The sequence below is a fragment of the Heterocephalus glaber genome, unplaced genomic scaffold, assembly GCF_053883595.1.
Source record: "Heterocephalus glaber isolate CG9 unplaced genomic scaffold, H.glaber_assembly_v1.0 deba00001504, whole genome shotgun sequence".
Classification (NCBI taxonomy): Eukaryota; Metazoa; Chordata; class Mammalia; order Rodentia; family Bathyergidae; genus Heterocephalus; species Heterocephalus glaber.
This window is the reverse complement of record NW_028258324.1, coordinates 34,059,362-34,203,540: the sequence shown is the minus strand read 5'-3', so window position 1 is coordinate 34,203,540 and position 144,179 is coordinate 34,059,362. Positions and strand designations below refer to the sequence as shown.

The 144,179-nt window shown below is 39.6% G+C and overlaps 1 protein-coding gene, 1 long non-coding RNA gene and 1 pseudogene across 12 annotated transcripts; 2 read left to right on the top strand and 1 right to left on the bottom strand.

The window, feature by feature from the left end:
* Positions 1-68,204: 68,204 nt before the first annotated feature.
* Positions 68,205-70,640, top strand: LOC147825300 (uncharacterized). Its single transcript, XR_015440905.1, has 2 exons — positions 68,205-68,367; positions 69,368-70,640. It is a non-coding gene; the product is annotated as an uncharacterized LOC147825300 (long non-coding RNA).
* A 14,298-nt stretch (positions 70,641-84,938) lies between these two features.
* Ccnl1 (cyclin L1) lies at positions 84,939-142,540 on the top strand. 11 transcript variants are annotated; one of them, XR_015440896.1, is made up of 17 exons: positions 84,939-86,083; positions 86,351-86,425; positions 86,843-86,952; positions 92,581-92,701; positions 94,074-94,138; positions 95,864-95,963; positions 96,066-96,170; positions 96,263-96,404; positions 96,615-96,726; positions 96,812-96,910; positions 99,160-103,703; positions 108,584-113,191; positions 113,712-114,394; positions 118,629-134,188; positions 135,002-135,135; positions 135,571-135,855; positions 142,235-142,540. XR_015440896.1 is itself a non-coding variant. In XM_004834507.4 (11 exons), the coding sequence occupies exons 1-11, from the start codon at positions 85,775-85,777 to the stop codon at positions 98,049-98,051; spliced, it is 1,587 nt and encodes a 528-aa protein (XP_004834564.2). In that variant the 5' UTR covers positions 85,646-85,774; the 3' UTR covers positions 98,052-98,494. The 11 variants fall into 11 exon arrangements, 2 of the variants coding, with proteins under 2 accessions (XP_004834564.2, XP_087042546.1); XR_015440897.1 differs by lacking the exon at positions 142,235-142,540 and adding an exon at positions 137,800-138,726; XR_015440903.1 differs by lacking the exons at positions 108,584-113,191; positions 142,235-142,540 and having other exon boundaries at positions 99,160-99,339; positions 113,715-113,833; positions 135,571-138,726.
* Positions 133,887-136,104, bottom strand: LOC101723263 (heat shock protein HSP 90-alpha-like; annotated as a pseudogene).
* Positions 142,541-144,179: the final 1,639 nt, after the last annotated feature.

Below are 144,179 nucleotides of genomic sequence, written 5' to 3'. Positions count from 1 at the left end.
ATGATTCTTTTAATTCTTTGGGGAAGATCCCCAGTAGTGGAATAGTGGGGTCAAATGGGATTTCCAGTCCTAGTTCTTTGAGGTATCTCCATACTGATTTCCACAGTGCTTGCATCAGTCTACACTCCCACCAGTAGTGGAGCAGGGTTCCTCTTTCCCCACAGCCCCACCAGCATTTGTTATTGGTTGATTTCATGATAGCAGCTATTCTTTCTGGAGTGAAGTGGAATCTCAGCGTTGTTTTCATTTGCATCTCTCGAATGACCAGTGATGTTGAACATTTTTTCATGTATTTATTTGCTATTTCTACTTCTTTGTCTGAGAAATGTCTGTTCATTTCAGATGCCCATTTTTGGATTGGGTCTTTAAATTTGGGAGATCTGATCTTTTTAAATTCTTTATAGATTCGAGATAGTAGACCTTTGTCTGAGGAAGAGCAGGTGAAGATTTTTTCCCACATTGTGGGTTCTCTTCACACTGCTGGTGGTTTCTCTTGCTGTGCAGAAGCTTTTTAATAAGAAGAGATCCCATTTGTTGATTGTTTGTGCTAGTTCCCGGGCAACTGAGGTTTTGTTCATAAAATCTTTTCCTACACCGATGTCTTCAAGGGTTCTACCTAACCTCTGTTCCAGCTGGTTCAGAGTTTCTATTTGAATATTTAGATCTTTAATCCATTTTGATTTTAGTGTAGTGCATGGTGAGAGATACAGGTCTAGTTTTAATCTTTGGCAAGTTGAAGCCCAATTCTTCCAGCACCATTTATTAAAAAGGCTATCTTTCCTCCAGTGAGGGTGTTTGGCTCCTTTGTCGAAGATGAGATGGCTGAGTGTGTCTGGCATTGTTTCTGCATCTTCTAATCTGTTCCACTGGTCCTCAAGTCTGTTTCCTTGCCAGTACCATGCTGTTTTTATCACAGTAGCTTTATAGTAGAGTTGCAGGTTGGGGATTGTGATAACCCCAGCCATGTCTCTGTTACCTAGAATTGCTTTTGTTATTCTGGGTCTCTTATTCCAAATGAATTTTTGGATTGTTTTCTCGAGGTCTATGAAGTATGCTGCTGGGATCTCAATTGGAATTGCATTAAATCTATATAGCAGTTTTGGAAGTATAGCCATTTTCACTATATTAATCCTTCCTACCCAGGAGCAGGGGATGTCTGTCCATTTTCTGATATCATCTTCAATCTCTCTTTTCAGAGTGCCACAGTTTTCAGAGAAGAGGTCTTTGATTTCTTTTGTTAGGATGATTCCTAGGTATTTCAGTTTTTTGGATGCTATTGTGAAAAGAATTATTTGCCCTATTTCTCTCTCAGTGAGTCTGTCATTGGTGTAGAGGAAAGCTATTGATTTTTGTGTGTTGACCTTGTAAGCAGCTACTTGACTGAATTTGGTTATTAAGTCTAGAAGACTTTTGGTGGAGTTCTTGGGGTCTTCTATATAGAGTATCATGTCATCTGCAAATAATGACAATTTGACTTCTTCATTTCCTATCTTTATTCCTTTTCTTTCTTTCTCTTGTCTAATTGCCGTGGCTAATGTTTCCAGAACTATATTGAATAAGAGTGGTGATAGTGGACATCCTTGTCTTGTTCCTGATTTGAGTGTGAAGGATTTCAGTTTGTGACCATTTAGTATGATATTGGCTGTTGGTTTTTCATAGAAGGCTTCTATCAGTTTGAGGTAGAGACCATCTATTCCAATTTTTTGTAGGGTTTTTATCATAAATGCATGTTGGATTTTGTCAAATGCTTTTTCTGCATCTATGGAGATAATCATATGGTTTTTGTCCGCCAAGGACATTTCTGAAGGCTGAATTTATTTAAAATACTAAGGCAATGATTTCTACAAATTTCATTTAATTAATTTTGGAGGAGTTACTAAATATTTAGGTGTCTAATAAACCCTAAACTCCTTCTGATTTTTGTTTGCTCAGAAAAAATAAAACTGATTCAGATCAGATCACAATGACAGACTCTGAGATATGCCTTGGAATTTATATAAGAAGCCAGTGAATTATTATAAAAATGATTTAAATAGGTATATTAGGACTTAGGGCTGCCAAAACAAACAAAATTAAGATACCAAAAAAAAACTATTTTCAGTAAAAAATTTTTTAAAACAAGCTGCATAATATGTATTCGATATAAAGGTATTTTATTAAACAGCATTTTTAGAGTCAGAATTCAAACCAGCACTAAAATTGAGCTCTAAAGGTGAACAGCAGTTGTTTACTAAAATAAAGTACTAAGAACTTAGGGACATAGTTTGAAATAATTATAATAATTTTTATTATAAATTCAGTTATTACCTACATGCTCAAAGAAAGATCCTTACATTTTCATAAACTCAGATATTTTAATAACCGAAAAATTTAATCCTGAACTAATCTAAATTAAAATAATTGTCTTTATTTGGTATCTGTGTGGTAAATGGAATTTCTGTAAAACCAGTAAATGCAAGAGATCACAGAGCATCTCTAGTTTAGGAGACATTTTCACTCTGTCACTCTCCCTCAGGTCTTGTACCAGTTATCCTTGTCCACCCAGAGTCCGCCCCTTCTCTTGGACCTCAGAGGCCTCCTCCTCAAAAAATTACCCATTTCATTGATACTTTTCTTGTGCCATCTTCATTCTCTGGCTGCCTTAGATTATTTAATTTTATCTGTGAATGGTCTCTCCATCTTGGAATAAATGCACCTTTTAAATGAGTCCCTCCAGGATGTATCCTTTTCTTTTGTTCCTTTAGTACATCTTGAAGGTTGTCTCCTCCAGTTACTTCCATATCAGCTCTACCTGCTTATTCTTTTAGCTGAAGTCCTGAGGCTCTTCCTCCACCATGGTGCTCATAACTTTCTATTCATCAAATCAACAGACTTATCTCAAACATCATTCCTCTTGAACCCATTCAAACCTGTTGGCCGATTCCTCCTCGATAACAAGTTGCCATGTACTGGTACATACAAAATTTAGATCAGTTCTTTCTACAGTGGTTAAAAGCATAGATTTTGTTGTCACAAAGACCCAGTATCACCATTCTGTAGTTACTTGAACTTGAGGAAAATCTTAAACTTCTTTCAGTTTCATTTTGCTCATCTGTAAAAATCAAATAACTCTTCATCTTAGGGGAAACTATGAGGAATAGATTTTTTTTAAAGATAAAATCACAATTACCTATAATACCTTTCTGACCTTTCTGATTACTTCCCCTTTCTCCTTTGCTAAATGTAGATATCTGTCAAAACCCTGTGCCTTCCTCCAAACCTTTCCCTTGGATACCTTACCTCCTTCTACTGTTTCCAGAGTGTCTTCATCATTTTCCTCCTCCTTGACGAACAATATCCAACACCTACAAATTGAAGAAAGAGGGGACTATTTTGGCTCACATTTTCAGTCTATAGTCAGCTGCCAGTCTCAACTGCCATGTAGAAACAGCATGGTGGAATGGCACAGTAGCTGAGGAAAGCTGTTCAAGTCATGGTGACCAGGAAGCAGAGGGAGAAGGGAGGAGCTGGAGAGGGAGATATACCCTTCCAGATCATGCCCTCAGTGACTGCCTCTAACCAGGCCCCACCTCGCAACAGGAAGTCGGCTAGAGGACCCCCATGATCCAATCATCTTCCAAAAGCCTCACTTCCGAGCACATGAGAGTTGTGGGGTTCATTCTAGCTCCAAACCACAACACAGAGTGATTGCTACACTGTAGTCTACTAATTCTGGCTATGACTATTCTGCCAAGCTCTACACAATCTCACTTCACAAACTAGCCTTAAGGCTATTTTTCCATGAATGAGTTATCATCTCTCAAATTCAACACATAGCAATAAGATATCATCTCTACCTCCTCGATCTCCCCAACCCGTGGCCTACAGTCATAGAACTTAAAAGAGATTCTTGAATTACTTGTTTTTTTCACTTCCTCACCCTTTATATATTCAGTATTGTTTCTATTTGCTAATATCTCATTTCTGATTATCACCTTTCACTTAAATCACCCACAGGTTAGCCCCAGCCTTTCCCTTCTCACTTCTAAGTTATAGAAACAACCTCTCAACGGGTCTCCCTGTTCATCCTTCACAATCAACAAATTAATTTTCCCAAAACGCCAATTTCATAAAGTGGTCTCCTCCTCAAAATTCACTGACACTTTTCTATAAGTGAGTTTTTTTGTTTTTGTTTTTTGGTACCAGGGATTGAACTTGGGTCCTTCTGCTTGCAAGGTAGGCAGCAGAACCACTGAGCTAAATCCCTGGCCCCAACACTTTTCTATAAGATGAAGTAAAATTCTTTAGTTTGTAATTCCATGTCTTCTATATCCTAATAATCAAACTATCCAATTTTATCCAATCAAAATCCTTCAAGTTAGAAATTGTGTTTTCTTTTAATTCTCAATGTCTATCATAGCACTAATAAGTAAATATGAACTAAGGGGCTCTACTGCCACAATTATAATCATTTATTGATTAAATGTCAAGTTCATTCTTCATTCAACTAATTAATATTTATTTCTGGGCTGGGGATTTAGCTCAGTGGTTCCACTGCCTGCCTCACAAGCCCAAGGTCCCAAGTTTGATCCCCTGTACAAAAAAAAAATTATTTCTGATGTTTCCTACACTGTACAAGCAATACAATTATGCAGTATTTACAAGTGAGTGGATTGGTCAGGATGGGCTAGTTTATACTGTGGTAACAAAAATCTCAAAATCTCAGCAACTTTACATGCAGCTTATTTATAGCATACACAACGTTGGGGCAGGTGATCTTCAATCAAGCTGCCCTTCATGTAGTATTTTGGATGCTTCAAGCATATAAGTGGCTATATCAAAATATCATTCCACACTCACCATGGCCAGAGAAGAGAGAATACAAACATCATATGGTAACTCTTAAACCCTTTCATTTGGAAGAAACACACAACATCTCCACTTACATTTTACTGATCAAAACAAGTCACATGCCTAACTTCAAGGAAATGAAGAGAGATGTTCCTATTTATCCAGGAAGGGAAGGAGAAGCAGAGGATTAATGCATTATAAACAAGCACAGTGAGCTAGTCAATGAATCAGAGTTTAATACAGTGGCTTTCAAACTTTAGTGTGCATGTAAATTACTACAGTTTGTTATGCCAGATATCACTATGTACCCACTCCAGTTGAAAACTGTAGTAGATCTAGGTTGGGGCTGGAAATTCTGCATTTCTAATAAGCTGCTAGGATATGTCAAGGCAGTTGGCCAGGTCTGTTTTGAGAGCCACAGGTTCAGAATATTGGATGTAAGCAATCTTCGCCTATTTAAAATAGTTCTCACTTTCAAAAGGCCCACAATTTAAATTGGGTCAGAATGAAAAGAAAATTTCCCAGCTAATTGATAGAAATATTCCCTTGAAATAATTACGATTGGCCTTGAGCAGCAAAAACAATAGCTGGAGTGTTTCCCCCTGTACCTTCTATTTGCTGGCTCTATACCCTCCACCCTCCTTTTCCTGTCCTTGCACTTTGAAAGATTAAGGCCAGGGGAGAAGGTGTTGGAGGCCTGAGGAGAAGAGTTTGTGCAGTGGCAGTGGTAGCTCTTGAAGAGGAGAAAAGATAACTTACTGTAAAAATGTGGTAGGGTTGTCTGTGTTATCATTAACTTTAAACGAGACAACCAGCAGGGTAGATTTCTTCTACCTACTCCCTTTCTCCACATTTAGCTGTTCAGGCAGTCTGAAGCAAACAGAGTTTCGGTGTGCTGGAGTTTTGGGTTTTCCTTTAAATAATTTTATGGTAGTCTGTTCTTTTTTTCTTGCAGGCCTTCACCTTACATCCCCAGCCCTTTTTTATTTTGAGATAGGATCTCACTAAGTTGCTAACTGTGTAGGCTGGGCTTCAACTTGCAATCCTCCTGCCTCGGCCTCTCAAAAGTGCTGGGATTAGAGTCGTGCACCACCGTCTCCAGCTCATCCACTTTTTGTGTGCAAAATGATTTGATATTTTGAACTTGAGAATTCAGTAATGGATCATTTATCCATCATAGTAAGAAAGTGAGGTGAGATTTTTTTTAAAGTGATACTACACATAATTTCATCCTGGACTTGATTATATCTTTTTATATTTGGCAGCTGTGAGTCAATTTGTTTTGAAAAGTATTTATAATATGTAGGGAAGATAGTGTTATTTGAAATGTCATTTTATCTTAGGATTAAGAAGGGAATTTTGAAAGCACGCCTGCAAAGCAGCAGGTTAGGGGGTTACACAGCAAATATTTACTTAGCTCAACTTGGCTCTACAAGGTGGCTGGCGCTTCAGTGAGGTAGGCTGAACTTGACCTTTTAGTTGGGTACAGGGTGCTCCTTAAGTCTCCTTTCAAGGCTTAGGCTGACATGACTGCAGCCACCAAAGTCCTGACGTTGCGTTGAGTTTTGTTTTGTTGATGATGAAGTAGCATGAGAGGTAGATCCAGAGCCAGAAATGCCTCTTAACACCTTGGTTCAGTACTAATTCTTTGTTGCCACTGTCACATTTCATTGGCCAGGGGAGGTCATATGGCCAAGCCCAACATAATAGGTTGGAAAAATATAATCCTCCCACAGAGCAAAGTACTTCAAATTCCCATAGCCAAGGACAAGACTGCATCATTTTGTTTTTGAATAAAGAAGTGGGGATAATAATCCTGATTACCAAAGGTAGAATAATTCTTCTCAACATGAGTAAGAACCACAAACATCACAGATATTTGGGTTTTATACGGAGAAAACTTGATATTATACATATTATAATTTATTTGAAACTTCAGAAACTCTGTGGACTTTGGAGTTAAAAATGATTAGTGAGTGGTCTGACCTCCCTATCTATCCTTTTCCTAATTTTCTTTCTTTCTTTTTTTTCTTTCCTAATCTCCTAAAATAATATTTGGCTATTGTCAGGAGGGCCCCAAAGTTTTACATTTCTCTCCTGAACATGGACTACCCCTCAAAAAGGCAGCTCTTGGCATGCCCTACCAAGGTCCTGAGTCACACAGAACACGCCAAATCAGCCCCCTGCACACAGGAAGGTCTGTGCACACCCGACTGAGGTCCTGAGTCACACAGAAGACACCGAATCACCCCGCTACAGACAGGCAGCCACCTGGTTCCACACTACAAAGACACAGAGGACACCAGACCACCAGACCAAGGTACTGAGTCCTGCTGTTCCTGGCCCAGAGGTAGGGGCTTCTGAGCCATCCTCCCAGTACTCCTGGTCCAGAGGATGGGGCTTCCCGGTCAGCGTCCCTCCCGCTGCTCCCAGCCCAGAGGAAAGGGCTTTTGGGCCACCTTCTGTCCCGCTGTTCCTGGCCAAGAGGAAGGGGCTTCCAGGCCACCATCCCTCCCACCGCGCCCGGCCCACGGGGGTGATTCTGAGCCGCCACCCCACGGCTCCTGGTCCAGAGGAAGGGGCTTCCCGGCCACCATCCCTCCCGCTGCTCCCAGCCCACAAGAAAGGGCTTTTGGGTCACCATCCCTAGCGCTGCTCCCGGCCCCTGGCCCACCTCTCCCAACTCAGAGGAGGTAATCCATGCAGGCGCTAACAGCCCCGTGGCCCAGTCGAAATGAGAAAACATGTAAATAAGTCTCAAAACTCGACTTCCAGATCACCTACAGCAACCCCAAAGGGAAATGAGATGGAACACTCTGATACTCAACCACCTAGACCCACTGAACTGGCAACAAAAGGGGATCTAGAAAAAATGAAATCAGAAATAATTTCTCAGATAACAGGAGAAATTGTGCCCCTAGTGCAAGACATGATTGATAAATCTAGAGAGGAGCTCAGGAACATGATGGAATCTCAACATAAGAAACAAATGGAATCCATAAAACAGATGCAAACAGATTTCCAGGACATGAAAAACTCCACTGAAAGTCTACACAGCAGAATGAGCCAATGTGTGGACAGAATTTCAGATATAGAAGATAAGATTGCAATTAGTGACCAGGAAAAGAAAAATTGCTTCAAAATTATAAGGGAACATGAGAAATCAATCAAGCAGCTGCTAGATGATGCAAAGAAGAATAACATAAGACTCATTGGGCTCAATGAAGAAACAGGAGAGAGTGGAGATGACGTAAAAAATCTCTTCACAGAAATAATGGCAGAAAACTTCCCAAGCAGGGAAAAGAGCTTGACATACAGATAAGTGAGGCATTTCGGACTCCAAATAGCCTTGATCAAAAAAAATGTACACATAGGCATATAATTGTTAAGATTCCAGAAACACAACAGAAGAACAAAGTTCTACAAGCAGTTAAGAGAAAAGAAACAAATCGCATATACCAAGGAAAGCCCATCAGAATCACAGCAGACTTCTCAACACAAACCATCAGGCAAGAAGAGCTTGGAGTGACATATTGCAAGCCCTAAAAGAAAACAGCCTCCAACCCAGATTGATGTACCCTGCAAAACTATCTTTCAAAATGGATGGAGAAATAAGATACTTTCATGACAAAGAGCACCTTAGGAACTCCGTGAATACCAAACCAGCACTCCAAAGAATTTTACACAATATCCTAGGAACAAACATTGAGGATCACAACCCCAGGAAGCAAAGCAGAATGAATCCATCTGGCATGACAAGAAATTAAATGTAAAGGGGGACAACCCAACAAAAAGAAAAAGTCATGGCAATGAGGAGTCAATATGTTTCAGTTATAACCATCAATGTTAATGGTCTCAATTCACCAATCAAAAGAAACAGACTGGCAGAATGGGTCAAGAAGCAAAATCCAACAATATGCTGCATACAAGAAACACACTTAATTCAAAAGGAAACTCACAGGCTGAAAGTTAAAGGGTGGAAAACAATACTCCATGGGACAGGAAGCTGAAAAAAAGCAGGAGTAGCTATCCTCTTGGCAGATCAAGTAGATTTCAAACCAACACTGATTAAGAGAGACGAAGAAAGACACTACATCCTTATAAAGGGAAGAATCCAAGAGGAAGAGATGACAATCATAAATATCTATGCACCAAACACTAGTGCACCCAACTATATAAAACAAATACTAACGGACATGAAAAGTCATATATGCACTAATACAATTGTAGTGGGGGACCTCAACATCCCACTGTCACAAATAGATAGATCAACTAGACTAAAAATAAGTAATGAAATACTAGAACTCAATCAAACTCTTGAACAAATGAACTTAACAGATGTTTACAGAGTCTTCCACCCCACAAAATTAGAATACACATTCTTCTCAGCTGCACATGGGTCATTCTCCAAAGTAGACCACATACTCACACATACAACATGTTTAAGTAAGTGCAAAGGAATTGAAGTTATCCCCTGTATACCATCAGACCATAGTGCAATGAAATTGGAGATCCATAGCAAAAGAAACTCAAAAAATTTCATAAACATGTGGAAATTGAACAATACACTTCTGAATAACCAATGGGTCACAGAGGAAATTAAAGAAAAAAAATCAGGCAGTTCCTTCAATTAAATGACAATGACAATACAACATATTGGAATTTATGGGACACAATGAAAGCAGTCTTACGAGGGAAATTCATAGCAGTGAATATGCATATTAGGAAAACAGAACGAGCCCAATTAAACAACCTGATGCTGCACCTCAAGCTTCTAGAAAATGAAGAGCAGAACAACCCCGAAGCACATACAAGGGAGGAAATTATAAAGATCAGAGGAGAAATCAATGCAATGGAGACTAAGACAATGATAAAAAAAAAACAATGAAGCAAAGAGTTGGTTCTTCAAAAGAATCAACAAAATTGACAAACCTTTAGCCAACCTTGTCAGAAAAAGGAAAGAAAAGGCCCAAATCCATGCAATTAGGAATAAAAAGGGTGAAATTACAACAGACCTAGCAGAAATCCAGAGGATCATCAATACCTACTTCCAGAACCTATACGCCAATAAGATGGACAACACAGAAGAAATGGACAGATTCCTAGATACATATGAATTACCAAAGTTGAACGAAGAAGACCTAAAAATTCTGAACAACCCAATATCAACCAATGAAATTGAAAATGTAATTAAAAACTTATCAGCTAAGAAAAGCCTGGGCCCCGATGGCTTCATTGCTGAATTTTACAAGACATTTAGAGAGGAACTGCTGCCACGACTGTTTAAACCCTTCAGTGAAATTGAAAGGGAAGCAATACTCCCAAATTCATTCCTGGAAGCAAGCATCACCTTGATCCCCAAAGCAGAGAAAGACCCAACTGAAAAAGAGAACTATAGGCCAATCTCACTAATGAACATAGATGCAAAAATGCTTAATAAGATAATGGCAAACAGAATACAGAAGATCATCAAGAAGATCATACACCCTGATCAAGTGGGATTCATCCCAGGGATGCAGGGATGATGGTTCAATATACGCAAATCAATCAATGGAATACACTATATCAATAGAGCCAAGGACAAAAACCATATGATTATCTCCATAGATGCAGAAAAAGCATTTGACAAAATCCAACATGCATTTATGATAAAACCCTACAAAAAATTGGAATAGATGGTCTCTACCTCAAACTGATAGAAGCCATCTATGAAAAACCAACAGCCAATATCATACTAAATGGTCACAAACTGAAATCCTTCACACTCAAATCAGGAACAAGACAAGGATGTCCACTATCACCACTCTTATTCAATATAGTTTTGGAAACATTAGCCACGGCAATTAGACAAGAGAAAGAAATAAAAAGAATAAAGATAGGTAATGAAGAAGTCAAGCTGTCATTATTTGCAGATGACATGATACTCTATATAGAAGACCCCAAGAACTCCACCAAAAGTCTTCTAGATTTAATAACCAAATTCAGTCAAGTAGCTGGTTACAAGTCAACACACAAAAATCAATAGCTTTCCTCTACACAAATGACAGACTCACTGAGAGAGAAATAGGGCAAATAATTCCTTTCACAATAGCATCCAAAAAACTGAAATACCTAGGAATCATCCTAACGAGAGAAATCAAAGACCTCTTCTCTGAAAACTATGGCACTCTGAAAAGAGAGATTGAAGATGATATCAGAAAATGGACAGACATCCCCTGCTCCTGGGTAGGAAGGATTAATATAGTAGAAATGGCCATACTTCCAAAACTGCTATATAGATTTAATGCAATTCCAATTGAGATCCCAGCAGCATACTTCATAGACCTCGAGAAAACAATCCAGAAATTCATTTGGAGCAAGAAGAGACCCAGAATAGCAAAAGCAATTCTAGGTAACAGAGACATGGCAGGGGGTATCACAATCCCCAACCTGCAACTATACTACAAAGCTACTGTGATAAAAACAGCATGGTACTGGCAAAGAAACAGACTTGAGGACCAGTGGAACAGATTAGAAGATGCAGAAACAATGCCAGACACGCTCAGCCATCTCATCTTTGATAAAGGAGCCAAACACCCTCATTGGAAGAAAGATAGCCTCTTGAATAAATGGTGCTGGAAAAATTGGGCTTCAACTTGCCAAAGATTAAAACTAGACCTGTATCTCTCACCATGCACTACACTAAAATCAAAATGGATTAAAGATCTAAATATTCAAATAGAAACTCTGAACCAGCTGAAACAGAGGTTAGGTAGAACCCTTGAAGACATCGGTGTAGGAAAAGATTTTATGAACAAAACCTCAGTTGCCCATGAACTAGCACAAACAATCAACAAGTGGGATCTCTTCTTATTAAAAGGCTTCTGCACAGCAAGAGAAACCACCAGCAGTGTGAAGAGACAACCCACAATGTGGGAAAAAATCTTCACCTGCTCTTCCTCAGAAAAAGGTCTACTATCTCGAATCTATAAAGAACTTAAAAAGATCAGACCTCCCAAATTTAAAGACCCAATCCAAAAATGGGCATCTGAAATGAACAGACATTTCTCAGACAAAGAAGTAGAAATAGCAAATAAATACATGAAAAAATGTTCAACATCACTGGTCATTCGAGAGATGCAAATGAAAACAACGCTGTGATTCCACTTCACTCCAGAAAGAATAGCTGCTATCATGAAATTAACCAATAACAAATGTTGGAGGGGCTGTGGGGAAAGAGGAACCCTGCTCCACTACTGGTGGGAGTGTAGACTGATGCAAGCACTGTGGAAATCAGTATGGAGATACCTCAAAGAACTAGGACTGGAAGTCCCATTTGACCCCACTATTCCACTGCTGGGGATCTTCCCCAAAGAATTAAAAGAATCATACCACAGTGATACATGTGCACCCATGTTCATAGCAGTGCAGTTTGTAATAGCTAAAACTTGGAAACAGCCCAAATGCCCATCAACTGGAGACTGGATAAAGAAAATGTGTTTTTTTTATAAAACGGAGTACTACTCAGCCATAATGAATGAGAAATTAGAGACATTTATAGCTAAGTGGATGCACATTGAGGCGATACTCTTAAGTGAAATAAATAGGACACAGATGTGTAAATACCAAATAGTTTCTCTGGTGTGAGAAACTGAAAGTGTAAATAAGGACTAAATGTATAATAGGTCATGTGAAATAGGAAGAAAAGGGGCAAAGGGGAAGGAAGTGTGAGGGCTAAGGGAAAGGCTAAAAGGGAATGGGATTAATACGAGAAAATGGAAAAATAGGAACAAAATCTTTGTAAATAGGGAGGACTGGAGGGGTTGAAGGGAGGGCTGGGCAAGGGTGAAAATTAAGAACCAAGAGAGACTATGTAAAGGTGCAAATTTCCAATGATGAATGCCATTATATTGTATACGTAAAATGTTCCATGGATTAGAATGAATAATCGATAATGTAAAATAGGAAGAAAAGGTCCAAAGGGGTAGGGGTAGTGAGAGGGGCAGGGGAAAGAAGGGAAAGGAAAAAATGATGAGAAATGGAAAAAATGGAAATAAAGTCTTTGTAAATAGGGAAGGGTGGAGGGCGTGAAGGGAGGGCTAGGAATGGGGAAAAAATAAGAACCAAGATGCATTATGTAAAGGTACAATTCCCAATGAGAAATGTAATTGTGTTGTATACCTACAATGTACCAATAAAAGAATTTAATACAAAAAAAAGAAAAAAAACCGCATCTCTTCCTTTCCTCTTAGTGTAGTGTTTGGAAAAGTTCCATTTTTAAGATCTTTAAACTCTATAGATTTAAAAGAATTCTATTTCCTCAGTCAAACTTTTTTTTTCAAATACAGGTTCAGAATGGGATCTGTTAAAAAATGGTCCAGTGGTGGGTGGAGAATGGGAGAACAGGGATTTACACGGGATGTAGAAATAACTGACTTAAAATACTAAGCATGAGGCAGTGGTTCCCAAAGTTCATTAAGCTATTATCAGACACATTTCTGTCACTGAGATATTAAAGACTTAAACAAAAAGAAATGAAAAGGACAGAAAAAAAGGCTTGCTTTGAAGTCTCAGGGTTGTTTGCTTCTGAAAGCAAAAGTGTTCTTCTTTCCCCTTAGCAAAGTATTTTTCCTACTGATTCATCACTGTGTTTCCTTTCCGTATCCTCAGAACTTGAGTGAGGAGGCTCATTCAGTGGTCAGTAATTTTTCTTCGCGACTATTTCCAGAGACTTTGCTCTTTTCATCCTTGTTCAGTTTATTTCTTTTGATTCTGTTACTTGATGCTCTTCAATATTGTTGAATCCTTGAAGCTATATTCAGGTTCTTTTTAATGTTCTTAAATACACATACACTTTCATTTAAGAGAAAAAGTGAAATGTATTTTCAAGATCATATTGAATCATTAAGAGTTGTGTTGGATATTTTGGTCATCTTTGCTTTCCAATGAGAAACTAGCTTCCTGGATTCTGGGTATTCTGCAGAACTACTTAACTTTATGATAACTCCTTTGAACCATATCATTATATTACCAAGTGCACAACCTCCCACTTCTCTTTTTTGTCTGTGAATTTAGGAGGCAGCTCCTGAATGATAGCCTGCATGAAGGCCCTGCAATTCTTCCACATTATGGTTAGGAAGAATCCTGAGGCAGAATTATGGAACAATGCACGGTCAAGCCAGTCAGAGATAGAAAATCTATATCATATCCTGTTATTATTTTTAAAAATTATTTGGCCTCTTGAGCTTGTGAACATTTTTAAGTCCTTTGACTTTTGATTAATTACCTTGATTTAGCCTGAACATGTTACTGCCTTTTACACAAGAAAGTAAATAATTCACCATATAAGCCAATTTTTAATGTAGCTTACTATTTAAATATTAAGATTCTCAGACAAAACACTGGATTTTCCAATTTTGTTGAAAATTTGAGATGTTTATCATATTAGGAATTCACATAAATAAAACTGATTTACCTCCCCTGATCTACCCTCTCAAATATTAGAAAAATATTTCATTTTATGAACATTTATTGTTTCTTTACCTAAGTGGAAAGTGAAAAAGTGTTCCTCCTTTATTATCTCCCACATGGCATAACTTCTTGAATATAGACAAATTATATTCAATTAATTTCCAGTATAATATCCTAGGATGGTTTTATTAACTTCATGGTTATTCAATTAATAATAATCAAATGCATTTTTCAGATTCAATCACTGATTACTTGGTAGTAATTAGCTCTATAGGACCACAAAATGGAGTCAGAAATAACTGTTTGACTTCATCTGGATTAAATTAATAAGATTTATAATGAAATTCAATGGATAAGACAAGGGTAAATGCCTTTGGGGCTAAAATGCATGAAGTGATTAAAGGAATAATGTTGACCTTTATTTTAAACTATAATAGCTTTACAACCTATTCTCTTCACCAATGATGTTAATTCCCAACATTTTCCAATCCTTCTGGGCATATTAAAAAAGGAAAGATTTTATACTGAAAAAGGCTTCCTTTCTGGCTTCTAACAAGAATATAAATAAGGAACCTGAGTCTAATTATCCACTATTACATTAGTTCCCTAAGAAGAAAATATAGCTTTAAAACATATTTAATATGTAGTCATTTTTTAGAGAACCTAAACAAAGTTTTATTTCTCATTAGTATGGGAAACAAGCATATAGTGTACATTGTTATTTCTTTTAACTTTTAGAATTTAAAAGACCTTCCTCTTTCTTTCCTCTTTTCTGCCTCTTCTACCTTCCTAACCCCGTCTTCCCTTCTCTTCCAAATACAGTAATGTAATTCTAGAACCATTAATTGGAGCAGAGCAAGTCAGGCATCTGTCCACAAAGGAGTTAGTAGCACAAAGTAGGGTACGGTAGCTCAAATAGGGCCAGAGAGTGACCTCCTGGGATAGCTGGCCCACAGCAAGTGATGATGCATATTAAGAGGATGGCAGCAAAGCTGGGTTACAAACAGATGGTTGATATAATAAGTAAACTAAAGATACTGAGTCAGGTTCCTCATCGTCAGAGAAGGAAGGCATAACTACAAAAATGAAGAAATCTAGAATGAACCCCCTTGGTGTCAGATTGGAACTGGAGTGAATGCATGGGTCTCAATTTATATGGGTATAGAAATACGGAAAAACATAGAGAAGCAAATGTGTCTCTATACATGAATATAAATAAAGCTATACACACACATGCCTCCATACATATTTTACTTCTGTCCACTAAGTATACCTGGGAACAGACAGCTTCCAATAGCAGTTGAACATATTTAACACCCAGATCTTTGATTATTATGATTCTCTACTAAAAGCAACCTAGTTTTCTTGGAGAATGGATGATTTCAGAGCTGGAGGAAAGAAGTGTAAGATGAATATGTAACATTTTTATGTCAGAAAACAAAGAAGTGCTCAAAAAATAATGAGAAAATTAAAAGCACACTGAAGCCATCTTGAAGAGGCTGACACTGGCCAAATCAGGAATAATTTAGGAATCAAAATTAAAATAACAATTATAAGCCAGGTGTGGTGGTATGTCCCTGTAGTCAGGAAGTTGAGGCAGGAAGATCTATTCAAGCCAGATTAGGCAACATTGGAAGATCATGTCCAAAGATTTCTTTTAAAAAAGTAATTATAACCTATTTAATAAAATAGGAACCAATGAGTCCAAACCAATTTAAACTGAAGCACTAAAAAGATCAATGGAAAGACTGGCAGACATTAACTCAGTTGGTGAGAGTGAGCTGTATTAGTAATGGAACAAATTTAAATTATGCACCACATGATAGGATGCAAAGAGAAGGTTGTGATATTATTACTGTAATAGTCAGCACTCTCTGGAGAGACAGAACCAGAACCAATAGGATGAAAGGAAGGAGGGATGGATAGATGGGTGGATGGATGGATGGACAGATGGACAGGACGGGTGGATGGATAGATGCACAGATGGACAGACAGAATGAATGAATGAGATGGGAATTATTAGAAAAATTGGCTTATTGGTTATGGAAGGCTAAGTCCCATGATAAGCCATCCACAAAATAAAGCCTCATATCCGAGGAAACCAATAATGTAATTCTCCATCTAAGGCCAAAGGCCTGAGACACTAGGGTCAGAATGAGGAGCAAAGTTGCTGGTCAAATCCCAGACTCTAAAGACCAGAGAATCTGGAGTTCTGATGCCCAAGGAAAAAAGGAAAAGGGTGTCCCAACCCAGAGAGAGCAGATTCACCTTCCCTCTCCCCCCTTTTTTTTTTGTCTGTGCCCCAGTCACTGGGAAAGTGCCTGAGGAGATCTGCTCTACTCAGTAACTCACACACTAGTCTCCTCTGGAAACTCTCATGGACACATCCAGAGATAGGCATCATCTTTTAACAACAAGGATACACTCTGAGCAATGTGTCATTAGGTGATTTCATCACTGGGCAAACATAAAGGACACTTACACAAACCTAGATGTTGTAGGTCAATCATGCCACATGGCCTCCTGATGCAATGAAAACCAAAATAAACATAAGGTAACATGAGGTGTACATTCTGCTGCTGCTGATGAAACATGGCGTAATGTTTCACAGTAAATTTTTTAATAATAGAATGAATATACTGTATTGAAAAGTATAGTAAATACATAAACCAGTAACATAGTCATTTATTATCACATGTGAACTGTACATAATTGTGTGTGTTATAATTTTATGTGGCTGGGAGTACAGCTGTGTTTACACCATCATCATCACAAACATGTAATGTTATGTACTATAATATGACAGCTATATCTCTAGATGACAGGAATTTTCAGCACTATTATAATCCTACAGGACCACTATTGATTGAAATGTCACTATGTGGTACATAGCTGTAATGCTTTGCCATCCATCTAAGTATCTCTTAATCTAGTCAAGTTCAGACCTAAAATTTACCATCACACCTACCAAAGATATACAATTTGAATGTAATCTTGACAAAACATCAGACAACCTGAAATAAAAGGACATTTTACAAAAAAAACTAGCCTGTGAAGTGTCAAAGTTATGAAAGTCAAAGAAAAACTGAAAAGTTCCTCCAAATTAAAGATAACTAAAATGGATAATGTGTGATTCTGAACCAGGTCATTTTGCTATAAGGCCCATAAACTGGATGACGGGCCAAACTTAAATGGAGTCTAAGGAGTTTGCAATATTTCTTGTTATTTCCTGATTTTGATGGTTCAGTCATGGTATGTAAGAGAATGGTGCTTCTATGGAAATACACACTGAAGTAGAGTATTTAAAAATATCATGTCAGCAATTCTCAAATTGTCAGGAAAACAAAGTTTTCTGTCCTGTGCGGTATTTGCAACTTTTCCAAAACTTTATGACTATTCTAAAATGTAAAATATATTAAAAATAAAATAAAACTCATTATTCAATTAGACTGTTCTCCCTTTTTGTTTTTATGCCCTTTGTTTTGGGCAAGATGCATCTGGAAATCCTCAGGCAAAGACCAAATCTCAACCATTTCTGCACCCCCAAAGTGCCCAGGTCACACAAATGTGTGATGGTGCTGTGTGCCTGAGCAGGATATAGTATACCTATCAGCCTTCTTATTCACAATCCTAATTGTTATTTCTCCTAGTCAACTTTATGATGCTTCTGGAAGGATGTATTAAAACAGTTATAACTCAGTAACACTGCTCATTCTTTATTGGCTCAACTCACATATCATGTAACCACATTCTTACCCCAAAATAAAAATAAATAGTAACACATATTCTAAAGAATAAAAATATTTACTATATTTTGACTTTACTTTTAGGCCATTTTTCTTTCTTTCTTAAAAAATTATTTTATTGGTACATTTTAGGTATACAACACATTTACATTTCTCATTGGGAACTTGTACCTTTACATGATGCATCTTGGTTCTTATTTTTTCCCCATGCCTAGCTCTCCTTTCACCCCCTCCACCCTTCCCTATTTACAAAGATTTTGTTTCCATTTTTTCCATTTCTCATAATTTTTCCTTTCCCTTCTTTCCTTTCCCCTAACCCTCCCACTACCCCTACCCCTTTGGACCTTTCCTTCCTATTTCACATTATCTATTATTCATTCTAATCATTGGTACATTTTAGGTATACAATATAATGACATTCATCAATAGATTCTGTGGTGGGGTTTTTTTGGTACCGGAGATCGAACTCGGGTCCTTGCACTTGCGCAGCAGGCAGCGAAACCACTGAGCTAAATCCCCAGCCTGCCATTCATCATTGGAAATTTGCACCTTTACATAATCTCTCTTGGTTCTTATTTTTTACCCTTAGCCTGCCCTCCCTTCAACCTCTCCGTCCTTCCCTCTTTACAAAGACTTTGTTTCCATTTTTCCATTTTCTCATGTTAATTCCATTCCCTTCTTTCCTTTCCCCTACCCCTCCAACTTCCCCTTCCCCTTTGCCCCTTTTCTTCCTATTTCACATTATCTATTATACCTTTTAGTTCTCAATTACTCTTTCAGTTTCTCACACTAGAGAAACTATTTGTTAATTATAGATGTGTGTCCTATTTATTTCACTTAAGAGCATCACCCCAATGTGTATCCATTTAGCTATAAATGTTTCTAATTTCTCATTTTTTATAGTTGAGTAGTACTCCATTTTAGAAAAAAACCTCCACATTTTCTTTATCCACTCTTCAGTTGATGGGCATTTGGGCTGTTTCTAAGATTTAGCTATTACAAATTGTGCTGCTATGAATATGTGCTATGCACATATATCACTGTGGTACGATTCTTTTAATTCTTTGGGGAAGATACCCAGCAGGGGAATAGCTGGGTCAAATGGGACTTCCAGTCCTAGTTCTTTGAGGTATCTCCATACTGATTTCCACAGTGCTTCCACCAGTCTACACTCCCACCAGCAGTGGAACAGGGTTCCTCTTTCCCCACAGCCCCACCAGCATTCGTTTTCAGTTGATTTCATGATAGCAGCTATTCTTTCTGGAGTGAAATAGAATCTCAGCGTTGTTTTCATTTGCATCTCTCGAATGACCAGTGATGTTGAACATTTTTTCATGTATTTATTTGCTATTTCCAATTCTTTGTGTGAGAAATGTCTGTTCATTTCAGATGCCCATTTTTGGATTGGGTCTTTAAATTTGGGAGGTTTGATCTTTTTAAGTTTCTTATTGATTTGAGACACTAGACCTTTGTCTAAGGGATAGCAGGTGAAGTTTTTTCCCACATTGTGGGTTGTCTCTTCACACTGCTGGTGCTTTCTCTTGCTGTACAGAAGCTTTTTAATAAGAAGAGATCCCACTTGTTGATTGTTTGTGCTAGTTCATGGGCAACTAAGGTTTTGATCATAAAATCTTTTCCTACACCAATGTTTTCAAGAGTTCTACCTAACCTCTGTTCCAGCTGATTCAGCATTTCTATTTTAATATTTAGATCTTTAATCCATTTTGATTTTAGTTTAGTGCGTGGTGAGAGATATAGGTCTAGTTTTAATCTTTGACAAGTTGAAACCCAATTTTTCCAGCACCATTTATTCAAGAGGCTATCTTTCCTACAGTGAGGATGCTTGGCTCCTTTATCAAAGATGAGATGGCTGAGTGTGCCTGGAGTTGTTTCTGCATCTTCTAATCTGTTCTGGTCCTCAGGTCTGTTTCTTTGCCAGCACCATACTGTTTCATCACAGTAGCTTTGTAGTATAGTTGCAAGTTGGGGATCGTGATACCCCCTACCATGTCTCTGTTACCTAGAATTGGTTTTGTCATTCTGGGTCTCTTCTTGTTCCAAATGAATTTTTGGATTGTTATCTCTAAGTCCATGAACTGTGCTGCTGGGATCTCAATTGGAATTGCATTGAATCTATATAGGAGTTTTGGAAGTATGACTATTTTCACTACATTGATCCTTCCTACCCAGGAGCAGGGGATTCTGTCCATTTTCTGATATCATCTTCAATCTCTCTTTTCAGAATACTATAGTTTTCAGAGAAGAGGTGTTTGGTTTTTTTTGTTAGGTTGATTCCTAGGTATTTCCGGTTTTTGGATGCTATTGTGAAAGGAATTATTTGCCCTATTTCTCTCTCAGTGAGTCTGTCATTGGTGTAGAGGAAAGCTATTGATTTTTGTGTGTTGACTTTGTATCCAGCTACTTGACTGAATTTGGTTATTAAGTCTAGAAGACTTTTGGTGGAGTTCTTGGGGTCTTCTATATAGAGTATCATGTCATCTGTAAATAATGACAATTTGACTTCATTTCCTATCTTTATTCCTTTTATTTCTTTCTCTTGTCTAATTGTCGTGGCTAATGTTTCCAAAACTATATTGAACAAGAGTGGTGATAGTGGACATCCTTGTCTTGTTCCTGATTTGAGTGTGAAGGATTTCAGTTTTTGACCATTTAGTATGATGCTGGCTGTTGCTTTTTCATAGATGGCATCTATCAGTTTGAGGTACAGACCATCTATTCTAATTTTTTGTAGGGTTTTTATCATAAATGCATGTTGGATTTCGTCAAATGCTTTTTCTGCATCTATGGAGATAATCATATGGTTTTGGTCCTTGGCTCTATTGATATAGTGTATTACATTGATTGATTTGCATATGTTGAACCATCCCTGCATTCCTGGGATGAATCCCACTTGGTCAGGGTGGATGATCATCTCGATGATCTTCTGCATTCTACTTGCCAGTATCTTATTAAGGATTTTTGCATCTATGTTCATTAGTGGGGTTGGCCTATACTTCTCTTTTTCGGTTGGGTCTTTCTCTGCTTTGGGGATCAAGGTGATGCTTACTTCCAGGAATGAATTTGGGAGTATTGTTTCCCTTTCAATTTCATTGAAGAGTTTAAACAGTAGTGGCAGCAATTCCTCTCTAAATGTCTTGTAGAATTCAGCAGTGAAGCCATCAGGACCCAGGCTTTTCTTAGATGATAAGTTTTTAATTACATTTTCAATTTCATTCCTTGATACTGGGTTGTTTAGAATTTTTAGGTCTTCTTCGTTCAACTTTGGTAATTCATAGGTATCTAGAAATCTGTCCATTTCTTCTCTGCTTTCCATATTATTGACGTATCGATTCTGGAAGTAGGTATTGATGATCCTCTGGATTTCTGCTGGGTCTGTTGTAATTTCACCCTTTTCCTTCCTAACTGCATGGATTTGGGCCTTTTCTTTCCTTTTGCTGATAAGGTTGGCTAAGGGTTTGTCAATTTTGTTGATTCTTTTGAAGAACCAACTAGTGGCTTCATTAATTTTTTGTATTGTTCTCTTAGTCTCCATTGCATTGATTTCTCCTCTGATCTTTATAATTTCCTCCCTTGTATGAGCTCTGGGGTTGTCCTGCTCTTCTTTTTCTAGAAGCTTGAGGTTCAGCATCAGGTTGTTTAATTGGACTCATTCTGTTTTCCTAATGTGCATGCTCACTGCTATGAATTTTCCTCGTAAGACTTTCATTGTGTCCCACAGATTCCAATATGTTGTATTGTCATTGTCATTTAATTGAAGGAACTGTCTGATTTCTTTAATTTCCTCTGTGACCCATTGGTTATTCAGATGTGTGTTGTGCAATTTCCAAGTGCTTATGAAATTTTTGCAGTTTCTTTTGCTGTGGATCTCCAATTTCATTCCACTATGGTCTGATAATATACAAGGGATAACTTCAATTCCTTTGCACTTACTTAAATATGTTCTATGCACGAGTATGTGGTCTATTTTGGAGAATGACCTGTGTGCAGCTGAAAAGAATGTATATTCTGATTTTGTGGGGTGGAACACTCTGTAAACATCTGTTAAGTTCATTTGTTCAGGAGTTTGATTGATTTCTAGTATTTTATTGCTTATTTGTCTAGTTGATCTATTTGTGACAGTGGGGTATTGAGGACCCCCCCCCACAATTGTATTAGTGCTTATTTGATTTTTCATGTCCGTTAGTATTTGTTTTATATAGTTGGGTGCACTAGTGTTTGGTGCATGTAAGTTTATGATTGTCATCTCTTCCTCTTGGATTGTTCCCTTTACAAGGATGTAGTGTCCTCCTTTGTCTCTCTTAATCAGTGTTGGTTTGAAATCTACTTGATCTGCCAAGAGGATAGCTACTCCTGCTTTTTGGGGGGGTTCCTGTTGCATGCAGTATTGTTTTCCATCCTTTAACTTTCAGTCTATGAGTTCCCTTTTGAATTAAATGTGTTTCTTGTATGCAGCATATTGTTGGATTTTGCTTCTTGACCCATTCTGCCAGTATATTTCTTTTGATTGGTGAATTAAGACCACTGACATTGATGGTTATAACTGATACGTATTGACTTATCATTGTCATGACTTTTTCTTTTTGTTAGTTTCTCCCCCTTTACATTTAATTTCTTGTCGCACCTGATGGGTTCATTCTGCTTTGCTTCCTGGGGTTATGATCCTCATTGCCTTTTCCAAGGATATTGTCTAAAATTTTTTGGAGTGCTGGTTTGGTATTCATGAAGTTCCTAAGGTGCTCTTTTTCATGAAAGTATCTTATTTCTCCATCAATTTTGAAAGATAGTTTTGCAGGGTACATCACCCTGGGTTGGAGGCTGTTTTCCTTTAGGGCTTGGAATATGTCACTCCAAGCTCTTCTTGCCTTGATGGTTTGTGTTGAGAAGTCTGCTGTGATTCTGATGGGCTTTCCTTTATATGTGATTTGTTTCTTTTCTCTAACAGAAGAACTTTGTTCTTCTGTTGAGTTTCTGGAATCAACAATTATATGCCTATGTGTTGGGGTCTTCTTGATGGAAGACTGGAACCTGAAGATGGTATCCAACAAAACTTCTAAAAAGAAGAGCACGGGGGACCAGAGCTCCATGAGGAGTTTTTTATACATTTTTCAGCTGGATACATCAATCATTAACAATTTACAATGTTAGTCAACTAGCCACCAGTTATACTCATGAGTACATAAAACATCTAAAGAACCATCTGTGCTCCTTTAATCTTAGTGCATCTTATCTAAATCATCTTGGTTATTTAAAGCTTCTAAAGAATTAGCTACTCTTATCTATTCTTATACCAAACAAATATTTGAGAGTCTCAAGGGACCACAGTGAACAAACACTGTGGGAACAACAAACAGCCTTCTGAAGTTATCTTTAACTTCTTTATCTGGGCCTGCCACAGACATCAGGACAATCTGTCTTCCCAAGGCTATCCGAGGGCCAGAGAACTTCTCATATCCTCCACACCTCTGTGTAGATTTTTTTTTTATCAAGGCTATTTGGAGTCCTATATGCCTCACTTATCTGTATGTCAAGTTCTTTTCCCCTGCTTGGGAAGTTTTCTGCCATTACTTCTGTAAACAGTTTATGTCATCTGCACTCTCTCATGTTTCTTCTTTGACTTTAATCAGTCTTATGTTATTCTTCTTTGCATTGTCTAGCAGCTGCTGGATTAATTTCTCGTGGTCCCTTACAATTTTGAAGCAATTTTTCTTTTCCTCATCACTAACTGGAATCTTATCTTCTATATCTGAAATTCTGACCTCACATTGGCTCATTCTGCTGTGTAGACTTTCAGTGGAGTTTTTGACATCCTGGAAATGTATTTTCATGTGTTTTATGGATTCCATTTGTTTCCTATTTTGGGATTCCATCATGTTCCTCAGCTCCTCTCTAGATTTATTAATCATGTCTTCTACCTTGAGCACAATCTCTGCTGTTATCTGAGAAATGATTTCTGATTTCATTTTTTCCAGATCCTCTTTTGTTGCCAGTTCAGGGTGTCCAGGTGTTTGAATATCAGTGTTCCATCTCATTTCCCTTTGGGGTTGCTGTAGGTGATCTGGAAGTCTGGTTTTGAGACTTATTTACATGTCTTCTCATTTTGACCCAAGGGGGAGGGTGTGCTGTTGGCACCCATGTGGCTCACTTCCTCTGAGCTGGGAGTGGTGGGACAGCAGCTCAGAAGTCCCTTCCTCTGGGCTGGGAGCAGTGGGACAGACAGCAGCCTGGAAGCCCCTTCCTCTAAGCTGGGAGCAGTGGGACTGCGGCTAGGCCATTTTTCTTACCTTATCCATCTTCTTATATACATGGTCCTCTATTTTTCTGAACTCAACTTCCATGTAATTTTTTATATACATTATACATAAGGACTCTGTTGTTGGTATTCTGAATTTTTTCCTCTGACACTCAAACAAACATCTTGAGACATGATATCATGAACTGCCTGGGATCATTTAGCCACTTACTTTACCAGCACAACCATTTCTGAGTGGAGAAAAAGTTGAATTGTTTTATTATATTCATCATTAATATTTTATAAAAGGTAATGGCAAATAAGACAACAGAATGACTGACAACCAGTGGAAAACACAGGTTTCATACAAGTGTTACTGTACCATTGAGAGTAAGATAGACATTCTAAAACCAAAGATCTTCACCCTGACTCAGATGTTCATGGGACTTAATTCAGGTAACAGCATATTCTATTATTGAGGGAAAGACCAAAATTAAAGAACATGTATGATACATGAGAAACACATTTTCCATGACTATGTTTAAGTTAGTATAATCAGAGTTACCTTATACAATGTTTGATATTCTGTTTTCATATGTGCTTTGAGGAAGGCAGGATATGGCCCTCAACTTAGACATAGACATATACATAGGCACAGATGCAGACACAAAAACATAGACATATACAGTAGCAGACTGCCTTTTCTAACACAAAGAGTGCACTCTTCTCCTACAGTTCCAGGATTGTAATTTCCAACAGCCATGCCATAGGGGTAGGAGGGACTACTGAGAAGAACCCTCACTTCAGCAGCTGGAATTATAGCCTCCTGACCACCTCCATAAACCTCATGTATGAATGCCCAGGAGCCTTCATCTTTTTTTTTTTTACTGTATCCCTGGTTAAGTCCAAGACTATTATAGATTTTTTATTTAAGTTTTTCACTTGGGTTCAAAATTCAAATTCATTTCTATGAAAAAAGTGGCAAAGGAGCATATATGAATATCAAACAAGTCTCTGTTCTTATACTGAAAGCTTTGGGGTTTTTTCCTTCCCATTCCACAGGAACTTTGGCTATTTCTGTGTATGCAAAATAAATAGAAAATCAATAGTTTTACTTAATGATAAGTAGAGAAACTATAATGTTAGTTATTGGAAGATTTTATTCTTCAGACCATTTGTCATACTTATATTCTTTAAATCTCCTACAATGAACATATATCACTTTTTCTTTGGTACTGGGGATCAAACTCAGGACCTTACACTTGCAAGGCAGGCAGCAGCTCCACTAAGCTAAATCCCTGGCCTGCATATATCACTTTTATAAATAAATGAGTTGTTATTAAGAACCTAAAGCAAACACATGAAACATGCAAGATTTTTTAAAAAACTGTTACTTTCTCCTTTTTCTTTTATACACATATTGGAAGTTATAGGAATCACATGCAAATAGTATTAAGTGACAATCAATAAAATTCACAATAATACTCATTACTCCATCAAATTGAGAAAAATTTTATTGACTTCTAGGATAAAAATATATATGGTGCGCCGGGGATTTAGCTCAGTGGTTCCGGCGCCTGCTTTGTAAGTGCAAGGTCCCGAGTTCGATCCCTGGTACCAAAAAAAAAATTGTGCATATATATATATACATATACATATATATGTATATGTATATATATATATGCAATTCTTTCAATTACCCATTCGTTATACCTCAGCTGCTAAAGCAGTGTTACCTTTTTTGATCTAGAAGATTACTATTTTGCTAGCTTCTTCCCTCAGACATTTCTAAGCCATGGTAAATAAGCAGCTCCACAAATGAGAGCTCCCAAGCTATTTCTAGAAAAGTGAATATCATCCAGCCACAAGGTACATAGCATCACATGGCTATTGAATAAAACTTGTTGTATTTATTAGGATATCACAGAACTTTATTTTACAACACTTTTTATGAGAAATTCCTTGCTGGTCTTAGTACCAGGAATGGATCTGAAGCTTCTAATTCAGTTTAAGGTTTATATCTCTCTATATATTAGTTTTGGGGTAGCAGAGAACATACTTTGTGGCCAACATAAGCAAATAGGCCCATCCTCATAACACACATTTTATGTAATTATGTAACTTCTAGCTTCATTTACAGCTTCCTACCCTTATTTTGGCTTCTGATGTCTCCCTCATTTTTAATTGTATTTATCTATTCATATCTGCATATTCTGATAAATAACCCTAAATCCTTTTCTGGGATGAGAAAGGCCATAAATAAATAAACACATACATACATTATCTTAATCATTTTCCTCATAACCAGTACCCAACATCAACTATACAATACTCACAAAAACTTAAAGGAGGAAAGGTTTTGGCTCACATGTCAGTCCACAGTTAGCTAGCTCCAAGGCAGTACAGCATGATAGAGGACAGCTGCTCCTGGCATAGCAGAGAGGAAGCAGAAAGCATCAAGGGAGGAGCTGGGAAAGGAGAGATAACCTTCTGGTTGCCCACAATAACCTGCCTTTTCCAACCAGATCCTTCCTCCTAACAGCAAGGCAGCTATAAGCCCTATAATTCAATCACCTTCTAAAACCCCCATCTCATGAGGCCTTAGGAAACATTTAGATATAAACAATAACATTCCACCCCTGGTCTCCAAAAGACTTATGCATATTTCTTTATGCAAAATGAATTTAGTTCATCTCTAAGAGTTGCCAAAGTCCTAACAGTTTCAGCATTATTAAAAAGGCCAAGTCCAAAGTCTCCTCTGAGACTTAAGGAAAATTCTTAGCTGTGAGCTCTGGTAAAAATCAAAAAGAAAGTTAAATCCTTCCAACATACAATGGCACATGGTAAACACTACCATTCCAAAAAGGGAGAAATAGGGGGATAGAAATGAATGGAGCCAAAGCAAGATCAAAGATACACTTTGAATCCCATAGTTTATGTCCAGCACATGGGGTAGACTGTGGTAAGAGATGAGCTCCAAAGGGCTTGGGCAGCCCTGCCTCTATAGTATTGCCTGTTGCAGCCCTTGTAGCCTCTGTTGGAGTGGCTCCACTCACTGTTTGTGGCTTTCCTCAGATGTTCTATGTTCTTGACTTCTTGAACTCTACAGGGTCTCTACTGTTCCTTCAGCTTTACTATCACAGCTTCACCCACTGCCCTCTTTGGAACACACTGCCTTGCCTCCCAGACCTTCTTCTGAAATCTGGGTAGAAACCTTCCGGACCCTACAATTCTTGCATTCTGCGTGACGTAAAACCAGCAACATGTGGGTAATCCTGGGGTCAGCTGCCAGCTCAAGCAGTAGCCAGGCCCCTTTGAATCACAGCTGCAGTGGCCTCTGAGTACTTGGTTAGCTAACCTGCCAGAGTCCTAACAGTTTCAGGATTGCTGAAAAGGCCAAGTCCAAAGTCCCCTTCGAGAGACTTTGGTTTCATCGTAAGTGAACCCCAGAGAATCAATGCCCTAGGCAATCCTTCTGGAACAGGGTGTTCTGGAACTCTTTTCTCAAAGCAAAGTCTTTCAATTTTCCAATTTGGAGCCTGTGACTGGTGGGGCCTTGCTGGTTCCTCACATGACCTCAAGGCATCCTTCTTATTGTCCTGTTATAAAGTACTTGACTTCTTTTTAATTCTTAGCAACCAAGCTTCCTCTGCTCCAATTTTACAAGACACAACTTTACCAGAACTTCCTTTCTGGCCAAACTCAAAACTTTTAAGTCATTCAGCTGTACCATTTGGTCTTGATTTTCAATGTGAAATTTCCTAAAAGTCCCAAACAGTATACATGCTAACACCTGATTGTTGAACCTCCATGAAATTTCCTCTGCCAGATTAATTAGTCTGCCCTTAATCTCTCACAAAGTCTCAGAACATGAGGAAAATGTAGAAAATTTTCTTCCAGAGCATAACAAATATATCTCAGGTCCAACCTTCAATAGAGTTCTTTTTTCCAACTGAAATCTCCTAAGGTTGGTCTTTACTGTCTGCATTTTTACCTGTATTCTAGTCTTCAGAGCTCCTACCACAATTTCCCTTCAGGCATGACATACAGCATTCTAGGGCTGCTTCTCCAACTGGCAACTCCAAACTTTTCCTAACTCCTCCTGCAAACCAGTCTAAACTACATGGTCAGGTAGCATCACAGCAACTATCCCACTTCTCTGGTACCAAAATCTGTCTTAGTTACTTCCCTCATTGCTGGGACAAAATACCAAACACCTACAATTTAAGAAAGGAGAGATTTATTTTGGCTCACATTTCAGTCCACAGTTGGCTGGTTTCAATTCAGGACAGCATAGCAGAGAGGCATAGCAAAGGAAAGCTGCTCATGACATAGCAGACAGGAAGCAGGAAGCATCAAGGAAGGAACCAGGAAGGGAGATATAACCCTCCAGGTCATGCCCACAGTGACCTACCTCTTCCAACCAGACTCCACCTTCTGTTTTATTTTTCAGTACTAGGGATTGAACCCAGGACATTCACAGTGAGCTACTGCCCTAGCCCATTTTTAAATTTTTGGGTACTGGGGATTGAACTCATGATCTTGCACTTGCGAGGCAGGCATGGTGCCATTGAGCTAAATCCCCAGATAGTTTTGAATTTTTGAGACAGGTTCTTGCTTAAATTGCTAACCCAGACTAGGCTCAAACTTACAATCCTCCTGCCTCAATCTCCCAGGGTGTTGGAATTACAGTCCTGTGCCACCACACCCAGCAGTATTTTCTTTTTTGAGACAAAGTGATGCTGTGTTCCAAACTGGCCTTGAACTTACCATGTAGTCTAGCCTACCCACAAACTCATGATCTTCCTGCCTCAGGTTCCCAGAGTGCTTGGATTACAAAACTGAACCACTATGCCCAGTTTATAAATATATACTCTAATCGTTAATATGTGAAGCAGTGATCTTTGAGGTTATCACTTACTATGTTTTTCACACCATGTCCACCTAACACAAGTAATACTAAATATGTAATTCAAATATACTGCCTTAAATTCTTGTTCTTTATAATCTTTCAAACCTATAGCCCATAATATGCCATAAACAATTAGTGGCAATGTCATTTATATCAAAAGTAACTGCTTCAGGACTTGAACTCAACTATATGATCTTTTTGGCCTCACTAAATTGATTCACACCTCTTAGTGTGTTAGGAGAATTTGTTAGATTGCCCTCAGGAGGAAACAAGTATTTCCTCCCTAAAGGTACACTCTGACTGTGAAAGCACTGACAGTTTGATTCCAGCACTGGAGTTGGAGGAAAACAAGGAGCACCCAGAGGGAAGAAGGGATAGAAAATAATTTTGACATAATTCTATTTGAGCAAACAAAGACATGTGTAACTGCTTCCAGTTTTGAAAAACAAAATCAGATGCAAGTTAGGTAATAGTAAAAGTTAGTTATTCAGCATGTTTGGCATATTAATAAATCAATGAATGCTGACATCAAGACTAACGGCAAGGAGACCACATTTTCTCAAAATATTCCAATAGAAACAAACAAAAGTCTGTCTCTGTGTGCATTTGTGTGTGTGTGTGTGAAATAAAGTAGGGTCAGGGGAAACAAGGACCACAAAAAAATGTCAAAATTTGTTCTAATGAAAAGCCCCCCTCATTTGATTATAAACAAAATGAGGAAATAAGGAGGATCCCTAGCTTGATATCCATGAAAAATATATTTTCTAAGAAAAATATGGTTTTGATTTTTTAATCTCTGGTGGTTATTCTTACATGGAGCTAATATTTGGTAGATTTATTTCTAAGCAGGTTTCACTTGCAACAAGTATATTTTTAAATGATTCAGCTCAAAGGGAATATAAAATTTTGATCCAAATCAATTCCTTGAAATGTGGCTTAGGAAAACCTCCAAGGGAAACTGCTGATGTTGCTGGTAATGGCTCTGCTTGCAAAGCCTTGTAAGCTTTTTGGGTGGAATCTGCCCTGAAACCAAAGCTTTAGGACAGGTAGTACAGAACAAAATCTCAGCTCAGCACAAAGTTTCCCAAATGTTTATAAACATTAAGTAGACACAATTGAGCCGTATTTCCTAGAATCATAGTAACAGAGTACAAAGGGAAATTGAAATCCTAGAATTCCCATTCAGACATTCAAAGAAACTGCTAAAATATTCTAGGAAACTGTCTAAAGATATTTTATACAAAATTTCACAATTTGTCCCACAAAGCACAGAATAAAATGAGTTTAACATTCCTCTAACAATTAGAAGCCATTGGCTATGTACATAAATAAGGTGATAGAGTCCTTAGATCTTGTGGCATGAGGCATACAACTCTAATAACCTCTACCCCTTTCTGTGTGCCTGGACCCATTCTCAGCTCAAAGTATACAAAGACAAAAAAAAAATCCCTGTCCTGAAGGCCCTTACAGACTCAAGAAAAGAGAAAAATTAATCACCAGTTGTAATTCAGGAGGAGAAAGCATAACATAATGGCTAAAAGCATAAATTTAAAAGTCAGATATGCAAATTCAAAAATTGGCTCTGGCCAGTTTTTAAGAAAGGTATTTAACTTCTAGGCCTCAATGTTTTCCATAGACAGATATACATACACATATGTATACATACACATACAAAAATATATATACATACTTATATACCTTCATGCATGTATATACATACAATACACATACAAATGAGTACCTCCCTCATATGGTTGTTGTAAGACTACCTTGCTCTTAGTAAGCATTATATGTTTGTTAAATACAGTTATGCTTTGGTACTTGATCATTTTGAAACTTGTCAAATTTTGTACTTTACACATTTTAATGCAAAAATTTTGTCCTAATTCTCATTTGACTTGATAATTGCCTTGTGATTCTCTACCCTTTCCAGCCAAAACAATTCATTGGGTATTCATTTTTGGTACACATTGGTCCTCCCAGAATCAATTAATGATGAATACTGAAGTACCACTGTAAATAGTAAACTATAAACCGAATACCTAGGAAGCCATGCAAAACCATGAGAATTAAAGAGAGGCACTGCCACCAAACATCTAAAATCCTACACGACTGATGTCAAAGATATTGTGAAAGCTCATAAATAGTTTTGGATATTTCTACATTTTCTTGCTTCTCTTGCAGTTCTTTTGACCACTAGAACATAGGTGAATGATGTGGGTCACTTCTGGGCAGAGCTAGTGTATGGTGTGTCCTCTAGATGTTCTTGTTCTCTTCCTCCCAAACATGCAGCTAGAAAGTAAAAGACTCTGCAGTGATGGGTCAATGGCCTGGAAGAAGAGGGAGGTGTTGGGGAAGGCCACCACAGAGATGAAAGCTGCTCACCTTTCTAAATACATATTCTCAAGGACCTGGTCTGGCCCAGACAAGTTCTCAGCTAAGGCCCCTGAGTGAGCAACGGGAAGCAGAGGCAGGCCAGCACCACTGGGTACACAGAGGAGTGTTGGGGAAGAATGAGGAGAGAAAACATTTTGAAAGGGTTGATAAAAAGAAGAGATTGAAGGAAAAAGTTGTAACCAAAGGGGAAAAATATTGGTGGTGGAGTATTTCCAGAAATGACAAGGCCTAAGATGTGTGCATACCAGGGGCTGGCAGAAGTAGAGAACGAGAGGTTTTAGAATAGTCAAGAATAATGAAAAAGAATCTGAATGGGTTATTAAAGTATCAAAATCTTAAAACCAACTCAGGGCCTTATATTTTTGAAACACAAACCCATGTTTTAATATATAACATATACAAACATGTTCATCTGATATACTTGGAATCTTGCCTCATTCTCATTAGTGATTTTTTTTCTGGATTGTACTCATATGTCACCCAGACTGGTTTGTTTTAAATCCTATAAGACATAGGTCTGATACAAAATTTTAATTGAATATTTATACCCTCATTAACAAGAATAAATCATATGGAAACTGACAAATCCTTGAAACAAACCTAATGAACATATTTTGATTGCAAGGTATGCAATCATGAAAACATAAATTCTGTTATTGTCTTCAACCAAGCATTTCCTTTTTGATTGTATCAAAAAGAATGTGGGCAGGCTAGGGATTTAGCTTAGTGGTTCTGCTGCCTGCTTTGCAAGCACAAGGTCCCAAGTTTGATACCAGGTACAAAAAAATAAATAAATAAATAAAAATTTAAAAAAAAAAAAGAATGTGTGTGATGTTTCACAGACATAACAGAGACTTTTTTACAATATTCTTTCGAATATTCCAGATGTTTAGTATATTCTACTGACCAAAATTGCTACTTTTTATTTAATCAAAAGTCTCTCAGCTGGGCATGGTGGCACATGCATACAGTCCCAGCACTCTGGGAGGCTGAGGCAGGAGGATTTCAAATTCAAGCCCAGCCTGAGAAACTTAGAAATTTAGCCAGAGCTAGTCTCAAAATTAAAAATTATTGTGCATTCACTGACAGAAAATAAATGGGCAAACATGATAACTGAAGCACATTCAGACTCTTCCCTTTTTATTATGAAAAAGAAAATTAGTAGAAATAAAAGAATTAATAGGACATAAGGCAAAAGTCAAAGAAATTAAAGTACTTAGAGAAAACATTCTCTACTGGCAAGGTACCCTCCAATTAAGTGTCAAATAAATTATCTGCTACCAAAATGATACTAACCAAAAAAAATGCTAGTTGTACACTTACTACTTTTCAGTTTTAATGTTGATTCTTCATAAAGAGAACAAAGACAATTCAATAAAGGATTCAGTACAAACTCAGTTTTCCCCCTAAATGAGTATTTCAAACTTTTATATTTTAATTACCTAGAAAATTAGCTCAAATTTCACTTACTTTGTACCTATAACATATTCTTAAGCAAGGCTTTTACTTTTCTATTCTTTTGATCAAAAATAATACAATAAAAAAATAGTGTACTTAGCCAGGACATGGTAGCACACATCTTTTATCCCAGCACTTGGTAGGCTGAAGCGATAGGATCAAAAATTCAGTGACAGCCTGGACTACACAAGGAGTTCAAGGCTAGCCTGACCTACATAATGAGAGCCTTTCTCAAAACTCCAAAATATTAAAAAAGGAAAAATAATCATAATAATAATGTACTTGGTTTTTCACAATACCTTTAACCTTGTCTAAAAAGTTTCAACATAGCTTCAGCAAAGGCTTTAAAACTCCATCTACTGCCAGCTGTGGTAGCACACGGTTGTAATCCCAGCACTCAGGAAGCTGAGGCAGGAGGATTGCTGTGAGTTTGACCCCAACCTGAGCTACATACTGAGTTTAAGACCAGTCTGAACTACATAGTAAGACCCTGTCTCAAAACACCAAAAACAAAACAAAAAACTCCATCTATTATTTTCTGCTAGAGATCATGAGCACTGAAATACCTGATAATATCCTCAAATATCAGAGGTATTATCCAAGAAGCCTCTGACTATGAAGGATGCCTTCAGTATAACTCATCCAGTCAGATTTTGCAAGACTATTTTTAAACCTAAAAGTGGACCACATAATTTGAGGCATAAAGGCAAAAATCTTTTCTTCCTGGAAAATTACATTGTTTCCTTCTTCTCATTTTCCCATAATTGTATGGAATTTTCTCATTGCCTTATACTGAAATTTAAACCTACAGAATTCCTTGTTTGTTCACATGGTTGAATGGAATGTTCACCATTTTTGTACAGTATGCCTGATTAGGCAAGAAATCAACCAAAGTAGACATTTATGATAGACTTAAAGTTCTCTCATTTTAAGTAAATACACACTTTAAACTTTTTATAAACCAAACTTTTAAAAACAGTCAACCCCTAACCATAGAAGATTGATTCCAGGATCCCTGCAGATCACAAAACCCATAGATGCTCAAGTTCCTTATATAAAATGGTGTAGTATTCAAACATAGCCTACACACATCTTCCCATATATTTTAGATCATCTTTAGATCACTTATAATACCAAATACAATGTGAATGTTATATAAGTTGCTATTATACAGTATTTTTTAGGGAACAATGACAAGAAAAAAAGTCCTATATGTTTAGTACAGATGCAACCACTGTAGACCTAACCACATAGTACACAATAACTAGCAAACAACTGAAATCATTGGGGCCATTATATCTAAAGTTTGACCTTTTATTTAATGCAGCAAATTGTCTGAAGAAATAAATGTAACATAATTGAGATAGAAATGTGACTCATAAATACACAGGTCAACCACTGTTTGTGGTATATAGTAGTATTTCTCTACGCTAATTAACTAAAGATTTAGTGGCAAGTCCAAAGAATGCTAAAGATGCTTAAAAGACTGAGAAAGAATGCCTACAGTGATTTATGAGAAAAGACAAAAGAAACTGGGATTATTCTACCTAGGAAAGAAAACCATGGAAACCAAATTCTTAGCTAACTTAAGTTTACAATGCTACTAAGCAGGTCAGAGACAGACTACTCTCCAGTGGGGCAAGACAGGAATAGATACCATATATTTCAACATGAGACCAGACACAAGATATACTTAATAGCTGGGGATTTAGCTCAGTGGTTCTGTCGCCTGCCTCGCAAGCTCAAGGACCTGAGTTCGATCCCTGGTACCAAAAAAAAGAAAAAAGATATACTTAATAATAATGAGAATCTCCTAAACCTTAGCCTGAGTCACTGAGTGATAAGTAAGAGCCTAAGGCCTGCAGGCTCTGAGTTCAGGCAAAGCACATCGAAGTATAAGACTGAAAGCAAGAAAGCAATCCAAAAAGGTAGAACAGAGATGTATTTCTTGATAGAATGTGTATTGAGGGATAGCAAGTGTGTCTTATCACATATTACAAGGCAAGAGACTTCCTGAAACTCTTCTCTAATTCCTGTTTTCCCAAAAATCTCAGTCCTAAAGCAAACCCTTTTGTTACAGAGGGCTCCAAGTCTCTCTACCTCAGTTCTTCCCTCTCTCTCTTCACCACCTCAAATTCATTTTCTCTGTCAGCTCCTCTCCCCAACAACACACACACACACACACACACACACACACACACACACACACACACACACGGAAGCATACCCTTTCAACCTCTTTTTCCATTCACACCAGTACTGTAGGGACCAGAAAACACAACTGGGATTTGTCACATTACAATTTAGACACACTAAAAAGATGGTGCACCATGTCTTTCTATAAATGATGTAAACTGCCATACAAGTTCTCATTTCCTCCTTGGAGGTGGTCGGGGAAGGGAAGAACAAACTTCCAGTTAAGAATCAGTCAGCTACCTGGTTTAAACAGTCTCTTCAAATATATATGCAGACAGTTCAAAATTCAAGCTTCTTCTAAAGTTGTCTCTCTTTTCTTCTTCCTTGCTCCCAAGATGAAGACTTGTGGGAAGAGATTATGCATCTCTCAGGGTAAATGAGATGGATAGTTGATCCCAGACCTGGCATCCACAAAGATATTCCCTGTACTACTGAGCCACACCCTGCTAGTGACATTGGCAAGGCTGAGGGTCTCGGGGTCTTTGACTCTGTTAACTGGCATTCCAAATCCTCAAATCTATCCCAAGCTCATCTTTCAACTGTCCCTGATAGGTTATGCAGGGGTTCATCTCATCTGTTGCTACCAGGACCCTAGCAGGCCTCTGGTTTCAATTTCTGCATGAGGGCAGGTAATAACTTCTGAATCCTTCCACATCACAGAAGCCGAGAGATTCTTGGCACTCTATTTGATTTTTTCCTCTGCTTAGATATACTGCCTTCAGCCATTTCAGCCATCACTGCCTGAGTGATTCCATATTAGATATTGTTGATTATGTTGGCTGAATCTAAGAAAACTATAAAACTCTCTGCTCTGAGAATATGGTCATCAAAAAAGATAAGGTTAGTTTTTAACTCCCTCAATGCTTTGGTTATGAAAGTATGAGGAGAAAACAAGTGTCTATTTAACCAGTTACCATCCTTCCTGTCCCTACTTCTCCTATCTTGGGTAGAGAGTAAGTATGTGGGTATAGGTATGGGTGTGTGGGGGTAAGTCTGTCTCTCCTTCCCAGCCATCCCTACCCTCCTCAACACTCACACATACCATCCATTGGGTGGGAAATACTGTCTCAATTTCCTTTATGTTATGACTTAGTTCTAGAAGGTCCCCTAAAAGCCTCATGTTTTAGAGGTGGGGTTTTTGGAAGCTGATTGGACCATTTCAGTGCTCAATGTGCTGTTAAAAGGTGGGGCCTGATCAGAACAGGTAGGTCCCTGGGGGCATGACTTGGAAAAGTATTATCTCCTTTCCTGCCACCTCCCTTTTTGCTATGCTTCCTGTCTGCCATGACATGAGTAGCTTTCCTCTGCTTTATTCCTCTGCCATGACTTTTCTGCCTTGGAACCCCAGCCAATCATGACCTAATTAGCCCCTTCTCCTTTAAATTGCAGGTGTGGGGTATTTTGTTCCACCTACAAAAAGTGACTAGGACAGATTTTGGTACCAGAGAAGTGGGGTGGTTGCTGTGACTGTACCTGACTGTGCAGTTTAGAAGCCTTTGGAAATGGTTTGTGGAAGAAATTAGAAAGGTTTGGAGCCGGGCATGGTGCATACCTGTAATCCCAGCACTTGGGAAGCTGAAGCAGGAGGATTTTTGTGAGTTTGAGGCCAGCCTGTGCTACATAGTGAGTTCAAGGCCACCCTGAACTAATGGTGAGAACTTGTCTCACAAGAGCAAAAAAAAACTAAAAAGAAAAAAGGTTTAGAGATGCTGGCTAGATAAGCTCTACAAGGGTATAAGCTGAGCTTCATGAGCAATACTGGTCAGAGTTCAGACCAGAATGCTGATAGAAATGCAGATAGTAAAGGCCAGGCTCAGGAGTTATCATTTGGGAACAAAGACTCCATGAGCAGTTGGGCTAATTATACTCTGGCAGAAAATCTGTCTTAATTTTGTTCATGTCCTAAGATGTTACAAGATAGCAAGGTTAAGGATAGTGAACTAATTAAGCTGATGGAGGAAATTTCAAAGCAGCCTAATGTTCAGGTTGCAGCATGGGTATCGCTGGCTACTTTTAGCCAGATCTACAAAGAAAATCAGGAATGAAAAGAAAATATGAAAAGTTTGGACTTCCAGGAAGATGGTGGAGTGGTGAGCAGAAGAGAAAGAGCCTCTCTTGAGATTTGTTGTCCTGAGACTAGAATATAGCAGCGTAAGGAGAAGAAGGAGGGTTGAGGCCCCACAACTCAAAAAAGATCTGATGCAAGAATTGAAGTCCACAGGGAGAGTGAATAGAGAGACTGCAACAAAAAGGAGGGAGGTGGTGCTTCCCCCAGAGCCTCAACTCATGGTGTGGGAAGGGCAGGTAGAACCTGCAGATCCATGGTGACTACTGGAAACCCCAGAGTCTTCCACAGAGAAATGCACCAGTGGACCAGAGCAGAGGATGCAGTGGACTACAGAGGCTGGTAAGTTATTCAGGTTCAGAAATAACCCAGGAGAGGGCAATTGGCTGGTAGAGATCTTGGACAGGGGACAACTGAGCTCAGATCATAGAAGAGCTATGGGCTGCTCCAGCTAGTGGCTCCTGGTGTCATGATGAGAATGTCAAGTTCAAGTTGGCAGGAGGTCAAGGAGTAGAGTTCAAGCCAGCAGGGATCTGAGTTCAGGATGGCAGGAGGCACATGGACTGTTGCAGGCTCAGAAAATCCAGTTCAAGTCTCATAGCCAGAAACCAGCCTGAACCTCAATGGAAGTACAGATTCAGGCTTGCTGAGATCATCCACTACCCCACCATAAAGCTACACCTGGCTTGGGATTAATCAACTCAGATCTGGACCTTGTCTGTTCACGTTGTCTACCAGCGACAACAAAGACCTGATTTGAATTGGACTCTTTTTATTCTTTTTTTTCTTTCTTATTTTCATCTTTTTTTCTCTTGATTTTTGTTCTTATTTTGTTTTGTTTTTTATTGTTTGTTCTTGTTTTTATATGAGTTTGAACAGTTTCTAGTTTTTTGTTGCTGATGTTCTGTTCTTGTTTTTATTTCTTCCTACTCTCTTTCCCTCATCTTCTTCACCAGTTTCTGAAAGTTTGCACAATCTTCCTTTGTCCTCCAGCCTTGCTTCTAATCTCTTCCTCTTCTATTTATCTATTTTTCCCCAACTCCTTTTTAAACTTCTCCCCTAAGTGTCAAGTTGCCATATTGAGTCCTTATTTATTGCACACAATTTTCTGGTTCATTTAGATTGTTATACAACTACAAATCTAGTATGTAAAGGTGGCAAATTAATACTTATCACAGTTTGTCATTTTCTAGGTTATATTTGATGTTACTGTGATTGCTATTCATACTACTTTAACCAAGGTGACATAATTGTGCTAATCAATTGTTCTTCCTGGTATACCAAGACTGAGATTGCCTAAGGGACTTAAAAAATACTATAGGTCAGTGTAAAAGAAACCAGGATTGAGCCAAGTAGACAGAAACTTCTCATCCCCAATAAACTGAAGAGATAGGATCTTGCAACAGACTCAAAACCCAAAAGTCAGCTAAACCTGGAAGACACCTCTGAAAAGTAGTCATTTCCTAAGGGTTCTGAATACTGGCAATAACTCACCACAAGCAATTTACAAGCATCAACCCAGGAATTAAACTTAGAAAATGAAAAGTCTCTTAAACAAGATGCCACCTTCCCAGACGTTCAGCTCACCAAAGGCAAACCCAAGGAGCAATGAGGTGAAAAAATCCAAAAGCCACCAAATTGGTCACTCTCTGAAATTATAACACAGAAGTAACAAAACAGATGAAGGAGGCTCTAGAAAAAAATCAAGGCAGAAATAATTTCTCATATAACTACAGAGATAGTGACCATGATGGAAGACATGTTTAGTGACTCTAGAGAAGATACAGATTAAAAAAACTAGAGGAGCTCAGGAAAATGATGGAAACCATGAATCCCCAGCACAGGAATGAAATAGGATCCATGAAACAGATTCAAACAGATATCCAAAAGATTAAAAATTCCACTGAAAGTATATCCAGCACATGGATGAAATTGCCTAATAATATATTTCTCAGATTATATTTCCATCACATGTCACGTGACTGTATTGAAATTTAAATCAAAAAAAATTTGGCCTATGTGGAGTCTACTACTTAATTAGAATTTTTTCTCCAGACCACTATTTGTCCAATATTAGTTTTGAAAATCTTTCTAAAACAAATCACATCTTCTGATGTCTTGTTAGTGGTTGAGATTTTTTTTAATTATATGGAAAAATGTTTAAGTACTTTTCAGTTTTGCTTTGGTTGAGTTTTATTATATTTGAATATTATTATAGGTTTTTTCCCTTGCATTGTTTTTCTTTGAATAGCTTTAATTTTTGTATGTGTGTGTTTAGTGAATGATAATAAAGTTATATATAAAAAAAAGAAAGTATATCCAGCAGAATGAGCCATTGTGAGGACATACCAGATATAGAAGACAGGATTTCAGTTAACAATCATGAAAAGAAAGATCTCTTAAAAATAGCAAGGAACCATGAGAAATCAACTAAGCAGCTGTTAGATAATGCAAAAAAGAATGACATAAGATAGACTGGAGTCAATGAAAAATCTGCAGATAATGCAAATGACATTAAAAACCTGTTTACAGAAGTTATGGCAGATAACTTTGCAAACAGAGAAAAAAGAATTTGACATACAGATAAGTGAGGTATATAGAACTCTAATTAGCCATGATAAAAAAAGCTTCACCAAGGCATATAATAGTCAAGACCCCAAAAACTCAACACAAGAACAGAATATTAAAAGGTGTTAGAGAAAAGAAACAAATCACCTACATAGGAAACCCATCAGAATCACAGCACACTTCTCAATACAAACTCTAAGTCAAAGAAAGGTTGGAGTAAAGTATTTCAAAGCCCTAAAGGAAAAAAATCTCCAACCCAAATTGATGTACTCCACAGAACTCTCTTTCAAAATTGTTGGAGAAATAAGATACTTCCATGACAAAGAACACCTGAAGAAATTTATGACCACCAAGCCAGCACTCCAAAATATTCTGAAGGACATTCTAGAAAGAGATAATGAAGATTACAAGTCCATGAACCCCAACAGAATGAATCTACCAGGCAAGCCCAAAAATTAAAGGCTGGAGGGAGTCAACAATAGAAAAATAATATGACAAGGATAAGGCAATACATATCAGTTATAACCATAAACATTAATAGTCTCAATTCACCAGTCAAAAGAAACAGACTGGCAGAATGGATCAAGAAGTAAGATCCAACAATATGCTGCATACAAGAAACACATTTAGTTCAAAATGAAATTCACAGACTGAAAGTCAAAGGATGGAAAACAATACTCCATACAACAGGAACCCAGAAAAATAGCTGAGGTAGCTACTCTATTTGCAGACAAAGTGGATTTCAAGTCAAGAGTGATTAAAAGAGACAAAGAAGGTCACTACATCCTTGTAAAGGGAAAAATCCAAGAGGAAGAGATAATCATAAATAGATACACACCAAATAGCAGTGTACCCAACTATATAAAACAATTATTAATGAACATGAAAAATCAAATAAGCACTAATACAATTATAATGGGGGAGCTCAATACCCCACTATCACAAATAGACAGATCAACTAGACAAAAAACCAACCATGAAATATTAGAACTGAACCAAACTTTTGAACAAATGGACTTAGTAGATGTCTACAGAGTGTTCCATCCAACATCAGAATACACATTCTTCTCAGCTGCACATGTGACGTTCTCCAAAATAGACCACATATGAGCTCATAAAACATGCTTATGTAAATGCAAAGAAATTGAAATTATCCCACGCATATTATCAAACCACAATGCACTGAAATTGTTAATCAATGGCAAAAGAGACCACAAGAACTTCATAAATACATGGAAATTAAATTAACACTCTCCTGGACCAGTAATGGGTCACACATGATATTAAAGAAGAAATTAAGCAGTTTCTACAATTAAGCAACAATGTCAATACAACATGCCAGAACTTATGGGATGCAATGAAAGCATTCCTATGAGGGAAATTTACAGTAGCAAATATCCATATCAGAAAAATAGAGCGTGCTCAAATAAATAACCTAATGTTGAACCTCAAGCTTCTAGAAATAGAAGAGCAAGTTAAATCCAAATCTCATATGAGGGAGGAAATTACAAAGATCAGAGCAGAAATTAATGCAATGGAGACTAAGCAAATAATATAAAGAATCAATGAATCAAAGAGTTGGTTCTTTGAAAAATTAAATAAAATTGACAAACCCTAAGCCAACCTTATCAAAAAAAAAAGGAAAGAAAAGACTCAAATCCACACAATTAGGAATGAAAACGTGAAATCACAACAGATCCTGCAGAAATCCAGAATATCATCAATACCTACTTTGAGATCCTGTATTCTAATAAGATGGAAAACACAGGAAAAAAAATGGACAGATTCCTAGATACATATGACTTACCAAAGCCAAGTCTAGAAGCTATAAAAATTCTAAATAAACCAATATCAGTCTATGTAATTGAAGATGTAATTAAAAACTACCAACAAAGAAAAGCCTAGACTCTGACAGATTCATTGCTGAATTCTACTACAAATTTAGAGAAAACCTAATGCCGCTACTTCTCAAACTCTTTTAGGAAATTAAAAGGGAAGCAATACTCCCAAATTCATTCCTGGAAGCAGGCATTTCCCTAATACCAAAACCAGAGAAGGATCCTAGCTAAAAGAAGAATTACAGGCCAATCTCCCTAATGAACATAGATGCAAAAATCCTCAATAAGATACTAGCAAACAGAATGCAGGAAGTCATCAAAAAGATTATACACCATGACCAAGTAGGATTCATCCAAGGGATGCAAGGATGGTTCAACATGTGCAAATCAATAAATGTAATACACTGTATTAACAAAGCCAAGTACAAAATCTATATGATCCTCTCAATGGATGCAGAAAAAAAGCAATTGACAAGGTCCAACTCCCATTCATGATTTTAAAAAAACCTACAGAAAATTGGAATAGATGGTCTTTATCCTAATCTGATAAAAGTCAGCTATGACAAACCAATAGCTAACAACATACTATGTGGAAAAAACTGAAAGCTTTCACTCTAAACTCAGGAACAAGACAAAGATGTCCACTGTTGCCACTCTTATTGAATATAGTTCTGAAAACATTAGCCAGAGCAATTAGACAAGAGAAAGAAATAAAAGGAAGAAGAATAGGAAAGGAAGAAGTTAAATTATCATTATCTGTGGATAACATGATATTCTACATGGAAGACCCCAAAAACTCCACCAAGACTTCTAGATTTAATAACCAAATTCAGTAGCAGAGCTGGATACAAAGTCAACACTAAAGAATCAATAGCATTCATGTACATGAATAACTAACAAACTGAGAGAGAAATTAGGGAAACAATGCTTTTCACAATAGTATCTAAAAGAATGAAATACCTAGGAATCAATCTAACAAAGGAAGTAAAAGACCTCTAACTACATTGAAAACTACAGTAACTCTGAAAAAGGAGATCAAAGAGGATATCAGAAAATGGAAAGGCATCCCTTGTTCTTGGGTAAGAAGAACTAATACAGTGAAAATGGCCATATTTCCAAAACTACTATACAGAACTACAAGAGATGTAGAATAGCAAAGGCAATTCCAGGCAATAAAGGCAAGACAGAGGGCATCAAAATCCCTGACTTGAAATTGTACTACAAAGCTACTGTGATAAAAAAAAAAAAAAAAAAAAAACCATGGTACTGGCAAAAAACCCCAGACCTGAGGATCAATGGTACAGATTAGAAAATGCAGAAACAACTCCAGGTGTACTCAGCTCTTATCTTTGACAAAAGAGACAAACACCTTCACTGGAAGAAAGACTCTTTAATGAATGGTGCTGGAAAAATTGGCTTTCTACTTGTTGGCAATTAAAACTAGACCCATATCTTTTCACCATGCACTAAACTAAAATTGAAATGGATCAAAGATCTAAATATTAAAACAGAAACACTTAATCTGCTGGAAGAGAGAAAAGATAGAACTCTTGAAGATACCGGTTATGCAAAAACATTATGAACAAAACCTCAGACTTGAAATGTTGTCTTATTAAAAAGCCTTTGCACAGCAAGAGAAACCACCAACAGCATGAAGAGACAGCCCACAGTGTGAGAAAAAAAAATTGCCTGTTCCTCAAAGGACTAATATCTAGAATATATAAAGAACTCCCCTAAAAAATTAGACCTCCCAAATTAAAAGACCCAATCTAAAAATGAGTATCTGAAATGAATAGACACTTTTCAGATGAAGAAGTAGAAACAGCAAATAAATATGTGAAAAAATGTTTGACATCACTGGTCATTTGAGAGATGCAAATGAAAACAACACTGAGATTCCAACATTGAGAAAGAATGGCTGTTATCAAGAAATCAACTAATAAGAAATGCTGGAGGTGAAGTGGGGGAAAAAGAACCATTCTCCACTATTGGTAGGAGTGTAGACTGGTGCAACCACTCTGGAAATCTGTGTGAACATTCCTCAAAAAACTAAACCTAGAGGTTCCATTTGACCCAGCTATTCCCCTTCTTGGTATATTCTTGAAAGAATTAAAAGCATCATACCACAGTGATAGCTGCACACCCATGTTTATAGTGACACAATTTGTAACAGCTGTATCCTGAAAGCACCCCAAATGTCCACAAACCATGAATGGATAAAGAAGATGTGTGTTTTTTATACATTGGACTACTACTATGCCATAAAGATAAACTTAAGACATTTAGAGCTAAATGGATGCACCTTAAGACCATACTCTTAAGTAAAATAAATCAGACACACATGTTTAAACACCACATTGTTTATTTGATGTGAGAAACCAAAAGTGGAAATAAGGACTAAAATGTATAATGGATATTGGAAAATGGAAAGAAAATGTTCAAATAAGAAGGAGAACAGGGGAGGTGAAAGAGGAATGGAAAGAAGGGGCAAGAAAAAAAGAGAAAATAGAAAGAAAAAATGGAAACAAAGCTTTTGTATATAAGGAGAGGAAGAGGGGTCAAAGGGAGGGGATGGGAAAAAAGAAGCAAGATAAATCAAGTAGAGGTACAAATTCCCTATGATGAGTGCAGAGGAAGGGGCTTCCAGGCCACCATACCACCACTCCCAGCTCAGAGGAAGGGGCTTCCAGGCTGCTGTACCACTGCTCCCAGAGAAGAGGAAGGGGCTTCCGGGCCACCATACCACCCCTCCCAGTGATGGGGAAGGGGCTTCCAGGCACCATACCACTGCTCCCAGTGCAGAGGAGGTGAGCTACGTGGGCACCAACAGCACACACACACACACACACACACACACACCCTTCCCCCCCACCCATCAAAATGAGAAGACAAACAAGTCTGAAACCAGACTTCCAGATCACCTACAGCAACTCCAAAGGGAAATGAGATGGAACACTCTGATACTCAACCACCTAGACTCCCTGAACTGTCAACAAAATAGGATCGGGAAAAAATGAAATCAGAAATAATTTCTCAGATAACAGCAGAGATTGTGCTCAAAGTGCAAGCATGATTAATAAATCTGAGAGGAGCTGAGGAATATGATGGATTCCCAACATAGGAAACAAACAGATTCCATAAAACAGATGCAAACAGATTTCCAGGAGATTAAAAACTCCACTGAAAGCCTATGCAGCAGAATGAACCAATGTGAGGACAGAATTTCAGATATAGAAGATAAGATTGCAATTAGTCCCTGCTCCTGGGTAGGAAGGATTAATAGAGTGAAAATGGCCATACTTCCAAAACTGCTATATAGATTTAATGCAATTCCAATTGAGATCCCAGCAGCATACTTCACAGAACTTGAAAAAACAATTCAAAAATTCATGTGGAACAAGAAGAGACCCAGAATAGCAAAAGCAATTCTAGGTAACAGAGACATGGCAGGGGGTATCACAATCCCCAACCTGTAACTATACTACAAAGCTATTGTGATAAAAACAGCATGGTACTGGCAAAGAAACAGACTTGAGGACCAGTGGAACAGATTAGAAGATGCAGAAACAACTCCAGACACACTCAGCCATCTCATCTTTGACAAAGGAGCCAAATACCCTCACTGGAGGAAAGATAGCCTCTTGAATAAATGGTGCTGGAAAAATTGGGCTTCAACTTGCCAAAGATTAAAACTAGACCTGTATCTCTCGCCATGCACTAAACTAAAATCAAAATGGACAAAAGACCTAAATATTCAAATAGAAACTCTGAACCAGTTGGAACAGAGGTTAGGTAGAACTCTTGAAGACATTGGTGTAGGAAAAGATTTTATGAACAAAACCTCAGTTGCCCATGAACTAGCACAAACAATCAACAAGTGGGATCTCTTCTTATTAAAAGGCTTCTGCACAGCAAGAGAAACCACCAGCAGTGTGAAGAGACAACCCACAATGTGGGAAAAAATCTTCACCTGCTCTTCCTCAGACAAAGGTCTACTATCTCGAATCTATAAAGAATTTAAAAAGTTCAGACCTCCCAAATTTAAAGACCCAATCCAAAAATGGGCATCTGAAATGAACAGACATTTCTCAGACAAAGAAGTAGAAACAGCAAATAAATACATGAAAAAATGTTCAACATCACTGGTCATTCGAGAGATGCAAATGAAAACAATGCTGAGATTCCACTTCACTCCAGAAAGAATGGCTGCTCTCATGAAATCAACCAATAACAAATGCTGGCGGGGCTGTGGGGAAAGAGGAACCCTGCTCCACTACTGGTGGGAGTGTAGACTGATGCAACCACTGTGGAAATCAGTATGGAGGTACCTCAAAAAACTAGGACTGGAAGTCCCATTAGACCCCACTGTTCCACTGCTGGGGATCTTCCTCAAGGAATTAAAAGAATCATACCACAGTGATATATGTGCATCCATGTTCATAGCAGCACAGTTTGCAATAGCTAAAACTTGGAAACAGCCCAAATGCCCATCAACTGGAGACTGGATCAAGAAAATATGGGTTTTTTATAAAATGGAGTACTACTCAGCCATAAAAAATGAGAAATTCGAAACATTTATAACTAAGTGGATGCACACTGAGGTGATACTCTTAAGCGAAATAAATAGGACACACATGAATAAATACCAAATAGTTTCTCTGGTGTGAGAAACTGAAAGTGTAAATAAGAACTAAACGTACAATAAGTAATAAGAAATAGGAAGAAAAAGGGCAAAGGGGAAGGAAGTGGGAGGGCTAAGGGAAAGGCTAGAAGGGAATGGGATTAATATGAGAAAATGGAAAAATAGGAACAAAATCTTTGTAAATATGGAGGGATGGAGGGTTGAAGGGAGGGTTGAAGGGAGGGCTGGGCAAGGGTGAAAAACAAGAACCAAGAGAGACTATGTAAAGGTGCAAATTTCCAATGACGAATGTCATTATATGATATACCTAAAATGTACCAATGATTAGAATGAATAATCGATAATGTAAAATAGGAAGAAAAGGTCCAAAGGGGTAGGGGTAGTGGGAGGGGCAGGGGAAAGGAAAGAAGGGAAAGGAAAAAGGATGAGAAATGGAAAAAATGGAAATAAAGTCTTTGTAAACAGGGAAGGGTGGAGGGCATGAAGAGAGGGCTAGGAATGGGGAAAAAATAAGAACCAAGATGCATTATGTAAAGGTACAATTCCCAATGAGGAATGTAATTGTGTTGTATACCTACAATGTACCAATAAAAGAATTTAATTTAAAAAAAAAAGATTGCAATTAGTGACCAGGAAAAGAAAAACTGCTTCAAAATTGTAAAGGACCATGAGAAATCAATCCAGCAGGTGCTAGATGTTGCAAAGAAGAATAACAAAAGACTGATCTGAGTCAATGAAGAAACAGGAGAGAGTGCAGATGACATAAAAAAACTGTTCACACAAGTAATGGCAGAAAACTTACCAAGCAGGAGAAAAGAACTTGACATAGGTAAGTGAGACATATAGGACTTGGAGTGATGTATTCCAAGCCCTAAGGAAAACAGCCTCCAACCCAGATTGATGTACCTTGCAAAATTATCTTTCAAAAGTGATGGAGAAATAAGATACTTTCATGAAAAAGAGCACCTTAGGAACTTCATGAATACCAAACCAGCACTCCAAAAAATTTTAGACAATATCCTAGGAAAAGACAATGAGGCTCACAACCCCAGGAAGCACAGCAGAATGAATCCATCAGGTGTGACAAGAAATTAAATGCAAAGGGGGAGAATCCAACAAAAAGAGAAAGTCATGACAATGATAAGTCAATACAAATCGTTATAACCATCACTGTTAATGGTCTCAACTCACCAATCAAAAGAAATACACTGGCAGAATGGGTCAAGAAGCAAGATCCAACAATATGTTGCATATAAGAAACACACTTAATTCAAAAAGAAACTCACAGACTAAAAGATAAAGGTGGAAAACAATACTCTATGCAACAGGAACCCGAAAAAAAGCAGGAATAGCTATTCTCTTTGCAGATCAAGTGGATTTCAAACCAACACTGATTAAGAGAGACAAAGAAGGACACTACAACCTTGTAAAGGGAACAATCCAAGAGGAAGAGATGACAATCTTAAATATATATGCACCAAACACTAGTGCACCCAACTATATAAAACAAATATTAACAGACATGAAAAGTCATATATGCACTAATACAATTGTAGTGGGGGACCTCAATACCCCACTCTCACAATTAGATAGATCAACTAGACTAAAAATAAGTAATGAAATACTAGAATTCAATCGAACTCTTGAACAAATGAACTTAACAGATGTTTACAGAGTCTTCCAGCCCGCAAAATCAGAATACACATTCTTTTCAGCTGCACATAGGTTGTTCTCCAAAATAGACCACACACTCACACATAGAACATGTTTAAGTAAGTGCAAAGGAATTGAAGTTATCCCCTGTATATAACCAGACCATAGTGCGATGAAATTGGAGATCCACAGCAAAAGAAACTGCAAAAATTTCATAAACACATGGAAATTGAACAACACACTTCTGAATAACCAATGGGTCACACAGGAAATTAAAGAAGAAATCAGACAGTTCCTTCAATTAAATGACAATGACAATACAACATATCAGAATCTATGGGACACCATGAAAGCAGTCTTACGAGGGAATTTCGTAGCAGTGAATACGCATATTAAGAAAATAGAACAAGTCCAATTAAACAACCTGATGCCGAACCTCAAGCTTCTAGAAAAAGAGCAGGACAAAACCAAAGCTCATACAAGGGAGAAAATTATAAAGATCAGAGCAGAAATCAATTCAATGGAGATGAAGAGAATGTTACAAAAAATTAATGAAGCCAAGAAGAGTTGGTTCTTCGAAAGAATCAACAAAATTGACAAACCCTTAGCCAAACTTATCAGAAAAAGGAAAGAAAAGGCCCAAATCCAAGCAATTAGGAATGAAAAGGATGAAATTGCAACAGAACCAGCAGAAATCCAGAGGATCAACAATACCTATTTCAAGAACCTATAACGCCAATAAGATGGAAAACAGAGAAATGTACAGATTCCTAGATATGTATGAATTATCAAAATTGAATGAAGAAGACCTAAAAATTCTAAATAACCCAATATCAATCAATGAAATTGAAAACATAATTAAAAACTTACCAATGAAGAAAAACCCGGGTCCTCATGGCTTCATTGCTGAATTCTACAAGACATTTAGAGAGGAACTACTGCCACTACTGTTTAAACTCTTCAGTGAAATTGAAAGGGAACCAATACTACCAAATTCATTCCTGGAAGCAAGCATCACCTTGAACCCCAAAGCAGAGAAAGACCCAACTGTAAAAGAGAAGTATAGGCCAATCTCACTAACGAACATAGATGCAAAAATGCTTAATAAGATACTGGCAAACAGAATGCAGAAGATCATCAAGAACATCATACACCCTGACCAAGTGGGATTCATCCCAGGGATGCAGGGATGGTTCAACATATGCAAATGAATCAATGTAATACACTATATCAATAGAACCAAGGACAAAAACCATATGATCATCTCCATAGATGCAGAAAAAGCATTTGACAAAATCCAACATGCCTTTATGATAAAACCCTACAAAAAATTGGAATAGATGGTCTCTACCTCAATCTGATAAAAGCTATCTATGAACAACCAACAGCCAATATCATGCTAAATAGTAAAAAACTGAAATCCTTCACACTAAAATCAGGAACAAGACAAGGATGTCCACTATCACCACTCCTGTTCAATCTAGTTTTAGAAACATTAGCCATGGCAATTAGACAAGAGAAAGAAATAAAAGGAATAAAGATAGGAAAAGAAGAAGTCAAACTGTCATTCTTTGCAGATGACACGATACTCTATATAGAAGACCCCAAGAATGCCATCAAAAGTCTTGTAGACATCATAACCAAATTCAGTAGAGTAGCTGGATACAAGGTCAACCACAAAAATCAATAGCTTTCCTCTACACGAATGACAGACTCACTGAGAGAGAAATAGGGCAAACAATTCCTTCCACAATAGCATCCAAAAAACTGAAATACCTAGGAATCAACGTAACAAAAAAAACCAAACATCTCTTCTCTAAAAACCATGGCACTCTGAAAAGGGAGATTGAAGATGATATCAGAAAATGGACAGAATCTCCTGCTCCTGGGTAGGAAGGATCAACATAGTGAAAATGGTCATACTTCCAAAACTGATATATAGATTCAATGTGATCCCACTCAAATGCCAACAGCATATTCCAAGGACCTTGAGAAAACGATTCAAAAATTCATTTGGACCAAGAAGAGACCCAGAACAGCAAAAGCAATTCTAGGTAACAAAGACACGGCAGGAGGTATCACAATCTTCAACTTGCAACTATACTACAAACCTACTGTGATAAAAACAGCATGGTACTGGCAAAGAAACAGACTTGAGGACCAGTGGAACAGATTAGAAGATGCAGAAACAACTCCAGACTCACTCAGCCATCTCATCTTCAATAAAGGAGCCAAACATCCTCATTGGAGGAAAGATGGCCTCTTTAATGAATGGTGCTGGAAAAATTGGGTTTCAACTTGTCAAAAATTAAAACTAGACCTATATCTCTAACCATGCACTAAACTAAAATCAAAATGGATTAAAGATCTAAATATTAAAATAGAAACACTGAATCGGCTGGAACAGAGGTTAGGGAGAACTCTTGAAGACACTGGTGTAGGAAAAGATTTTATGAACAAAACCTCAGTTGCCTGTGAACTAGCACAATCAACAAGTGGGATCTTTTCTTATTAAAAAGCTTCTGCACAGCAAGAGAAACCACCAGCAGTGTGAAGAGACAACCCACAACGTGGGAAAAAATCTTCACCTGCTGTTCCTCAGACAAAGGTCTACTATCTAGAATCTATAAAGAACTTAAAAAAATCAGACCTCCCAAATTTAAAAACCCAATCCGAAAATGTGCATCTGAAATGAGCAGACATTTCTCAGAAAAAGAAGTAGAAATAGCAAATAAACATGAAAAAATGTTCAATATCACTGGTCATTCATGAGATGCAAATGAAAACAAGGCTGAGATTCCACCTCACTCCAGAAAGAATGGCTGCTATCATGAAATCAACCAATAACAAATGCTGATGGGGTTATGGGGAAAGAGGAACACTGCTCCACTGCTGGTGGGAGTGTAGACTGGTGCCACCACTGTGGAAATCAGTATGGAGATACCTCAAAGAACTAGGACTGGAAGTCCCATTTGACCCAGCTATTCTTCTGCTGGGTATCTTCCCCAAAGAATTAAAAGAATCATACCACAGTGATATATGTGCACCCATGTTCACAGCAGCACAGTTTGTAATAGCTAAAACTTGGAAACAGCCCAATTGCCTATCAACTGGAAACTGGATAAAGAAAATGTGGGGTTTTTTTATAAAATGGAGTACTACTTAGTCATAAAAATGAGAAATTAGAGACATTCATAGCTAAATGGATGCACATTGAGGTGATAACTGAAATAAATATGACACACGTGTGAATATAGAATAGTTTCTCTAGTGTGAGAAACTGAAAGTGTAAATAAGGACTAAAAGGTATAATAGATAATGTGAAGTAGGAAGCAAAGGGGCAAAGGGGAAGGGGAAGTTGCAGGGGTAGAGGAAAGGAAAGAAGGGAATGGAATTAATATGAGAAAATGAAAAAATGGAAACAAAGTCTTTGTAAATAGGGAGGTATGGCGGGATTGAAGGGAGGGCAGGGGAAGGGGGAAAAATAAGAACCCAGAGAAAATATGTAAAGGTGCAAATTCCGAATGATGAATGTCATTATTTTGTATACCTAAAATGTTCCAATAAAATATTTTTTAAAAATCCCTATGATGAATGTTGTCATTATATATATCTAAAATGTACCAATAAATATTTCCTTCCCAAAAAAAGCAAAAATTAAAAAAAAGAAAATTTGCAATTTCATCAGAAAGGAAATGCCTACAAAACTGATAAAGAATGGTTGCTGAAAAAATTAGCATTAAAGAGAAGCTGAGTACTATGCATCGAGACAGTAGCAAAGATGGCTTAAGGGCATCTCGGGAATTAGTACAACTAATCCTTCTCAGCCTTAGGCACAGGGTCCTTTGATCAAAAGGCCAACTAGGGCCAGCGATTTAGCTCAGTGGTTTCACTGCCTGCTGCGCAAGCGCAAGGGCCCGAGTTGGATCCCCGGTACCAAAAAAAAAAAAAGGAAGGCCACCTAAAGATTTCTTTCACAGTGCTCAGTAATTCAGATACTCATAGGCATCTGCAATCATGGCTCAAGGGGGCCTGGCTACTGCTAATGCTGTCAGCAGACTTTGGCATCATCCATGAAATGTTAGTTTTATAGGCATGCAGAATATATGAGTTGTGACAGTCATGGAGGTTTCTGTTCAGATTTCAGAAGAATATCTGGGAATCCAAGCACTGCATCCTTGAGAGGATAGTGTATGAAGCCACGAGAGTGAAGCCAAAAGTACAGTGGATACTCCATGAATTTGAAGACTCTAGGAACATGGAACTTCTGCTAAAAAAAGCCATAGGCAGAGTGGAGCTACCCAACAGAGGGGCCATGAGGGCTGCAATAGGCATTTTCACAGAAGCAGGGCTGCCAAAGCCCCTTGGAGCTCATATTTCACCACAATCTGCCCCTGGTGCTGGATATGGAACTACAGAATTTAAACTTTGTCCTACTTGGTTTCAGTCTTACTTTGGTTCCATTCCTTTCTGTCTCCCTATTTCTCCCTTTCAGAATGGCAATATTTACAATGTGTCACTTGTATACTAGAATTATTTAACTTTCACCTGATCTTAGCCAAAGTCCTGAGAAGTAATGGAGAATTTTTAACTTTCTTTTTTATTTTTACAGAGACTCACAGCTAAGAATCTGCCTTAAGTCTCAGAGAAGACTTTGGACATGGACTTTTCAGCGATGCTAAAACTATTAAAATTTTGGTGACTCTTACAGATAGACTAAGTGCATTTTGGATGAACTGTGTGGTTTCAATCTAGAATGTTCCCTTCAAATCCTTGGGTGTTCAAAGAGGGATCTTTTGGAAATGATTGGATCACTGGGGATTAATCTGCCAATGAGTTAATAGCTATTAGGAAGTAGAACCAGGTCCAAAGAGGTGGGTCACTTGGGGCATGGTCTGATTCATCTCCCTCCCTGGCCCCTCACTTCTCATTCTACTTCTTGGATGTCAGGACACGAGCAGCTTTCCTCCACAATGTCCTTCTGCCACGCTGTTTTTGCCTTGGTATCAGCAGATCATGGACTGACACTGTGAGCCAAAATAAATTCTCCTCCTTTAAGTTTCAGGTAGTAGATATTTTGCCCCACTAACAGCAAAGTGACTAACACATTTTAGAAATACTAACACATTCTTTAATACTCTCTTTTCCTTCCATGGGACATAAGGCTCAGTTATAAAGAGTGAAAAAAGAACCAGAATTAGGAAAAACAAAAGCTGTGTCAGTATTTAAGTAGCATTTCCATCACAAACATATGCTTCTGATTTATCTTTACTTACTAGAGCATAAATATGAAATCGTTTTTACTTTTTCCTAATCCTTGCCTCACCTACACTTTGTATTTCCCTTTCTCATCACTTCTTGATATCCTGAACAGTTTGCATCTATTTACTTTTGGCTATTAACACACCATCCTAAAACTTCTATTTCAAGCTCCATTTAAATTCACCTCCTTCTCATCCCACCACTCCAGAGAAGGCCTGAGTCAGGACCCTGACCACTGGGAGTGAGATGGGGTCCAGGAAGAGGCTGGCTCTGAGATACCCCTCCACACCTCCCTGTCTTGGCTCATACAAGTACTGGAGTCAAGAGAAGGGGAAAGGGAAGAGACAGAGTCTCTACTGAACAGGCTTAGCTGTAGCCCTCTCCCTAGTGGCTGCACTGCTTCTCCAGCCAACGCTGAGTATGAGTGCCAGCATCTCAAGTCCACCTGTCAAGGAACACCTGTGAGAATTAGTCAGAAGTCCCTGGAGGAGCCTCCCCTTGCAGTCTACTATATGGAAAATTTAACTCTAGCTGAAGCCCCTCCTACCTACCCCCTCAATTCTTCTCAGTAATGCACCCCAAATTACAGTGCACAATCCTGGAATGAAGGGGTTATTACAGCAAGGTGGGTCAGAGACAGCTGCCTTCTCTATTTCCTCTTGTCCTGAGCAACTTATACCCTGGCCACACCACATATTAGGCAGGCAATCCGATGACTCCACAGCAGCCTTTTCTCTCCCAATTATCTCCCTCTACCTTGCATCTTCTCTGCTCTGAGAGGAATGGATCATCCCACAAAAGCTCCCCAAGCAGGAGTCAAAGCAGGGGTAGTCCTACTATCTAAAAGATATAAAGAACTGAAAAAAATCAGAGCCCCCAAATTTAAAGACCCAATTCAAAAATGGGCATTTGAAATGAACAGACATTTCTCAGACAAAGAAATAAAAGCAACAAATAAACATGAAAAAATGTTCAACATCACTGGTCATTCGAGAGATGCAGATGAAAACAACACTGAGATTCCACCTCACCCCAGAAAGAATGGCTGAAGAAATCAACCAATAACAAATGTTGGCGGGGGTGTGGGGAGAAAGGAACCCTTCTTCATTGTTGGTAGGAGTGCAGACTCGTGCAACCACTGTGTAAATCAGTGTAGAGATACCTCAAAGAACTAGGACTACAGGTCCCATTTGACCCAGCTATTCCCCTGCTGGGTATCTTCCCCAAAGAATTAAAAGAATCATACCACAGCGATATACGTGCACCCATGTTTATAGTGGCACAGTTTGTAATAGCTAAAACTTGTAAACAGCCCAAGTGCCCATCAACTGGAAACTGGATAAGATGTGGGGATTTTTATAAAATGGAGTATTACTCAGCCACAAAGAATGACAAACTAAAGACATTTATAGCTAAATGGATGAATATTGAGGCCATACTCTTAAGTGAAATAAATAGGATACACATGTGTAAATACCAAATAAATCCTCTTGTGTGAGAAACTGAAAGTTTAAATAAGGATTAAAACGAATAATTGATAATTTGAAATAGGAAGAAAAGGTCCAAAAGGGTAGGGGAAGTGGGAGGGAAAGGGGAATGGAAAGAAGGGAAAGGAAAAATTATGAGAAAAGGAAAAAATGGAAACAAAGTCTTTGTAAATAGGGAAGGGTGGAGGGGGAGAAGGGCGGGCAGGGAATAGGGAAAAAATAAGAACCAAGATACATCATGTGCAGGTACAAATTCCCAATGATAAATGTAAACGTATTGTATACCTAAAATGTACCAATAAAAGAATCGGGGCGGGGGGAGCAGGGGTAGTCCTAAAAGCCATCATCACTGTGCCTCTTTCTACATTTGCCAATGAGAGTTGGAAACAGCTCCTCTTCAACAAGAAGGAAAGCAATCATCCACTTCACTTCTTCCATGCTTCTTTTATGGATCAGAACAGGGTCTTAAGGGACAAAGGATCTGCATGGGGACTAATGTGCAGTTCTTCAGCCCTTTAGGAAAACTAGAGCAAGCATCAGACCCCAATAACTGTAATATTTTAGTCCTCAGCACTTATGTCAAACACAGATCAACAGAAAAAGTTCTTCCTGCTATCCTACCATTTTCATTTAATTTCCCCTATAGTGGTAGAGTCCCCTTCTAATTCTTTGAAAACCCATAGATGCTCACTTCACTTGATGGATGAAATGAGTTCTGACTAGAAATCACTGAAATGTGCCACATATCATTTCTAGGTCCCTTCTAAAGACCCTGTGACTCTGTAAGAACAAGGAAAGAAGCAAGAAATTATATTTATGAAATGAGGTGACTAAAATCAATGTAGATTCTTATTTCTGAGAAAACCAATTTTATTTTCCAAATGCTGCTCTTATTGACCAAATACTTATTGTCTACAAGTTTGCTATAATTGAACAATTTTCCTTTCCTTATACTCCATCTTCTGTTCAACTTTGTGTTAATTTGATCATAAATTGCAAAGACAGTCCCTGCCAATGAATTTGGCTACCACATGTGTTATTTGTAATTTTAAACAATCTGGATTTTTTAACTGTTTCAATATGCAAAATTCTAGTGATGTTCAAGAATCATTGCCTTGAAAAGATTGTGGATATGTGTGTTTAGTCATCTACATATTTTTTTAAAAGAGAAAAAAAAAATGTTAGAAACACTGAAGTGTCAGTTTAATAGTAAAATGCTGCCTCCTTCTGGATGAATTGTATTTGACATGATAAACTTTAAAATTACTATATATCATTTTATTTACAAATGTAAGATAAACTTTTAGAGAAAATTTAAAGAATTTTTAAATTTAAATAAAGAATTAGAGGACTAGAGTAAACCTTAAAGATTATCTAGATTCTGCCTTGGAAGCAAGAAAATATCTAAACTATCCGATAGACATGATTTGATTATTTGTCCTTTTAAAGATCTTTTAATAGTAAGTAAGGAAAAAAATAGTAAGGAAATAGAAAATACATAATAAAATTGGAATTATCATAATTTTAATTTTCACATTAGGCCACTGTACTTAAAAATTCCAAACACTCAATTTGCATTGTCGTTCATACATATAAACATACACACATACATATTAACATTAATGAGTTTGTGTTTTAATAAATGCAATGAAATGCCTAGGTTAATTCTATAGCCAGCAAGCACATAAATTTGAGCATACCAGTTAATCCCTCTGTGTCGTAGTTTCTGTTTCTATAAAAAAAAATATTATTATTTGTTTCTATAAATACATATGTATTATTTACCTCAAAACCCTTTGTCTCACTAAAATTGCAAAGTAGTACGTGAGGTAGTAAACTGACTTTTCATCTTTAAGACTTTTAAAAATTCACATGCCTGCTGGGCATGGTGGCACATGCCTGTAATCCCAGCACTCTAGAGGCTGAGGCAGGAGGATCATCATGAATTCAAGGCCATCCTGGGCTACATAGTTCAGGCCAACCTAAGTGACATAATGAGACTTTATCTCAAAAACAGCAATCTGTCAATCAATCAATAATCACATTCCTAAACAGAAAGAATGGAACCATATTTATGACCAAAAAGAAAAGTGTTTTGTCCGGGTATGGTGGTGCATGCCTGTAATCCCAGCACTCAGGAAGCTACAACAGGAGGATCGCCATGAGTTCTAGGCCAGCCTGGGTTACAAAGTTCCAGACCAGCCTGAACTATATAGCGAGACTCTGTCTCAAAAAAAAACAAGAAAGAAAGAAAGAAAGAAAGAAAGAAAGAAAGAAAGAAAGAAAGAAAGAAAGAAAAGAAAGAAAGAAAGAAAGGAGGCAGGGAGGGAGGGAGGGAGGGAGGGAAGGAAGGAAGGAAGGAAGGAAGGAAGGAAGAAAGAAAGAAAGAAAGAAAGAAAGAAAGAAAGAAAGAAAGAGAAAAAGAAAGAAGAGAGTAAGTTTGATGTCCTTTTTTTCTTCTCTTCTTTTTTTTGAGATGGGGTCTTTCATGTAGTTCAAGCTGGTCTTGAACTCACTATGTAGTCCAGGCTGGCCTCCAATTTGCAGTGATCCTCCTGCCTCTGCCTCTACCTCCCAAGTGCTGGGATTACTTAAATAAAGGGATTACAGGTGTGCACTACCACATCTGGCTGATGTCCTATTTATTGTATATTCACACCTACTTTGGTTTTTGTTACACTCAAATCAATCCACTGTCGAGCCAGGCATGGTGGTGCATACCTGTAATCCAAGGACTTGGGAGGCTGAGGCAGGAAGATCGCTGAAAGTTCAAGGCCAGCCTGGGCTAGTGAGTTTAAACCAGTCTAAACTACACAGTGAGACCTGTCTCAAAAAAAATCAATCCACTCTCTCTACTACTTAAAGAGATGGAGAAGAAGGTTACAAACAACCTTAGATCACAATCATATGAAAGTAAAATCCACTCTCAATTCTCTAGGGGTAGTTTCCAGCCACAGAGCCAAAAGAGTTGGTGAGTCTAACCAAAGATGATCTGGCCAGGAACTCAGAAAAGACCTTCTCAGCCTCATCCCTGAACCAACATTCTCAGACTCTTGCCTAGAGCTTTGGCCCATGATGATCAAGAGCTGACCTTTCCCTGGATATGTTAAAGGGTCTTTCATAATCCTCTGAGGATCCTTCCACCAAAGCAGAACTAGCCAAAATCCAAACCAACTGTAAGACCAAAGGACACTCCAATCCCTATTCAATCCCTCTCTTGTGGCCATGCAATTTTAGCACCCATGCCTCAATTTTGTCTATAAAATGTGCATAAACATATTATCTACCTCATCAGACTATTAAGAAGACAACATGAATCAGTACAAATAAGAGCACTCAGAACAGTGTCTGGTATAGGTGTTCTGTACATGCTGGCTACTGCTCTTGATGCCACTATTATTACTGTCATACTAATTTGTCCATGACATGCACTTGTGGGCAGATAACATGTCTGTTTCATAGCTCTTCAATTTTCAGAAACTGATGGTTGATGCTAACTCCCCTGCCATCAATACTTACAATTTTATTCTTACAATACTTACATGACATTACTGTGCATATATGCTTTTTATTTTTCAATTACAAGATAATAAATTATAATTACTGGTGCTACTCAATGATATATTAGCCAAACCAAGCAACAACTCTTTGTTTTGCAGCTATATAAGCAGATGTCCTTGGAATAAAGCTGAGACATATACATTTCAAGCTGTTAAACATTTTTTTATGACAAGGAAATATCCCAATTCCATTTCAAGTCAAGTATACAAGAAGCCATCACATCCCTGACTCAAAGTTAAAGGTAAATCACCCTAAGAAAAATACTAGAAGATATCAAAACTGTGTTTGATTGAAGACTAAAAATGACATTTGGACATTAGATGGTATTTAAATTATGCAGCAGGTTTTAGCTCACACCTGATCTATTTAAAACCTTAACTGGTTTGCACTTGGCCCAAGCACTGAGAATTAGTATAGAGTACAGTATTTTGACACTATGGGAATTCTCTGGAGTTGGCTGGATTAAAGCTTAAGAGTATCCACAGCAAGTTTTCAGCTATAGACATAAAATTCTTTTGGAGTTATAAAAAAAAGACAAGTAATTTTAAATTTCTGTCTGAAATCTTCCTCAGATCATTTTTAAAGTAAATTATTGAAGCTAAAATTGAGAGACTGGATAACTTGTCTTTTCAATTCACTTTGGTGTAATATGAAGTCTTAATAACCACAGAGCAGCATAATTCACTGGCAGCTTGTCTCAATTGGCCTTGAGTACTTCTGAGCCTCTACCTTTTTACCAGGTCCAGCTGCCTAATCATATCTGCCATTTCCTTTTCAATTAATTCCTAGGAAAGGCCAACAATTGACTAGTAAAACATCCCAGAGGAGAAAAGAATAGAACATACGCCTCACTGAATAAAAGAATAGTTATGAAAACAGGAGGACAGTCAGGTCCATTCTTTTCTTTTCTTTTCTTTTTTCTTTTGTCTCCCACAAGGCTATTAAAACATTTTAAATTTTAGCAGTAAAACTTTAAGATAGCCATGAAGATGAAATAGGTGATAAAATAACCCACAAAATAAATGTATGTGTCCTTTACATGGAGTGGACAAGACACTCTTCTATTTGGGAAGATTTTCCCCCAGAGACACTAAGGAAGCAACTACTGACGCTTTCTAGCTCCTGTGGGTCTCAGCCCGCTTGCTGACATAGTCAAAGCCAAAGGTGCTAAATTCAAGTTGTCCACTAGATGGCCCTAACGCACACTAAATATCCTTAGTGGGACACTAATTCTCAGGACAAAATAAAATATAGCATTTTAAATATATATGTGATTGAAGAAGTCCTTTCTAAGGGAAAAACCATGCAGTAATCATCTAAAAAGTTTAATAAAGATTACTGATTACCTAATAAGATGGAAAATTGAACACAAGCTTGTATCTCCACTCCATTCAAATTTCCTCCATTCAAGAGGAAAATAAAAGATAAATCACAGGGAAATAAAGAATGAGAACAAAAGGCAGCAGACCAAATCACATCTTTAGGAAGTCATCAACATGATGGCTGAGTGTCAACTGGCCTAAGAAAAAGTAAAGTTAAGCACCTACAGAAGGGGACCAGTAAGAAGTAAGTCTGCCTCCCAGAACTGAGGGGATGGGATCAGGGATCAAAAATGACCTCCCCTGAGCTAGGTGTGGTGATGGTGCACATCTGTAATCCCAGCACTGGGGAGTATGAGGCAGGAGGATCACTGTGAGTTCAAGGCCAGCTGGACTACATAGTGAGTTCAAGGCCACACTAAACTACATGGTGAGACTCTGCCTCAAAAAAAAAAAAAAGGAAAAGACGCCCCCCAACACCCGCCACAGCCCCAGTCCTGGAAAGACAGTGGTTTTGGGGAACTGGAAATAAAAGACTATTGGGAAAATCTACATAATGGCCTACAAGAGCTCCCCTTTCCCCTATTCATTTCCCTGAGAGCTGTCAGTCAAGGCCAATCTGTACCCTGGCAAACCAGGTTACTGATGGGTCCTAACATTTGGCAAGCCCACTAGCAAGTGATTTGCTCCTTGCTTGCTAATCCTCCAATAAAGCTTACTGTTCACTAGGCTCTCTCTCCTCTCCCACAAAATCAGCTTTCTGCCTTCACTCTTAAATATAAACAGACAAGCCAGGTGTGGTAGCCCATGAGGGGGAGATAAAAGAATGAATATGTGTCACATACGTATACCAACTACCCACAATGACTGTAATCATTTGTTTCACAAACATGTACTAATAAAAATACAAAAAACAAAACACCTTGGTTACAAATTTTGTGTTTCTTAAATTTTGCAGCTGAAGCAAGGGCTCACTTTGCCCTGGCCTTGCCCTAGGGATATTTTAACTTATCAATAGCCAAGGTTTTTTTTCAGAAGCTTGCAGAAACATATATATCCAAATAGCACACAGTAAAAACAAGCAAGCATGAATTCTAAACAAAAGGGCTTTCATCAGGTAGTGATGAAATGTTCTCCCTCATGGCAGAAATACAGCCCACCTCTCCCATGGGACATAGATATCAGCAAAGCTTGTTTAAAAACACCAGCCCATCTGTTAATTCCCTGCATATTCCCCAAGAGAAAAAAAGCATTACATGGCAGTTTTATTGGCTTCAGAACCCATGAAGAGGATTTGATGAATACGTCCTCACTTTGAAAAAACATCTAAAGGGAAATTTTTCAGAGTTGAATGAGTATACAATGGCTTGATACCCTGTAAGTAGCAGTTTGAAAACATGATCCCCAATTTTCTGACATGCCTTCCATCGAGAGATGTGGAGTCTAGGCCATACTTCTTGCACTGGAGCAGAACTGTGATGACTTCAGACAATAATATATGAAGTTATATTGGACATAAAGACCAGGCAGTCTGCCATATGCACTGACACTTAGACTTGGAGCCCCAAGCTGCTATGTAAAAATCTTGATGACCCTGAGAACACTAGTTTTAAGGAAAGTAAGCCATATAAAGCAGTCAAGAGCAGATATTCCTTTCAGCAGTTTTTGAGCCAGCCTAGCTTGAGGGTTGAGACCTAAGACCTCAAGAAGGAAAGATCAACCATCCCTACCATGACTACTCTGAATTGACCCACAAAATCCATGAATATAACAAAATGGTTGTTTCAAAATGCTAAATTGTGCTAATTTCCTATGCCAAAATAATAACTGCTACAGAGTATGGGAAGCAAAGACATTAATTACCACTATAAATGAGTAGACTCATTTTCCAAAAATATTCCAGTCATCTTAGAATGGAAGTTCACAACACTTCGGAAGAAAAGCTTTCCCAAATAATCTGAAGTGATCCTCACATATACATATTGCCCTAATTGATGCTTTCTATTGTAAGCTTCAGCTGGGGATTTAGCTCACTGGTTCTGCTGCCTGCCTTGCAAGCACAAGGTCCCGAGTTCGATCCCTGGTACCAAAAAATAATAATAATAATATTATAACCTTCAGAGCAATCATATAAAGCCCAATCCCTTGCTAGTGGTATCTGATGCTTGTTAACTGTGAAAGTATTAGGGTGAGGGGACTAAGTGCTGGGGATGGAACCCAGGGCCTTAAGGATGCTAGGCAAGCATCTACCACTCAGCTCCAAAAGTATCTTAGTTGTAAGATGGATGGATAAAGCTGGTAAATACCTTTCCCTTTGAGCTCTGAATTTTATCGCATGAATGCAGATGATAATAAAATGTACTCTCAAACTTCCTAATAACAAAAGCTATTGGCATTTTCCTGGTAAGGACATTATGTTACGTCTTGGTTCTAGTTGTGAAAATATCAACAGTATTGTTGACATTTTAAAGACTAACACTGTATAATCATCATTTTTGTTTGTATTTTAAAAGCCACAGAAACTAAATTAACCCCCAATAATGCTCTTGCCCTCTCCTTTAAACACCACCTCCAGTAAGGATAATAAAGTCCTATAAATATATAAAACTCTGAACTAAACAAGCTTTGTTTCTACCATTCTGGGATCTAGGTTCCTGACTTCATGGTTTACTTCTAAAATGAGTTGGGGCCAGGGATTTAGCTCAGTGGTTCCACCGCCTCCTTGGCAAGCACAAGGTCCCAAGGTCAATCCCCAGTACCTAAATAAATACATTAAAAATAAAATAAAATAAGAGAGTCAACCACCACCCTAAACCAGATGTGATGGCCACCTTGAGAGGTAGGAGGAGCAAAAACTCAAGCCCCACCTGGGGAACTAAGGGACTCAGTGAGACCTTGTTTCAAAACAAAAAATTTTAAAAAGAGGCTAGAACTGAAGCTCAGTTGAAGGTGCTGGCTTCAATCTCTAGCATGGTAAAAAGAAAAGAAGGTAGAATTTTTGAAAAAGAGAATATAGAATTACAGTATATCTGTGGTTTGCTAACTTCAGGGTAGACATAATAGCATTGCACAGATCTGTGAATAATTTATTCCGATATAAATGTATGGATTTAAGATCACAGAATGTACCATTTTTTCTGTTTTTACTGTCGAGCTAGCAAATGTTACTGAAATAAGCAATTAGTTTTAAATAATGTAATACAGAGCAGTGGTTTTTCTTTCAATATAGGGAACTAAAACACACAGCAAACTTCAGATTTATATTCAAATGCTTTAGAAATATATGAAATGTATTCCCAGCCAATTTCTATAAGTTAATATTGACCAAGCAGAATTACAAACAACAAAGAGATAAATTACTAATAAGACAGCACACTAATAAGACAGTCATTTGGTACATATTGAATATCTACTCTCTGAACTGTGGGACCAGAAGTGATTCAGATTTTGGAATTTTTGGATATTGATATATTTGCATAGGATTTTTACATGTTGAGTATCCCTAATCCAAAAATTTTGGAGTTAAGGAAACTCAACCTGCATTAATACATTTTAATGAATTTTTTCTTTTTTTTTTTTTGGTTTTGGTTTGGTTTTTTGAGACAGGGTCTCCCTGTGTAGTTCAGGTTGACCTTGAACTTGTGGCAATCCTCCTTCCTCAGCCTCACAAGTGCTGGTGTACACTACCACACCCAGCTATTTTAGTGAATTTTATTATTTACTTGACATTGTTATTGGTTCCTTATTACTAGACATTTTCATTCAAAAACTAGGGAACTGGAAATAGCAGCAACAGTGCTGCCTTCCCAGAGGGGTACAGTCTTAGGCAAAAAAATGTAGATCAGTATAACAACATCCACTAGCAGAACTGGGAACCAATGCTACCATACTAAGAAGACTAAAAGGGGTGCTACGTAATCTGGAAATAGATGTATTTCATTATTAACAGAATAAAGTTCACAATATTATCACTGAATAACCATAAACCCTTGTGATTACTTCTTCTGAGGCAGCCAAAGCTGTAAAATTTATTTAAATCATCTGAAGAGAGAAGACTCATCACAAATGCTTGTGTAGGGACTGACTGGCAATGTGTTTTTTTAATGTTGTACAACCCAGAGCTATGGTATTTGGAGTATTTCAAGTGCCTCTGTTTGTTGTGGTTGTTCTTACTGTAGGCCCCTCTATTTACATAGGTGATTTTTCTATTTCTAAGCAGCTCACCACACACTTTCTCCCACCTATCCTACCTTCCTCTTTTTCTTTACCATTAACACACAAACACACACACACACACATACACACACACACGCACACACACCCTCCTACTTTCACTGAACAGCTATGGAAGGTGGTTTTCACCAGAGGAAGAAAAATGGGATTTTTATGGTATTTTAACCAACCTAGGGCTTCACACATGTTAAGTGAGGCTCAACCACTGACTGAGCTACACTCATATCCCATGCCAGAGGGAATTTTATGTCTCTCTGTAAATGAATGTTTGTCTCCAACAAACACCCTCAAAACAAGAAAATAACTTGTTGAATAAAAATCACGGGCCATTGTTTTGAATTAGGCCCCTGCACTAGGTCCCAACAGACCAGACTAAAAGTAAAAGTGGGGTCACTCATACTAAAGTTCCTCATCACCATCTCCAAACTAAGTTATCATCTGACCTTCCTAGATCAGGACCAAGAGATTTCCGAAACAGTCTAGTTTCACTGGGCATAATATAAAGTTCCCTCTGCTTTACTCCTTACAGAAAAGTAACCTGCTGTTAGCAAGTTCTTTTTCTATTGTTTGGTCTCCCTGTTCCCATCTTACAATAAAAGTAACTTTGAAATAAACAATTTTTTTTCTGTTTCTGCTTTCTTCAACCCCCATCTACAATGTCAAGACAGATGTGGTGGCATGGCGCTATAATCCCAGCAGTCTGGGAACCTGTGGCTGAAGGATGGATCCTGCACCTGGGCAATTTAGCAACTTAGCAAGACTTTGTCTTCCAGTGAAAAATAAAAAAGGGCTAGGGATCTACATCAGTGCAAAGGTGATGAATTTCTCCAGTACCACCAAACAAACAAACAAAAACCTGAATACTGGAATAACTGAAAACAAGTATTAAGAGGATAAATTTAAGTCATTTGTAGGAAAATGGATGCATCTTGAGTTCATAATGCTAAGTGAAATAAATCCGACACTGGATAAATATGGCATGGTTTCTCTTATATGAGAAACTCAGTACAAATAAAGAAAAAAATCAAGATGATAGGGGGAAACAATAGCAAGAACAACAAGCTAAATTTGAAGCCAAGGACTATTTTGAGGGAGATTATTGGCAATACGCCTTCCCCCTCCCCCCCCCCGCCCCCAGCATGGGGGATCGAACTCAGGACCTTGCGCTTGCGAGGCAGGTGGTGGTGCCACTGAGCGAAATCCCTGGCTGCAATGTGCCTTTTACTATAATAAATTTTTAAAATTAAAATCAACCTCCTCTGCTCAGTCTATTTTATAGAATAAAATATTGTTCAATTCTAAAATCATAAATAAAACCAATTAAGATCTTTAAATTTTAATTTTGTCCTTTGACACTCTCATGAAAATATACACATTTTTTTCCGGGCTGAGGATGAGCTGTGGGCTTCACACATGCCATGCAAGGACTCTACCACTGACCTATACTCTCAGCCCAACCATAAACTTTTAAAATTTTCTCTTTTTATCATCACTTAAGGGAGAGGAAGGAAAAATTGGCAGGCACAGTTATCAAGAAAAGAGAACTTCGTCCAGGTGTTCTGACACACACCTGTAGTCCTAGCAGCTCAGGAGGGTGAAACAGGAGGATCACAAATTTGACACCAGCCTGGGCAATTTAGCAAGACCCTGCTCAAAATTGTACAATTGAAAAAAAAAAAAAGAAAAAGGAAGGTTCGGGTTATAGCTCCATGCAAAGGTCCTATGGTAGGGTCAATTCCCAGTACACTGTCCTTGACTTATGAAGGAAGTCCTCCTCCCAGAGAACCTTTCGTAACTCAGATTCATTTGTAAGTCTGCAAAACTGAGTCTTATACACCTTTGACACAAATGTATAATGTAAAGCATAAGAAAACCACACACAAAAATACTTTAAACAAACAATTTTACTTGTACAGTTACCTTAGGATGGTGGTGCAGTACAGCACAACTATAAATAAACTTTTTTATCTTATCAGTCACCTTTAAATGGTGGTACAGTACAGTACAGTACAACTGGCATGTAGGGGACTGCATGGAGTAACTGACAAGAAGAGAGTTACTAACTAAAAGAGGGAAGGTAGGCGGGAGATGGTGGGGCTGAAGGATCATCAGCAGTGGGGGATGGAGGGCAAGAAGGACCTCCATTCATAACTGATGCTGATGACACAGGTTGTCTTTTGAGGTGTTGTTGTTGTTGTTGTTGAAGCAGGGTCTCACTATGTAGTTCAGACTGTCCTTGAATTCACTATATAGCCCAGGCTGGCCTCAAACTCAAGGCAATTCTCCTGCCTCAGCCTCCTCAGTGCTGGGATTACAGGCATGTGTCACCATGCCTGGCTGACACAGGGTTTTTGATGAATTCAATTCTGTCTACCCTCCTGGAAAAAAAAGATGATCCAGTGATGTCTGAGTAGTGGCTCTTTTTTTAATCATTAGAGATTACTCTGTAGCATTGGATGTCATTGATTGGCTACTGCAACATTTGTGTATCAATCTACATTGAGGTCCTATGCCTCAAAAACTAACAGTGCCTCTTCAGGTAAAGAAAACTCCCCTTGCCATTTCATATGTTGTTAATCTCTTTGATTTTTCAGTTATTTTTTCCTCTAGGGTCTCTTCATCCACCATCTTTTTGCCTTGGTCCAATTTCTCAAATATTTTTACTTTTAATGAGAAAATATTTATAGCTAAATGGATGCACATTGAGGCCATACTCTTAAGTGAAATAAATAGGACACACATGTATAAATACTGAATAGTTTCTCTAGTGTGAGAAATTGAAAGTGTAAATAAGAATCAAAATGTATAATAGATAATATGAAATAGGAAGAAAAGGGGCAAAGGGGAAGGGGAAGTGGGAGGGGTAAGGGAAAGGAATAAATATGAGAAAAGGAAAAAATATAAACAAAGTCTGTAAATAGGGAGGGGTAGAGAGGTTGAGGGGAGGGCAGGGGAATGGGGAAAAAATAAGAACCAAGATATATCATGTAAAAGTACAAATTTCCAATGATGAATGTCATCATATTGTATATCTAAAATGCACCAATAAAATTAATGAATTTTTTAAAAAGTTCTATTTAGAAAAAAAAATACTCTCACTTTTGTTTCCATGGTTATTGCTTTGAGCTTTCTAGCAGTCCCCTCCACATCACTACTGCTTTTCCTCTTGCTTCTAGACATCCTTGGCTCTGATTCAGCACCGTACTACTGTACACTATCACACTGCACAATAAGCACAGAGCAGTGACAATGTCCAGCAGACACATGAGTCTACTGGCATGGCAGAGGGGCATCACAGAGGGTAAACAGTACATGGCAGGCAGAAGGCAGCAAGCAGCAAGCAAGTGACAAGTGACGACCCTCTTTTTGTCCCTTATATTCTATCCAGGCTACCCACCACTACAGGGTGGGTAGCACATACACCCAGGGTAGGGCACCCTTAATGCTATCCAGAACTATGCCAAACCAATCAGTGGACTACTTTAGTAATCACACACCCTTGACCCCAGCATCACACACTTAATTGCAGGATCATACATTCTAGATCCAGCTGCCTCTGAAAACCCCCACCTATGACCACATGAGGCTTTGGAGGGACATCTAGACACAAGCCATAACACTTTTGGTTCTTGTAAGTTTAAGTTTTTACTTCTAATACATCTTGATTTTCATTTGGGGTTTAAATTGCTCAGAAGACAATTAACTATTTTTTGAAATTCTTCTTTTTTTGTCCAGCCTTTCAAAGTACCATTCCTGGATAATCCAAGTGAACGTTTTAGTATTCGTGCTGCCGAAGCTACCACCCAAGTGAAAATTAAACTAAATTAAAAGTACATTAACTTCTTCAGGCTGAACGCTGCTTATCCCAGCTTCCATGTCAAAAAAAAAAAAAAAATGGTTACGCTTCCTCTCAACGTTCACACTAAGAACACAAACACCAGAGCTTCCAAATAAACTCGACCATATTTTGTTGTTTCCTTTTAACAGCATCCCTCAGTGTGGATGGTGACCAATTAAATGAAGGGTTCTCACGTTCCAACCTTATTAGAAAATGGGCACAGTTTAAGGACTTAATTTGAAGTTTTAGGAAATTACAAAAGGGGTTACATTACACCCTCTCAAACCAAACAACAGGCGGAAAACTTTCTCACCCGCCTTTCAAAGCGCCGCCTGCAGAAACTGACCTGCCCAGGGTAGGAGTCTGCCGCTATGTCACAAGCTACGTCACAAGCTACGTCACAAGAGGATGGCGCTGTAGAGGAGGAAGGGAGGGGAACGGTCACGACCGCGCACTGGCAGAAGGCCGGCACGCAGAGAAGACAAGTTAGATCCGGCTACGAGACTTAAAGGCGGAGGGAACTGCTTGGACCGCAGCACAGGGCGGATCAGACCGGTAGTGCTTCCTGTTGTGAGCCGCGCAACCCTGCCGGTTTCGCTTCCTAGAAATGACGAGATGGGCGTGCTCCTGACTCTTGACCATTGGGAAATCTTCCCAGCCTGGTAGCACGCCAAGCCTTGGGGGGTTCAGTGGCGGAGGCGGCTATCTTTCTGGGATAGGGGCTGTGAGTTTTGGTGGGAGGAGTCTGGGCCTGGAGGCTGGGGACCTACTTGTCTGAAGTGAAGCTGACTTTGCAGCTGACTAGCCTCCTTCAGTTGCTTTTTGCACAGTGAACCCTCCAGGGAACTCTCTTCTCATCTTTGATGAATGTAGGGTTTGTGGAAATTAAGATATTGCCAGAGTCCCCGTAAAAATTGGAGATGGCCGAAGAAGGGCACAGCTGTAGTCCTAACTACTGTGTAGGTTGAGACAGGAGGATCAGTAGTTCAGAGTCATGCTTGGCAACTTGGCCACACTTTCTCAAAAAGGGAGAGAAGGGACTAGGAAGTAGCTCATAGTTCCCTGGGTTCAATCCCCAGTACTGGAGAGAGGAGGAGGAAAATGTCATAATAATTCTTTTATTAATTAAGTTCACTTACCTAGAACAAGCAGTGGTACAAAGTTTTTTACCGAGAAGGTGAAGGGCAGAGCATGGGCCTACTGATAAGAGGACAGAATCCAAGCTTTCTTGCAGCTGCTTTTTATCTCCCTGAACTCACTCAGTCCAGCTCCACAGATCCCAAACTCAATACAAAAAATATTACATTCCATGACTCACCAAAAATATAATAGTGCCTAAAAGAGCTGATCTCTGTATCTGACTTTTATGTTTTAAATTGAGCTAGACTCACCCATAGCAGAATTGACAATATAAAAGAGCTAATGAATATACGTTTAAGATTACCCTAACTTTTTGTTCTGGAAATTAGGTATACACTAGATATTCTTGAGTCTGAAGACAAAAAATTAGTAATCCAGCCAACACCTCACACTAACCTCTGCTTCCATTATTCCTCAAGGAATAACCTTGGTTTTTGAGAGACCAGTGATACATATAAAAACCCTCTGAACTATGAAGCACATGTGTAGCCCTTGTTGCTTTTTTCTGTCTTCCACCCCCAGGAATTGTTCCTTTGCTGCTTTTGCTACCCTGTGGGTGCCATGTTTTATCTCCTCTGCGATACCTGTTTGCCATCCCTGCCTTGGAGCCAGGTGATTATGGACTGAAACTTCTACAAATTTGCACGTTGTTCAGAATACTAAGAAGCTCCTGGCCAGACATGGTGGTACAAGCCTATAAGCCCAGCACTCAGGAGGCAGAGGCAAGAGGATCACTGAGTTCAAAGCCAGGCTGAACTACATAGTAAGACCCTGTCTCAAAAAAAAAAAAAAGCTCCTGATAAAAGAGGAAGACGAGAGAGGTAACAAGAATGGCCTGCCACACAGGAAAGGAAAACTAAGCACTTGTACTGTCAGGTAAGCAAAATGTGTGCATGGAATATATAGCTGTCATGTGAAGATTGCCTTGGGTGTGACAATTGAAGAAAAGATTTTTTTGAAAGGATTGTTTTTGTTGTAGAGTTCTGTTGGTATTTTTGTTGTAGTTCATAGAGGATTGCAAGTTCCCCACACACCCCCTTGGTACCAGGGCTTGTATGTAGTTCATAGAGGAATGTATTTCTGATAATTATCTTTTAGGTTTTGTAAGTAAGTACACAGCTGATGTGAGAATGTTGATGTTTATTCTAAACATGTAATATGTATTAAGAATTTAATACTTTAGTGTATTGATATTTTATGTTCCTCTTAACTACACATTGTATAATAAAAACTTCCTAGCTGGGTGTAGTGGTGCTGTAATCCCAGCACTTGGGAGGCTGAGGCAGGAGAATTGCTTTGAGTTGGAAGCCAGCCTGGGCTACATAGTGAATTCAAGGCCAGCCTGAACTACATAGGGAGACCTTGTCTCAAAACAAACAAACAAACAAAAGACTCCTGACAAAATAGCAAGACCAACAAGATGTCAAGTAGGAAGGTACAAGTTCCCAATGAGAAATGTAAATGTATTGTATACCTAAAATGTACCAATAAAGGAAGTTAAGGAAAAAAAAAGATGTCAAGTATGTCTTACAAAAAGGCCAGGAAAGCAAAACACATATGCTGTCAGTGTAAGTAATACATGTGTATTGAATGTGCTGTTGTCATGTGTGAAGACTAAGTTGTAATAATTGAAGTAAAGATTATTTTCTGTAGAGTTTGTTGGCATTTTCTTTGTAGTTCATATAGGAATTTCTGTTGGTTTTTTTAAGACTTTGTACACCAAAAAACAGTTGATGTTAAAAATTTTGATGCTTTTTTTATGAACACTCAATAAATATTAAAAATTCAAAAAAAAGTGAATGTGTATATCAACTGTAAGTAGTTATCCTTAAGGCATAGGCTATACATACTTCTGAATTGTTTCCTGATTTATGAAAAGAAAAATCTTGACCTGTGATAGTTTAAAGGTGTAGCAACAGTTTAAAGATGAGCAATATCCCATTACTTAATGCATGTGACTGGCATTGTAAAACATTTCCCTGCAGCAAAATTAGATCTCTAGGGCCGGGGATTTAGCTCAGTATTTCCGGTGCCTGCCTCGCAAGCACAAGGTCACAAGTTCAATCCCTGGTACCCCCCAAAAAAAAAAAAAAAAAAAAATTAGATCTCCAGTGAGATGAATGTCACAATGAACATAATTCAATCAATCCAAATAAAGTTCCCTCTAAAGCACTTTATGGTGAATTTGGAGAAAGCTTGTTCTTTTAATTACATAGAAAGGTATCGCTAATTGCTTTCATTGTAATATGTTAAACCTGTCAAAAACACCTGTCATGGACCAGCATTACAATAGAGCCTTGGGATGCTGTCCTGGAAAGAACACTAGACTGGGCCCCAGAAAGTGTTCTAATTTAGCATTAGAAATACTCTAGTCAGTGATTACCACTTTGATTTTTACTTAGCACCTAGCATAACAAAGTGGATACTCATTAGAAGTTTGTTGAAATAATTCTAAATACAGCATTTCATTATGGGCCATTATTCTTTGAAACAATGTTTGTAATGTCTGTAATTAGTACCACATATTGTCAAAGAATTATGCCACAGGTTACTTGTTAATTTAGAGACCATAAAGGTAACTCTAAAGTACTCTAGTGGGCAGTACCTCTACCAATAATCAAAATTAGCCAATAATTGGACACTGAGTGTCACATACAGCTTGATGGGAAAGCATGGAGGGCACATCACCTATGGAGTATTCTTGGGAAAATACTTAACCTGAATCTAGTCAAAAGAAAACAATTCACAAAATCCAAATTTAGAGGCATCCTGCAAAACAGTTGGCCTAGAATCATGAAAAATGTCACAAAAGACAAAAAAAAATAGGTAATTGTAGATTAAAAAGACATGACAGCTATAGGCAGGAGGCTATATTTACTTTTGATTTTGTTTCTAAATGTTCAAAATGGCTAGTAAATGTGTTCCTCAGGTTCACAGTTATTTTGTTTCCTCTGAGGAAGTTAATTAAAATATGTTGGGAGCTTTACTGTTGATTTTTTTTTTTTTTGTACCAGGGATTGAACTCAGGTCCTTGTGCTTGCGAGGTTGGCAGTGGAACCACTGAGCTAAATCCCCCACCCTGTTGGGAACTTTAAAAAGGCTAATTCTTATAATTCCTGCAGGTTTTTTCAGTGAAATTCTGCTTTTGAATATTTATTAGAAATAGGAAACACTACAGAGAGAGGTCAGCCACTTCCTTACTGAAAATAAAAAAAACTATAACTCTTAATCCTTAAAAGGAAAATAGAGTCATTCTTAAAATGTCATTTTTTAGGGACTTGTTAAGTCCTTTCCATTTTTAATTGTTCAGGGCTGTTTCCAAGCCCTGTTTCTATTAAAACCTTCTCCTTGCTGGATGGCGCACAATAATCTGCCCAGCATTTACCAAATAAGGCCTACAGTTATAATTATTGCAACTCAGAAGCATGTTTTAAGGATTTAGAGAAGTTTACAAAAAGAATAAGACCTCAGGCTCCAAGAGTCCGTGGGAGAACAAAATTTTAATAACTACTAGCCAATAAACATAGCTGCCTTAATCGTATTTTAACTATCCAATGCTTTGTACTTTTTACCTCTTTGACCCTGAGTAACAATGGTCTCCTTTAGTTACTTGCTTTTAGTTGGCTTTAAACAGGGTTGGGGATTTAGCTCAGTGGTTCTGCCACCTTCCTCACAAGTGCAAGGACCCAAGTTTGATCCCTGATACCCCCCTCCCCCCAAAAAGTCACTGATTCTGAAGGTCATGCACCTGAGCTATGGCTTCCTGTACATTTTTTTTTTCTCCTCGTACCAGGGATTGAACTCAGGATCTCGAGCTTGCCAGGCAGGCATGAAACCACTGAGCTACATCTCCAGCCCCACACCCAAGCTATGTATTATTAGCTTCCAACTAGCTTTGCTGTACGCAGCACTTAAGGCATATGGGTTACTTTCCAGGACTTGAAGCCTAGTTTTGTTGAAACTACTGACTCTTCACTTGGGCCTGCAGAAATGTACAATGGTTGACTTTTGATGGCAGAAGGCTAAAACTCTACCCTCAGATCATACTAACACTATTATTTTCTGAATATGCATCCTATGAAGACCCATTTTATATTTTAAATCTAGACTGTCCCCGCACAAAATCTCATGTTTAACAGGTGATTGGATCATTGGGTGTGATACTTAACAGTGGATCATCAATTCATGAGTTCAGTAACTGAATTTGTTTTTAAGAAGTGGGGTTGGAAGTCACTACAAGTATGGTCTGGAAGAGTGTTTCGTGTACCTGGCTCCTCCCTTCTTTCTCTGCTTCCTAGCTGCCATGGGTTGAATGCCTTGTCCTCTGCCACACCCTTTGGACATACTGTTTTTTGCCTTGGAGCATGCTGACCATGGACTGAAATTGTGAGCCAAAATCAACTCCTCCTTTAAATTTCAGATGGCAGGTGTTGTGTCCCAGCAAAGAGAAAGCAGCTGAGATAAGCCATGAAGATTGATTGTATGTGCATTGATTATTTCACCTCCAGTAACCTTTCTCCAGGCTTTAAGTCACCCTGCTGCTTTATTCCATAAATATCTCTATCCTTGGAGAGGTAGTTTGAGATTTGAGTTTCCCCTTACACACTTGGCCACCATGTGAATAAACTCTCCTTTGCAAAACTTGTTCTCCTTTCAAAACTTGTTTGGCATATATATTGTGTAGCGGCCAAAATAGGCCTGGTTCAGTAACACTGCTTCAGCCACAACCAGATCCCTAGTGCTCCTTTCTGTGTTTTCAAGTTTTGTCATAGTTGGAAGGAAACACAATAACAAAAATGAAACAACTATAAAAGCTCAAGGAACCAAGTGTTGCTGAGTTTCTAATTTATAGCTCTTGATTTTTCTGGTTGAGGTAATTAGCTTTTAATCCCTCCAGAAATCCTAGAAGTCACATAAAGGCCTATTCCTCAGCCTTCACATTCCAGCCCCTGCCCACCTTATCAGTCACTTTAGTGACTAATACACAGAGTACACACTAGTACACACCCTTATACACACACACTGCATTCTGGCACACTAATATTCCTGTTATTATTTTTAGTCAATTAAAAATGGGTTTGAGGTGAAATGAATAAGAAAGAAGTTAGGTGTTCATGTAACCGAAAATCCCAGATATGGAATATTGGGTATGTCCACATTCGGGGACATACACTAAGTCATTGGATTCTCTTTCTAGCTCTGGTCTGTGCTCTTCTTTGCTGGCTCCATCCTCAATCTGGTTCTCTCATGATAATCCGGGTATGGGTGTGGCTCAGTGGTAGACTGCATGCTTAGCATATGCAAGGGCCTGGGTTCAGTGTCCAGTAACACATACACAAAAGATGGTAGTCAGTAGCTCCGGGCTTGCATTCTCTCAGCAATCCAACAAAGAACAAACAATTCTCTCCCCTTATCATGGTTCCAGCAAAAGTCCTGGACCTAACTGACATCCTGAACTAATCACTGTGAGGATGGAAGCAGTGTGAGAAAAGTGACTTTGTTCAAAAACTGGGGAAGATATCAGCCCCACCCAAATCATGTTCACTGAAAGTGGAGAGGTTGTGCATCCCCAAAGGAAAACAAATAGATTAGAGACTTAGCAGGCTAGAACAACAGGTGTTTACTGTATCTTTCAACACATCCAGCAATCTCAAACCTCCCTGTCTTGGCTTCTGTTTTCCCTCTGCCTAAAGCACTCTTGCACAATTATTCTTCTGACAAAAGCCTATGTATATAGTCTTTAAAACCCAGATCACATATTACCCCTGTACCAGGTAACCTTAATTGCTAATTTGACTAGATTTAAGAGCTGCCTAGCAGATTAATAAAGCATGCTTCTGGGTATGTCTGACATAGGTTGTGGCAATGGGTCTGTCTGGTTCCTAGCCCCTTCCTCTTTGGAACTTTCCCCCTGTACTTTGCTTACCAGCTGCCATGAACTAAGCAGTTTTGGGCCACCACACCTTCTACCATGATGTTTTTGCCTGGGAGCCAGCTGACTATGGACTGAATCCTCTGAAACTGTGAGCCAAATAAACTTCTCCTTTACATTACAGATGTCAGGTATTTTGTCCAGCAATGGAAAGGCTAAGGCACTCCCTTTTTGTTACCTCCTTTGTCCATAAAAATTAGTCTTTGAGGCATTTCTATGACTTGTACCTATTTCTATTTTTAATTTTTTTCCCCAGTACCAAGTATCAAACTCAGGACCTTTTGCTTGCAAGGCAGGCATGGTGCCACTGAGCTAAATCCTTGGCCCTGGTTTTTGGGTTTTTGCCAGGGTCTCACTGTGTAGTCCAGGCTCACCTCAAGATCACTGTGTAGTCTAGTGGCGAAGCCTAACCGACCTCCAATGCTGCTTGACAAAGTTCCAGCTGGGGGAAAGAAAGGGTGGAACACATCATACCCTCATGTTTTATTTTTTCTTGCCATAATGTTTATAATTGTTACTCTGATCACAGGAGTCATTGTGTTTGTGACTAACAACAAACTCTCCATGAGGCAAATTGGTAATGATATATTGAAATCTGATCTGGCTCACAAGTCCCAAATTCCAGTTTCTCTTAGTTCTGTTGCCACATCCACTCCTAAAGAAACCTCTCCTAAAACCCGCTCTGTTTCCCCCACTACTATGACTCCCCCTCTTATTGCTGACATTCTTTTTACTAAAGGGGTCTTACGAAGAGATTGAAAGGACAGACTTTAGATGTAAGAAATAGTGGAAGATGGGAAAAAGAAAGTTAAGACAGGTAAATGCATTAAGGAGGCAAGTTACTCAATATTTCTCAAAGTGCTGTAAATATCTCCTGCTCATAGACTATGAACCCAAGTGACATTTAGTTAAGATGAATAGAGGTATAGAAAAATAGAGAGCTAATAGCAAACTATATTAACCATTGTGCAGTTTCTCAAGGGCCAGCTGGTGACCCCAAGTTTGACACTTAGTTGATTAAACCTTGCTTGTACCCCAGCTGATATAAAGATTCTGATTAAGTTACTTTCTGTTCTGTTTAGGTGTGGGTAAATAAGGGGACAATTGTAATTTTTAAATATGTATTCATGATGTTCAATGAAATGAAACAGCTTAGAGAAATTGTACTTTGTTTAGCAAAAAATAACCTTTACTTCAATAGAAATTGCTAAGGCAACTTAAAATGTAAACATGTTCTGCCCAATGCCTCCCAGCTATTGCTTAAAGATATAAAAATAAATCAGACCCTGAGACTTCTCAGAGGGAACCTGAACATTGATTGTGAAGGTTCTTTTCTCATCGCCGGCCCAGGACATCTCCCCTTCCTACCCTACATCAACTGCAGCTGGTCTGCTGCAGTCTAGGCTGGCCTGAAACGTGCAGAGATCCTCCTGCTTCAGCCTCCCAGGTGATGGGATTATAGGCATGTGCTACCATGCCTGGCTCTGAAATTTCACTTTAGTAACTCATCTTTATTGGGTTTCATAAAAGAATAATTGTCCACTACATGGCAAGAATCCTTCACTATAGATAGTTGGAAAAGCATTGCAGTATAGAAGTGCACAAAGTAAACCATGAAAGCCTGTTTCTCACCTGCGTGTCTATTCCTCAGTCTCTCACCAACACTACCTTATTACCTTCTGCAAAGGTAGTATCTTCCAGATAGATACAATTATACAATTTTTATTTTATTTTATTTTCTGAGTCAAGGTCTCACTATGAGACCTTGAACTCACTATGTACCCCAGCCTGGCCTCACACTTGTGGTGATCCTCCTGCCTCAATCAACCTCCGGAGTGCTGGGATTTCAGGTGTGTGCCACCATGCCTAGCTATTGTATTTATTTACGCTGTGGATTCCAGGACCTGTGGCATGGTAAGTACTTGCTCTTATGACACAGCCATACCTCTAGCCCCATACACTATACACATACTCTTATTCTATCATTATTATTATTATTATTGATGTATGTTTGTGATACAAATTATAAGATTATAATCATCTTGAGGAATTGGCACATATACATACTGCATCTTAATCATTTTTACTACCCCACCCTGTCCTCCCCTCTCCCCAGTACATTCTTAATTTCATATGAAAAGGATCACAATATACATTTTGTGCAGGAACTTTCTTTTGTTCATTTAATAATATATCTCAAAGATCCTTCCAACTTTTTTAGAAAATATTAGTCAAATTTATCACATTTTAAATGTGTATCATTTGCATCACCCTTGAAAGGAGAATCTGTTTTAATTGTCACCATATTCCTAATGCCTGGAATACAACTTGGTACTTAGATGTCAATAAATAAATAAAGAGTTTAAAGATGAACAAATGGATGGATGATGAATTAATGAATGAATGAATACAAAAAGTTTACAGCTGACAACCAAAAGTCCCTGGGAGTATAATAGGCCTCAAACATTGGGCCACACCAGGCAGATAACTTGTATTTCCAAGAACTGGAAAACAATTGCATTAATCTGTAATGATTTTACCTGATGATAATCTTTAAGCAAGTATTACTATCACCATTTTATTGGTGAAAAAAACTGAGCTTAAATAATTGCTTAAATGACTTAAGCAAATTAAGTAATTTGCTTAACATCATATAGCTATCAAGTGACAGGATTTTTTACCTAATAGTTAAGCCCAGACCTAGTATTCAACCACTGGTTTGTTCTTCCACACAAAGATAGTAAAAGAGAGAAAATCATCTAAGGTTTAAAATCATTGTTAATATAGTCCTTAGACTGGCAGTGTCAGCATCAACTAGATGTGTTTTAAGAAATGTTGGAAGTGGTTTTAGAAGCTCACAATCTTAGGCTCCACCCAGACATACTGAATCACAATTTGAAGTTTAACAAGATCCTCAAGTGACTTTACGCATCTTAAAGTTTGAGAAGCATGTTTAAAGAACATTAGGAAATGGCATATCATCCTTCATAAGCTTTCAGTAGCTACTGTAAGAAATTGCCACAAATTTAGTGGTTTAAAGGAACAAAAATTTATTCTGCTACCATTCTGTAGAACAGAAGTCGACATAGGTCTCACAGGGATAAAAATCATGGTGTGGACACAGTAGCCATTACTTTCTGGTTGCTGTAGAAGACAATCTATTTCTTTGCCTTTTCCTGCTCCTAGATGCAACCTGCATTCCTTTACTCATGTCTCCTTCTTCCAGCTTCAAACTCAGCAACATTGCATCTCTCTGACCATACTTTCAAGGCCACATGTGATTCTGACCACAGCTGGAAAAGCTTTCTGCTTTTCAAGATTCTAGTGGATAGAGCACAGCAGCACATGCCTATAATCCCTCCTGTTCAGGCAGCTAAGGCAGAGGAATTAAAGTTTGAGGACAGCCTGGGAAGTTTAAAAAGACCTTGACTCAAAATTAAAAAGTAAAAATGGCTAGAGCTGTAGCTTAGCATGCCCTAGGCTCAAGCCACACACACACACACACATACACTTCACATGGTTAGATTGGGACTCTGGATAATCCAGAATAATCTCACTAACTTTTTCAACGTTTTTTTGTGGTTTATTTGTTATTTGTTTCTTTCTTTTGGGGGGGGTACTGTCTCTTGCCCCTTTTTCTCATCCAAATGGAAGGAGGGGGTTTCTTTGACATTTCCTTATCTAACTAAATACAGAAAAGATCCAACTGTCATTCATGCCCTCATAAGGAATCTCTTCAACCAGAGAGATTACATTTAAATCACAGTGGCCCAGACAGACCCATCACAGGCTATCACTCCATGAGGGTCCACGTCCACTCTCCCCAAATCACTTACTCCTGTAATACTGTCTAAAGACCCCATCCTTGCTCTTCTATGAAGAGGGTATGCAAGCTTCTAGATCTCATTTGTTTTTTCTTTCCTCTGATGTCCTTATGCACATTATAAATTTATATGCTTTTTCTTCTGTCAATCTGTCTACTGTCAGTTTATCTATATAGACTCAGTTACTGTACTTACAGAGTATAGAAAGTTTTTTTTCTTTTAGAGGTCCAACAAAAGAGAAAATTAGCAAAAGCTAGATTAGGCAGGGAAGGCTTCTAACAAGAAGTAGAACTTCATCTAAACCTCAACAATAGGTAGGATATGATTAGGAGAAAGAAGTAAGAATGTTGTAGGCTTGAGAAAAAGAATGAAGGAAAATGTGAAATTGGGAAACTAAATAACATGTTAGCAAGAAGTCAAGTCTAGCTGGTCTTGGTTCAGACATAATGAGGAATAAGGTGAGGTGATGATGTGGACATGAGTGACAAGGTTAATTTAGATTGTGGAGGCAGGCATGGTGGTGCACTCCTGTAATCCCAGTTCTGGGAAGGCTGAGGCAGGAGGACTGCCACAAGTTTGAGACCAGCCTAGGCTACATAGTGAGTTCAAGGCCAGCCTGGACTACATATTGAGACCCTGTCTCAAAACAAAATTGGTGGAAAGGCCCAAATGCCAAAATGTTCTTTAAGTAAGTGAGATAAACACCCTAATGTTTCAAATCTACTTTAGAAATTTTTCAAGATGGATAAAGGATGGAAGAAAATGGAGATACACTTGGTAGCTCACCATCAGCATATCAAATACCTGAGATAATCAGCTTGTAGAGAGAAAAGTTTTATTTTGGCTTCTAGTTTTGAAGGTTTCAGTCCATGACCCATCAGCCCATTGCTTCTGGGCCTGTGTCAAGGCATCATGACAGGAGTGAATGGTGGAGCCAAAACTGCTTAACTTGTGGCCAAGCAACAAAAGAGAGGGAGCCCAAGACCAGAGCCCCACAATTTCCTATGAAGGCATGTCTCTGACTGCAACCACCAACACCCAAAGACCTCCCAGTAGGTCTTAAAGTTTCCACCATTTTCCAATAGGGCCAAGCTGGTGGCCAAACTTTTTTGGGGGGGCGGGGGGGTACCGGGGATTGAACTAGGGTCCTTGCACTTGCGCAGCAGGCAGCAAAACCACTGAGTTAAATCCCCAGCCCCTGGTGGCCAAACTTTTAATACCTGGGCCTTTGAAGGTTACTCTCAAGTCAAATTACAGCAGGAGCCTCCCATTTGGGAAGCTACTGTGATGATCCAGGTACCAGGTAACAGCAGATACAGTAGGTAGCTGTGAAGACAAACAGAACAGGAAGATTCAAGTATAATTTCCTTTCTTTAAGAAAGGTATATTGGTCAGTTTTGCTGCTGCTGGCGCTAAATATGACACACACAATTTAAAGGAAAAAAGTTATTTGGTCTCACAGTTTTAGAGGTGTCCATGCTCAGCTGGCTCCAAGGCAGAAACATCATGGTGGGAGGGCACGGAAGGTGAAAGCTTCTCAACTCATAGCATCCAGGAAGCAGAGAGCAGGGCAAGAGCCTCGGAGGAAGGAGCCAGGGACCAGACATAGTCCCCAGGGTCATGTCCCCATGATCCACCCAAACTCACCCAGACATGTGTTTTGCTAATCTAGGCCTTTCTCAAGCCAATTGAGTTGTCAATCAATATTTACCATCAGAGAAGGACCAATAGGATTCAGTGCTTAAACAGAATAAAGCAGAAATAAGGGTCTATGGATAGTTCAGTAGTGAAGCATGTGCAAGGCCCTGGATTGGGTTAGGGGGCCTAAGGAAGCAGGAAGAAGAGGATACTAACAACAAAGATGAGTCTGAACTTTGGGATACTTGGGTGACTAGTCAAAGGATTTTAAACCTTATGATCTCAAGATGCTGCAAGGGGACCAGGCAGATTACCTTTTACTGTTGAGAAAATTATATTTGCCCACTCAGGACTAATTCTCAGCATGCCCAGCAGCAAAGCACCCAGGGTAGTGCTACCAGATTTACCAAATAACATACGCCTAATTGTTAATCATAACTTATTTTCAGAGTGATTCTCTTTCTAGCGAGGAGAGTAGCCCACCAGCATGTGTATGGTCATATAACTGCCACAGGACTAAATGGAAAACAGTCACTTAACTATACAAACACTTCATGCATAAAATCAAATACTCAATGATTTCTGCTACAGAAAAAAAGTTTTTTAAGACAGGGTTTCTCTATGCAGTCCAGGCTGGCCTTGAATTCACTACGTAGCACAGGTTGGCTTTGCATTCACAGTGATCCTCCTGCCTCAGCCTCCAGAATGCTGGGATCACAGGGGTGCACCACCATGCCCAGCTTAAGAATGAGAACAATTTAAACCTCAGGAATATAATACTTTAGCAGCCTCAGGGAAGCCATTGGTAATTCTGTTTTTTTCTCTTCAGTTGTCATTTGAAGCTTGGCTGTATTGAAACAGTAGACAAATAACGTTATCACTGGATTTCCTTTCAGAATGGATGAACTCAGGGTCTACTAACAAAATCTCTGTTGAAAAAGATGACACAGTGTATAATTACAGACTTACCATTCCATTTTTCCTCATGGTGACAAATAGCCTTACTTTCCTGAATTAATTTCTACTAGTGCTTTTCTATGAATAAAATGTGTACTTTACTTTTCTTACCTCTGAATCCTCCAGAATTCTAAATAACTCTTAATCTTTTCACACTTTAATGTTGATGTTTTAAAAGTAGATAGTAACATGGAAAGACAACTTTCCCCAAAATAACTTAGAAACAATGTAACAGTTTTAAAAAATTATGATTTGTCTAGAATTTGACCCTGAAATAAATAGGACAGAACTGTCCTCCTTAAGACAATCTTGTGGAGCAGGGCCAGTAGCTCTACTACCCTCCATCCTCTGGTTTAGTCAAAAGCTTGTTTGTTTTTTGAGACAAGGTCTCACTTTGTAGTTCAGGATGGCCCTGAACTCACTATGCTGGCCTCCAACTCACAGCAATCCTCCAGCCTCAGCCACCCAAGTCCTGGGATTATAGGACCAGCTTAGGCAAGAGTTTTTGTTTTGTGTTTTTATGGTAGTAAGGATTTAACCCAAACCCTCCCCATTAGGCAAGCATTCTACACTGAGCTACATTCTACACTGAGCCCTTTTAAAGTTTTATTTTGAGACAAAGTCTCTCTAAATTGCCCAGGCTAGCCTTGAATTTGCATCCCTCTTGCCTCAATCAGCCTCCCCAGCAGCTAGGATTACAGGCACGTACCAACCTCACTTGGCCTAGTGATGGATTTATTAAAAAATGAAATTAGAATTTAAAATAACACCACCACTTGATGAGTGAATGCTGACTAAAATTTTGACCTACCTCTTTGAACTTTGCTGAAGCTAGAGAGACAATGAAGACAGTCGCATCTTTTGGATATACTAAGGTGTCACAAGTGGACACGGGCCACTTTTCAGGCCAAAAAGTTAAGCCACCTTGGGGCTCAGAGGAGCCAAAGGGAGCCTCTGTGTCTGCACACAAAGATCCCAAGAGTCAAGTTGAGCAATTTCCTGAATGCACTGGTTTATTGAGCATTTATCACATTAACAGCAAGAGAGAAAGGAGCTTACCCATGACATAGACTGGAAGCTGGAGGCAGCACCCACGGTGCAAGATCTTTCATCTTTCCTCTACCTGGTCGCCACGCCATAAGAGCATGGGGCAGGATGCAGAGAGGGAACTGGCATTGCTGGAATGCACAGTGATCTGGAGATTGAGCACTGGGACTCACAGTGATCCACAGACTAGTACAGGCCAGGAGTCAAACGGGGCATCTCAGACAAGCAGAATGACGCAGTCACAGACAGTTGCGGAGCTCAAGCCAGTGGCAGCTCTGTGAAGAGCAGTTCCCAAGGCAAAGTCCACAAGCATTGCACCAGAAGACTGTTTTGTCTTTTATGCTATGGGGAGTTTGGTACAAACAATGTTTTTCTTTATGGTAAAAAATTTTCATAAAACATATTTTTTATAGGTTTCTCTAAAGGGGTTCACAAGATAAGTTTGGCACATAGACCATGTGGTTATCACACCATATGGCTCCCTCACAAGTTATCACACAGGCACACAGGTTGTATGGTTATCACACTGCTCACAAGCTAGTTTAGACTCAAAGTCTGAAACCATACAGAATCATGGGATGGCTTTTGTCCTGCTCACATCAGAGGGGTACAGTTACAAGGGAGTGGGGAAAAGTTGTAGAACTGTTCTGGGTACTTCGGCTCTACTGAAAATGACTGCCAGATACAGGAGATAGGAAGATGGGAGGTCAACTAGGGTAACATATCAAAAGTGGAGAGGTAGGAGTTGGGTGCAATGGCACATACCTGTAATCCTAGCTACTCATGAGGCTGAGGCAGGAGGATCACAAGGTCAAAAATTGAAGTCCAGCATGAACAATTTATTGAGACCCTGTCTCAAAAGGGAGGTGAGGTGGGTATGATTCAGGGGTAGAGTCTTCTTAGCATGCACAAGGTCCTCAGTTCAAAAGAAATTTTTAAAGTGGAAAGGTATACTATGGGAGAGCAAGCAATACTTCCTCCTTCCCCATCTTGGGCTTCCCTCCCTCCTATGCCTGCCACACTTTTTTTGATTCGTCACTGACCTAGAGGTTAAAAATACAAACTATGTTAACATCTAACACAGCCAGTTTATTGGAAAGGAATGGTTACTCTCTATCTGCACACAAAGATCCCAAGAGTCAAGTTGAGCAATTTCCTGAATGCACTGGTTTACTGAGCATTTATCACATTAACAGCAAGAGAGAAAGGAGCTTACCCATGACATAGACTGGAAGCTGGAGGCAGCACCCATGGTCCAGGATCTTTTATCTTTCTTCCACCTGATGAAGAATGGTTTCATCAAGAAATTGTTTTTAGGGGCCGGGGATTTAGCTTATTGGTTCCGCTGCCTGCCTCACAAGCACAAGGTCCCAATTTTGATCCCTGGTACCAAAAAAAAAAAGAAAAGAAAAGAAATTGTTTTTAGCTAGGTGTGGTGGCACATGCCTACAATCCCAACACTTGGGAGGTTGAGGCATGAAGATTGCCATGAGTTCGAGGCCAGCCTGGGCTACATAGAGAGACCCTATCTCAAAAAAATTGTCTTTAAAATAAGTTAAATTAAAAGTCATTACAAATGCAGGTGGTGAATTCACTGAAGTCTGATATTTCAATGGTGCATATAATCAATCACAGTTTTTGGGTTTTATTTTTCATTTTTAAAATAAGACTCAAGACATATTTTAAAAGTAGCAGCATTCCCATATACCATTTACCCAGCTTTCCGCAATGATAACATCACATAAACACAAACTATCAAAACAAGCAAATGGGCATACCATCAATTCGTTTTTAAAGAAACTGAAGATACTTTAAAAGTTTGTTAAAACCCTTTAAATGGCTCCTGAATACTGGAGGGAAGAGTCCCTGGAAGGAGCTGAGTCAGAAAGAAGAAAATGACATCCAAAGAGGTTAAATGCTTTAGCCAGCCCCAGAAGATCACTCTCTGGACGGTACACTCCAACTAGAGGATGGGTAAAACTAAAAAACTGACATAGCCACCTTAAATCAATCTCTGCAGGTAACAGACATCAGTATGTATTAAAAGCTCCCCCTGCCAGGCATGGTGGTGCATGTCTCTAATTCCAGCTACTTAGGAGGCTAATGCAGAAGGATCAAGTTTAAGCCCACTTTGAACAGACCTAGTTTCAAAATAAAAAATACAAAGGGCTGGGGACACTGTACAGTGATACAGAATCCCCGGGCTGGAGCCCCAGTACGAGCGCTGTGAATGGGGGTAGGTCGAGTAGAGATTTTACTAAGTGGAAATAATATCTTTTTTAAAAGTGAGTTTTAAAATAATTATACTTTAGTGACATCACCGACAAATGTTAAAACGTATCCAGCGGGGCATGGTGGCGCACACTTGTAATCCCACATGAGTTCGAGGCCAGCCTGGGCTACATTCAATAGTTAGAGCTTGTCTCAAAAACCAGAAAATAAATAAAATGCATCCAAATTTCCTTTGTTCTATAGATCCAAATTTCTATGTACTTTTGATACTCAATGTAACCATTTAGCCTTAAAATAATAACGCTCAAGGATGTAATAGAAGGCAAAGACGTTTCTAAACCCTAGACAGGTCTCCAAAGACCAACAATGGGATAAAAAGATGAACAAACCAATTGTCTAATTTTTTAGTACGGTACTTTGGATCAGTACAATTTTTAATTTCAAATTTGAGAAAATTCTGGGAATTGCTATTAGAAGAAAAAAACCTGAAGCTGATTTCTCCCTTTCTGCTTAACTGCAGCAACCACGTAGGGAATACACAGACTCTCGGGCATAATCAAGTCACCTCTGTAAAGTTCTCGCCCTAAGATTATTTTTGGAACTAGGGATTTTCCAGATTACTGAAAGTCATAGCGCTGTCACAGGCAGGGTCCGAATTTCGCAACTGAGAGGCCCGGCTTCCTCCAAGAGCGAACTTTTTCACTGGAAACGACACGGGCGTTCCTGTTTTCGATCAACATTCTAGAGCAGCACTGAAGGACCGCTCACTGGCCACTTTAAATTACAAGTTCGTCCTCGCACACCAGAGTCAACAAGTGCGGGCTAAAGTGGGCCTGAGCTCCTTTTTGCGCCGCGCAATCGCGACCGCGACCTTTTATTAGAGGAAGGCAGACGACCCGAAGAGAAGCAGGTTTTAGACAAATTACTAAAATCGCGCAGGGGTAGTATTCTGCCAGTTCTATCTTGGGGGTAAAGTATTTTCGTAAAATTCTCTTATTCTTGTAACTAAATATTTTCCAAGTCTGGCGACCTGGCCTCGTTTCAGCCACAGGCCTCAGGATACCCGGGCAGACACAGCCGGCGCCGACATGAGCCGGTGTGGACCCACAGGACGGGGCGCGGTCTGGAGGGACTAGTTGGCGCGCGCCGGTCGGCGTGGTGACGTCAGGGCGGAAGTGCACGCTGCGCGAAGCGGCCTCAGAACCCGGCGGTCACGGGAATATCCGTCGCGCCGAGCACGCTGGTTAGTCTCTCTCGGGGTTCCGGCTGCGTTGGGTGTGCGTACAGCTCGCAGACACTATGGCGTCCGGGCCTCACCCGACTTCGACCGCTGCCGCCGCCGCCGCCGCTTCGTCGGCCGCTCCGAGTGCAGGCGGCTCCAGTTCGGGTACGACGACCACCACGACGACTACAACCGGAGGGATCCTCATCGGCGACCGCCTATACTCGGAAGTTTCTCTAACCATCGACCACTCACTGATTCCGGAGGAGAGGCTGTCGCCCACCCCGTCCATGCAGGATGGCCTTGACTTGCCCAGCGAGACAGACTTGCGCATCCTGGGTTGCGAGCTCATCCAGGCCGCCGGCATCCTCCTCCGGCTACCGCAGGTTAGTGTTCCGGGTCGTCTGGGCCCGCCTTGCCTCGCGGCCCTTCGTCGGCATCCAGGACCCCCGTGCCCCAGTCCCACGGGCTCTTGCTGGACCCTGGCGGGAGATTGGGCTGACAAACGGGGAGGGGGAGGGGGAGGGAGGCCGGCCTGGACTGAGCGCGGCGGCGGGAGGGGGAAGGGAAGACAGCGGCGGCACAAAATGGCGGCGGCGCCCGGTGCGGGCCCGCCTGACCCTTGCGCTTCCGTTCCCCTCTCTTGTCTGCAGGTGGCGATGGCAACGGGGCAGGTGTTGTTTCATCGTTTTTTCTACTCTAAATCTTTCGTCAAACATAGTTTCGAGGTAAGCACTGCGGAGGCGGACGAAATGCGATTTCTTCATCTGGAAATGGGAAGGGGGGGGTCAGTGTCGGCAGCCAGCTTTTCCTGAAAGGGAGTGGTTAGTTTAAGCCTTTGTACTTACTTCTCGTTCGCTAGGAAGTGGGGCCCCACAGAATTGTTTCACAAACTAGAAAATGGATCCTCAGCCCACGTGAGCTCTTAGAAAGAATTAGTTTTCAACTTAACGTACAACTCCCTCGAGGCTTAGGTTGATTGTGGGTCCAGAGTTAAGAGGCAAACAGTAGAGGGTAATAGGCATGTCAATTTTAATATTTCACCAAGGGTCGTCCCAGTTGTTTTGAAGTTCTTGGATAAGAATAAATTGTTAGACTGTGGAGAGAGATAACAGTTATTTTTGTCCACTTATGGGTTCTTTCAGATTGTTGCCATGGCCTGTATTAATCTTGCATCAAAAATTGAAGAAGCACCTAGAAGAATAAGAGATGTGATTAATGTATTTCACCACCTCCGCCAGTTGAGAGGAAAAAGGTAAGATTGGCATTATTAAACATAACACTCTTTACTACTGCTGTACTGCACACCAGTCATCAAAACATCTTTCCTCTCCAATTACCGTGGATGCAAAAGAAAGCATTTTAAATAAAGCATTAAAATTCATATAGGGAAAGCTGATGCTGAAATTAATTTGGAAAAAACCCCAATTAACCATCTATCCAGTTTATAGAGGCAGTTGCAATTATGGACAGTCTTAACAGTTCTCTGAAGCCAGTCCATTGACTTAAGATTAAACAAGAAAGGGAATTTGACTCAAGTGTGAGTGTATTCTGTAAGTTACATCCCCCTTCCTTCTCTAGAAGACTGAAGGCTAGATGTTTTAAACACTTGTAGTTCAAGTTAATATTGTGGCAAAGTTCTGTGTAGATTGTTTTTCTACTTGAAGTCGCAGTTAAATCCTGTGAATTGAGGTTGGCTTATGTTAAGAGTACTTCACAACATTGAAGTACAATATATTGCATAATACTGGATCTGAAAGGACAGCAGGATGATAAAAGTTTGAAGTCAGAGGGATTGAACAGGTATTTTGTTTTGGTCAGATGTAGTCAGTGACTGAGTAAGAAAAATAACTCATAGTATTGGTTTATTGATTGAGTCGTTTTTAGAGTTAGCCTGTGTATTTGAACTTGTAAAAAAAAGAACAGAAATAGTTTTTTTTTTTTTTTTAGGTGTTGTGATAACCTGATAACTTTATGTGGATCTAAGTGTTCATCTGAGGCAGTACCAAAAAGTTTGTTGCAGGACTTCCTGTGTCTGTGGGTGATTTTTAGTACATGCTGCAGAAGGATATCCATGGTGTAGATGAGCTTCTGTGTTCTTTTTAAGGAACTGTGACGGTGGTATACAAACTTGTACTGAGTGTGAAAGGGAGTTAGAAAAGGATTGTAAGTCTTCTTTGGGGATTGAGTATTTAGTGCCGAATTAGTATTCTATCTAAGTAATCTTTTAGCAGTATCTGAAAGTTGGCAGTCGTGTGGAACTACCAAGAGAAGCAAATAGTGAAATAACTTTAAAATGATTAGCCTCTTCAGAAAGTCTGAAACATTGCTATCTAAATGCTGTTTCATAGCATTTTCTAGTTTTCTTACCTTTTTCTTGCCCATCTTTTTGCATTCTGTTAGGAACAATCTTTTACTTAATTTCAAAATAATCTTTAGTGTCTTGGTGAGGAATCATTGAGAAATGGGAAGATTTCAGTTTGGTATTCGGCAAGGTTTGAGCTTAAGTTTTATTTAAATATGTGGCTGATGTTCTTCAAGGTGTTTTAAAACAAAAGGACACTTAATACAGGGCTCTTAAGTCAGCAGATTCTGTTTGCATAAAGGAAGTGCTGTACGTTTCTGGTAGTGTTTGAATCTTTTGAGCTAGCTGTTAATATCACGTGGTTTTAAAAAATTTCCTTTTCCTGCTAGACCTAAATTTTCTTTCTTCAAGTCAGAATAAGGTCTTCTGAACTAATTTAAAATAACCCTATCTAACTGTTGTGTCTGATGTAACTGCATTTTTTTTGGTCATTACAGAAATTGATTTTGTGAAGTCTGATTATAGCATGAAATTTAAAAGGACTTTTTAATTGCATGGAAGCCCCTTCTTTTTTTAAAAAAGCAGGATGTAAAAGTTTCTATGCGTATTACAAGTTTACTCAGACATGTAACTTGTATATGTTATTAACTTCAACTCTTTTTTCCCTTGCAACCGACTATACAGCGACCAGCTACATTTACCAAAGCCTGGGTGATGTGGAGTGGTACATAGAGATGAAGCTGTCGTCATGGCAACAGTGAGTGAAGTATCGAAAATCCCCAAGGAGAAGCCAGTGCTCTGAGAATAGGTCACTGGAATCGGGGACTAACAGGTTGGCCACTGGTGAACCATTTAGAAAAACTCCTGTTTCTTGTTATAAGCTTTTGTCTTTGCTGTCCAAGTTATTAGAACTATAGTTTTGTTTGGGGTTTTTTTGTTTGTTTTTCTTTTTGTTTTGGGGGGGCATAGGTTAATGTTAGAAAGTATCATTGATATTATAACTTGTTTCAGATAAGCATATCAGTTAGTCTCAATGTGTTTTAGCCCAATTTGTGCATGACTTTATTGTATGACCTTGAAAATGCTAGTGAGGTATGTAACTTGTCATTGTCTTTCAGCCTTGGCTACATACTTAAATCACTAGGGGGTCGTTTTTAAAGTACCAATGCCTAGGCTTCCACCTGGGTTAGTTGGTCTGTCCCCCTTTAGTTTTTTATAGTTCAGAATAAGTGGCTGAATTTAAAGGAAAGATTGCTTTTTTAAATTTCACTGGTTTCCAGATATAATTTACATTTTTCTGTATAACGTATTCCAAGTAGTAAAGGATTTTTTTGTTGTTTTTTAGGAGCCCAGGTTTATACTTTAAAGGTTTGTTTAAAACTGAAAGATTGGCTTAACTGCTGTTATTAGTGACTTATTGTGGGATTTTCAGTGTATCTATCGATCGTAGGAGTTGGAGAGGTCTTAAGTGATATTTAATCTAGTTTTACTATCTGCAGTCTGTTTTTGTGGCTATAAATATGGCCTTCAGTTTAAACACCTTAAAGAATTTCTCCTTCCTTTGAAGTAGGTATTGAAAATTTCTATATATTCTATTTATATATGGCTCATCTGGTTTTAATACAGTCTCTCGAACAACTAGTACCAGAGTCTAGCCTATAACATTTGAATGAGAGTGACAGTGTTTGGACCTTAATTTTGAGTTTTTAAATTGTAGTTATATTTCCATCAGATTGGTTGTGCTAAAGAAAAGTAGCTATTAAATAAGTTTTTAATGACCAAAGACGAAGATTTCTTAAGATTTAAAAATTGTTCTCATATAAGTTAATCAGAAAAGTCTGACAATAGAAACTTGAAGCAGAGGAGAAGGAATTCGGTAGTTTGAATATTAGTCATGATTGAGTTTCTCTGAATAAATAAATCCTCACAAGAGATTTTTAACTGCCACCTCTCTAGATCTTGTATGGGCAAGCAACATTTACCCGAGTGGGGAAAAGATTCTATTTTACCCAGCTTTAACTGAATATGTGTTGCTATAAAAAGTACTACTGGATACTTTGTTACATAAGTAAAACTTACTAAATGTTTTTCCTAAGTTAACATTGTGCAGATTTATGTATTCTATCTTTAGTACACAGTAATCTATAAGGCATTTGTAAATTTTTCTTTGAGCCTTTGATTTGTGAGGTAAAAGCAATTCTGAACAAAGAGATGGCATCATTTTTTATAGCCACAAAGTTAACATTGAAACTAGGCCATGGCAGGACTAAACAAGTTGAACATGTAGTTTTAATAATAGTAACATACTAGGTTTTATTTCCTGTGTGTTTTGAAGTCATTGAGATTTTGGCGTGCAAAAATTACAGCACCAATTAAGGCAAAATAGATGGAAAATAATAGAAGCAGAATTGATGAGTTGGTCTGATTTGAGACCAGATAAGTAGCCATAAGCCAAACGAGTGTTTAGCAGCCTAATTCCAAGAACAAATGAATTTTATCACCATTTGAAAGCAATTCGTAAAGCAGGATTTCTTAGTAAAAACTACAAATAATTTTGGTCAACATAATGGAGAAAAATATTACAGATCTTTACTTTCATAAAATTATATAAGGTTTTTTGTTTTGTTTTGGTTTGGTTTTTTTGATTCGGGGATTGAACTCGGCACCTTGTGCTTGCAAAGCAGGCGGTGGAATCACTGAGCAAAATCCCCAGCCCATATATAGGAATTTTAAAGGTGTCATTTACTGTCTGGATTGCAGGAGTTAGGAGTTAAGTGTTGTGCAGCTGTAATGAAGCTTTGGTCTTAGTTCCAGTTTAACCATAAGTAACAGTTATGTAATAGTCATCAAAGAGTCTGAAGTGGAAATGATGTTTTGGGTTTTTTTATATTTCTTGTGATAATGGTAAAACTTGAAAAATCATAAGCCTTAAGGCCATGTTTTCACGTGTGTTGAATGCTCTCATATGAATTAATTTTTTTAAAGCAGTTTGTAGCCTGTGTCCTGATAAAATGACTTCATCATTTTAATTTTTATATATTTTTTGGTACCGGGGATTGAACTCGGAACCTTATGCTTCCAAGGCAGGCAGCAGAACCACTGAGCTAAATAAATCCCCGGCCTGGCTTCATTATTTTCATGTTAGCAGCCTATTCCCCAAGTTGCTGCCCTTATGTCTTTTATAGATGTAATAGCAGTTGAATTTAGTGAAAGATGTTTTTCAGCATTAAGTAATAACTGATCTTGCTAATTTTCATCTTTTTAGCTCCCTGAACTTTTAATGTAATTTGAAAAAGATGTAGAATAACTAGCAAGACTCATTTATATTTACTATAATTTAGGTGAGAAAAATGAGGAAAATACTTGATAGGTGGTTTTTGTTTTGAGGGGGTTGGCCTTATGTCACCACAGGGGATAATGTGTCATATTTTTCTTAACCGTCAAGTGTATGTATTTAAAAAGATTTTTGTTTGTAAAAATATGAAGTTACATTTTCTGGAACAAGTGTTACATTGGGTTAAATATTCAGAATGACTATGTATCTTATAAAAAGTTGTATTCTGCCCAGAGCAAAAAATTCTTAAATCTATTTGCTAAAAATGACTATGGGAGAAAATACTTGAATGTTCTACCCATACCCTAACCATATAGTCAATGTTTTGATAAAAATGTAGTTTTTGTTGGTTGGATCCAAGAATGTATCAAAGAAACATGGTACGTTTCATAGACTTGAAAGTCCCCATTTCTTAACATTTCCTTATAAAAACTAATGTCAAATTGTGAAGACGTCTTACTGTAAATGGTAAGGTTTTTTTCTATCAGAAAACAAATCACAGGAACAACACTGTTTCTGTGTGCTGTTTTCATACTTATGTAGTAGAAAAACTTGAAGTTACCAGAATTTACTGTGGCTCAGGGACCTTGAATATGTTCTGCCTGGTTCTTTTATTTTTGGTACTGGGGATTGAACTCAGTACTTTGCGCTTGGGAGGCAGATGCTGGAAGTCTGTTTCTTTCAATATGATCTTTCATTCTGTTTTGGTTGTACACTAAGTTGCCTGTGATTACACCTCTGACCAAATTTAGGTGTGGATCTCATAGATCAGTATGGGTTTTGAAACAGATTTGTAACATTTCATTTGGCAATTGGTTTCTTTAGGTTTCAGTTTGGTTGGTTTTGTTTGAGCAGAGATTAGAACAGTTGGGTTAAACAAATTGCCCCTTTTTGGAGCACATTAATTTTGTCATTGGAAAGTCTCTGGAACCTATTGAAGTTTGTGATGATGAATCATGTTAAAGTTAAATATACTAGTCAAAGTTCAGAAATCAAGGATAAATTAAGACTATTTGGGTGACTTCTGCTTTAGAATTGTTAGTTCCATTAGGAACTTAAGTCTGGATGTGTGTATTTAAATAGCATAACTTGGACAGCACAAGATGAATGCTTTAACTTGTTTGCAGGAGTTTAAAAAAGCTGGTTTCTGTTGCCTATAGTTGGTTGGAAGGGAAAACGGAGATTCCACACATAAAATTTTTTGGATGTGCAAAACAGTTTTGATTTTATTTCTTACAAACTAGGACTCCAAGCCCCTTGATTCTTGATCAGAACTACATTAACACCAAAAACCAAGTTATCAAGGCAGAGAGGAGGGTGCTAAAGGAGTTGGGATTTTGTGTTCATGTCAAGCATCCTCATAAGGTGAGTTGTAGAATATACAAAATTATATTTCGTAAGTATTAGGGCTTTTCCTAAAATTTTATGTTACTTGATTTTATATTTTATTTGTGTGTGTGTGTGTGTGTGTCCATATATATATATGTATTTGAGAATTGATGTTGGTTTTGAAATATTCTTAACCAGACATGGTAGTGCATGCCTGTAATCCCAGCACTCTGGAGGCTGAGGCAGGAGGATGGCCGTGAGTTCAAAGCCTGCTTGAACTACATAGTGAGACTCTGTCCCAAAACCTAATAAAAAATAAAAAGCATTCTTTTGGACACTGAGCATAATCAGAAAAATGAAGGTCAAAACAGGTTCAAATATTTGCTCTTAATTGTTTAATTTAAAAATTTCTTTTTATTTTTCTGTGGTTAAATCCCAGTTTTCCCACCTGAAATACTAGCTGGTAGAATACTTCATTCTGAGGAATAAATATGTGGCTGCAGAAGACCTGGCACACTGCCAGAATACTAGTGTTCAAACCACAGTTGCTGCTTATTCTTACCATTATTAAAAAGTTGATAGGTTTTCTCCAGGGTTTCTTGGTTTTCATATTATCAATATAAACAATAGCTCAGTAGTTACTAGAGTTGGATGCTTAGATCCGAGACAGTTGGGGATAAAAATTTGCCTCTGTTGGGCCGGGGATTTAGCTCAGTGGTTCCTCAAGTGCAAGATCCTGAGTTCAATCCTTGGCACCCCCCCCCCCCAAAAAAAATTGCCTCTGTTAACAGTATGATATTGGCAGCTGTCTCTTTCTCTATTTTCACTATTAAAATTGTAGAATGGGAAAGATACTGAGATAAAATTATTTACTGTGATGTCAGTGTGGTAAGCTTCGTTGCAGTTTATTTACTATAATATTTGGGCTTAACATAACAATGTGTCATAGCTATTGTAACTCTAAAAACTGTGTCTATAGGGTTTTTAGGGGATGTAAAATATGTCTTGATAAATTAAATGAAATAATCTATCACAGTGCCCATAACAGAGTAGAGTCTCTGTAAAGTTTTATTTATTCTGTACTGGGGATTAAACCCAGGTCCTGATACATGCTGGGCACGTGTTCTACCATTGAGCTACATCCACAGCCCAAATTTTTTTGTTTACTATTGAGCAGATTGTGCATTATTTTCTCTACAATTTTGGGACATACTTTTAAACATAATTTTTATTGAATCTAGTAACATAATAACCCACATTGGATCCCGAGTGCTTTGTAGGTTGGTATGTATTATCTGTGCAGTTTATAGAAGAAACAGAACTTGTACCTAACATTTTTAGTTTATTGGAGTCTGTGAGAAAGAAGCACCATTATGCTGAATTGAGTTTTTTTTCCCTTATCCTTCAGATCATTGTTATGTATTTACAAGTCTTAGAATGTGAACGTAATCAAACCCTGGTTCAAACTGCCTGGTAAGTTCCTTTTTTTTACATTTCATTTCTAGCCAGGAAAACAGAAGCAGAAATAAAGTAAGTTTCATTTTCTTTTTCCAAAATAACGAGATAAGTTTTGGGTTTTTTGTTGTTGTTGTTGTTGTTGTTGTTATTTAACCAAAAGGTCAATAATGCTTATTTCTGCTTCCTGTTTTCTTGGTTTGACTTATTACTTTTAATGGAGAACTCAATTTAACTTTGTTCTTTTTTCTACTCTTTAATTAAAGGGTAGTCCATGATGGTAAGTCATAGAACTCTGCCCTCTGCACTTCAGCCCATGACCTCAGGATGGCCTGATTGGCTGCCCTGCTCTCCAGCCAATCCAGTGCAAGCTCTCATCCGAGATTCACTGAAGTGGTCCATATCCATCTGGCAGCATCTTCTAGTTCTGTCGGGGTGTCAAAAGGATTTGTATATTTGCTTCTAGAAGTAACTATTCAACATGCCTATGTATTTAATGTATACCTGTAACTATCAAAATGAATAGTTCATTTTTGATAAATTTGTTGTCCAGCCATTATTAATTAAATGATTTTTTTAAAGTTAGAGGAGTTTGGCTAAATTTCCATATATCGTGTGTATAGCATGAATTATGCCAAAGAAGTGACAACCTGCATCTTTAAATGGGCACCAGTTCTCATGCTGGGTTAATTTGCAGTTGCTGTGCTATTTCAAGCAGTGATATTGCAATAAGTACTTCATTTTTAAGAAGTTAATATGACTTAAATGCTTTTGAACTTGGACCTTTGAGATGCAGATGTATATTTTGGAGTGCTGGCTAAGGTCAAGCAAGGAGATTGTGGCTCAGCCACAACTCAACTTCATAAGCTGTTGATGTGACTTAATTATTTTAATTTTTATGTTCTGGATTTTTCCAGCAAAATGTCTTTTTTATGACTGCCATACATCTTTTGGACTCCATAAATATTTAGTAATAACACAGAAGTCTTATTCCTTTTATAAAATGCATGGCTTTGATGTGTTCTACAAAACAGGTTTTAGTAGTTTTTATGGGTAAGGATTTTTAAGAAATAATTCATTTAGTTTCAGCCTAAATAATTTGTAGATTTTTAGTTTAGTTGTGGGGAAGGCTCACTAGAAATTCCAGCAGTTTGTTAATTGAAATAGTTTATTCCTGTTATTTATACTGCAAAAAAAGGTATGTAAACAAGGTGGTTATGTATATTTATTGCTCTTCACTTCCCTACCTAGATTTTTCTCAAGTAGTTTAGTTTTCTTAAGAGTATAACTTACCAAAAATGTCTTTTTACCCCTGTCACAGTTATTTTAAGTTTTCAAAGAACTTGGTTGGCACTGCTTTTCATTGTGGATAAAGGAGAGATGGTCAGTAATTAATGGCTTGAAGTATTGTTGGAGTGGTTTGTCATTTCTGAAAATAGTCATGTCAGAATTGACTTACTAAAGCATTATTTCTTATTACAGAAATACATTAACGGGTAATATGGATAGTAAAGCTGAATTATTTAAAGGGGCTTTGGTCACAGAGGACAGTAAAGAATGATTCTGATATTACATTCTTAATTTTACTAATTTTTTTGATTTTAGAATTGTTATATGCTAGAATATGAAGATATGAATATAAGAGAAGAAAAAAGAATAAAGTAGATTGAGTCTCCAAATTATATAAGCTTTAGAAGAACTGGTTTGTTTATGTACAAAGCTTATAGTTGAAATATTTTTCAGGAATTATATGAATGACAGTCTTCGAACCAATGTTTTTGTTCGCTTTCAACCAGAGACTATAGCATGTGCTTGCATCTACCTTGCAGCTAGAGCACTTCAGGTAGGTTTAAGTAGCCTGTTTTATTCTGTGGGTTAAATCCTAAGAGTTACTAGACTTTCCAATAAAAACCAACAATTGAAATATTCTCTTTCCTTGGCTTAGATTCCATTGCCAACTAGGCCCCATTGGTTCCTCCTTTTTGGTACTACAGAAGAGGAGATCCAAGAAATCTGTATAGAGACGCTTAGGCTTTATACCAGAAAAAAGGTACTGTTTTTACTCATTAGTACTAATATTGTCAGTGCCAAGAAGCTATACACTGCTAAAGGGGAAATACTAACATAATTTTTCTTCAACAGCCTAATTATGAATTGCTGGAAAAAGAAGTAGAAAAAAGAAAAGTAGCCTTGCAGGAAGCCAAATTAAAAGCAAAGGGATTAAATCCTGATGGAACTCCTGCCCTTTCAACACTTGGTGGATTTTCTCCAGCCTCTAAACCATGTAAGAGAAATTCAGAATTGAAATTACTTGGGGCCACTGAGAGATTATCTTTATTAGAAAAGCTCACCATGTATCCGTTTCCTAGAAACAGTTGTGTTAAGCTAGCCATCGCCTAAAGGTGATATAGTTGGAAGTGTAGTACTTTGAGTTGCATTTAGAAACTTTTAGCCCTTAAGTCCAATGGTTAACAAATTGTTATGTCTTCAAAAGCATCACCAAGAGAAGTAAAGACTGAAGAGAAGTCTCCAGTCTGCATTAATGTGAAGACAGTCAAAAAAGAACCTGAGGATAGACAGCAGGCTTCCAAAAGCCCTTACAATGGGTAAGTATACTTGAATTAGAAAACTTATTTGAGGAATCTTTTGGTTTTATTTAAGTATTAACTAAAATAATCTTGCTTTTTGAAGTGTAAGAAAAGACAGCAAGACAAGTAGAAATAGCAGAAGTGTAAGTCGATCAAGGTCAAGAACCCGATCACGTTCTAGATCACATACTCCAAGAAGACAGTAAGTAAATGATTCCTTAGGGAAAGCATTCTTATTTGGAGTCTTTAAAGATTATTGCTCTTATGAAAAGATTGGACATGGCCTGTTTTGACAATTAGGCTAGGGTTAAGTGCTTCCCCCCACCCCCGTACTGGGAATTGAACTTGGAAACTTGCGCTTGCAGGGCAGGCACTGGAACCGCTAAGCTAAATCCCTGGCCCAGGTTAGGCTTTTAAACATGAAGTAAATTAGCAGAAAAATAAGCTTGCGGATGTATTCTAGATGTGTGTAATGTTTTGTTTGTGTGTAGCATACCTTAATGACATTCTGTCTGTTCTTGGAGTTTTTTTGAGAAGTGTAGAGACTGCCCACAAATTACTGTGAAAATATATAATGTCTTGTTTATAATGTGAAAACAGTGTCTTTCCATTCAGTTTCAGTTACAAAATGTCACTGTTTTGTAATGTCTTAATAACCAATAAGGTTAATGAAAACGAAAGTCTTCCCTAGTTAGCTTTGTAATTAGATGGCAGATTCCTTGTGTTGTGGCTCTTCAACCATGTGAAGATAATGAAGGCTCTAGGATACTTTGTAAAAATTGCTAATTGCTCCCCTTCTTTGAAAGTAGAGTACCTTGCTAATGTTATTAGGCTTCAGTGAGACAATTGAAGGATGGGAAGATTTAGAAAAGTTTTTAGTTTCTGGCTAGTCATTGATTTAGCTAAGTATTTATAATCAGTTGTTATTCATTAACAAATTTAAATCTGTTCCCTGTAGAAACTGAATCTAAACCTCAAATTTTTATTATCTAAGTTATAATAATAGGCGGAGTCGATCTGGAACATACAGCTCAAGATCAAGAAGCAGGTCCCGCAGTCACAGTGAAAGCCCTCGAAGACATCATAATCATGGTTCTCCTCACCTTAAGGCCAAGCATGCCAGAGATGATTTAAAAAGTTCAAATAGACATGGTCATAAAAGGAAAAAATCCCGTTCTCGATCTCAGAGCAAGTCTCGGGATCACTCAGATGCTGCCAAGAAACACAGGCATGAAAGGGGACATCATAGGGACAGGCGTGAAAGATCTCGCTCCTTTGAGAGATCCCACAAAGGCAAGCACCATGGTGGCAGTCGCTCAGGACATGGCAGGCACAGACGCTGACTTTCTTCCTCTGAGCCTGCATCACTTCCTGGTTTTTACCTATCTACAATATGATGTATGGACTCAAACCATTAAAAGCAAACTGATTAGGATTTGATTTCTTAAAACCCTCTAGGTCTCTAGAAACACTGAGGACATTTTCTTTTGGAAAGAACTATGTTAAATTTTTTTTGCACATTGAAATGCCCTAGCAGTATCTTAATTGAAAACCATGGTCAGGTTCAATTGTACTTTATTATAGTTGTGTATTGTTTATTGCTATACAAACTGGAGCGTGAATTCTGTAAAAATGTATCTTATTTTTATACAGATAAAAATTGCAGACATTGTTCTATTTAAGCGGTTATTTGTTTAAATGACAGTGAATACTTTCCTAACACTGGTTTGTCTGCATGTGTAAAGATTTTTACAAGGAAATAAAATACAAATCTTGTTTTTCTAAACGGCTTCAAATATCTGCTTTAAATTATTAAAAAGCAAAATTTTACTAGTAAAATGGCTGTACTGATTTCCTGACAAAGCCTATTTTTCTTTTCCTCTGTTGTAGTTTGGAGTTATTAAAGTAATTCTTAGTTAGGTACAAGTAATCCAAGTTAGTTACAAGTAATCCAAGCTGAGGCAGGAGAGTTTAAAGCTTAGGAAGTTTAGTTGAGACCCTGTCTCAGTAAAAAGGCCCAGGAAGTAGCTTAGTGATAGAGGACTTGCCTAGCATGGGCCAAGTATTGTTTTCAATTCCCAATACTCCAAAAAAAGTCTTGTCTGTATTTTGAGCTATTAACAGCCTTCACTACACATGGGGAAAAGCAAGTGAGAGTGGTCCACTAATGTACTATTAAAAATTAACCTTGAAGGCCGGGGATTTAGCTCAGTGGTTTCACTGCCTGCTGCGCAAGGACCCGAGTTTGATCCCCGGTATCAAAAAAAAAGTTAAAAATTGACCTTGAACTAAAACTTTAAAGACAATTTGCACTTGAATGGTACCAGAAGGTAATTTGTTAGGCTTACATTACTATTTCTAAAATAAACTGCTCTGTTAAACTAAAATTGTCAGCGTGACTGCAAGTAAGACCTAATCATTGATCTTTCAACATTTTTTTGTATGATTTAGATACTCAGTGATTTTATCTGGGCTGCAAGAGTTCAATAATCAAGTGAGGTCCCTGAGCCCGCATGGGTGATGCAGGAAAACCTGCAGGAAGAAATGAAAAAACCAGGGCTCATACCCAAGTGAGCCTCTCTCAGGTTACATGCAAAGGTGTTTCCCCCGGCATACTGGAGATAAATTTAGGTATTTAAAAATTTTTGATTATAGTAAGATTAAATTTTCTGGGGGTTTTTTTGCCCACTTTGATTATTTACCTTATCCATTAGACTTGGCTCCAAATGATTTGGTGTTTCAAAATATCAAACATATCCACAGAATTTATTGCCATAAAGTTGCTTAAGAAATGAAAGCTGCAGAGCCTGGGATTTAGCTCAGTGGCACCACACCTGCCTCGCAAGCACAAGGACCTGAGATTGATCCCCAGTACCAAAAAAAAAAAGAAAGCTGCAGAGGATTCCAAAGATGACTTATGAAATTTTCACCTGTGGCAGGCAGTGGGTCTGGAGAAAGGTGTATCTCTACAAAGCAATTTCTTTGAAGGAGTTAAGACTCATTTAGATAGGAGTGTCTGGTGTGCTACTTAAATCAGTTACATTTCTAACTAAAAACTAATGTGCATGCCTATGATCTTTCCACTCTGGAAAGCTGAGGCAGGAGGATCTTAAGTTTGAGACTAGCCTGGGCAATTTAGAGAATTGGTGAGACCTTTTGTCAAAAAACTGACCTAGCTTGAGTTTGTAACTCCTGTTAACTTGAAAGAGGGTAGATAATTCATTAGGACTTATTTCTGTGTTACTTTAACATTCATACATGAACATATACATGTGTTTTAGAAAATGATTTTTGTACTGAACATGGTTTTAGATATATCTGAGCTACAAATTGATACTTCTGACGAACTTAAATTGCTTCTAGAAATTAAACTTTATTTTAGAAGACAGGCTATGAAGGAAGGCATAAGTCACCTGAGTCCCTGTTAGCAAAATAATCGTGGATGCTTAATGTCTAAATTGTTATGTGCCTTATCCTTGCTTACAGAACTGGGTGAGAGTTGTTTTTGAAGAAGGGAAGTTGTGGAGGGTAGACCTGCATGTAGGATGAGATTTGTATGTTAAAAGATGTTTAAGGGCTGGGGATTAAGCTCAGTGGTTTCGTCGCCTGCTGCGCAAGTGGAAGGACCCAAGTTCGATCCTTGGTACCAAAACAAAGATGTTTAAGAGGTGGTTTTGCAGTCTAGACAATTATGTCTTTCAGGGTTCTAATTTTTGTTGTTGCTTAGTCAGTTTTCTAGGGTCTTGTCAAGAGATTCACAGCCTTATGCTATTCTACTTGTTTGCTTTGGGGGTTATTTTGTTAATTTTTAGTTTATCCCATCTCCCCTCAAAGCCCCCTCCCTTCCCTGTGTACAAAAGCTTTATTTCCATTTTTTCTTTCTAGTTTGAGTTTTTGTCTTGTCCCTTTCTCCTTCCAATCTCCTCCCTTGTTCCCCTTCCCTTTTGAACACTTCCCATTTTCCAACATCCTTTTGTTTTTTGAGACTGTGTCTCCATCTGTGCAGTGATCTTGCAGCCTCAATCTCCTAAATGCTGGGGTTAGGGGTGTGCACTACCATGCCTGGGTTCTATCTCTATTTTGAAACATTTACTTAACAGTATTCAGGCTGATATAGCCCAGTGGTAGAGGGCTTGTCTGGCATGCACAAGGCCCTGGGGTTCCATGCCCAGGACCACAAGCAATAATAAAACCCTACATTTTCAAACGTAATAATCTAGGATGTATCAAACAAAATCAAAAGTAATGAATCCATTAATTCACGGTCAGCCGGCCTTCTTTATAACCTATGAGTTTATCACTACTCACTTTTATTTGGAAGAAAATTGCAGACAGATGATTTCATTCCTCATTATTTCAATCCAAAATGTGCGGACTCTTAAAACATAACCACAGTATTTCTGTTACACAGTCAATAATGCCTTAATACTAGGTATCTAGGTTTACCTATTTCTAATCCTTTGTTTTTATAATTGGTTTATTCAAATTAGGTTCATACTTGCTGTGCTGGCTTTAATCAAAGATTTCTCCATATTTTTTATGTATAATTTATTTGAAGAAACTGGGTCAGATCCAAAGGAATTTTCCATATTCTAGGTTTACATTGTAACCTTATGGTATAACATTTTTCTGTACTGTTTTTCTTATAAACTGACAACTTTTGAGGCTTGTTCAGATTCAGGTTTGAAGACCCTTGATTTTTTCCCCCTTGGTGTTAGAAATTGAACCCAAGTCCTCTCGCATGTTAGGCAAGTCCTCTATTAAAATCTAAGCTACATACCTATGTGGGGCCCACCTCTTTAAAAAATTGGTCTGAAATTCAGAAGTCTGTAAAGAGTCATAGGCTGTGTGTGATTGTAGAAATAGCACTAGGTTTTTGCCTCATTGACATGGTATTACACTGAGTTCCCAATTCTAATTTTTTTGTTGTTGTACTCAGGATTTAACCCAGGATGTTGTTCATACTAGGTAGATAAGCACCCCACCACTGAGCTACATCCTCATCCATTTTTGAGACATAGTCTCACTGAGTTGCCCAGGATGACTTCAAATTTGAAATCTTCCTGCCTCAGCTCTCAAATAGCTGGGATTATAGCTGTGTGCCACCACACCCAACTTTGAATTCCTGATTCTTTTTTAAAAATTTATTTTTTTTATTTATTTATTTTGAGGCAGAGTCTCACTGTGTAGTTTAGGCTGGGCTTGAACTTATACTATATAGCCCAGACTGGCCTTGAATGTGCAGTATCCTCCTGCCTTGAATCCCCAATTCTTAATTTATTGGTGCTTACATCTCAACAGCCTTGGTGTATGTTTCCTGTGTGTGTGTGTGTCTCTTCTGTCTTACCTCCTCCATTTCCCCACTGCAGCCATTAAATCAACTTAATGTAAACAACTTGTCCTAATAATTCCAGTTTGTCATAGAAGTCCTTTCTTGTTATGGAATATTAATCATCTTTTGTAATTTTTATCTTAGCTCTAAAAGACCAGTAACATTCTTAACTACTTTTCCATTTTAAAACTGAACATAAAATGTCTGTAGGTTGAGAACCCCTAGTCTAAAATTTGAAACGATTTAAAAATCTCCCAACTTTTTGAGGACTGATGTAATATTGCAAGTCTGATGGTTCAATGTACACAAATGTCACACACACAAAATTACTAAAAATATATAAAATTGCAGGCTTTGTGTATAATGTACATGAAATACAAATGAATTTCATGTTTAGACTTGGGTCCCAATCCAAAGATGTTTCATTGTGTATATGTACATATTCCAGAATCTAGAAATACTGAAAGTCTTCTGGTTCCAACCATTTCAGTAAGGGATATTCAATCTGTCTCTCTTCACTGAAGTCCTAAGTTTTGCTTTAATACCTTTCTATATTATCAAAAAATCTTTCTTAATTTAAACATTAAGATTTTCTGAAAGTTTCCAAAAGCAAAGTAATTTCATAATATTTATTTGGCCTAAAAATGGTACCTGGGGCCTTATGCATGCTACACAGGCACACAAAACTACATCCCCAGCTCTTTTTTTTCTGAGACAAGGTCTTGCTAAATTGTCCAGGCCTCAAACTTGTAATCCTCCTGCCCCAGCCTCCTATAGTGCTAGGGTCACGGGTGTGTACTACCACGTCAGGCAGTAAAGTTTTTTTAAAAAATACCAGATTTTTAAAAATTTTGGCACCAGGGATTGAATTCAGGACCTTGCGCTTGCAAGGCAGGCGGTGGCACCACTGAGCTAAATACCAGATTTTTAAAAATTAATTTTAAAGCATAGCATACTACAGGGCTTAGTTTAGCTGGAGACAGAGAATGCACACAGTTTGATAAGGAAAACCACTTCCCCCCTTGTGAAAATCGGGAGTGGCGTCATTGTGTGGGCCTTGAACCCCTGTATACCTGCATTTTGGGAGACTGGAAGCCACAGTTTGACATGAACCATCTATGACATGGAAGGAAGGTGAATGAATTTACATACCACTGATTCTGTGACACTTAAACTCTGTTGTCATTCATTCATGCTCTCTTGTCTTTCAAACTTAAGCATTTATTCTTTATCCAGCTGCCTTTCCAAATGTGTATGTTCCTTTTCTAAAGGTAACCATAGGTTCTTGGAGCTCACAGCCTTAGCAGCTGGTGATATCAGACTGATGGGACCTGGGCCAAACCTTGGCCTGCACATGTATTTTTGCTTGGTATGTTTTGTTTTAAATGAACTAGCAGCCAGAAAGTAAATGCCTGTTTAGTTCAGCAGTGAAGCTTGTATGGGAACTAGAATATTGGAGTGGAAACAGTATGGATTATGGAGTCATTTCCTGGGTACAGTGCTTAAGTCAGTACTTACTAGCTGTGTAATCTTTTCTTTTCTTTTTTTTTTTTTTGGTACTGGGGATCGAACTCGGGACCTTATGCTTGAGAAGCAGGCGACGGAATCACTGAGCTAAATCCCCGGCCCATCTGTGTAATCTTTACACTTAGTCATTCTAAAGGTTAGCAATTGAACCTACTATATTCAGGTATTATGAGAATTAAAGGAAATGTGTATAATGCACTCTACAGTGTTAGGTGTGAGGTTCATTGAATTTTACCAGAATTACTAACATCATTAGAGGTTTGGATACCAGCTGAAGGTGTTACTGTTTTAAGCAGGTAGGAGGTTATATTAGTTTTCTGTGGCTGCTGCCTAGCAAACTACCACAAACTTAGTAGCATAAAGCAACAAATATTCTCTGACAGCTCTGGAGTCTTGGAAGTCTGAAATCAAGGTGATAGCAAAACGATGCTCTTTCTGAAAGCTCCTTAACTTATTGTGGTGGTTTCTGGAAATCATGATGTTCTTTGACTTGTAGCTACATCATCCATTTTTGCCCATCTTCACATGGTCTTGTAAGGATTTCAGGGTCTGGCACAGTGGTGATGAACCTATGGCACAAGTGTTACCGTGTTTTTCTTTTAAGACAAAAAATGTTAACTAACGGTAGAGTTTTTTCTAAACTAAGACCTCAGTACTGTATTTGGGTTTAATTGCAGTGTTGGCACTTTGTGCTAATAAGTGGGTTTTGGGTTGGAGTTTGGCCCTCAGTTTGCCATCACTGGTCTAGCCTAATCCAATAGGATCTTGTACTGACTGTATCTGTAGATGCTACATCCAAATAAGGTCACATTCAGGTTCTAGGTGGACATGAGTTTGGAGCCCACTGTGGTACTAATGTTCAAAGGAAGGGAAGTGAGCATTTAATTTAAAAATTATTTTAGACTTAACAAAAAGCCGAAAATACCAAAGACCTGTATGTCCTTCAACCAGATTCTCCAAATATTAACATTTTACCACGCTTAAGTTTTCACTGTATGTAATATCTTTATTATTTATTTTGTTGTTCGTGAACTGCTTCATGATGTCCCTTTGTCTATAAGCACTTCAGTGTTATTCCTTAAAAACAAGGACATTTTCTTCATATACACCATGTAATTATCAGGATCCAGATACTAAGATGTGGACCAATACTGCAGTCTATTGACTTTATTCAGCTATTGCCAATTTTTCTGCCAGTACCCCATTTTCTGGTCCAGGGTCCAACTTGGAATCATACATTGTCTGTATTCATCGTCTCTCTTTAGTCTCCTTTCATCTGGACTAACCCTCAGTCTGACTTTGCTTTCATGACTTTGGCATCTTAAATTTTAAAAATAAATTTTTAACCCAGGGAGAACTGAGCTCCATCCCCAGCCTATTATTATTATTGTTGTTGTTATTATTTTCATTATCGTTGTTGTTGTAGTACTGGAATGGAACCCACAGCTTCCACACTGAGCTACATCCCCATTTCTTTTTCTGTTTTTTTATTTGGAGACAGGGTCATCTTGCCAACTCACTAAGTCTCCCTGGATGGCCTCAAACTTGCATTTCTCTGTCCTTGGTGTTTGGAGTAGCTGGGATCACAGACAAGGACAACCATATCTGGCTATAGAGTTTTATTTTTAATTGACAAATAGTGATTGTACATATTTATGGGGGTCAGTGTGACATTTCAGTGCCTGTTTGCAATGTGCAATGATCAGATCAGAGTAAATGGCTTATCTGTCACCTCAATATCTTGGTGTTTTTTATTTAACAAAAATTTTTTTTGGTACCAGGGATCAAACTCAGGACCTTGCACTTGTGAGGCAGGCAGCAGAACCACTGAGCTAAATCCCCAGGCCAATATCTTGGTATTTTTGAGGACTAAAGCAATGATTTCGTAAAATGTCCCTTAATTTGGGTTTGTGCAGTGTTTTCTTGTGTTTAGATTTGAGTTTTGTGGTTTTCGAAGGAACACAACAGAAGAAGGTAGTTTCTTTACCAGTGCATAATATTAGGAAGGCCATGATGTCAATTTGTCCTATTAACTAATGATGTTTACTTCAGTCACTGGCTAAGGTGCTGACAGTATTCATATGAAAATGCTACTATTTTTCCCTTGTAATTAACAAGTATTTTTATGAGGAGATACTTTAAAATCATATGCACATCTTAAAATCCTACTTCTACCTATCAATTTTAACATCCATTGATGTCTTTTGTCTGAAACAATTATTGAAATATTTAATTGCAGCATTCCCTCTGCATTTATTGGTTGCAATCTCAGTGTAAGAGTTTATCCAGCTCCCTCTTTTATTCCGTTTGTTTCTACATTTAATCAGTATGAACTCATTCCTTAAAGTTATAATTTATTACTATCTTGTTGCTCAAATTATTCCAGATATTTTATTCCCTTTAGAATGGTTCCTGTTTCCTTTATGATGAACATTTTAAAGACATGTTTAACTTTAAAAGATTCGTACCATCTGTGCTTTTTCTAGATGTGTGGGTATAACCAGAAGCCCCTGGGAACATTGACTAGCGGGGATGAAGTGACTTTAAAGGTCAAGATAACTCCACTGCCAATGTGTAGGGCTTCTCATGGCTGCTCTTTCCAGAACAACTATCCTTTTTGTCTAGGACAACCTTTCCCACACACAATCAGTTCCTGTACTCCACTCTGTTCTTTCCCTGCAGTGCCCTTTGGTTTGGGTACAAGTCAATAAAAAGCACAGTACTTGTGCCACTAGATGTCACCGTTTGGCTGTATGGAATGGACCATCTCTCCAAGTTTCCACAGGAATGCGTCTATTTCCAAAGTCACACCAGTGCCTTTAGATATAACTACTTAAGCCATATTAAGTCCCTTAGTCCTGACTTGAACACTTGATAACTCTAAAGATACACACTTTTGCTAAAATCTAGCAGAATAAAGATAACAACTGGGCATAGTGGCACATGACTATAATCCCAGCACTTGGGAGACTGAGGCAGGAGAATCAAAAATTTAAGGCCAGCCTGGCCTACATAGTAATGAGACCCTATTTAAAAAAAATAAAATAAAATATCAACCCTTATTTACATAAGCAATATGCCAGATGCTATTCTATTTCACATGTACTAACTCATTTAACATCTTTCAAAAATTCTATGATGGGCCGGGGAGTTAGCTCAGTGCTTCTGCTGCCTGCCTCAAAAGCTCAAGGTCCTGAGTTTGATCCCTGGTACCAAAAAAAAAAAAAAAAAAATTCTATGGTAGGAGAGAAATCCATGAGGTTATGATTTCACACAGCTAGTAAGTGGTTGAACCAGGATGTAAACCTAGCGTGTTCCAGAGTTCGTACACTAAGCCACTATACTATGTAGCAGCCTGTATGGCTTCACTAGAGTCCCATTTCAGTCTAATCTTTCGTATCCGAGCCTGGGCTCAGGCCTCTTTATAAAGCATCCTCATGGAAAGATTTGAAATCAGCAGAGGTCTTTTACAGCTTGGCAGTGGGTGCTGCTTACCAGTTGTGTGTTCCTGGGCAGAGTGACGCAGATGCCCACACCTTAGCCCAATCTGCCTTCTGTGGCCAGTCCAAAGATCAACCCTGTTGGCCGTGTAGTTCTGCCTACCATCCATGCAGTCCTGGGCTTAGAGCAACTGAGGCCAGTAGCTTTTCTCTGTGTGGCCATTGCTTTCTAGAAGCAGTATCGACTTATTTAGGAAGCTGCTTTACATTGAGCCCCAAGGTACCCTGATGAAGAAAGGGTGTGGGCTCTAAAGTTAGACTGGCCTGCATTACAAGTCTGTTCCTCCTCCTCAGTGGTTGTGCGGCCTTAGGCACAATTGCTTAACTCTTCTGAGCCGGAGTTTCCTAATCTGTGGGTTGGCTATAATATTTCCCTTTTGTAACGATGAGAATTAGTAGTGTACTTAGAGACACTAGCACAGGGTAGGAGGTATTGATACATTTTTACTTCCGTCATTTTCTTAAAGGCACAGTTTATTTCCCAGCATTCAGTAAAGCTGCCCCTGATGTCATGTCATAAGTGGGTTTCTTTTTCTTTAAAGCTAATGTCTCTTACTGCCTGTGTTATTTTTTGCACAATTAAAACACATAGCTCTATTTGACAGTGTCATTTCTTGTGCCTGGCCTGGTTGTCTAACTAGACTCCAGTCAGATCTCTTTGTACCTCTTCATATCCCTTTACCAGGGCTGCAAACAGTTCCATGTTCATTAAATATCTGTTGAGGATAGAGATTAATTGAAATCAGTTTACAAGTTCTTATGGTGTATTTACTATGTGTCCGACAATTGGCCAGATTCTGAGAATCCTGAAATGAAAGAAACTTAACCCTTCACTAAGCAAGTCTCACTGTGGCTAAAAATGTCTGCAAAGGCCTGAAATAGTGAATATACGTTTCTAAGCATCAAACTCCTAAAAAATTACTTTCTTTGTTGAGGCAATCTGGTTTACTGTGTCCCAAACAGGAAGCAAAAGTCACATTCACAGCCTAGAGCCACTTCATGCTGGAGAGTACATAACATGGCACTTAGCAGGGAGTGCAGGACCATCTAGGACCTCACCAAGCTTTTCCTACCAGGGCTCCTTAAGATCAGCCCAGCAGCCCTGTGCCCATCAAAGGTAAGAGCTGCTGAACAAGGAAGACAGCCTGTTGCTCTCCTCACCACAAGGGGTCAGTATAAGACCAAAGACCATTGCAGTCGGCGATGGAGTTCCCCTTGTGAGTCACTAGCAATACAGTATCTGAATGATTTGTTCTTGGGTGGAGCAGAGCAAAGGGCAGAAAATGGGTCAGAAAAAATGAAACCATCTGTTGAATTCACCAGTTGCCACAAGTCATGAGTTCCACGAATGTTCAACTGACTCTTAAGTATTTTTAGTGCAAAGAAATAAGATAATTTGAGGGTTTCAGAAAACAAGTGCTTTTGGAAACCAAAGTCATTGAAGAAATAACCATGCATTAGTGAAAGTTTTATTTTCTCATTTGGAAAAACAAAAATCACTCCTTTTTTTTTCCAGGAAAAGGAAGGCTTTCAGAAGTTAAAAGAAATGCAGTTTATTGACTAAATCTCCCTCTGCAATAGAATAAAGAACCTTCCCTCTTATCTTGGTTCAGAATTGGCAAGCAACCGCAGTTGGGGGCACTTCATAAATATTCATTGATGATGAAAATGTCAACAGTGCAAAGGAACCATTTTGTCATTTCAAGAACCCCTTTGAAATGCCAGTGATTGAAGCAGGGTCTTGACTATCCTTTGCAAATCTTTAACAAGAAAGGCCCAGTTCAGCTGGTCACATGGAACAAAGTAGAACAAGGACACCGGATTAATCTCTCCTGGAGTCTGGGGCTGTGACTGTACTTACAAAGAGCAGAGGAAACCAAAGCAGTGGGGAGGATTTTTAAACAACCACTCCCAAAACATCCAAGCATTTGAGATTCAGCATTTCCACTTTGTGGAAAAAAATGTCCTCATTTCACTTTGTACTGGATATGAAGGCTTTGCCTATAAACAGAAATAGTTAAAGTTGGAACAGGGCATGGCAGTTCATCTCAGTCATCCTAAACCATCCCAACCAAGATGAGCCAAGGGACCTTCACAGAGAACACGGTGAAACAAATGTACTCGTGTGTTGCCTGATCAAGGTCTGCTTGTTTTGGCCCAGGTGCACCTGGCCTGAGCCCATGTAATCTTGATAAACAGAAATGAATGCACCTCAGTCACCATTACCCATGGAGCCTGTGTTGGAAGAGCTGGGTTCTGGCTCAAGTGTAGCTTGGAGACTTTCCATCAGGGACCTGGGCTATGTGTAGCTCCACAGAGACTTCTTCCTGGGATCCAAGAAACACTTTCCATTTGCCAGTGCTTGTCTCAGGCCAAGGCAGGGGTGGGATGGCCACTGCTTCAGTGTGGGCCTGGGCTATCTTAGGCCTGGGACAGAACAGCCCTGTTTCCTCCCCCACCCCTCACCCCTGCAGCACTGGCACCACCGATGACGAGTGGTTCAAACCTTGCTCAGCAGTAGAGGGGCTGTTGGGATAGTGCCTTCTTCCCACTCTTACACGGTGCCTAGTGACACACACGTACCTGGCTGAGCAGTCTTCATTTGGGCCCTCAGGCCTTTGGGTGAACTCTGAGGCTCCCACCATGATATGTGGATGGCTAGGAGTTGAGACCCATTTCATGGACTCAGAGCTACCAAGAGTGTGGTGTGCGCCACAGTATTCAGGGCAAGCTTTGGCCCTCTGACCTTGGTCTCCCATGCACACCTCTTGTGCTAGTGCTCTCCTCGTCTCCTGTCACTCTCCTTAGCAACAGCTTCCTTTCCTTCATTCCTCAGGTATTGACTGAGAACTTATATGTGTGAGACAGATCTTTGCTGATATGTAGGCATAGCTATTCCCTCACAAATGGAAAAGGCTGGGGAAGGAAATGAGCATTGATTAAATCCTTGCTCTGTGCTGGAAGTTTAGGAGCATGATCTCATTTAATCCTGCCCTCCCCCCTACAAAGAAGCCCTCATTATTCTGATAAGTGCCAGAAAGACATGGAAGTTAAAGGCAGGATGCTGATGCCTGACTTCAAGGTCCAGCTTTGCTTCTCATTTCTGTGACCATGGATGTGCCCACTATGCCAGAAAATGGGAAGCGAGCTACTATGAACATTAAATGAGTTAACATGTAAACTGTGTAGAACAGCTCTACAGAAGAGTTAGATTATTATCATATTATTGGCTACTACATATTAGGGACAAGAGAACAGAGCCTCAGCACCCATGTGTAGAGTCTGAATTCTTCGAGCCTCCTTTCATCTAATGTTGTAAAGTACTGTCCCCTCTTGGGGATGGTTATATTCAGTGTGTGGCCAGAAACTTAAGAGAATTTTTGACCAGTGTGCAGAAGAGAATTTGGGGAATTATCTGAGTTGTCTTTGGACCTCTGAACTGAGGTTTGCCAACAACTAACAGTGGGCCCCCAACTATTTTGGAGAGGGCTGGTGGCATAGGACAATGGACCTGGAACCTGCCTCCTCCAAGCCAAGTTGAGACCACATGGCCAACACTGACTTCCTCTCCACCTCTCCTTGTACCTGTCCCCCTCCTACAGTCTGGGTAGAACTGTATGAAAACAGGAGGTGGAATTTAAACCCACATCTTCCTGGCTTCAAATGCCATGTTCCCTCTAGTCTGATGTTCGTCAGTTCCCCCACAGCTGCCCAGACATCTGTGCCAGACAGACAAAGGAGGCCACAAAGGTTGACACCATTGAGACTTGGCCTTTGTATGCAAGGAAGAGGACAGGAAACTGGGACATAGGAAAATTCTGGGTATAGTCATACCTATACAGAGCTAAGTTATCTGATCACTCAATTTGTAAATCCAGTCAATGGAAAGGTCACATGCTCTTACCTAACATGCTACAAGGGACTCCCTTTGGACCCAAAGCAGGAAACTGTCCCAAGGTGTTCTTGGTCAGGCATAATGCTTCCAGGGAGGAACATTTTCTGGAACTCACATCATAGCCCAAATCAATACTATCCTCATTTATGATCTTAGGCAAGTCTCTTAAGCTCTCTGAACCTCGATTTACAAATATGTAAAACAGGGCAAATAATCCTTACCTCCCAAAGTTTTCCTAAAGATAATGAGATGACATATGTTCAAAGGCCAGGGCCTGGCCCACAGGAGATGTTTTTGATTTGTGAGTTTTTCTAGACCCCACAAGAATGCAAGTGTGGTTTCATGTAGTGCTACCCCATAAAAGGACAATCTAGAACAAGGCTTTCTGAGGTATGTACTTCATACCTCACATTGGTAAAGATGTGAGCCTGTGTCTCCCTTCCTTGAGCCATGAATATTGGACCCCTTCTCAGGAGACTCCATCCCAGAATCAGCATCTTGTCCAGCTCCCTCCAGGGCCCTTAGCCTCTGGGCCTGTCCACCTGCCTCTCCCCATCAGGCCCTTTCAAGCTTTTCAGTGTTGTGCCCACTGGTTTCATCACAGCCAGACAATACTTGGCACCAAGCTAACAAACTTCTTCATTCTGCCATGAGTCTCTAGAAGCCCATTATCCTACCTGCCTAGGAGAGAAGAGGGTACAGGGCTAAAGGGTATGGAGGGCAGCTGCCATCCCAGTTCCAAGGCCCGGAACCAAAGTCTAAAAGGAAGCTCCTCCAAAGATGGGTTTCAGTGATCAAAGAGACAAAGGCTGAAAGAATCTTCCAGGAGAGAAGGGAAAAGGAAAGCTCTTTCCAGGTCAAAAGGCATGAGTGTTTAGCCAATTATTCATCATGACTCCCGGATGACTGTGACTGATTCTTTATTCCACAGGTATGGAGGGTAAAGGCTTTTTAATTTTTTTGCAGCGTTTCTTCCCCACCCTGCAAACTGTTCTCATCCTGTGGGCTAGGGGCCACCCAATGTAGCAAAGAGAGTGAAGGGTTGGGAGTAGGGATACCTGAGTTCAAGCTGCTGTTCCTGTCTCCCCAGCATGTGACCTGTTGGGCCTCAAGTTCCTCATGTGAACATCTGGATGGTCCCACCTCAGGGCTGTGGTGAGCAGTCAGTGAGATCACATCTGAGGCACCGCCTCATTGAGAGGGAGCACAGCAGTCACAGGTCATGCTGTCTCAGTATCAGTAAAGAATAGGTTGCTAGGGCCAGGGATTTAGCTCAGTGGTTCCACTGCCTGCCTTGCAAGCACAAGATCCTGGGTTCGATCCCCAGTACCAAAAAAAAAAGAATAGATTGCTTTTTAAACAAAGTGTTTTGTGACACTGAGGGATTTGAAAAAGTCTTAAAGGCTGAGGAAGAGTAATCACATGCTTTGATTTCTTCCCTGTTTCTTCATCCTGACCTCATTATCTTGGGGAAATGTGGGCTCTTCTGAGGGAGTTGTAGCAAAGGACCACTGCGGGCCCCACACAGAGCCTAGAGGAGCAGCCAGCATCCGGGCAGGCTGGGGAAGGATGTGCTCTGACCTGCCTCCACTTTAGGTCTGCACTATGCACCTTTACTGTTGTGGACCATTTCCCCCATCAAAAGATATTGAACATAAGCTGGGCATAGTAGTGTATAACTATAATCTCAGCACTCAGGAGGCTAAGGCAGGAATATTGTGAGTTCAAGGTCATCCTGGACTACAGAGTGAGATCTTGTCTCAAAAAAAAGAAAACATTGTATTTTATGACTGCACAAGTGTAAAAATGAATCTAGGCAGGGTGAATTACTATGTATTCATTGTTATTATTATGAATTTAAATTTTCCTATGATGCTCATAGAAAGGACTTATGAGGAACAGTTTGGTCACGAGAGGGCAGCATGAGGTCACTGTAGGCACATGGGAGGTGGGGCAAAGGGAGGGTGGAAAGACAGCAACTCCACCTCTGACTCACAAAAGGCTTTTGCTTCTCACAGTGTTTCCTAAGAGAGTGCTGTGTTTGCTTCTCACGTCAGTACCCAGAAAGCTGGTGGGTGGGGCAGGACTGGTCGTCAAGGGCCTGGGTAGGGAGCTTACTTACCCTGGGACTGTCTGTCATACAGGGCCACAAAGTGGCAGAGGTGGAGCCCCCTAGAATCTCCTGACTTCTCCTGCTACACTCCTCCCTCAGTGCCTCGGACCCACTAGGTAATCTGAGTTCTGAGGGACTGGGATCTCAAGGCCAGACCAGCTCACCCCCTACCACATCCAACCCCTGAACCATTGCTGGGGAAGAGCAGCCCTGTGGGCCTCAAAGCACAGCTCCACCGTCCACATTCAGGCAGAAGGAAAAGAAACGCTGCATTCCAAGCCTCCCTCGGGACCAAGCACGCCTTTGTTCACTCTCTCCCCAGCCACACGCATAAGCCTTATGGGTAGGAGACAGTCTCAGCCCTCCCTTGGGAGCAGAGCAGTCACTCAAAGGCATGCAAAAGGCAAATTCACTGTACAGAGTGTATACAGGGAAATAAAAGCTGCACGGGCTCTGAGTGCTTGAGCAAGGAAGTATAGCAAAGCAGGAAAGTCCAGACACAAAACCAAACAAAACACCAGGCATAAAATAATCCACTCTCAGGGAGGCAGTTTCCACCTCCTGGGAGGAACACCCAGCGTGCAGTCAGGCAGAGTGGGCAGGCACATGGGAAACAATAGGCCTTTCTTTCTCCAGCAGCTGAGCACACACCCAGGAGAAAGGAGCCCCTCTCAGGAAGGCGAAGTCCGAGCCCGGCCCAGAGAGTATGTGAGGCCAGTTGACAACACAGTACTTGCATTCAAATTCCTTCTGAAAAGGTAAAGGGGCTGCGTACACTCATGTAAAAGATAAGAATTTCCTTCTGAACAAGAAATAAAAGATTGTACATTTTTCCAGGGACTCTGAAATGGATGTTGCAAGAGGCAACCTGGGGTGGTTTGTCAGAAGGAGCCAAAAAAGTTCCAGGAATAAGCAGTCCTTGGCCCAGTGGACCAGGCCCGAGACAGGGGGAGGTGCCTCACCCAGAGGCCTGGGTGATTACAATGGGTTGGTGGGGCCCCTGGGTGTTCCTGACCCTGCTCCAGGGGCAGAGGTGACATCCACCCCCTGGCAGTTTTGTCCTCAGAACTGAGTAGGCAGGAATCCTTCCCATGCACACAGCGTGACCCAGTGCTGGTCTCCGCTAGGCAGGCCCAGACGGGGGAGGAATGACAGACCTGTCATGTGGTTTTGGAGCAGGAGGCATAGTTCAGTTTCTGGTTGCCACAGTCCCACCCCTGACCTCCACAGGATTGGACAGGGAGGAAAGGAGCCCCTGGCAGATTGCCTGGACATTCCTGAGGCTGTGGATTCAGCACCTTCCTAAGAGGGCAGCCATGGTGAGTGCAAGCCATGGCTTTCCCCAGCTGAACCAGCCCCGGTGCAATGAAACTCAGAGAAAACAACTGCCCTCCAGAATTGGAAAGGACTTAGGATGATTTGTCTTGTTTGATAACCTCAAATTAGTTCTAGAAGGGGCTTTGGAGGAAGTATAGTCAGATGCTGATGAGGCCCAGAGATGATATGACTTGCTCCACGATGATTGGAGAGCAGAAACAGAAAGCTTTGGTTCCTAATTTATGGTGATTGCTGTGAGTTTGAGGCCAGCCTGGGCTACATAGTGAGGAGTTCAAGACCAGTCTGAACTACATCCTCAGACTCTCATGGACAGCAGAGCACCTAAAGGGTCTTTCTTGCTGGACTATGATTACTGTTTCAGTAGGTTTAGGTGGGCTGACAGGCAAGTTTCATGGTAACACAAGGTTGTAGGTCTAGGGACACACTTTGAGAACCACTAGGATCATTTAACACCTTCCAACAACTCACTTTTCATCCATGCCCAGGGCACTCTGTGGATGAAGTGAATCAGAATCCCTAGGGGTGGGACACAGACATCAATATTTTTTATAACTCTCTGAGTGATTCCAAAGATTTCCCCACTATCATGTCTACTATTCCAAATGGATAATTTCCACATGATAGGTGATTTAAAAAAAACAAAACACCGTCTGGACAAGAAGGCATCATTTTCTATCCTGCAATTAAATAATAATGAGGTATAATTGTATAATGACAGCTAACACCTGTTGAATGCTTATAATCCTGTGCCAGGATGAACTAATTTGTTCCTTCCAGTAATTATCCTCATTGTATAAGTCATGAAGCAGGTACCCCTGAAGTTAGTTTGTCCACGCTCTTGCATGAGTGAGAAGGCTGAGATTTGAACACAGAGGTGGCCTCAGAGGCCTTGCCTGTGGTCTGCACCATAGGGCTGTATCACCCAGTATGTGGAGACAGACTGACAGTCTTATTCTCTGTGGGCAGTTTTTATGGGGAAAAATGGAATAGGCTTGATCATCTATTAAACTGGGCTAAAATCCAGGATTCCCCACTTTACAATTGCAATGGTTTGAATGTTTTTCTCCCCTTCAAAACTCAAGTTGAAACTTAATCCCCAAAGCCAGAGTTGAGAGGTAAGGCTAATGGGAGCTGTTCAGGTCATGAGGGCAGGGCTGTAGGAGTGAGTTCTCTTTCTTTTGCTCTTCCTTCTTGTGAGAAACAGAGTTCCTCCCTCTGGAAGATGCAGCATCCAGGGCACCATCTTTGAAACACAGATGTGCCCTTAGCAGACACCAAACCCACTGGTGCCTTGATCTTGAACATTGTAGAAATTAGAACCACAAAAAACAAATTTCTTTTGTTCAAGCCCTAAAAGAAAATAATCTTCAACCCAGATTGATGTACTTCACAAAATTGTCTTTCAAAATTAATGGAGAAATAAGATACTTTCATGGTAAGGAACACCTGAAGAAATTCATAACCACCAAACCAGAACTCCAAAAAGTTCTGAGATATTTAAACGTGTGTGAAAGCAAATGGGAACTAGGTGTGGTAGCACACTCCTGTAATCCCAGCACGCAGGAGCCTGTGCCAGGTGGATTTTTGTGGGGATTGCTATGAGTTTGAAGCCAGCCTGGGCTACATAGTTAGTTCAAGACCAGTCTGAACTACATAGCAAGACTCTGTCTCAAAAAACAACAAGCCTGAAAAACTCTCTTGGGTTCTGAAGACCCTTAGAGGAAAGGCTAATGAAGAAGAGGAAGAGAATACATTTTTGCTGAATCTTGGCTGAGTGCTAAACACTAGACCTTGTGCTCAGCAAATTTCTTTTAGTTTCCCTTCAGGCCTCTGAGGTAGGCACATTTATGCCCATTTTCCAGATAAGAAAATAGGCTCAAAGGGCTAAAGTACTTATTCAAGTTGCATCACTATTGTTAGTTCATTTTGTGCTTTGTAACAGAATACTACAGAGTGGGAGATATATATATATATATATATATATATATATATATATATATAAATTTGTTTCTATATTTCTTTCATTACAGTATTTTTATTTTTATTTGTCATACATAATGATCACATAATCATACAGAATTTGTACCTGTACATAATTATGTCTTAATTCAATTTTTTTCTCATTCCCCTCCCCTCCCTTCAACTCTACTTCCCCTCTCCATTTACAAAGTTTTGTTTCCATTGTTTCCCTTCCATTCTCCATTTTTAAAATCCATTTTCCCTTCCTCCTCTTCCCTCTTCCCCCTCCCTGTTCCCCTTCCCATTTGAACATGTTCTTCCTACTTCCTGATATGTATCTTCTGTTTTGCTCCTGACTTACCCTTTGGGTTTCTCACACAAGATTTCGTGTGCTGTTTAAAGCAAATTGGAAGAACATTTTCAGAGACTCCAGGATGACTAATTTTTTTTGTCATCAAACTCAGGATTTTTTTAAATCAAACTCAGGATCTTGTGCTTTCGAGGCAGCCACGGCTCCACTGAGCTAAATCCCCAGCCTAGGATAACTAATTTTTATATACTTCCACTTCTTTAAAAAAAAAAAGTTGTTTATTTTTGTTTGTTGGTTTGGTTTTTTTTTTGAGACAGGGTCTTTCCATGTAGTTCACTGGCCTTTAACTCACTACATAGCCCAGGCTGGCCTCAAACTCGACAATTCTCCTGCCTCAGCTTCCTGAGTACTGGGGTTAAAGGCATGCACCACCATGCCTGTCTAGGGGTATAATGTTAAATGATCTGAGAAAGCATCTCTGTTAAGTACTAGAGCAGTCTAATCCAGACAGAGACCATTTTGATTTCAGGAAGGAAAAAATTTTAAATTGCAAAGTATTGTACTCAATCTGTTATCATTGCTGATGTTGTTGGCAACATAAAACTCTGATAGGTCTTCCACTACCTCAGCAGCCATTATGTATAGTAGCTGCCCTCTTCCTATGGTGCCTTGCCCCCTCCCCTGTGTGACGTCATGCCAAGATGTTTGCTCCCACCAAAGAACAAACCCTTCTTCCCAGCATGCCCCTGGTCCCACCTAGAGAGTAACCTAATACTCGCTCACCTCCTACCACCTAGTAACGTCACCGGCTCCTCCACTCCTTGATCACTACCTCACTCAACCCCGCCTCAGCCCCTACAAACGCCACCCCTGTCTCTATAAAAGACTCTCCCTGCCCCGGCCATGTTGCTTTTGTATCTCCTTTGTTCAGAGGCAGCCCGGCAGATCTATTCCCCTAATAAAGGTTTGTTGTGGCCTGGTCTGGTCTTGGTCTTCAGCCCTTTTACCTGACAAACTCCTTTTTAAAAGGCAAAGATAAACTGGGAATGCTGGTACACACCTGCAATTCTAGCACTCAGGAGATTGAGGTAGGAGGGTTGTGAGTTCAAGGCCAGCTTAGGTAATGACCAGACTCTGTCAAAAAAACCCCCCCACCACCACCAACAACAACAAACCCCCTCACAATGATAAGCATTGGGAGCACCATTTAATAAGACTATATTTAAAGTGAGCCAGTTGATGTGTATGAGAGATATCTGAAATGCATTCTGTGGAAGGAAAGGCAAATACGATTTTATACCTCTATTTGGATAAAAGGGACTGAGATGAAAGGCATTTGTGCAAATTTCAAATAGATTTTCAAATCTAGAAAAAAAAAACCCAAGTGTGGATTAAGTTTTACTTTGAAATTTTTAAAAAGCTAAAATAGTTTACTGTGGTTTCTGAAATTTGAAAATCCTATTTAATAGCAAAAATGGGACCTATTTTGTCTTTAAAAAGGAGCAGAGTGTGACACAAGAATGAAAGGAGCACCATCTCATTCCTGTTTGTTACCATCATCATCCCTGAGTGAACTAGTCTTTTTTTTTTTAACTAGTCCTTTTAAGGGTGTCAACAGAAGTGTGTCCTAGGTTACTCTTTATTATAGAACCACCCAGTGAGTTCCCCTCAGAGTCAAGGGCAGGTGTTATGGTTGTGTTTAAATGTCCCCACAAAGCCTCACACAGCTATAGGTGGGGCTTTTACTGAGGTGGCTGGATCTAGAGTGTGTGACACTGGAATTGATTCATGGTGCAACGCTAGGCTCAAGGGCACTAGGATTAAGGATGTGAGTGCTACCCACCCTATGAGGTCTGAATAAGACATAAGGGGCAGAAGGATGCTGTTAAGGTCCTTTTGTTGCTTTCAGTATCTTCTGGCCACCATGACCTGTTTCTCCTCTGCAGGGCCTGTCTGCCACCCCACCTTCCTTGATGCTAGCTGATTATGGACTGAAACCTCTACAGACTGTGAGCTAAATAAACCTTTTCTCCTTTAACTTTGGGTGTTGGGTATTTTGTCTCAGCAATGAGAAAAGTAACTAAGATAGCAGAATTCTGGGATTTGGCCCTAGCCACTGCACACCTCTGAAAATCAGGCCCTTGACTGTCCCTCCAACCCACATCATCCTGGAATATAGAACATGGAGCTCACCACCTGCAATCTCCAGGTAGTACTTGAATTGCTGAGCAAACACTTGCTATTGGCAAAAGTACAAAGCTCGGTGCGTCCAACAGGAAAAACTAAACACAGAAGAACAGCATCAGCTGGGTGGGGTGGGGCACAGGAACTTTGAGGAGACCCTTGTGGCAGTGGCTGAGGTCGAGCTAGGGTGGGTCCTGGTCACAAGGGATGGAGAGGCGGGGACCGAGGACGGTACACCTCTCATCCCATGCCTTGCTAGTGCTGTGCCTCTGGAAGGACTCGGTGCGCAAGCTAACCATGGATGTCTCCCTGACAGCCCGCCTTGCATCCTGTGGCCAGTTGCTGCCACATTCCCGAGCGATTCCCCATGAGACTCCTGGACACCACCTTGTCTGTGCCTGGCTGACGTCTGAACGCACCCGTGGGCACTGAGCACAAAGCTGTCACCATTTACCTGATGTAGAGGGAATAGATGTAACTTCCAAACCTGCTAGGTATCTGAAACTCAAGTTCATGTTCTCTAAAATCGAAGAATGAATTCTAGGAACAATGGACATTAAAAGTAGGAAAAATTTCTTAAGAGAAGGAAAGCTTCTAAGAGAGACAGAAGGGGTACCAGAAAGTGAGTTGCCCCCTCACCCAACTTCTCAAAGGTGTTTTATGGGACAAAGCCACTAGGTGAGCCGGGTTCAAGGTGGGACAAAACTATAGTCAACTAGTAAGATTGCAAGTACAGTTGCTTGGGTAATACTGATCCAATGACAAATCACAAGGTGGACAAAACTATGAACAACCAATAAGATTATGATAAGTATAGTCACTTAGGTAATATTGATTAAATGGGGATCCAATGGGGACACAAGTCACGTAGCAAGTGTACAAGAAATGACCAAGGTTTTTCAGTGGTAAGGGGTGGGTCAGGGATTTTTCTTGGAAGATCCTGGTCCCCCACCCAGGTGATTGATACCTATTTAGAATATCAATCACTGCTATTCATCCTTAGGGAAAGCATGTGGGTGTGGTAGTTTCCTCTTCTTTTACAATGCTGGCCTTCTTTGTGTCTTGATTGTCTTTCCTGTTGGCTTCTCAACTGTCCTCCATGTTGGTTCCTTAAAGGCCGGCCCTATCTAACTGCCTACAAGATAGCTAATTAACTTACCTATCTTCAATATACCTCACACAAGTTCCTGCGTAAGGTGCCACCATGTCACTAGCAAGCCCCCTCACCTTCTTGAGGCTGTTCTCTTCTTTAAATCAGGACTGACATCAATAGGAACCTTCCTACCCACCTGGAGGGTTTTGAGGAGCCTGTCTTACAATGACAAGGAAAGTACTTGGAAGATGGCAACCTTGGTTATTAACTCATTTGGAAACCTTATTTCTTTCTATCCTGAGTCTTTCATAGGAACGTAGAACTGACCTGGCCCATTGGGTTTTCTTAATTACCTTTCCCTTATCTTGATTCGTTTTTTCTGTATTTTAAATTCATCTTTACTTCCTACATCTTAAAAAAGACATGTTTGCCTGTGCTTGCACGTTTCTGCTCTGTGGTTTCTAAGACCTGCTGTATGTATACAGACTTAGAATCCAGATCTAGATACGGCCTGTATATTCTGATCTGAAAACACTTAGCATTGGGTCATTGGTGAAAATAACTTCAGGTACTTTAACCTTTGCATAATATTATTTATCTTTTTTATAAATAAAAATCAGTATATAATTGAGATTATTCAACTCTATGTAATTTAACTCCTACATTAACTTTTTGTTATACTGTAACCTACATTTTTCATTTAATACTGTGTTATTTTTCATATCATCTGAAAGCTTGTATGTAAATGCCATTCATAATGAACATTTTTCTGTTTAATAGCCTACATCATATTTTACTAAATTATCCTCTGCAAAAGCTGAAGAACTACAAAAGCTGTTAGAAATACGAGTTATGTCCAGTTTCCACTATATTATATAATTAGTACAATGGAAATCTTTCCTCTTAAAGCTGGGTCTGCTTTTGCTTTACCTACTTAGTAGATATCTAAGATAGGAATTCTGGGTCAGAGTGTATAAACATTTCCAAAAACTTCAATTGATGATGGTAGAAGGGGTAGCATTAAAATAGTTTGGATCATTAGAGATCTCAACAAACAGGTATGATCAATATCTGAAAAGGAAGATAGAAGTGTGGCAGGGGAATCTTTTAGAGTTTTAGGGCCTTGTTCTGATTTTTATACTATATAATGATTGTTATATTAGTATTATTACAATATTTACACGTGACATAATTATATACTTTAGAGTCTCAGTTTTGGATATTTGGATCTCATATTTGGATGCAGCTTCACTCAGTCTCTTCAAATAAAAGTCTGGGAGAGTATCTGGCAGTAGGAGTGACTACTGCTTCCTCCGAGTGCAAAGTGGGGCTACTGAAGCACTAATTGACCCAGGGTCATCACCGTTCTTACAACTACAGAGCTGACTAAAGAGTCTTAGAGATGTCCATCTAAGACCCTCACTTCACAGTTGAAAAACTGAAGCTCAGCCAAACTAGTATGGTGGTTTATAACCTTCACTGCTATAATTAATGCAGGTTTTTAAAAATCCAGGCTCTATCCTCAGATATTCTGATATATGTAGTCTGAGGTAAGACTCAAACATCAGTGTTACAAAAAATCTCCTTAGGTGACCTTAATATGAATTAGGGTTGAGAAGCTCTGGTACAGTTGGAAAAATATAGGCCTTATAGTCCTCAATATCTGGTTCTGATCCCACCTTTGCTATTTATTGGCAGTGTGATTTTGAGTTAATTAATCTCTTTGCTCCTCAGCTCTCATTTGTTAATCGTCAGTTTGATGTGAGGATTACATTTAATAAGATCTAATGTGTCTTCCAAGGTTCCTGTCCCATGATTGGCATTCAAAAATATTGGGTCTAACAGTAATTCCATAGCTTGCTGAGGGCAAAACTAGAAAGCCAGCCAAACCATGCTGCGTAACCAGAAGGCATTTAATAAATGCCTGTTGATGCTTTTCATAGCATAATCTTGGAACATGAATATGCATGTTTCTGAGAAAGTTCTAACTCTATTGTTGAGTTGATATTAATCAGGAAAATAAAGCATTACCTTATAGAAATTTATCTCACTTATTAGGCATTAATTTGCCTCCAATTTTTAGTTCTTCAGCTATAAAGGAACCTGTTTTTTATTCTGGTAAAACAATTATGATTGAACTGTTAGAAAAAAGATTTTTTACAATTATATAATTGTAAGAAATGTTTGTGCAACTTGTATAATGTTAAGGATATATATCAGTTAAATTGCCCTTTTGAAAGAACATGAAAATTGTAAGACCCTCTCCCCTATGAACTAACATTACTTCAGTTTTCATTGACTTGAACCTAAAGATCTGTACCATAATATTTTCTGTCTCTACCCTGTGATAGAAGAATTAGAGAAAGTTGGATTTAGTTTCAGAGGCCCTGTGATTGAAACCTAGCTCTGTCATTCACTGGGTCTAAACCTTGGGTGATGGTTCTTTCACCCTTTTACCGTCTGGTGAATGTAAGAGCCTATATGGGATGACCTGACTTTAGCACAAAATGAGTCTAGAACTGTGATGCTGATCCAAAAGAATATGGTCATTAAATATTCATTAAGCACCTGCTGTTTCTTCAGTCCTCAGTAAGAAACCTTGTGGGAATTATAAAGTCCTGGCTTTTCCGGAAGTGTCTTGCAGTTTCACTAGAAGAGATGCATCCTACATTTGAGGAGTAACTAGGGACCAGTTTTTACCTAACAGCTGTGATAAGTTCAGCCCAAGTGACTCATGCAAGGAATAAATGGGAACATTTAAGGGATGACAGTCACAGAGAAATGGAGGGAGTTGAAATTTAATTTTCTGTCTCTTAACACATTATTTCTCTTCAGTTTCTGACACGAAGTTCTAGATAGTAATAACCTGAAACAAAACTGTTTTAAGATACACAGAGCAACACATTTTCCTACCAGCACATTCCAGCCCTTGAACTGTCCATGCTCTAAATCCCCACCACTCTGTCCAGTTTCCGGCAGCTTTTCCCAAGCTTCAGGCATTTCCCCACCCCTCTTTGGACCTTGTGTGCCTCAGGCAGTTTGGGATAGAGCCCATACTGTGTGGAGGATGCACAAAGGGGGCACAGTATGCAAATGGTGATTAGGCAGTGTGGCAGCAGGAATGTTTGAGCTGAGCCTCACTGATGAACTCTGGGAGGGCACGTTCTGAACTGTGAGTCACTTCCTTTGGCAGAGGTGAGCAGTGATGAGACTAATAGGCATTTTTGTCTAACCCCATCCTAAGAACAACTCACAAAGTACTTCAATTTGCCATTTATAACATTCTCTTCTAGCAGCAGCAAAAGAAACAACAGTGGCAGCCCATATATAGAACTTCAGAAGTAAAACTTTGTGGATCATGAAGATAGAAGAGGAAGTTTGAGAGACTCACAATGAAATAATTTTAAAAGGGCTGGCTGTAAAAGTTGATTTGGAAACTCTTAAAGCATTGGAAATGATTTCCTTAACAGAAGGAAAATTGACCAGGGGCATGAGTGTTTCATTTTTCAGATGAGAAGAACAGCTTTGCCAAGAGAAAGAGAATGCCTGCTCTAATCCAAGTCCTCAGTGCAGCCACTGATTCCCTTCGTGTTCTCATGCAATCATTTGTCTCCCTGGGTCTCAGTTCACCCATCTGTAAAATGAATAGTTGGCCCAGGTAAATTGTAAGGTCCTTTCTGGTTGGAACATCCTGATTCTAGGCATCTTAAAGATTGCTAAATTATGCACTGCTCCATCCAGAGAGATCTAATTTTTTGTGAATGATGAATAAGGCACCCTCATTGACTTTCTGATTAAGTAGAACTCAGCACCTCTGTGCACTGTGCTGTGCTGGGATGACAAGTCTCTGCCTGAGGGATGACAGCTATTTTGAGGCAGTGCTGATTAGAGATAAGGTGTCTCATTTCTTAGCCAGACTCTGGCCCTGACTCACCCAAAGTTCTCAGGCTTACAGCTTAACCCTTGAAGGTTGGATACAGGCTAAATTATAAAGTCCTGGCTTTTCCGGAAGTGTCTTGCAATTTCACTAGAAGAGATGCATCCTACATTTGAGGAGTAACTAGGGACCAGTTTTTGTAAGTTCAGCCCAAGTGACTCATGCAAGGAATAAATGGGAACATTTAAGGGATGACAGTCACAGAGAAATGGGGGGAGTTGAAATTTAATTTTCTGTATCTTAGCGTATTATTTCTCTTCAGTCTCTGAACCCTTCTGCTTGCCTCTGAAAATGGTGCCCAGCACACCACTTCTGCCACTCCAGCTTTATCTGTGTGAGAAGATCCTTTGGCCTTCCCTGCTTAGTGAGCATCTCTGGAGTGCAGCACCTGCCTATACCCTCTCTCCTTGACATCTCGCTTGTTGGAGTTGTTTTTTGCTTTTTTCTGTTACTCAGAGTCTTCTGAATTATACAAAGGAGATCAGCTGAGTAATCCTCTTAACAGCAAAGAAATCCAGCCACCTCCTTCTGTGGGGGGATGGAAGTGTTGCAAGATGTTTGAAAGAAGTGCTGGACAAAGCTACAAAATTCTTTGCAATGGAAAAGCCCAGAACATGAACAACACAAAAGACCACTGTAGTTATATATACTGCTTGGAAAGCCAACAAAATTAAACTACAAGCCCGGCTTACCCTGACGTTTTTAATTTAAAAATTTTTCTTCTCAATGTGATTTTTAGAGGGTATAATTTTTTTATTTTTTCGGTACCAGGGATTGAACTCGGGGACCTTGCACTTGTGAGGCAGGTGGCAGAACCACCCAGAAGGTGTAATCTTATAAAATGCTTGAAATCCACGCCCCTTCCCCCCATTTATTTACAGTCTTGGTGTATTATCTTTGATTGATTTGTTTATTTTTTGACTTGGCACGTTGAAAGCACCCTGTGACATCTGACATGACAGGACCGAGGCCATGGCTCGGGCAGCATCAGATTTTATACAGTTGCTCTTGTTCTAACAAGCTAGATGCTGAGGTGAGTTTAAAAAATTCACTCATAATCCAAAGAAACTTTAGAGAATTCATGTCTTTTAAAAAAGTATGGACCAAAATCCTATTTGTGGTTTGTTTTTTTTTTTGGTACCAGGGATAGAACTTGGGACCTTGCACTTGCGAGGCAGGCGCCAGAACCACTGAGCTAAATCAAAACCCTTTCTAATGAGAATAATCACACATCTGATTGTTTTGGAAATTAAGGTTCTTGAATTTTAAGTTTTCTTAAAAGTAAGGGACATAGGGCTGGGGATTTAGCTCAGTGGTTTCGCTGCCTGCTGCGCAAGTGCAAGGACCCGAGTTCGATTCCTGGTACCAAAAAAACCCAAAAAACAGTCAGGGAGCTGAATGGTATGAGAAGTAAAACCCAAATTGGGTGAAGGAGGCTAAGTTCTAGTTTGGGCTCTGTTCCTACCAGCTGTGTGACCTTGCAAAACTCTCTTACTTCTCTGAAACTTGTTTTCCTCATTCATTGTATAAGAAAGTTGCACAAAGTGACCTTTAAGTCCCTCAGTTCTGATATTTAGAAGCAACTTATTGTTTGGAATACTTTATCTATCTACTACTTTATCTTTCTTTTTTCTTTGGCACCGGGGATTGAACTCAGGACTTTGCATTTGTGAAGCAGCCACAGTGCCACTGAGCTAAATCCCTGGGCCCAGGGTTCAACTGTTTTAAAAAAATCAGTGGCACTGACCATCACTGTACATTATGAAGCAGTTATGGGGGTCTGTGACACTTCGGTGCTCTATTACACCAATTGTAGGGTATGGTGTAAGATTCAAGATTCCATTTGCTCAGGAAATGCATATGAGCACTTGCTGTGTGGCAGGCTGTGTGCTAAGCATCAGGATACAGATGTGAATAAAACCCAGCACCTGCAAGGAGCTGTCAGCAACACAGAGGAGAGAGGCACATGAAAACTCTTTTTTTTTGGTACTGGGGATCAAACTTGGGTCCTCGTGCTTGCAAGGCAGGCGTCAGAACCACTGAGCTAAATCCCCAGCCCTGAAAACTCACTTTAAAAAGATAAATTATTTACATGTTGAATCCATTAGACTCACAGATTCTTTTTTTTTTTTTTGGTACCGGAGATTCAAACTCAGGACCTTGCACTTTTTTTTTGTATATCCTTTTGTTGGTACATTTTAGGTGTACAATATAATGACATTCATCATTGGAAATTTGCACCTTTACATACTCTACTGGTTCTTATTTTTTTCCCCTTCCCCTGCCCTCCCTTCAACCCATCCATCCCTCCCTATTTACAAAGACTTTGTTTCCTTTTTTTCATTTTCTCATATTAATTCCATTCCCTTCTTTCCTTTCCCCTACCCCTCCCACTTCCCCTTCCCCTTTGCCCCTTTTCTTCCTATTTCATATTATCTATTGCACCTTTTAGTCCTTATTTACACTTTCAGTTTCTCACACTAGAGAAACTATTCAGTATTTACATGTGTGTCCTATTTATTTCATTTAAGAATATCACCTCAATGTGCATCCATTTAGCAATAAATGTCTCTAATTTCTCATTTTTGATGGCTGAGTAGTACTCCATTTTATTAAAAAAAACACATTTTCTTTATCCAGTCTCCAGTTGATGGGCATTGGGGGTGTTTCCAAGATTTAGCTATTACAAATTGTGCTGCTATGAACATGGGCACACATATATCACTGTGGTATGATTCTTTTAATTCTTTGGGGAAGAATATACCCATCGGGGAAAAGCTGGGTCAAATGGGACTTCCAGTCCTAGTTCTTTGAGGTTTCTCCGTATTGATTTCCACAGTGGTTGCACCAGTCTACACTCCCACCAGCAGTGGAGCAGTGTTCTTCTTTCCCCACAGCCCCGACAGCATTTGTTATTGGTTGATTTCATGATAGCAGCCATTCTTTCTGGAGTGAGGTGGAATCTCAATGTTGTTTTCATTTGCATCTCTCAAATGACCAGTGATGTTGAACATTTTTTCATGTATTTATTTGCCATTTCTACTTCTTTGTGTGCAAAATGGCTGTTCATTTCAGATGCCCATTTTTGGATTGGGTCTTTAAATTTGGGAGGTCTGATCTTTTTAAGTTCTTTATAGATTCAAGATAGTAGACCTTTATCTGAGGAACAGCAGGTGAAAATTTTTTTCCACACTGTGGGTTGTCTTTCACACTGCTGGTGGTTTCTCTTGCTGTGCAGAAGCTTTTTTAGACTCACAGATTCTTAATTACCAAGTAATATACCAAAGAGACATTTTTATTTGACCCCTTTTGTTCTTCATTCACACTTCAGAGTCACTGGGTGAGGGAAAACTGGGGTCTCCTAATGATTGCTTTTAATGTTTTATCATGGAAATTTGAAATATGAGATAGGGAGGAACCGAGAGAGAGGGAGAAAGAGAGAGAGGACCCTTCCGTTAACATTATCCAGCTTTCAATAATTATCAACTCGTGGGCTTGCCTTGTTTAATCTGTACCTTCCCCCAACTCTGGACTATTTTCAAAGAGAATCCAAAGACATCCCAACATTTCATCTGTAGACATTTAAGAATGTGTTACTGAAAAACAAATAGCAAATAGCAAATAGATTTTGCAGAAGGAAATACATAAATATATTTTATCCTCCTTTTTCCACATGCAGCCCCCATACTGCTTTTTTTTACACAAATGATAATACACAATTCTGAGTATAGGTGGCAATGTATTTTGAAGATCATCTCCCATCACTCTGTGAGGTGCCTATGTAGGCTACTGAATACAGAAACTATACATTATTCAATCAACCTTCTATTGCTGGGGATTTAGATTGTTTCCAGTCTTGTGCTGCAAGGAACACCCTTGTAATCCATCATTTTGCACATTTGTGACTCTCTCTCTCTCTCTTTTATTTTTTCTGCAGTACTGGTCATTGAACCCAGGCTCTTTACATGGAGCTGTATCCTTAGCCTTACTTATATTTTTAATTTGTTTTTTTTTCTTATATTTTTCATTTTGAAACAGGATCTCACTTGTAGCTAAGTTGCCCAGGCTGGGCTCCCAGAGGGCTGGAATTACAGGCACCATCATGCCTGACTACACGTGCACATTTCTGAAGGGTGCATTCCTAGCTGCAGCTCATGGGATTAGCACAGTTGGGCCACTGAGTGTCTGTCCTTCTTCCATCCCAGGATGAGACCTGGCCACTCTATGCCCTTTGGCTTCCAGTCCCCTCAGTGAGGGGTGGTCTGACCCCTGGTCAGCAAGCCCTCCATTGTGAAAACACCAAGGCGTGAAACTTCTGAGAACTACACAACTGTGATTCTGGAGCTTGTTCAAATAAGTTATCATTTACTGACAGAGGCTACCAAATCCAATAAAGGCAAGAGGCCCAGTGCAAACAAACAAGTGACTAGAGCTGACCCAGGAGGACAAAGGGGTCACCATGGAATGAATTCTAATTAAATGCTCCCTCACCCCACTACACCCCTGGCCATTAACCCCACAAAGACCCACACAGACAAACCTAAACAAATCGGTGCTGAAATATAAATGAAATGTCCTTTCAAATTATGGAACATGGATTGACATAGAGCAGCTGGTGTCAGTGCCCAGGTACCAAGGAGAAATGGATTCATGTCTGCCTCTCTGGTTCCCAGTGAGCTCTTATTTTCTATTTCAGTCACCCCAAGATCCACTTCTCTGAAGACTGGGCTCAGCTGGATCTCCATGCTCCCTGGAAGGAAAATTTCCAAGGGAGACTAAGGCCCCATCATTACCTGCTGCCCTCTGCTAATGTCCCCATGAGGACCTAGGCTGGGGAGAGTTGCTGTTCCCCACCAGCCCCTCCCTGTCTCCTGTCTGGCAGAGCTTAGCATCTGCATTGGTTTTTGTCAACACTTACACAAACCTCACCCTTCCTCCCTGGTTCTGGGCCTCATGGCTTTGCTGCAGATCCCTGTGGTCACTCCTGATTTGGCAGATGACCACTGCATCAGGTCCCGGAGGTGTCTGGCCATAGAAGAAGGGTCCTGGATATGGGGAGCTCCCAGAGCAGGGGAGCCGATTCTGTCCACACCTGATAAGGCTGTCGCCAGAGGTAAGGTCGGAACCCAGCAAGCAGCCAGCCCGGCCCTGGGAAAGATAACCTGAGGATGCTCTGGGTCCTTTGCAGGCTCCCTAGAAGGAAAATACCCACATGAGTGGAAAAGCAAACTCTAGGGAAGAAGTAAGGAACAGGGAGTGGAAAACAGGCCTGGGAGGGGCTACCTGGAATGCAACACTGGGAGTCTCAGCCAGGGACCACCTCGGCTGCCTTCCGCCCACACTCATTGCCTTTATCTCCAAAGTGGCAGGCATGGAGGGGAATTTTATCTCTTGCTTCCTGTATCTCAGATGCTTGAGTTGCTGGAGAGTTGTGCATCGCCATGGGTTTATTTACTCCCTGTCTAGACCTCTCACTCCTGGAGGGAGTGGGAGGCTTTCTCACAACCTTCATCAATCTTCTTGTTTAGAAAAATAGATCTTTAATAAATTCTTGCTAGTTCATGGCTTAAAAACAATCATGACATCATTTCTTGGGTGAAATTTGGTTTGGACCATAATCATGGGTACTATTGATTAACTGCTGAGCAGCAGACATCGTGCATACTCTACCTAATTGAACCTCTCTGCAGGGTAGGCATTGCCTCCATTAAACCTCTCTGCAGGGTAGGGATTGCCTCCATTTGGTGGGGGAGAAAATGAAGTCTCAGGCTGAGAATTGTGTTCAGGCTCATACAACTTCCAAGAGGCTGAGCTGGGATTTAAATCCTGGTTTGCAAGACTGCAGAGCTGAAGCTCCTTTCCTTTAGCACCAGATGCTGCTTCCAAGTTGAGAAGGAAAAACACTAAGGTCAGAAGCAAAGCACTGCTAGGAAACCAAGACTTGCTCCTCTCCTGCTCATCTCTGGTGATTGTGAGCCTGTGTTCAGCCCCTGCACCAGTGCCTTCTCCGAGTACCACGTAAAAGGGCAGGCATCCACAGACCACTGTGAAAAGTCTAGGGCAGGGACCAATGGACACTTGGTTTTGCACATATCAGCCTCTTCTGGGAGGCTCACTGGTGGCAGTTACTTTTCTCATTGGTGAGACAAAATACCCAAAGTTAAAGGAAGAAAGGTTTATTTGGCTCACAGTTCGTTGAGGTTTCAGTCCATAGTTGACTGGCTCCTGGGCAGGTTGGGATGCAGATAGCATTATAGAGGAGAAGCAGTTTATGGTAGGCAGAAGGTAGCAAAACAAGCAAAGGACCTTAGCAGCTTTTTTCTGCCCCTTTTATATTCTATCTAGACTTCTGGGATTAGGATAGGGCCAAACCAATCAGTGGACTGATTTAGTAAGCACTTATCCGTAATCCTAGCACCCTTAGGGCTGAGGATTTAGCTCAGTGGTTCCACCGCTTGCCTTTCAAGCACAAGGACTCGAGTTCGATCCCCAGTACCTCAAAAATAAATAAATAAATAATAAATAAATAAATAAATAAATTGTGTACAATTGATTTATAAAAAAATACTAGCACCCTTAATCCTAGCATTGCACCATGAATCAATCATCCACTGTAGATCCAGCCACCTCTGAAAAAACCCCACCTATGACCGAATGAGGCTTTAGGGGGACATCTAAACACAAGCCATAACAGAGTAAATTGTACACACATCTTTCTTACTCCCTTGGCATGAACTGTGCGTAGTTTGGTTAAAGAGACAGAGGTTTTTGCAAATATTGGCTAAGCTATTGTTGTTGTTGTTTTCCAATACTAGGGATTGAACTCAAGGCCTTTACAGTGAGCTACATCCCCAGCCCTTTTTATTTATTTATTTATTTTAAAACAGCAGCCATATTTTTTTTTCTTTTTTGGTACTGGGGATCGAATTCAGGACCTTGCGATTGCCAGGCAGGCACGGTGCCACTGAGCTATATCCCTGGCTTTATTTTGAGACAAGGTCTTGATAGGTTACTAAGTTGCCCAGGCTGGACTAGAACTTATGACTCTCCTGCCTCAGCCTCCCAGAATGCCAATATTACAGGCACGCACCACCATGACAAGCTTGGCTGAGTATTTCTAATAGCACTAAAATGATAATACATGTTAGATTCTTTCCCTTTTTCTAATACTGTGTAAGAGACTGTAAGTTGAGCAAGTTATTTAACCTTCTGAACTTCATATTTTCACTTTAAAAAAGGATATTAACTGTAATATGCTATAAAGTCCAGTGTGTAGCATACATTTGGCACATAGAAGGGCCTGAATAAATGTATGGTGTTGAAATACATGAAATATAGGGATCATCCTACTTCTTTTATATCCTCTGTAGCATGTACCATATTCTTCTTTTTTTTTTTTCTTTCGCATGTACCATATTCTGCTTTTTTTCCAGGTTCCTGTGGCATGGAGAACTGTTTTCTATCCTTTTACTTTCAGTCTATGAATATCTTTTTGAATTAGGTGTGTTTCTTTTTTCTTTTTGGTACCAGGGATTGAACTCAGGTCTTTGCACTTGCGCAGCAGGCGGCAAAACCACTCAGCTAAATCCCCGGCCGCATGTACCATATTCTGGACTTGGGTATGATTAATGAATATTTGTGATTTTTGAGGTTGCCTTTATACTTGAGAATGAGGACTTGCTCTGTATAAAAACATTAGCTCTGCTTAACCATGGAGAAACTCCCATTAAGAGAGCCTGTGATTTACTGTACAGTCCCATGGGGAGTTGTGGTATTGGAATTAATAATAAATATCTGCTAATTCTCTGCCTTTGCCCAGGCTTCCTTCCAAGATGTGATGTGGAATCCTGCTGTTTCTGTTCCAGATAAATCAATGATAATCTTCAACTCAGTGAGGGGCACATCATGCAGACACTCCTGTGTCAATAGGACTGCTAAAATCAGATTTCCTCGAACCCATTCACAAGAGGCTTTAAATTTGCCAGACTGCCTGCTGAGCCTAAAATGTTACATGCATGTGGTGACCCTGACTTGGTTGTTTCCATGAATCCTCTTTTCCCTTAAGCCATAGCTGACATTTCCAAGTCACACTGTGGGATAGGGCTTCAGTTTCTACATTTCCACTAATGGTCACTGGCTAGGTCCCACCTGTTTGCTCTGTGCCACTCACTTCCTGACACTGATTCTGCCCTAGTATGGGCATAGCAGGCTGGGGAAGGGACAGGGAGGATGGGCTGCAAATGCCCTCTGAGACTTCATGCCTTTTTTTTCCTTTCTCAGTGCCTCCTCTGGGGCACCTTTTAGAATTTTTTTTCTCTGACTTGTTAACTCATCCATTTGTTTATTCCTTTCTTTATGCATCTTCTTGTTAAAAATACACAAGTGGAACCCCTGTTACAAAGCAAGCATGTGGTGGCTTTCAGGGTACACAGAGAGGAGGTGAGATTTGGATGTGGCCTTTCAAGAGCTGGATGCAGGCAGAGAACAAAGACACAGATTGAAATACTTCTCCCACCCCCAAATGCTGAATGAGTATTTATTTCTAGGTGGGAGATCTATGAGTAATTTTAGTTTTTTAATTTTTGTTTATCTATGTTTCTAAATTTTCCTTTAATGAGCACATATTTGCATTTTTTAAAAGTTATTCGAAAGGCGAGTACCTGATGAACAGGTGCTAAGTGCACAGGGAGCCACAGATGGAAATTCTGGGAAGGTGGAGAGGGGGAGTGTTATCTCCAGCCCATATGGGACTGGAAGGGCTTTTGGAGAAGGTCACTATTGAGTCAGGCCCGGAAGTTGGAGTGAGGCCTAGTGAAGTAGCCATGGAATTGTCAGCTCACCACTTCTCTCATCTTTTCTGAAAACCTCCTCTCCCCCATCCAAGTACTAACCAGGCCTAGTTCAGAGTACTGTAGCTGTAGCCTGGAAATCTCTTTTTGTATCCTACAAAGAGCCAACTACTTTGACCTTGTCTTCACTTCTCTTTGCACTGTAGTGACACCTGACCAAGCACAGCCATGTTGATCCTTAGTTGGGGCTTTCTGGTGTAAGAATTTAAAGATTTAAATTCTTTAAATTTAAATTCTTAAATTTTAAATTCTTGCTTGGCTGTGTGGAAGGGTGTGTATGCACAGTTTTTCCTGCAACATGGAGGAAACCAGCATGACACAAGAGAGAATGAAGTGGGCAACTGGAGAGAAAAGGAGACAAGAGATGAGAGCAGGAAAGTGGTAGAATCTGAGCCTGACTCCAGTTGGTCTGGAATCTCAGCTACATTCCCGTTCACCCTGGCTCATAAGAGCGGTGTTCTGAACTTGCAGCCATTGTACACACCCCTGTCCCCTGTTTTTTGTAGTACTGGGGACTAAACCTAGGGCCTTGCTTGGATGTGGTAGGCAATGGCTTCATCAATGAACTACACACCATCCCATTTATTTATGTATTTTTTACCTAGAAGTTTAGTTTATTCCTCTAAACAATACTTTTCTTTGGAAAACAAGCCCCGTGGAGTTTCTGCCATCAAGTTACTTGAGTTTAACATGCTTATTTCTAGATGCCTAATACACACAGAACTGAAACTACAGGGTAGAGTTTTAGAAAAGTAGATCCTACAAATGAAAACTCAAGCTATTTTAACAAATATTCCTTTAAACATCAACATGTCTCAACACTTCAGAGACAAAAGATTTGTTCTACTAAGGAATCTGGTTTGATAACTAAACACTTTAGACCTCACAAAATTAACAGCAAGTTACATCTTACCACAAACATCTCAACCTGTTAAAATAAACCAAGATGAAACCAAAAAATTCATTGCTAGCTCTGCTTTAGTGCCTAAAGTATCACAGCATCTCTTAAAAGTAGAAAGAAATCTTATCTTCCCCTTAAGCAGTTATCAGGACATACAGATTTAAATGTTAACAAAAAAACCCTTGAAAATATATATTACCTAAGAAATGGACTAAGCTCTGCCTGATTCTTCAGCAGAACTTAGTCCATTTCTTCCATGCGTGACATGTTGTTGTCATCTCCTTCAAGGGGCGGCATCTCTTCAGTGACAGCGGCAGTGGTGTAATCAGCAGAGTGTGGTCTCCTCAGCGATACGGAGACCCAGCTTGATCATCCTGTAAATCCTGTTCACATGGGTGTGGGGGTCTTCGAGACAAGCCAGAGGACAAGAGTGGAGTTTCCTAAAGCAAGATGACCAGCTCCTTTACAGTCTCGTCATTCTCGTCAGCCTCGGCCTTTTGCCTCAAGGTCTCAATAATGGAGTGGTCAGGGTTGAATTCCAGGTGCTTCTTTGCTGCCATGTAACCCATCATTGAGTCACTCTGATTCCTTTCTATGTTTGCTGTCTAGCTGCATGGGCCTGTGACAATACAGCATGGGGACGTCACCAATTGGTGTGACACAATCACCTTTTCAACCTTTTTTTCCAAGATGTCTTTCATGATCTTTGCAGAGGTTTTGTCTTTTTCTCTCCAGTTTCTTTTTCTCCTCTTCATCTTCTGGAAGTTCTAAGCTCTCTGTGGTAACTGACACTAAAGTTTTCCACTCAAACTCCTTCAGTTGTTGGACACAAATATTCCTTGTTAATATTCCTTTTAAATATCCTTTTAATATTCTTTGTTGGACACTTGTCGATGGGCTCGATCCTATAGATCACTTCTAAGCCATGCTTCTGAAGCCATTCCACAAAAGCCGAGTTAGCTACTTGGCCCCTGGTTTCACCTGTGATATAATAGATGTGCTTCTGGTGCTCCTTCATCCTAGTGCAATAGTCCTTGAGAGAAACCATCTCGTCCCCAGAAGCAGATGTGTAGTACAGTAACAGCTCTGAAAGCTTCTGATTCTGAGAGTCTTCATGTATTCCAAGCTTTATATTCTTAGAAAACTGCTTATAGAACTTCTTGTATTTCAGTTCAACAAACAATTCTAAGCACTTTTTGACTAAATTCTTTCTGATGACTTTCTAAATGTTGCTTTGTTGCAACACTCCCCAGGAAATATTGAAAGGGAGATCCTCAGAGTCCACCTGTCTAATGAAATTCGGGTGTTCAGGGATCTGCTCCTCATAGTTATCCATTCTTTCTATTTTCAAATAGGTCAAAAGGACAAAAAGAAGTGGACAAAAAGAAGAGCTCTGAATTCCAACTGTCCTTCAATGGAAAAATGCTTCACCACCAGGAAATCCCAGTCATCGATCAAGCTCTTCCAGAACTAACTCTCCATACTCCTCGTTAGTAATATCAGGGGTTCTGGTCCAAATGGGCTTAGTTTTGTTCAGTTCTTCTTGATCAATATACTTTTCCTTAATCTTCTTCTTTCCTTGTCACCATCCTTCTTTTCTTCATTAGAACCAACATCTTCTATTTCAAGTTTGTCATCAGCCTCCTTTTCTTCTTTGTCTTTGTCTTCCTTTTTATTTTCCATTTCTTTTTTTTTTGTACTAGGGATCGAAATCAGGTCCTTGTGCTTTCACAGCAGGCGGCTAAACCACTGAGCTAAATCCCTGGCCCTTTATCTTTCATTTCTTCAGTCTCATCATCACCCACTTCTTTATCTCATTCCTTCTCCACAAAGGGAGTAATGGGACAGCCAACAAACTGAGAATATTTCTTCAAATCTCTTTTATTTTTCTTTCTTCCACGTACTTAGTTTGGTCTGCTTTCAGATGCAGGATAACCTTTGCTCCTCTGCCACGGAGTTCACCTTGTCAGTCCTCATTGAAGGACCTGCCTGCTGAAGGTTCCAGGCATACTGCTCATCATCGCTTTGCTTGGTGGTCACAGTCACTCTCTCAGCAACCAAGTGGAAACCCACACCTGACCGGCCAGTCATGGAGTTGTCAGTGCCAACCTGCAAAGCCTCCATGAAGGCCTTGGTCTCCAACTTGGTGATGGTGCTGAAGTCATCCATCAAGTTAACCCTGGTCATTCCGATCCCAGTATCCACGATGGTGAGGGTTCGATCTTGCTTGTTTGGAATAAGATAAATGTGCAGCTCCTTGCTGGAATCTAATTTACTGGGATCTGTCAGGCTTTCATACCTAATTTTGTCCAGAGCATCTGACGAATTTGGAATCAATCCCTCAGGAAGATCTCTTTGAGTAGAAAGTGTTGTTGATCAGTGACATCAACTGGGCAATTTCTGCCTGGAAGGTGAATGTCTCTACCTCCTCCTCCTCCTCCTCCTCCATGAGCTGGTCCTGGGTGAGTCTCCCCAGCATCTTGGCTAAGCAACCCATGGGATCTGCAACATAGCAGCTCTGAGATGCTGAAGCAACTGGCCCATCCCCTTTATTTATTTATTTATTTATTTATTTATTTATTTTTGGTACCGGAGATCGAACTCAGGTCCTTGCAGTTGCAAGGCAGGCAGCAGAAACACTGAGCTAAATCCCCGGCCCAGCCCCTTTATTTTTAAAATTTATTTTCAGACAGGGACTTGCTAAGTTGCCCAGGCTGGCCTTGAACTTGTAGCCCTCCCGCCTTAGCCTCCTGAGTAGCTGGGATTACAGGCATGAGCCTCCATGTCCAGCCAATGTACTCTTTTGAATATAGCTGTGGAAAAGTGAATAATGACAGAGGGAGAAAAGCAGAGGCTGTATGCAGAGAGCCGGGTTGTATGTTTTGGGTAGAGGGAGTTATGGAATGTGGATTGGGTTAATACGAGTGCTCAGCTGGAGAGGGTGCAGCGTTCAGCTTTTTTTGGCCATCAATAAGAAATTTACTTCCTTTTAAAAATCCAGGGCCAGGAATTTAGCTCAGTGGAGCCACTGCCTGCCTCACAAGCGCAAGGTCCTGAGTTTGATCCCCGGTAACCCAAAAATAAAATAAAATGAAATGAAATAAAATAAAAATCCAAATGCTGGCCTTGTCTGGAAAAATTTAACAGGTTTATTTATTTATTTATTTTTTTGGTACCGGGGATCGAACTCGGGTCCTTGCACTTGCACACAAGGCAGCAAAACCACTGAGCTAAATCCCCGGCACAAACAGGTTTATTTATAATGTTGTAAGGTTGAACTGCTGAAACTTGTTCATCAAAAAATTTTCACTTGCATTAATGCTTCACATCCCCACGTTTTATTAAAATTTCACACATGGATGAAAATGGAAAAACTGCCAATACTTGATTTCTGTCCCCTATTTTTCTGCTTGACAGTCATATACTTGGGTAAATTTTGACTCCATGGAGAGAAAATTTTTACATTCAGAACTGCCAAATACCAGGAAGAACAGAAAAAAATATTTTTTAGAATAAAATGTTTTCCATCGTACTGATTTTATTTTGTTTTGTTTTGTTTTTTAATATAGGGTCTCATTATGTAGTTCAGTCTGGGCTTGAACTCACTATGTAGCCCAGACTGGCCTCAATCTCATGGCAATCCTCCTGCCTCAGCCTCCCAAGTGCTGGGATTACAGGTGTGAGCCACCATACCCAGCTCATCAGAGTGGATTCTTAAACATGTTCTCCATGTATGCAGCATGCTAGTTGGATATATTTTGGCATAATTGTTACATGTTTGGCCTGGATAACACACAGGTTGTATCTTCAAAATGACCAACCAAATAGGCCTCATTTGCCAATCACAAAGCAGCAGTAGCTACACTCTGGAAGCACAAATCTGAAGTTCTGAGCAATTTCTTGCACCACACACAGAAAAGCGTGGTTGGGAATCAGTTCATTGAACTTCTAATAAGGTATAATTTCTTGAGTGCCACAATACCAGGCCTGTAATGATGAGGTTTCTTCCCCTGTCCAGTAGAGGTTGCCCCCTTATGAACACCTTTTATAGCCAGTTATTTCCTGGGTGCTTTTCTACTGGTTGATTTGCAGTCAGTTTGCTTTGTAAAGCCATGGTATAAAGACCTCCTTAACCCTCTTTCTTTTTTGGCAGAAACTCAGTGAGCGAGGGCCAGGATTCAGACTTTGAGGTTTGAGTCTTGATCCCCCTTCAGTAGCTCATGCTTCTCCCAGACTCTGTGAGCCCACAGCTCTCACAAGCTTCTAGAATTGATCTACTTCCTCCAACATACACTCCAAGGAAAGTAAGGTCCTAAACCAGAGTGCCTAAATGAAATCCAACCTTAGAAACAGAGGTGCTCTCTTCCAGGGATGGCTAGAGGTCAGGAGTGCAGGCCTTTCACCCTTTCTATTCCTTTTCTACCGCTTACACTAGATTTTAGCCTTTCTCCATGATCTGATCCTCCTCTGAGCTCCTCTGAGCTGTCAGTGTTCACTAAATGCCTCCTCTTCTCTCTCCTTCTGGACTAACTGTGGTGGGTCTACTAAGGGAGGTTAAGAACAAGAGGTGAGGATGGAGGACAGCCCTGTATCGGAGGGTGGCAGTCAAAGGAGGATGTCGAGGGCTAAACAAAAAGACAATAGAGACTTGTGTGATTTCATAGTACATGGGGGCTGAGAGGTCAGTGCCTCAGAGGGGGCAAAGACAAAGACACTCCGAGCTAACCATTCTTTATTGGGTACACACAACAATTGGAGGAAGTATCAGGTGACTTAGGAGGTGGTGGTAACCCTATGTTGATGAGGATTTTATGTTGATGAGGATCTTAGGTCACTGAGGATCTTATGTTGATGAGGGCAGTAAGGAAAGGATTCTTACAATAGGTAGAAGGAGATAGCAGGCTAATAAAGAAGTTATTCTTCCCCCAGGTGAAACCTTTCTCTTTTAACCAGCAGGGTCCTCAACTGATGTACTCTTGCCCTTGAGCATCACAGTATCAGGGGACCTTTGAGGCCTCAACTTGTGACCAGAGGCAAAACGGAATTGTTTCCGCATGCCATAGCTGGCTCACAGGCAAGGTGACATTGGGCCTTCGCTATAGCTGTACTTTAATTATGAAATGATTTCCCCTCCAAATTTATGTAGAATGGCTCTCGACAGCCCTGAATGATGGGCTCATTAGCCAGCACATCCTAGGAGCAAGTGAAAATCAACCACCTGGAATCACATAGCTCCTTGAATATAATCCTTTTCTGAAAGCTTTGCGGGGAGGGACCATCTCAGGAGAAAACAGGGAAGCCAGAGACACAGAACTCAGAGCTGAGTTCATGCCTCCAGCCCTCTTGTTTTACAGATGTTCCAAGTGAACCAAGGACATTCAGCTAGAATCAGGGCTGTGGATGAATTCAGTCATGCCACATCCTGACAACTGGCACCGAGTAGTAATTTCAGTCCCTCAGCATCTGCCCCCAGTTGTAACTTCTTGTCCAGAAACATGCCCAGGGAGAGTGCTTGGGGAACATGGGTGGCCACACAAGTCAGACATTTCTCTGCAGGGCACAGCACACTCCTCAGCCCAGATCGATAAGCCTGACTGCATCTCTCCTCCAGAGACAGGAACTGTGTGGACACACAAGTGAAGTAGCAGGACTCCATGGGCTGCTTTTGTTTTCTCATCAGCAGCTACCTTAGCAACAGCATCTGTGCCAGGGTCCAAGAGGAAGCGGGGCACCACCTATCACTACCCCCAGGGAGAGGTGACAAGCCTACAGGAAGAGCCGGCCTGGAATCAGGAGGCCTGGGCTACTGCTTGTACTCTGCTGGCCATTGGCTGCTGCCCGCCCCCCCTTCCAAATCACTTCACCCTCTGCACATATTGTGAGGCCAAGGACTCTGCAGCTGGTTCAAGGATGTTGCAGAGCACAGCCCTCTGCTTCCACTCTGGATGGCCATGGCACAGAAACTCCATCAGGAAGCAGCCATCCTTCAGCCAGTCTTCTGTGACTTAACGTTGTACTTGCCACCTGTGATGCAGAATGTTTGCTGACCAGGCAAATGATTAAGGTCCACAGGGCAAGTAATTGGCATGCCTGGCCTCTCCAGGATGGATATTTCTGTGAGCAATTAGATGTCCCTGCAGTGGAGTAGGAGGTAAACTTGGCATTGGTCCTTGAAGAAAGGAGACTGAGGTAGTAAAAAGTAATTATGAGCAGCTCAGCTCTACAATTATCTGTAATATTATTAACAATAATAAAAGTAATATGTGGTCTTTGAAACTTCTAGGGTACTTTCATATTTGTTCTTTTATCATTTTAAATATTTTGCAGTGCTGAGGATTGAACTCAGGGCCTCTTGTATAGCTAGGCAAGTGTTCTACTGCTGAGCAACACCCCCAGCTGTTCTTTTGTCATGTTCTCATAACCATCCAGGAAGGTATGCAAAGCAGACATTGCTACTTCCATGTTGAAGTGGAGGAGATGGAGCCATGGGAAGATTGAGTAATGGTCACTAATTGGGCACTTGAGTAATGGTCCAGCCAGCCCTAGACTTTGCATTATCTGCCTTTTGATGCCAGGACCTTTTTATCGGATGTGGCTTATGAGAGCTGTTAGGAAGCAGAAGCATCTTACAACCTTGTCTGTGGTCAGGATGCCTGGACTTAATACTTGTCAGAGCACCTCTCTGAAGAACAAAGAAAAGTAAAAGTTCATTCATTCAAGAAGTAATTTTATTGAGCACCTACTCTGTGCCAGGTTTGGAGCTAAGCACAGAGGACTCAAAAAGGAACAAGATATCATCTCCACTCTCAAGCAGCTCAATCTATTAGACATTTCCTCTAATTTAATTAAATCTCCCATGTGAGCAAGGAATAGAATCATCAACATAAGGGACCGGGAATGTAGCTCAGTGGCACCATGCCTGCCTTACAAGCGTAAGGTCCTGAGTTCGATCCCGGTATCCAGAAAAAAAAAAATCATCAACATGAGATCCTCAAAAGTGACACCCTCTACCCTTCAACCATTTTTGTAACCCTACAGAATCTGTGGGTGACATAGGAGAAAACACAGTTCTGCTTTTGCAGGAACAGGGAGCAGAGATGAAAAGCTTTAAGTGTATGCTGGCTGTGGGATGGGCCTGTGGGGAGACTAGAAAGACCTCATGGTATGGTGCAGAAGTGCTTCCAGGAAAGGTTCTGGGAATGGTGGACAGAGGCTGAGGGGCTGCCAGGGAGCTAGGGAGGTGGCTTGAGAACACACTGTATGGCCAGGCCTGAGGGCCATCCTTTGAACACACATACCGATTAAAGTCCTGGTTCCACAGATGGGGAGTTTGGGGTCATCCCTCACCACAGAGAGTCATTTTCTGAATTGATATGGTTGACTCTTAAGGGAAGAAGAGGCTTAAAGCTCCAAACTAGCTCAATAAGAGGGATTCCTGCCACTACAGCCTGAGAAAAGCTTTGTAGCATTTTACCTCTTTCCTAGACAGGCCCAATCATGCCTGGTTCTTTGGACAGAAAAATATTCGAAGGCCTTTTGAACTTTCTTAAAGCATCTTTTATCACGCAGAGAGGGGTCAATTTTCCACAAGAAGGGCCTAAATTTTCCAGGCTACACACTTTTAACTCACAGAAAACCAGCTGTAACTTAGGTTTCTTCTGTCCTCTGAAGTATTTGTACCCCAAACTTATGTGAGGGTTTAACTCCATGACCCTGTAGACCCAAGCAGAAGAGATTCAGAAAGGCCCAGGGCCCAGTGAATTCTTAATACAAGCAGGGGCATTGGAAGACAAATTAAGTCTCACACAGTTTAGTTTTAATGTGGCAAAGCAGAGCCACAGCCATGAGCCATAGCAGAGAGAAAGAAGTTGTTCTGCTTTTGAAGATTACCTTTACATGAGTCCATCCTTAAAACAGCAACAAAGAGGGGCCGGGGATTTGGCTCAGTGGTTTAGCCGCCTGCTGTGCAAGCGCAAGGACCCGAGTTCGATCCCCGGTACCAAAAAAAAAAAAGCAACAAAGAATTCCATAAGAGCCAGACCATTGGCACAGGTGGAATTGAATTATCCTCATGTTAAAAATGTAGAAAATAGGGCCAGGGATTTAGCTCAGTGGTTTCACCGCCTGCCTTGCAGGTGCAAGGTCCCAAGTTCAATCCCCAGCACACACACACACACACACACACACACACACACACACGCACTATATATATATATAGAGAGAGAGAGACACTTGGAACTTGGAAGAGGATTAACAATAATTTAATTCACTGACTTTTTCTTCAATGAAGAGTTCAAGGGTTCAAGGGGCTGGGGATAGAGCACTTGTAGAGCACAGTGGTAGAGCACTTGCTTAGCATGAACAAGACCCTGGGTTTGATCCTTGGCATCACAAAATAAACAAACAAACAAACAAATAAATAGTTAAAACTCAGGGCCTCAGGCCTAATAAGTATGATTAGCTACCATTTATTGACCTTGCTCTGAGAATCCAGTGGTGGGTAAGGATCTTGAATTAGTTTGGAGGGCTCTTGAAACAAAGTTCCACAAACCATGTGGCTTAGATAACAGAATTTTATTGTCCCACAGTCTTGGAGGCTAGAAGACCATGACCAATGGACTGGAAGGGTCACCTCCTTTTGAAGACTTAGAGGAAGGATATGTTCCACGCCTGTCTGTCCTAGCTCCTAGAGAGAGCCAGTGATGTTTGGCTTTCCTTAATTGTACAAGCACCGGTCTCTGCCTTCGCCCTGAGTGCATGACTGAATTCTCCGTCTGAATTTCTCCCTGTTATAAGGACTCCAGCTGTATTGGATTGGGGTCAATTCTATTGACCTCATCTTTGCTATTTATATTCTCAGAGATGTTATTTCTATATAAAGTTTTATTCTGAAATACTGTGCTTGGGATCTTCAACATATAAATTTTGGAGGACACAATTCAACCCATAACAGAAGTCAACCTACAATGTATCTGATCCTCACAGCAGGGCATGATCTGCATTTTCCTGGTGGGTCAGGCTCTGCAAGGCAGGCAGCCTAGAGGTGCCCAGCCAGGTGGGCATAAGCAACATGGACTCTAGGGCCACATGGCCTGGAGGGAGCCCAGCCTCATCTCCAGTGAGTTCACAAATGTGATAATTCGTTTACACTCCCTGTGCCCCTGTTTTTTTAGCTCTAAGATAGGGATGATGTGTGCTCCACAATTTCAAAATCTTAAAAGCTCTGAATACCAAAAATTGAATGTGTAATTCATCCAACAGCAAAACCTGGCCTGAAATACGAATAACCACAATTTATACAAAATCCTGTCTCTGGACCACTCCTCCCTACTCCCTGTAGTACTAGGAATTGAACCAAGGGGCTTACACATGTTAGGCAAGCACTCTATCACTGAGAGGCTGGATTCCCAGTCCTTTTTATTTTTTATTTTGAGATAGGGTCTTGTTAAATTTCTCAGGTTGGCCTTTAACTTTTTTTCCCCATTAAGTATATTGGTATATTTTAGGTATATAATACAGTTACATTCACCATTGGGCTCTTGTACCTCTATATGGCCTTTAACTTTTGATCCTCCTGACTTGCCCTCCTGAGTAGCTAGAATTACAGGCATGTATCACCATGCCTGGCAAAATTTTTAAACTGATACAAGGCTACTCACAGTTTTTATGCACCATATACATTTATAGACAAAGTAGCATGTTTGACTATAGGATTCTGTTGCAGATGCCACAGTGTGCATTGTATGACATTCTGACCTGCCAAACATTGCTGGCCTCCAGGGCTTTAGTAAGGGATTATGGACCTTCACCATATATATTACAGGGCAGTAATGAGGATTAATGAGTTAATATGTGTATAGTGCTTAGAATATTACATGGCACATAATAAGCATTATATCCATGTTAAATAAAATAATAAATGCTGTCTAAGGTCAGGGAAGAAGACCCTGTCTGGTCTTTGACACAGGAATATCTGACATCAGATGCCACTGGACACTTTCTGTGTAGACTGTGTTACCTCTATGACTCCAGGCCTGGGGCTCACATCCATTGGTCTATAAATGTACCTTATTGTCCACTACATTGAAGGAATCTCTACCTTCTGAGATGATTATTGACTGAAATCAGGTTCTGAATTTGTATTCCTCTGCTCTGGCTGCCATAATAAAATATTACAGACTGCATGGCTAAATAACAGAAATGTATTTTTTTGACGATCTGGAGCTAGTAGTCTAAGATCAAGGCGTTAATAGGGTTAGTTTCTTTTGAAGCCTCCTCTCCTTGGCTTGCAGATGGTCATCTCCTCCCTCTGTTCTAACGTGGTCTTCCTGTCGGAATTTTAGGACAATAGACCCATCTCCAGGGTCCTAACAGAGGGACTTGGTTGCCATCTGTCCTCTCAGACCAATCCAGGAGATGGGCAGCAGGGAAAGGCAGAAAAGGAGCTTTAACCAGCATGGTCGTGCTGGGAAGCACAGAGAGGTTCAAGATCTATCTGTATTTGAGAGGATGATAGAAATTTGGGGTTTTATA

Coding starts and splice junctions, on each gene's coding strand:
- Ccnl1 (XM_004834507.4), top strand. CDS start 85,775: ATGGCGTCCGGGCCTCACCCGACTTCGACCGCTGCCGCCGCCGCCGCC. Junction 95,964..96,065: donor TTGCAGCTAGAGCACTTCAG/GTAGGTTTAAGT, acceptor TCCTTGGCTTAG/ATTCCATTGCCAACTAGGCC. Junction 96,405..96,614: donor TTCTCCAGCCTCTAAACCAT/GTAAGAGAAATT, acceptor TGTCTTCAAAAG/CATCACCAAGAGAAGTAAAG.